We start from the raw sequence: 113647 nt of genomic DNA on the forward strand, positions 1-113647 counted from the left end.
GGTGATCCACCTGCCTTGGCCTCCCAAAGTGCTAGGATTACAGGCGTAAGCCACTGTGCCTGGCCTTGATAGTGTTTTTTGATGAACGATCTACTTTTATTTTGATGAAATCCAAGTTACCCATCTAGGTATACACTGAGCTGACCCTGAGACATGGCAAAATGTGTGAAGATGGTACTTGAGGGAGTGAAGTTTGGGCGATGTTGTTTTGAGTGAATTCTTTCTCCTCGGTGGTTTCCTCTGGCCTGTGGATATACTTTATTCAGCAAAAGATGCCAGGGCTGAGGGGATATGGCCTCTGGTCTGCCACCCAGAGGGTAAACTTGGCAAGACCCCAGTCAGGCTCCCCCTCCTCTGCTGTTCCTAAACATGCATTCATGGACAAGGGGTCTCTGGAGCAAAGGAGAGTGACTCCGTCCCTCTCCCGTAACCTTGCCCACTTACCTTGTAGCCAGCCACTCCCTCCTCTTTCTGTAACTGGGCATTGGTCCAGCTGCCAGGCCCAGGACCTCTCCCATTTGGCCAGATGTTGTTCCAAAAACAACTGCAGGAGTATTTGGATACGTTTTCCAGCCTGGACTAGTGGTGTTCCAGGCTTGTTCCCTCTGGGTGGGGCTACAGCTCCTTACCTCCTGGAAGGTTGTGGAAGTGTGGTTTTCTTTTTCTCCTTTCTCTTTTGGAACATAGGCATCTTTCCAAGTCCTTCTGGCCAGATGATGATGGTGTGAGCCTGTCAGTCTCCCATCAGTGCTGAGGGGCCTCAGATGCTGCCTCTTACCCATAACCCAGATGCTCCCAGGTGTGTTTATTTCCTAGAGCCGCTGTGACACACAGCCACAAACTGGGAGGCTCAGAACAACAGGCATTGTTCCTTGCACAGTTCTGGAGGCTGGAAGTCCAAAATCAAGGTGTTGGCAGGGCTGGTTCCTATGGGAGGCTCTGAATCTGTTCCAGGCTCTCCTGGCTCCTGGTGGTTGCTGGCAATCCTTGGAGCCCCTTGACTTGCAGATGCATCACTCCAGTCTCTGCCTTCATCTTCACATGGCATTTTCCCCATCTCTCTGTCTCTGTGTCTTCTTCTCCTCATCTTATTGTCATATTGGATTAAGGGCCTACCCTGCATCAGTATGGCCTCGTCTTAGCTAATTTCATCTGCAGTGACCCTATTTCCAAATAAGGTCACATTCTCAGGTTCTAAGAAGGACATGAATTTTGCACGGGATAATGTCCAGCCCAGTGCACCAGGCAATGCCAAGGGCATCACCCGGTAGGAGGCTGGAGATGACTCCATTTCTGTGAGGTCCTCCTTGGCTCCTGTGTCTTTGCTTCTAACAGCCTGTGCCTGCCACTCTCTCTCGAGGGCACCCCTTGAGCTGTTAGAGGGGCTTTGTGTGCACAAAATTCAGACACACACATGCACACACACACATGCACATGCATGCACACACACATGCACACATGCACACACACATGCACATGCATGCACACACACATGCACACATGCACACACACACATATACACACACACACAGAGCCAGAGTGCCTGGGCATTCGTGACCCCTGGAGCTGTCTTACCATGGTGATGACTGGCAGGTGGGCTGGGCGCGGTGGCTCACGCCTGTAATTCCAGCACTTTGGGAGGCCAAGGCAGGTGGACCACCTGAGGTTAGGAGTTCAAGACCAGCCTGACCAACATGGTGAAACCCTGTCTCTACTAAAAATAGAAAAAAATTAGCTGGGTGTGGTGGCACATGCCTGTAACCCAGCTTCTTGGGAGGCTGAGGCAGGAGAATCACTTCAACCTGGGAGGCGGAGGTTGCAATGAACCGAGATCGCGCCATTGCACTTGAGCTTGGGCAACAAGAGTGAAACTCCATCTCAAAAAAAAAAAAAAAAAAAAAAAAAGGAATGACTGACAGGTGCACACGCAGAAGCCCAGATCCCTGGCCTGCAGTTGAGCACAAACTCTGAGGTGTAACTTATACTCCAGAGCCCCCCACAGGTCAGTTTCAACTGACTTCACCCTCCATGTCTAGCTCCCCCTACTCTGACACTGGCTTGTCCTGGGAGCACTTTCTTAAGAAATCACTTTCATGTGAATTCTCTTCTCAAAGTCTGCTTCTGGGCAGCCCAAGCTGAAACAGATCCCCATACCTGGAGCCTGCTGCAGCCAGGACTGATATGCAGGAACCCAGCCCAGGGAGCCACAAAGGGATCCACCTCCCTGGATCCGGGGGTTCCATGATTCATGGGCGATGGTGCTCTGTAAATGGGAAGGCCCTCTGTGAACACTGGGGTGTTTGCCACGCATTCTGCTCAATTGTCCCCTCTATGGGCGGGCCTTCCCCAACCACACTGTCCAAGATACTCTAATCTTGTCCTTTCAGGCTGCTGATCAACTAGCTCAGGAGTCAGTGTGGACATGTCACACTTCGTCCTCCATGAGATGGAGATGACCAAATCTATTCATAGTTCTGTGTGCCAACCTGTGAACCAGACCTGAGCCCCTTACCCCTCTGACAGTCAGCTTCAGGAAATCGCCATGAGGCTACAGGTGTGTGTTGAGGGGTGGGTAGAGACACAGCAGAAGTGGGTGGCGTGGGGTCTGGCACACTTCTTCATGTAACCCACTTGTACCTGCTGGACCTGCCAGTCTCGATCCCAAATATCACTGTAGCATTTTTCTTTTTTATATTGTGATAAATACATTTATTTATTTATTTTTAAATTTTATTTTAATTTCCAGGGTACATGTGCAGAATGTGCAGGTTTATTACATAGGTAAATGTGTGCCATGGTGGTTTGCTGCACCTATCAAGCCATCATCTAAGTATTAAGCCCAGCATGCATTAGCTATTTATCCTGATGCTCTCCCTCCCCACACACCTCCTGAAAGGCCCCAGTGTGTGATGTTCCCCTCCCTGTGTCCATATGTTCTCATCGTTCAGCTCCCACTTATGAGTGAAAACATGCGGTGTTTGGTTTTCTGTTCCTGCATTAGTTCGCTGAGAATAATGGCTCCCAGTTCCATCCATGTCCCTGCAAAGGACATAATCTCGTTCCTTTTTATGGTTGTATAGTATTCCATAGTGTATATGTACCACATTTTCTTTATCCAGTCTATCATTGGTGGGTGTTTGGGTTGATTCCATGTCTTTGCTATTGTGAATAGCGCATTGTAGCATTTCCATCGTACAGTGGGTTGCTGCTGTGCCTGCCTCACATTAGGATTTGGTGGATCTGGTCATAGCCAGCTCACAGAGGGAAACTCAGCCAGCATAGTTGCTTGATGTCTCATGGTCAGGCTCTGAGTCTCTGTAGGGTTCAGTAGCCTGCCAGCAATTGTTTTTCAAAAGGAGAGTAGTTCTCCACTGCAGAAAATTTTAGAGGTCTGTACTGGGACTCTTCTAATGGGGTTTGTTAAAGGCTCCACCCAAGTTCTTTATCTAGCACCATAAATCTTCTCAGTCTTGTGGCTAGCAGAGCGGCTCACACTGCAGCTTGGACCTATGCAGCGTTCTCTTTTGCTTTGTCTTGGAACCGAAAGCTTTCTGAATCGCCTAATAAATAGGTCAGAGTAGTGTTCCCAAGTGTGATATATGCTGCTTTGAAATTCAAGGAGGACAAAGAAGGTGGGCGTGAAACAACAGAAAGACAGTTTCTCGCAGTTGGGGAGATCAGAAGTCTGAAACCAAGGTGCTGGCAGGGCTGACATGGGCAATACACGAGGCCCCTGTATTGCCTCTTCCTGCTTCTCTTGGCTCCAGACATTCCTTGGCTTGTGGCTGCATCACTCCAATCTGCGTCTGTGGTCACATGGCCTCCTCCTCTTCCCCATGTGCCTCTGTTCTGTATGTCTCTTATAAGGACATTTGCCATTACATTTAGGACCTGCCTGCATCATCCAAGATTACCTCCCCATCTTGAGATCCTTAACTGAATTACATCTGCAGAGATCCGTTTTCCAAATAAGGTAATATCCCTGTAGGTTCTGGAAATTAGAACATGGACATATCTTTGGGGGGGAAGGGGGGGGCGCTTTTTCATCCTACTGTATGGTAGAGGTGCAAATGCAGCAACTTGTCTTTTTTTCTGAGAGGGGATGGCTTGGTATGCCTCAGATCACGGGTTCCTTCAGATCTTCATCAATATGGGGGACCCTGAATTTTCGGAGGCTTTATCTTCCACTCTCTGGTGTGCATACATTTTTGTTTTGTTTTGTTTTGAGATGGAGTCTCACCCTGTCACCCAGGCTGGAATGCAGTGGCACGATCTTGGCTCACTGCAACCTCCAACTCCCGGGTTCAAACCATTCTCCTGCCTCAGCCTCCCAAGTAGCTGGGGTGACAGGCGCCTGCCACCATGCCTGGCTAATTTTTGTATTTTTAGTAGAGACAGGGTTTCACCATGTTGACCAGGCTGGCCTCGAACGCCTCACCTCAGGTGTTCCACCCACCTCAGCCTCCCAAAGTGCTGGGATTACAAGCGTAAGCCACTGTGCCCAGCCATATATTTTATTAAAGCATCTTGGGTTCTTGCCATTTTTCCTCCTTAGGTTTAGAGCAGCAAGAGCATGGGGGCAACTGTCCAGTGAAGGGGGTCTGCTGAGAGGCTTACCCACAGCATCCACTGCAGTGTCCTTGATCATCTTGACACCCCATGCTACCACCCAGGTCCATCATGTTAACATTGTGTGAACATTGGCTGCAAACTGCTCACATCTGCCCCCTTCTCTGGAAAATTGCTCTCTGCCAAACAGTAGACATCTCACCATGGAGGTTATGCCCCTTCGGGGGTGTGGCAAGTCTTGCCAACTGACTTACCTGAGGACACAAAAAGTCTGCTCTCTGGAGGGGACAAGTCAGTGCTGTAATTCATGCTCCAAAGGCCCTCATGAGACCAGAATCAGGCTGGACTCCAGCCCAGGGATGTCATAGATTAACTTTCTTTCCCTGCTCTGTCCTGCTTCCCTCTTTCCACTTCCCCTGAAAGCCCTCCCCCCAAAAATCCCCACCTCTGGATCTGCTTCTAGGGAAACCTGACCTAAGAGATTCCTTGGGTGTATTAGTCTATTCTCACGCTGCTAATAAAGACATACTCGAGACTGGGTAATTTATAAAGGAAAGAGGTTTAATTGACTCACAGTTCCACATGGCAGGGGAGGCCTCACAATCATGGTGGAAGAGCAAGGAATGTCTTACATTCCTTGTTCCAAATGTGAGAAATTGGCCAAAATAAAGGGACTACAGGCCCCCTGCAAGTCCAAAATCCAGTGGGGCAGTCAAATATTAAAGCTCCAAAATGATCTCCTTTGACTCCATGTCTCACATCCAGGTCACACTGATGCAAGAGGTGGGTTCCCATGGTCTTGGGCAGCTCTGCTCCTGTGGCTTTGTGGGGTACAGCCTCCCTCCCGGCTGATTTCACAGGCTGGCATTCAGTATCTGTGGCTTTTCCAGGTGCACAGTGCAACTGTTGGTGGGTCTACCATTCTGAGGCCTGGAGGATGATGACCCTTTCTCACAGCTCCACTAGGCAGAACTCCAGTGGGGACTCTGTGTGGGGGCTTCAACCCCACATTTCTTTTCTGCACTGCCCTAGCAGAGGTTCTCCATGGGGGCCTCACCCCTGCAGCAAACTTCTGCCTAGACATCCAGGTACATCCTCTTGAAATCTAAGCAGAGGTTCCCAAGCCTCAATTCTTGACTTCTGTGTACCCGCAGGCACAATACCACATGGAAGCTGCCAAGGCTTGGGGCTTCCACCCTCTGAAGCCACAGTCCGAGCTGTACCTTGGCCCCTTTTAGACATGACTAGAGCAGCTGGGATGCAGGGCACCAAGTCCCTAGGCTGCACAGAGCAGGGGGGCTCTGGACCCCAGCCCATGAAGCCATTTTATCCTCCTAAGCCTCTGGGCCTGTGATGGGAGGGGCTGCCACAAAGTCTGTGACATGCCCTGGAGATATTTTACCCATTGTCTTGGCGATTAACATTTGGCTCCATATTACTTATGCAAATTTCTGCAGTAGGCTTGAATTTCTCCTCAGAATATGGATTTTTCTTTTCTATTGTATCATCAGGCTGCAACTTTTCCAAACTTTTATGCTCTGCTTCCCCATTAAACATAAGTTCCAATTCCAAACCATATCTTTATGAATGAATAAAACTGAATGCTTTTAACAGTACCCAAGTCACCTCTTGAACACTTTGCTGCCTAGAAATTTCTCCCACCAGATGCCCTAAATCACCTCTCAAGTTCAAAATGCCACCAGTCTCTTTGGTAAAACAGCAACAGTCACCTTTGCTCTTCCTTTGTCTTCTGCCATGACTGTGAGGCCTCCCCAGCCATGTGGAACAGAGAGTCAATTAAATGATACCATGATGGAGGATGGAGTGAGGGAGTCCTGAGGCTGGACCATGAAGGTGCTCTGCTGTCCCTGCCATGTAAACTGCTCTAGTGCCTCTCTGCTGTTGGATATCAGGAAGAAAGGATTTACTAAATTGGTAGCTGCATACCAAATTCCAGAGACAGTGTTGATCTGCTGTAGTCAAGATGCCACATCTGGCACAGTGGGTGAAATTGGACTATGCCTGGCTATGTTTATGGTAGTCTGCAGTCAGCTCCTCTGAGAGACCTTCCCCAACCACCTTATCTAATGATGTCTTCCAACTCCCAGTCTTCCTCCATCACATTATCCTGTATTATTTTTTTATGTCACTGATTACTGTCTGCAGCCATGTGATCTATTTATTCGTTTATGTCCTTTCTCCCCAATTAGGGTGTAGGCTCCAAGGGAATAAGGACATTGTGTGACTTGTTTGCAGCTGCATCCCAAGCACCCACCACTGTAGTAGATGCCTAACCCATGTGTGTTGAATGAATAAAAGAGCAGGCCAATGTTCTTTTGCTCGAAGTAGATAGAGGGGAAGAAATAGGGTTTTCTGTGGAGATTCCAAGGCAGAGGCCATTTCTGGGGGTCACTGGGGTGGGAGAAGGCAGGTCAAGGTAGGTTGGCTTCCAGGCAGTGCAAAGCCCCTGGCCTCTGCCAGCCTCTCACTGGCCAGTCTGCTTGTTGGGTCTGGCACAGGCCTCAAGGAAACATAACATTTTTAATAAAACCTCAGAGTCAATAAAGGCGAACGGTCCCGGGTGCCTCTCCTGCCGGCCCCAGCTGTTGACTTTAGAAGTCAAGAGAGTGGGGCGTTGCCCAATTCTTGTGTAGTACAGGGAGATATAAGCTGGAAGGGCCTAGCCCATTTTATATGAAAACAAAACAAAACAAAACAAAACAAAACTCACCGGGCCTTGGAAAGAGTCCACCACCAGCCAGAATCAAAGGTCCATTCAGAGCGACAGAACTCCTCACATTCGCCGCTAATGAAAACCAAATTTCTCATCCCTCTGAGCATTTCCAGGGGCTACAACTGGAAGGGGCTGCAGAGTCTTTGGCCACCCCTCCCACCACCGAAGGGGTCCCACTGTGTTAAAATAGTTTTATGATAATATAGGCCTCGTATTTTTCTAATTTCAGGCGTCAGTGATTTAAGACGGAGTTGTTTTCATGGAAAAAGAAATAGAACCTGTTTGTGGTAGGGCAAGACTGCCGCCCAGGCAGATATTCCCACTGTGTGCGTATTTGGGTAGGGGGGTGAGCTTGCCACCGAGAGGCTTGGACCTAGCTCCGGGGAGGCCTCGTTCATGAAGTGCCCCACCTTGGGCTGGGAAGAATGGGCTGGGGGTTTCCAGACAGATGCTGAGACAGTCACAGTGACTTCTGTTTTTTGATTTCATGCTTTGTGAAATCTTAGAATCACAACTCAGAAAGGTAGAGGCATCCCTCTCAGACGCAGAGAAAGGGCCTCTGTTTTTTTAAAAAGACATTTTCTCATTTCTTTTTCTTTTTTTCCTCCCCCTTGATCAATCTTTATAAGCAAGTATGTGTAGAAATGTCACTTGTTTTTTTCTTAAAGTCAACTTGATTCTTACTTTGAGCCTCCAGTACTTTTAGTTGGTAGGAAACTTAATATTTTCAGTGACTGCTCTGCCTTCATCAGGACCAGGTGGAATTCTGTGCTTGTTTCTCAGTTTTGTTTTGTTTTCAGGTGGAATCTCACTCTGTTGTCCAGGCTGGAGTGCAGTGGCACAAACTCAGCTCACTGCAACCTCTGCCTCCTGGATTCAAGTGATTCTTCTGACTCAGCCTCTTGAGTAGCTGGGATTACAGGCGTGTGCCACCACGCCCGGCTAATTTTTGTATTTTTAGTAGAGATGGGGTTTCACTATGTTGGCCAGGCTGGTCTCGAACTCCTGACCTCAGGTGACCCTCCTGCCTCAGCCTCCCAAAGTGCTGGGATTACAGGCATGAGCTACCGCACCCAAACTGTTTCTCAGTTTTTTTCATCTGTAAGATGGGGAGAATGATAATACATACCTCAACGGGCTGGGTTAAAAAATGGCAAAATATTTAGAATAGTGCCTGGCATAGACTAAGCGTTAACTATTATTATTATTATTATTTTTATTATTCCAGAGATAAAGAGAAGGCATCAAACCTAGTATGAGGGTATCAGGGAAGGCTACCTGGAAGAGGTGGTGTTTCAGCTAATGACAGATGAGGTAGTCCTTGCATGATTTTGAACTCCTCTGCTTGGACATTTATCAGTCTAGAAGTTTGATATGCTATACCCCGAACAAGTGTGCTAATTTTAGAAAACTGTAAAGAAGAAAACAGAAAACAGCCATAATCCCATCTTTGCATTGATTTCATTCTAGATTAATTTTATCTCGATTTTTAACTATATTAATTGATAACCTGTATACGCAGTGTCTGGCTAGAAAAATGTTTATTTCTAAAAAGTATTTATATATTTATAGGAAATACAGATCTGAACGGGGGAGAAAAGCCTAAAAATATTAACAGTGGTTATCTTTGGAGGGGGGATTATAGATCATTTTTCTTGTGTGTTTGTTGGTAATCCGGACTGTCTACTTGCCCTCTCATGGTTATATATGAGTTTGTGTCATTTAAAAATGTCATTTAGTCTGGGCATGGTGGCTCATCCTATAATCCCAACACTTTGGGAGGCCAAGGGGGAAGGTTTGCTCGAGGCCAAGAGTTTGAGGCCAGCCTGGGCAATGTAACGAGGCGCTGCCTCTAAAAAAATATTAGCCAGGCGTGGTGGTGCACACCTGTAGTTCTAGCTCCTTGAGAGGCCAAGGCAGGAGGATCACTTGAGCCCAGGAGTTGGAGGCTGCAATGCACTCCAGTCTGGGTGACAGAGTGAGACCCTGTCTGAAAATAAAAACTAAAAATATTATTTAAAATGTAATATATAGAACTCAGGAACCGCAGATGGAGAATCTCGTAACCTTTATATTTTCAGACCATGAAGGAGAGTGGGGTAGCTCGGCCGGACTCTGAGCGTCCTGGACCCACAAGTCTGAGAGGCTGCATGTGGCCTCTGGTGTGGTCACACGGTTCTATAAGGAAACTGAGGCAGGACATAAGGCTTCACTTGTGAAGCGGTGGGGAGGGAGGGGGCAAGGGCCAACTGGGTGATAACAAAGACTATTGTTAAGACCTTGCCCCCAGTGGCACATGAAATGCCACTAACCCTGAGGGATTGAGAGACATTCAAACCTGAGGTTTGGGGCATGGTGCCCTTCCTGTGACTTTGGTGCTAATGATGTCTAAGATACCTCTTAGCTCCTCCCTCTGTCATTCTGCACAGACTTCTCCTTCACCCAGACTATTTTAGTAGCCTGTGAACAGGTCTCTGCACCCTCATCCCCAGTCCGCGCCACCATGGTGCTCCCCTCCAACACATACGTCTCCGCTTGGCTCCCCGGTGCCATCGACCCCTGACATGGATCCTTTCCCACCTCCCATCACCATTGCTCCACCTGCCCCACCATCCTCCCAGCTCAGCGACGCCTGGTTCTCCAGGCCTTTGCACGTGGGATTCCCTCCTGCCGCATCTCTGCTTGGTCCATTCCTGCTCATCTTTCCATTCGATCTTGGGGGACAGACATTTTCTCTGAGGAGCCTGGCTTGTTTACCCTGGTCCACACTGGGCTGGCACAACCTGCTTTCCTGTCTGTCTGCCCTGTGAGATCCCTGAGGCCATGACTGTGATTTGTTCGCCTTGTTCTTGGCGTCTGGCACCTGGGGGTTGGGTGGGGCTCTGTGTCTGGGGAATGAGTGAATGAATTCTGGCCAAGGCCTCGAAGACACCCAGCCCAATGAGCTGAGTGGGGTGGTGTGACCCAAATGGGATGTTTGGACACCAGAGAGCCCACATTGCTGCCAGCTGTCAGGGTGGGCACAAAGGAGGGTAGTCCAGGCCGGCTCCAGGGCTGCCACACTCCCCTTCCCGTGATAGGTCCCCCGGGCCAGGCCCAGGGGCAGGCCCTTTCTGTGGGTGAATATAAATATATAAAACAAACAGCGCACTCTTAGCTGCAAAACTAAAAATAGGAAGCGCGGGATCCGGCTCCCCCGGCTTCCCCAGCCGCTGGACCACACAGGTGTGGCTGCGGATGTCGGGGCGATGTGGCCCCTCACCCCTCCCAGCTCTGGAGCCCTCATGGGGAGGAATGAGGGGCATTTTGGATTTCTGCCAGGAACAGTTCATTCTTTCACTGTGGCCTCCCTCCTGCCCCCGTCCCGTTTGACAGCTCATTTCATTTACGACCCCAAAACAAACCGACCCTCTGAGGTGTATTCTCTACTCACGTGGCCAGGCTGGGGTGTTTGGTGCAGCTGAGAGCTGCCCTCTGGGCCATGCTGGGGCCGCATTTATGGGGGGTGCAGTCTGGGGCAGGGGAAGGGCCGGGGCTGAGGAGGGAGGCAGGGCCTGGGTCTGCATGCAGCCCTGCCCTCCCCGACACACGGCACTGGCCCCACCCCGCGCCACCTCCTCAAGCCCTCACCAGGCCCCAGTGTGGGAATGTGTCATCTCTGGCCTGTAGCCTCACTGCCAGGACATCCATTTCTCAGCATAAAAGCAAAAGCCATCTCCATGGCCACAGCCCAACAATGGCAGGGCTGCTCCCAGGGGCCGGCAAGGCGGGTCCATCTGGGCCACTTCACCCCACAGGAGGCCACTTCTGGGAGCCCCCAGGCCACAGCCGGCTCTCTGGGTCCATCACTGGGCCCATCTGGGCCAACCTCAAGCTGTGGGGGCTGAAGAAACTGGAGGGACTCAAAGTCCAGCCCAAATCAATGGGACTCCTAGAGCCTCCAAAGCGGAATTCTGGAGTCCAGGGGCTCCCAGGCTGTGAAACCAAATGGCTTCCTCAGCCTGGACTGGCTTCTACATGACCTAAGCTCCAGCTGGTAGCTCAGGGGACGCAGGTGGGGCTGGGCCTAGGGTCCAGGAGGCCAGGGTTGTAGGACTGTCAAAGTCAACCCTGCCTTCAAGCCAGGTACACCCTGTCCCAAAGCAGACGATCATGGGGCGTGGGGTCCTACTCCACACCCGGCACACGGCCGGTGCTCATTCAGCGTACGACCAAAAAGGGAGACTCAGAGAGGGACAGGGACCTCCCACCGCCACACAGCTCGGGAAGGGAAAACCTTCCCCGCGTCAAGACCTTTAGCAGGCCCTTTCAGGAATGAGCCACCTGGGGTTGGGAAGTTCTTCTTAATACCTAACCTGAATTCTTGCTGTAAGCTAGGCAGCCTCTCCTCACCCTTGTCCAAAGGGGCTGATGTCCGTGCTCTCCACCTGCTGCCCGGCGATGCCGCCCCTGTCGCCACCTGCAGGCCGCTGTGGCTACTGCAGCGCTTCCTCCCGCAGCCCTGGGACCTCAGGCAGGCTGCGACTTCTCTGGACCTTGAGTTTCCCCTTGGCAAGCTGCGTGTGCTGGTTCGTGACTGCTAGGGTGCAGGTGATGGAGATTTGAGTCAGGGACTCTGGAGGTCACAGCTCCTCTCCCATCTGCTGTGGCACCAAAGTGTGCCTGGTGAGTGGCTACCATCCCCTACAAAGTGACCCCAAATAAACATACATAGAAACGGTCTTGGCCGTGTAGATGCCGTTTCAGGACCAACCCTGGCAGAGACTGCCCAGAGCAGACCCACAGAGAAGTTCTGTAGCTACGGCTGAGGTCCTGTCCAGAGATAGACCTGCTGTCTTTTGGGTAAAAGGGGATTCCGGGCTAGGGAAATGGAAGCTTCTTGTTGGGAGTTGAATTTCAGGCAGACCAACCAAACCGAGCAGGGCAAAGCTTTGGGAGTGGTTTTTGAAGTCAGTGGGCATCACTCAAAAATAAGGTCTGTTTCATGAAAATTTCCCTTCACAAATCCCAACCGGCCAGGCTCTGGGCTGTGTGTTGGTACAAATCCCAAGTGGACCAGGCCTCCTTGCTGGGAAGGTGTGTGTGTGTGGGGGGGGCCTGTCAAGCCAGGTCCCCACACCGTCACACCCACACTACCATTGTTGGGCTGTGGTCCCAGTTCAGCCACGGACAACCCCAGGGAGACATGGACCTTGCTGACACTCCTTCTTTGCACCTCAGTTGTCTCATCTGCAAAATGGGGCACCGAAGTGGCTGCTTGCTCCCAACCCCCACTGTTGCTAGCTTGCCACAGATCTTGAAACACGAGCCTTAGAGGGGGGTTCTCACCAAGGCAGTTGGACTCTCCCTCTGCCTCTGCCCCCTTCCCAAATCTGAATCTGGGGCACGGGCAGGAATTCCTCCCAACACGGCTGGGAAGAATCACAGCCCGCTCATGATTGGTGGAAAGGTCGTGGCACTTTGAAGACCTATTTGATGCTCTCCTGGGGTCCCAGCCATACAGGAGCAGGCCTCACCGGCTGTCCTGTGGCCAGGGTGGTCTCTGCGGCCATTCCTGAAGAAGTTGGAAGCAAGGAGATGAAGGCGCTGGGTGTCTCTGTTCCTGTTCCTCTTGGGCAACAGCAGGAGGTCTCCATCCTCTCCCCCACCCCGCCCCACCTCCATGCATAGCCCTAGAAACCTGGCACTGGACTCCTTCCACACATCTCAGTTATATTATTGTAACAAATCAGTCAAAATTCCATTTTACAGTTAAATAGTACAGAAGACAGTTTACTGTACAAGCAAGTTGTGCATTAAAAACAAACACCAAGCAAATGATAGTGCAAAGCAGTTTCCACCCTGCTCCATCCTCTCGCCAGCTCTGGGATGGTTTTACTTCGGATATGAGTGCAGCAGGTGTCACACCTCAGCATGACGATATGTCACAAAAGATTGGTACCCACTACTGACAGGCTCACAGTAACACTGTATCAAAATATCTTCCTTTCCTCGTGCTTCCTGTATCAGTGTGTTTGCCTAGTACAACTTTAAAGCAGCCTTGTAAATAAGGACCTACTTTTACCAGCCCAGGCTGTCTGTACCCACTTTGGGCCTTACAGACTCAGTACGGCTGCCATCACTTTTTGTCAGGGGATGGGGGATGGGGTAGGAAGAGCAATTTATTTCCTAACCCTGCCTCTCCAGGATCAGGAAGGGGTAGTAATCTGGGATGAGACTACAAAGTGCTGGGCACTGGGAACCCAAAGGTGCCTCCCACGCTGACCTGGGACCAGCTACAACCAGAGAACAGGAGGGAATATACTACAAGGACAGTGGATTGATAGCTGCTTCCTGAGAAGGCATGGAGAGGCCCCTTGGGTGCAGGGAGTCAGCAGCTATTTTGAAGAGATGGAGACTGTTTTTCCAGTGAGGACAGGCGAAGAGAAACCGCAGCGGGAGGGAATGGAATAGAATCACCGGAAGGACTGCCTAACCTGCCGGTGTGTCTCTGGTGTATGGTTCTGGCCGTTGTGACAGATTGGGTGGGGACAGTGCTCTCACAGAGACAACCACTGAAGAGCATTTTGTAGGCAGATTTCTGCGTCCACAGAGGCCGAGGCAGAAAGTTAAAATACCACATGCTGCTAGCCTTTATGTGTTCCCTTACGCCTTTTCTAAGCCTTTCTGGGGCCAGAGAACTCTGATATGAGAATCCACACAGCCTGGCCCTTGGGCAAGCGCCCACTTTCCCATTGTGCAAAATTCAGGGGCAAGACTTCACCTCAGAACGCAGTGCAGCTGAGCTGTGGCTGGAGAGCCCTTTACAGTGCTTCTGTCCTGCCACGCACAGCCAGTGCTCCCCACCTGTCACATCCTGCCCACCTCCGCACAGCCTCCTGGACAGATGTCCTAGAGTCACAGAGGAGAGAGAGCCCAGCGTCTCATCAGCGTTTCCCTCGTCCTCCCAGGGGCGTCTGTGGTGCAGGCTGGTGGGATGCTGCCTAACAACCCCCACACCCTCAGGAGGCAGCTGGGGGTCCGCGGGGGGAGAGGGGTGGGGATGTTGCTTATAATCAAGGAGCTATACCTGTAAGAGACCTTGTGTTTGAAAATGTTAGGTTAAGCTTCTTTTTCTAAAATCAGTTTTAAAAACTTTTTTTTTTTGCTCAGGACTATTTGCTTTCAGAGCACAAAACAGGTTACAGACAGGTGTGCGCCAGGAGTTGCAAGATTTGGCTGGATCCTCCCGGGAGGCTTGGGGGATGGGGCACAGCTTGGCTGGACCCAGGGGGGACAGGGACATTGATGTCTGACCCAAAATGATCCCTCACCTCAATGCCTTCTGCTAGGACCTATCTGGCCCTCCTGTTCTCTCCATAAATGGAAATTATGAGACCACCTAGGGGAAAGGGGACCTCCTACTCCCCCACCCCCCACCCCACCGAGAACTGAGAGTGGATGCGTTGGGCTGGTAAAGTGCATGGAGGAGCCGGTCTGTAGGTGCTTTCCTGGGTTTAAGGACCTGATGCCATAGACTCATCTTCTCTGGGGCCTGGGACCCATACGGCTGGGGGAAAGCCAACAGTCAGGAACGGAGGGGAAGCTGGGCTGGGGGGACTGGCTTGTATGTGTTCTCAAACCATCTCTGCCAGCAGCCTGCTGGGTCCTGCCCCATCTGTACAATGAGGGGAACCCCGCTCAAGGGTGGCGGGGGCGGGGGACATTTTCCAGTTCTGACTCAAATCTGTGTAAATGCAGACGGGGCTGGACCCAGGGGGTGCAGGGGCTCCAACGAAGGTGCAGGGGTCGGGAGGTTTCCCAGGGCCTGAGGCTTATCCTGTGGGCCAATGCTGCCTCTCTCTGGAGGAGAGATGGCCTCTGTCCCAGGAGACATGGGCCCCATGCAGCACTGGGCATAGCTGGAGACAGTGACGTCCTTCTGTAGGGGTGGCAGGAGGCTGATTCCCCACAGAAGTATGGGATGAGATGGCCAGGATCTGGGCCGGGGGCAGTGTCCTGGGCCGGGGTGGGGGTGGTTCCCTACGCCTCTGTACAAGGATGTGGCTGCACAGATACAGCCAGAGCCACCCACAAGCTGGGACCACCCTGGGACCAAGACCACCCCGGAGCGCAGGTCCCATCCCTGCCCGGAGCCTCGGAGCCGGCCCATCACTGGTCTTGAAGGTTGTTAGGGTCCCCGCCTCCAGCGGGAGGAGTCCACCAGGGCAGTCAGTAGGGCCGCCACACGGCCTCATCCATGCGGCCTGGAGTGCTCAGGGCCGTGGGTGAGTTGCTGTGGCTGCCGTCGGCCTCCACGCCGTCACTCTGGCCGCCCAGGCTGGGGTTCATGAGGTTGCCGGCGGCGACAGAGGCAGCGCTGCTGGTGCAAGAGGCCAGCATGCGGGTGGGCGAGCGGTCGCCCCCACTGCTGCTGCCGGCCACCATGGAGAACTGGTAGGAGCCAGAGGATGTCCCGTAGTACAGGTGGTAGGGGGACGGGTTGGCCTGGAAGGGCCCGCTCTGGTTCTGCGGGGCCCCCGGGTAGGGTGGTGGGAGGTAGGTGTGGTGGAAGCGGCTGGTGGCCGGCATGCCCGCCACGCTAAGGCTGCTGATGCTCGTGCCCGAGGGCGTGGCGCTGTAGGGGAAGGCGGCTGACATGGCCCCGGGGTAATGCATCCTGGGGTCTGGGAAGCGGCTCTCCGTGAGGGTTGGCAGCGTGGGGAAGGAGCGGTCAAACTGGCGGGGGTCGGAGAATGGGTTCAGTTCCGAGGTGCCTGGAGGACAGCAAGGAAGAGGTCAGTTGCAGCTCGAGACAACCCCAGGAGGCCTTCCTGAAGAATGACCTTGGGCTGTGGTCCCCAAGGCCCATCTGAGGGACCCCTAGTTCTAGACCTGGCTCTCTTCTTCCTGCCCTAGGCTGCCCAGGGCCTCCCCTGCCAGCACTCCGGACACAGACCTGCCGGGAAGCTGGTGGGAGCGTGCCCCGGGCCAAGAGGGGCCACGGGAGGCCCCCCGCAGCAGCAGCAGAAGGCGGGGGGGTCTTTTCTTCTCTTTAAATCCTCCTTCCCAGCCTCGCAGAGGAAAGGCCTAGGATGTGGTGGTGGGGCTGAGGGCAGGGTCAGCTCAGGCCTCCCGGCAGCCCTGCCCAGGCAGGTTCCTGTCCCCACCGGCCCATGTTAACAGCTGGCAAGGCCGTCGATGTGTAAAGGCTCCAATGACCGTGTGAGACTGGGAGTTGGAACCCGCTTTTGAAGACAAGAAAATGGAGGCAGAGAGAGAGCAAGGCTGAGTGTCTGTGGTAGAGAAAGGACTGGTTCTCATCACAAGGCTTCTGCTGGGGACACACGTGCCTCTCCTGCCCGGGTGCAGCACGCGGAGGTTCTGTGAGCTCACACCTGGGTTGTGGACACTGAGTTCACAGGAGCTCTGGCCTCTGCCTCACCCTGGGCCTGTGTCACTGGAGCTGACTCGTGGCCACACAGTGACTGGATGCCACCCTAACCTGCCTCGGCAGCAAAGTGAGACAGCAGTCAGACAAACGTGGGGACCCAGACCCCGACCTGGTCACAGTGTCCAGCTCAGACCCCGCCCCTGCTCCCCCAGGAATGTGGCTTCTCAATGGGCTCCAAGGCAAGGGTGTTCCATCCTCTGTCCCCAACTTTTGTCATCACAGACCCCCAAAACCTCAGCATTCAAAGGGGCTCGGGGATTGAGTCTAACACCTTTGATGGGGAAACTGAGGCCCAGACAGGGTGAGGCACTTGCCTCAGGGTCACACAGCACATGGGACCTGGCACACAATCCTAGGGTCTCTGGTCCTGAGCCCCAACACGTACTTGAGAGGGAGCTGTCCCGTCTTTGAGGCAGCACAGGATCAAGGCTTACTGTGTGGCTTCTGGAGCCAGACAGTTATCCTGGTTTGGACACTTACTAGCTTTGTGTCCTTGGGCAAGTCACTTAACCTCTCTGCGCATCAGTTTCCCCATATAAAACATGAGACGATGACAGTTCATCAGGATTCAGTTAATACAAATGGAGTACTTAGAATGGCACTGGGCACAGAGCAGGGGTCCATGAGGCTTTGCAAGGCCACTGTGGCTGTGGTGCCTCTTACTCTGGGTACCCAGGAGAACTGGCTCATTCAGGTCCCTGCCAAGCTGAGGCCCTGGTGCGGGGCCTCCCTTCTGTTCTGGCAGCGGGGGGAGGTGGATGAGCCCCCAGCAGTGGTCCAGAGGTGCCGTCTGTCCAGCCCAGCAACCCCTCTGTGTCACCCACCAAAGGACAGGGGCTGGTGCTAGCTGGGGTGGGCTCTGCCTGCCATGCCAAGGCTTGGCTAAGGATGGACAGCTATGACCCTGAGGTGCTGTGTGACTTCGGCTGGGACTTGGAACTTCTCGGGGCTTTGGGGTCTTCCCAAGTCAGCTGGGGTATGTTTCCCTCAGCAGCGGACTCTGGCCCTGGGCGTGGATCCGAACAGAGTGATGCCCCTGGCTGAAGGTAAGACGACGTGGGGACAGCAGTCTGGTGGGGGGGGGGGGCCTTCTGGGACATCTGGGATGCTCCCTAGTAGGTCACTTGGCTGTCCCTGCCCCTTGAGGCCGAGAGCCTCCGAGGCACCTGGCTGCCAGTTTTCATCTGGGGAGCCCCTCGGGGGGAGAGGTCCTGTTGCAGGTGCTGGGCACGTCAGCACAGCTGAGACGGACGGGGTGGAAGTGGGTGCTGGCTGCCTGATGGGAACCCCATTCTCAAGATGAAGGAAACAAATGGGGACCGCAGGATGCAACAGCAGGACTGGGCCCCTCAGAGCTCACACGGGCTGTAGGCGCTGGGCTGGGCCTCCCTGCACCTGCCACCGTCCCCTCCAGCCTCTCTCCTCAGGGCCACCACCCCTCCTCTGGGGTGACGGGGGAAGTACCTGCCCTCAGCACTCCCTCAGACCCCCCAGCAGCTCCCTCCGAGCTCCTGTACCCCCACCCCGCAGCCTCGCAGCCCCAGGAAACCCGAGCTGCCCGGGGCACTGTCGAGCGGCCAATCCCAACAGTGGAAGGAAATGTTTATTTTCTTCTCCAGATTGCCCCGGCTGCTGCATGGTGGCTGAATGAGCCCTTTCAGCTGTGAGAAGCCCCCGTTGTGGGCGGTGGCGGCTGGGGGCTGGGGCTGGGGTATGGGAGGTGCTGGGGTCTCTGCACTGCTTGCCAGTGACCAAGGTTGGGGGGTCAAAGCAGTTAACAGGCACCGAGGGAAGTGGTGGTGAGGTGTCCCGAGGGGGACCCCGGGAGGAAGTCTGAGGGCAGAGGGAGGGGGGCCTGCGAGAGTGACTTCCCAAGCCTGGGTCTGCCAGCAAGCCCTCTTTGTCAGGGACCTCCTTCTCCCCACTTCACAGATGAGAAAACTGAGGCTGAGTTCAAGTGACTTGTCTAAGATCCCACAGCCAGTGCCTGGCAGAGCCTGAATTCCCAGCCTGGTCCAGCTGACTGCACAGTTCATGCTCCTGCCCTGTCCTGGTCATCCGAGGCCCTTTCTCTCACCCGAAGGGGATGGGCCTGAGGATGGAGAGGCCTGGCTGCCTGTGGCCCAGTGCTGTCGGGGGCTAGCAAGGGACTGGGCCAGGCCTCAGGAGGAAGCAGGCAGAGAAGCAGAAGTCAGCCACTGCCCCACACAGGCTGGGCTCCCTTCCTCCCAGCCCAGGGTGGAAGCAGCAGCTGTGCCTGCTGTGGGGCCAGGCACTGATTCCCAAGCTGTGCCCACCCAGCAGTGGATGGGCAGATGTGGGCTCTCCTTCCATGGGGGCTGGTGGACAGGAAGCCACTGTTCACCCCACCTCCTGGATTCTGGCTCCCCCGCTGGGCCCCGAACTCCTGGCCTGGCTCTGTCCACGGCAGGGAAAGGCTGCCTCTCAGGACCAAGGGCCAAAAGTCCTGAGCCCAGGCCAGAAGGGGAGAGGTCCTCTCTTCACACTGACGGCCTGCATCAAGCCCCTGGCCGCTGCACTATGCCTGGAACAATGTCTGTAGAGAGACCCAGTCGGCCCCCACCTCAGCGTGGCACCGCAGAAGGGGGTGGGGCAGGCAGACCGGTTGGCAGCCCTGTTCCAGGCCCCTTTATCTGTCCCCCCAGAAGTACAGAAAGTTCTTGGGAGCAGGTACTGTGGAGATTGTGGACCTGGTCCCAGATGGGCTGTGTGACCCGAGGGTGGCTCTGAACCTCTTAGGCCTCTCAATTCATTCATCTGCCAAGGGGGTTCTAACCAGGCTCCAGGGCACTGAGAAAGAATGGGCACAGTCCGTGACGGCAGCCAGCCGCCTGCATCTGTCCACCCGGCCACCAAGCACCCTTGGCACCCCACTTAGCCCGAGGGCTGGCTGTGCACACAGCCTCCCATGTCCCCAGCTCACTGACTGAGAGAACAGAGGAGAGATGCAGCCGGCAGCTGTTTAGCGAGCGCCTACTATGCGCCAGGCACCTCGATACTCCAGAAGACCTGCCTGAGGCCTGGCTGCCACTGTGCTTGCTGTATCCGTCTAGGAAGTGGAGATGGAGACCCCAGCTCCGTCTTCCCGTCCACCTCAGCTCCTCCTGTTTGGGAGGACTCTCTGGGCAGGGTGGGAGACCTTTCCCAGGAATGCTACATGCCTCTCTAGGGTTGGAATGTCACTTAACAGTGTGCAAAGTTTGTGTGAGTACAGTAATGTCATTTGAATGTCACCCCAGCCCTGGGTAGTGGCATCCGCCACCAATCCACTTTCGGATGAAAAATCGCAGGCTGTGGGGCAGGGGTGGGGAAACTGTACATGGCAGGTCATGCCCCAATTTTAATAGGGGCACTATGGGGTCAACCCCATTTCCCCAGGCACAGTGAACTCCTGGTATGCAGATCCCTGGGGCCAGGCACCGGGCATGTGTCAGTAATGTCAGTAAGTGTTTGCTGAGTGAATGAATGATGGCTAGCACACAGCAAGCCCACAGGAACCGTCTGCAGGTGCCAATGAGCACCAGCAGCTCCTCTACAAAACAAGGGGGTGCAGTGACTGATCTTCGGACAGGCTTTTGGTCTGGGGCAGATTGGACCATATCCAGGCCCTCCACCCCCACCTCACCCCGCTGCAGCCCCTCCCTCCGTGCCGTACCTTGGATTGGGGTCTGGGGCTGGCTGCTGAAGTGGCTTGTGGTGCTGAGTGAGCCTCGGGGGCTGGGTGTGCTCGGTGTCACCCGCATGCGCAGCCGTTCCAGGTCCCCAAAGCGGTCAGAGAACGGCTTGGTCTGGTCCTCCAGCTTCTGCCGGTGCCCTGCAGAGCACAGGGAGCCCATCAGCCGTTGCTTCCCCAGAGTCTCAGTGGAGACAGAAATGCCTCACTCTGCTGGGAAGATCTTCCTGAGGTCTGACCTTAGGCCTCTGCTGGGAGAACCCTGAGGTCACCACTGGCCTCTTTACAGAGGTTTTCAAAATACTTTATGAACAGAGAATGGTGGTTATGTGCCACCCCACATATCTAAACCTCCACAACACACGGCGATCTGAGCCTCTACAACACGCTACAACACACGGCGATCTGAGCCTCTACAACACGCTGTGATCTAAACCTCCACAACACACGGCGATCTAAACCTCCACAACACACGGTGATCTGAGCCTCTACAACACGCTGTGATCTAAACCTCCACAACACACGGTGATCTGAGCCTCTACAACACGCTGTGATCTAAACCTCTACAACACACGGCGATCTAAACCCCACAACACACGGTGATCTAAACCTCCGCAACACACTGTGATCTAACCCTCTGCAACACACTGTGATCTAAACCTCCACAACACACTGTTTGGCAGAAGAGGAAACTGAGGGCCAGGTGCAGTGGCTCACGCCTATAATCCCAGCACTTTGGGAGACTGAGATGGAGGATCAGTTGAACCCAGAAGTTCGAGATCAGCCTGGGCAACTATCAAGACCCCTGTCTGTACAAAAATTAAAAAAAAAAAAAAAAACTTAGCCAGGTGGAGTGGCACAAGCCTGTAGTCCCAGCTACTGGGAAGACTGAGGCAGGAGGATCACTTGAGCCCAAGAGGTGGAGGCTGCAGTGAGCTGATTGTACCACTGCATTCCAGTCTGGGCAACAGAACGAGGACCCTAGAGCTAAAAAAGGAAACTGAGATAACAGACATGAGAAAGTCGCTCATGCCCCCAAGGGAGGCAGGGAGATAACCCAGGAGCACTGCCACCCTCTGCCTCCCAGCATCCCAGCCTGCCTTGCACACTGTCTCCCATGTCTACGAGAACAATGGGAAGGGGCCCTAGGATGGGACTGAAGGCTTTTCCAGCCCTAAAGTCACTCTGGGATCCCCAGAACATGCCTTCTTCTCTCTGGGCCTCAGGCAGAAAAATAACTCCACCAGGATGCTGGGCAGAGGTGTAGGGGGCTTGCGTGAGAGACTAGACAGCCATCTCTGCCTGGAAGCTGGGGTCAGGGGAATGAGACGTCGCACCTGGAGAAAACTGCCAGCATTTTCCACTCCCCATCTGCCAGAGCCCACACAGGAAGCATCCCAGCCTCACATCCGAGGGCTCAGAGGTGCTGGGAGGGTCAAGGTGGCCAGGCCCCCGCCCTCCTGCGGCCTGCTGAGGCCGAGGGACACTTCTGGAGTGACGTCAAGCTTGCAGGGACCTCCCCTGCCACACACACTTTTTAAATTACTAATTTTACATTTCACAAGCAACATGTGAATATTTACAAAAATAAAAGCATTACAGATAAGGCTCTTTCCACCGCTCTAAGCTCCTCTCCAGAGTCCTCGCTGTGACCAGTTCCTTTCCAGACATTTTTCGTCTTCCACGAATGGAAAATGCAAAGTAAGTTTCTCATGGAACTCTCTTGAACAGTCTCAGCCTGGGTGTGTCATTCTGTAACTTGCTTTTTTTTTTTTTTTTGAGACGGAGTCTCGCTCTGTCGCCCAGGCTGGAGTGCAGTGGCGCAATCTCGGCTCACTGCAAGCTCCACCTCCCGGGTTCACGCCATTCTCCTGCCTCAACCTCTCCGAGTAGCTGGGACTACAGGCGCCCGCCACCACGCCCAGCTAATTTTTTTTGTATTTTTAGTAGAGACGAGGTTTCACCGTGGTCTCGATCCCCTGACCTCGTGATCCACCCGCCTCGGCCTCCCAAAGTGCTGGGATTACAAGCGTGAGCCACTGCGCCCGGCCTGTAACTTGCTTTTTCAGTAGCACACCTTGGAGCTCAAACTCAGTTTCCTTATCTGCAAAATGGGGAGAGTAATCCAGCCCCACAGAAATGACGGAGTTCCCACAAAACCCTGGGAATCCTCCCTACTACGGAAGGGATTCAACAAGCATGGCGAGAATGACACTGCTATCCCTCCTTCCTGCTGGCCACTGGAGGCACAGTTCACTCCACAGTCCCCTCCTTCCCAAGCTTCCCCTTTAGTTCCCTTACATGCAACACTCCCCGGAACGTCCCTGTTCACACCCCCTAGTGGCTGCGGCTTCTCCAGGGCTGACCGGAGGAAAGGACGGCTCCCTTGGAGGACTGTGCACTCCAGGGTTCGGCTGATCAACCCTGACATGGTCACGGCCATTCTACCTCACATGACTTGGTGGGAGGCTGCCAGGCAGGCAGGGTGGCCAGGCCCTCTTTTACAAGTAAGAGAACTGCAACTGCGGAGAGACGAGGAAGCTTGTCGGAGGTCACACGCCAAACAGGGGGTGGGATTTTCTGGACCTGAGACCCTTTAGAAAAGAAGATGGGGGCTAGGCGTGGTGGCTACACCTGTAATCCCAGCACTTTGGGAAGCCGAGGCAGGCAGATCACCTGAGTGAGGTCAGGAGTTTGAAACCAGCCTGGCCAATATGGTGAAACCCCGTCTCTACTAAAAGTACAAAAATTAACTGGGCATGGTGGCAGGCGCCTGTGATCCCAGCTACTCGGGAGGCTGAGGCAGGAGAATCGCTCGAATCCGGGAGGCGGAGGTTGCGATGAGCCAAGATCGCACCACTGCACTCCAGCCTAGGTGACAGAGCAAGACTCCTTCTCAAAAAAAAAAAAGATGTGGAAGGGGCTAAGGGGGAGGAGAAGGTTTGCCTAAGGCCTTGGGTCTAGAATGACATGTGCATTTTCTAGATTGGCAGAGGGAGAAGAGGCAAGATGTAGGTGGGAGGTAAAACAGAACTCACTGGGCTTCCTGAGGCCTGGACAAGTGACTTCTGGGGACTCGAAAAGTGGGAAAAGACTGTCAACTACTGTAGGGCATGAGGGGACAGAGCCCGAGGCCTCGCGTGGGCCTGATTTCTGATTTTCAGAATGGGAACACAATGGATTCTGGTACTTGTAGGCCCCCAAGCTCCCTACGCATCCCTGTTGGAAGCTCAAACAGGCATCTGGGAGCGTCAGAAAGAAAGCATGGGGCCTGGGAGCCACAGGGGCTCAGCCAGTCACCAAGAACCAGGGAGCCCCACCTTCTCCTCCAGTGAGGCCCCAGACCAGGAATCCATGGGACACTTGGTGGCAGGAATAAGACCATTTGGTCTCTGCCCAGGCCCCCACTGCTGCCTCCCAGGGCCCTTGGCAACAAAGGGGAAAACATGGGCTGGGGGCGAGTTTAGCTGGAGCTGGGGCTGCAAACTCAGATGCCCATAGGGATGGGGCAAGTCACGTGAACAAGGCAAGTGGGATGGGTGGGGCCTGGGGCAGATGGGGAGGAGGTGCCTTGTAGAAGGCACCTGACTGCTACCCTGAGGAGGGCAGGCCCAGTACGGCCAGAGCTTCCAATTCCAGGCCAAGTCCTCAGCCCTAATAGGCCTTGGAGGAAATGTTGTCCTTGCTCCTGAGGCCACTGGAAATGGCAGGGAGACGTGGATGAGCCGGGGGACAAGTGAGCAGAAGAATCTTAACAGGCATGAAGCCTGCCGGGTGGACGTGGGGACCACAGACTGATCCGACAACAGCCCGAGTGCAAAGGACCTGGGTGTCTTAGTCAGCCACAAGCTTGAAGGGAGCCCATAGGGCTGGTGCAAAACCTCAGGACTTGTTACTTTCGTCACAGGAGAATAAAGTCCCCTGTTTCTGAGTCACACCATGTACAAAGAGTGTTTACAGTTACTCCCGCGGCCTGGCGGAAGAGGGCGGGGTTCACAGCCAGCCTGGGTTCGAGGACGGGTCCTGCCACTTGCAGTCTGGTGGCCTCACTCAAGTCACACTCCTTTCCCCCACCCCAAGCTGCGGTGTCCCTATCACACTGTGTTTGTGGGTTGAGGTGCTGGCCTAAGGTATGGACACTTTCCAGCCACGTGGGTCACCACCATCATGACCGTCGCTTTTATCTCTGCTCATGCCCAAAGGAAGCAGAACTATCACCCCATGCTGGAGACCGGGGTGTGGGGGCCCGGATGCTAAAGTCAGGTGAGGAACACAGAGCCTGAGCAGCAAGGCAGGATTCACACCCGGATCCCCCGACTCCAAGCCCAGGGCTCTTTTCCTGACACTTTCCCTTTTGTTCCCATTGTTTAGACGGGGCCACTGAGGCTTCACCATGAGACCGACGCTGAGCGCCTGTTCCGGGACCCAGGCTGTGGGTTGGGTAATCTGACCCCAGAACCCATGCTCCCACCATATGCTCCCTTTGCCCTCCGCAGGGCAGACTTCCCAGAGGAGGGGAGTCCAACAGCACTTCGGAAATTGCTTCCTTGTTACTGTGGAACGCTGGAGCCACTGCCAGGGAGGGGCAGAGGGGAGCCAAGGCGGCCCCACGTGGCCAGGGCGCCAGAGAGTCTCAGAGCCACGGGGCCAGGGCTCTCACACTGGGAACAGAAGTTCCTGTGCCTGAGGAAAGAAGATGGTCTTCAGAAAAAGCCTCTTTCATTCGGTTACCCAGAACGAGAGCCGGGTGGGGAGCTCTGGCTCTAACCCACTCCGTCACCTCGGGCCCAGTCCTGCTATGCCTCAGTTTCCCCTCTGCACAGTCTGCTCATTGAGGCCCCTTCCTTTTGAAAGTCCCTGATTTAAGGTAGCGAAGATCAGCCGCTGGTCAGAGGGGCCCCAGAAAGAAAAGAAGGCAGGGCTGCTGGCCCCAGGGCCCACCCACTACCACTTCTTCCTGCTGCTGCTGTTCCCAGTATTTCTCGAATATTCTCTGCCCCCCAGTCTTCAGAGCCTCAGCTCAAGACAGCCTCTGCCAGCAATGCTTTCTGTCCTGTGAAGCCCACTCCAGGGGCCCCTCCTCCAGGAAGCCCCCCTTCTCCCACAATAGAGCCCCATCACACCTCTGCAGGCTAGGACTGCCCTTTAAAGCAGCCGCCAGCAGGAGTGGAAATCATCAAAACGGCAGCAGATGCTTACTGGGCGCTTCCTCCACGGCAGCATCTAAGCAGCTGACAAGCACCGTCTTGTTTCGCCCTGCAGCACCCCCTTGAGTAATGTCTGCCACCATCCTATCATATAGGTGAAAAACTGAGGCTCTGGACAGCCAGTGAGCTCAAGGTCATGCAGAGGACACATGGCCACCTGCTCTCCCTAGAGCCTGTGTTTTCACAATCGGGACTCCACAATAGATGTTAGGGCCCCGTCCAGCCCTGGGGCCCAGAGCTGCTATCTGCAGGCCCAGGAGGATAGGACTTGAGAGAGGAAGATGAGGTCTCAGTGGACTCCACCAGGGGCCCTTCCCTGATCTGAAGTTCAGGGTTGAGAGTGCAATTTCCAATCATACCCTGCTCTAGCCCACCAAGTCACTCTCTGCCTCTGGGCCACAGTGTCCACATCTGTAAAGTGGTTATCATACTGTCTAACCCCTGAGGGTGCCGATGAGCTGGAGGACAGGCCGCATGTTTTTAAAAGTAGAGGACTGAGGTGGCTGGGGAAAGCCCTGTGTTGGCCCTCAGGGCCTGTCCTGGCTGCTGTCAGCCTCCAGCTGCTGGGCTCAGATCAGACAGCTCCTCCAGCATGGCCTGGATTAGTGCCTATGACCCTCACTTATGGGAGGGCAGATCCCAGCCTGCCCCTCCCAAGGGCCCAGTGGCCCCAAGCTCATACCAGGCAGCTCTCACCCACCAGTGGTCATGGTCTTGGGCAAGCCACTCTTGCCCTCTGGGCCTCAGCTGTCTTATCTGCAAAATGGGGATCACACCTCTAAGCCCCGAGCGTCAGGAAAGGTTTCAAGAATTACACAGCCCAGCAGGCCTTGGCCTTTGAGGAAGGTGTTCTGGGTTCCCATTCTGACTTGGCCATCTGCTCCTAGGCAAACAGCTCCTCTCTGATGCATCTGTGCAGTGGGGGTGACCAGCCTCACAGGCATATGATAAAGGCCAAAGTGGGAGCAAGAATGCTTGGCCCCAGTCAGTCTGGGGACTCACCAGGGTCACATAGTGTGGGAGCTAGAGGACCAGGGCTGGATTCTGGGTTGGCGGCTCCTTTACCACTGTCCCCAGGGAATCCTTCCCCACCACCAGCCTGGCCAGCCTGGGGTCCTACCCCTGCCAGGTACCTGGTGCTTCTGGGGGAACCAAGAGACCATCAGGGTTACCCCCCTGCCTCCATGCAGGCCCAACACAAGCCCCTGTGATAGGAGTGGCAACCATTTTAGCAGGCATCCATGATGTGCCAGAAACTGTGCAAGGTGGGCCATGCATGTTGTCTCCGAGGGTCATATCCCTCTGACAGGCTGTGACTATCACCCCCGTTTTACAGACGGAAAAGTGGAGACACACGGTCAAGGTGACACGGTGTGTGGCACCCTTGACAGTCAAACCTGGAAAGGTCACACACTCTACGGAGCTCAGCTGCTAAGGTCATCGCTTTCAAGACCTCCATGAGAGAAGAGCTGGGTCACCTGGCCGTAAGGTCCAGCTGGCGAGAGGCCAGCTCGGTGTTCAGCCTCTCGGGAAAAACAGAGTCAGGCAGGGCCACAGGAAGAGCATCGTCTGCTGGGGACAGTGTGGGCTCCAATGACCAGGCCCTTCACCCATCTGAAGCCACTCGGCAGCCTTCTTGGCTGCCTGGTGCGGCTGTGACCCAGACACAGCAGCCACTGTCTGCCCAGCAGCAGGGTGGGGCGCCGGGCCCGAGGCCGGCTCTGCGGCCTGTCAGGAGATTTACACCCGACTCTTAACAGCCTCGCGGAATCGCAGGCGGGTGCCGGGCCTGGGGTGGTCTGCTGTGAATCGGCCCCCTGTGAGCAGATGAAAGCCGGGTCGGTGGCTGGGCAGGGAAACGGGCTGGCCGGGGGCCAGCGGGCAGGGAGGCGAGCGGTTCCCTCCCAGGGCTGCAAGTGGGGCTTCCAGCGGCCTGGGGTTGATTAGGAGAACCCGGGAGGTCTGTGGTTAACCCCTTCCCTCCTGCTGGGCAGACTCCACTAGCCCTGCCCCTAGCACAGGGGACACTCCTGGGGGTTGTGGGGATCTTGGGAGCCAGGGACCTGGAGCGGTTGCCTCTCCTCAGCCCAGGAAGAAACTGCAGAAACTCTAGGGCCTTCAAAGGCCCAACTACGGGCTTAGGGTCACTTCTCCTGCCCACGCCAAACCCTCGGCAGCCACACTCTGCTGGCTGCTCACTTCAGGCTCCTGCTCAAAGGTCACGTCTTCAGGAGGCCTCCCCGCCCCATCCCTTGTCCCATCCCTCGCATGCTCCACTCCTTCTCCCAGCTTTGTTTTTCTTCATAGGACTTCCCACTACCCGAAATGACATTAATGAATCATTTGCTTATTCATCAACGATTCATGGAGCAGCTCTGAAGGGCTCCTGCCTGCATGCCCGGGGTCTAGCTATACCAGGGCCTGGCAAACCAGGGAGAAGAACTCTGCCCTTGTAGAGCATAAACAATAGGGGGCCGGGCGGGGTGGCTCACGCCTGTAATCCCAGCACTTTGGGAGGCTGAGGTGGGCGGATCACTTGAGGTTGGGAGTTCGAGACCAGCCTGGCCAACATGGTGAAACCTTGTCTCTATTAAAAATACAAAAAATTAGCTGGGTGTAGTGGCGTGTGCCTGTAATCCCAGCTACTCAGGAGGCTGAGGCAAGACAATCTCCTGAACCTGGGAGGCACAGGTTGCTGTGAGCCGAGATCTTGCCACTACACTCCAGCCTGGGCCACAGAGCAAGGCTCCATCTCAAAAAACAAAACAAAATGGGAGAAATGAATAACAAATGAAACAAACTATCGAACTAGATAGCACCTTAGAAGGTGGTAGTGGTAAGTGCTCGGGGTAACCTTAAAGCCAGGAAGGAAAAGGGGGAGAGGTGAAGAAGGCTGTGTGTGTGCCACTTGAAACAGGGAGACTGCTGAGAAGTGCAGAGGCTTTAGGGTATAAAGGAGTTGGCCATGCATCTGGGGGTGACAGGTAGGAGTGTTCCAGGTAGAAAAAAGAGCAGTGCAAAGGCCCCCAAGGCAGGAGTGTCCCTGGCAAGTTCAAAGACCAGTCAGGAGGCCAGGGTAGCCAGAGTAGGGTGTGGGAGGGAGGGCAGGGGGTAACGGGCACAGGCTAGGTGGGCGTGAGGGCCATTCCCCCACAGTGGTCCATGCCAGACTTGCCAGGTGTCACAGGCCCTCCTGCTGGGATCCTGGACCCGGCTCAGCAACCTGCTTCTTAACCAGCCCCCAGTGACTCTGAGGGACACCAGCACTGAGAACCTCAGAAACCGAGGCCACACAGGCAGGAAGCCACCAAGCCAGCCTTCAAACCCAGCTGGCCACCTGGCTGCAGGCCGGGCACGCTCTGCAGGGCACCAGAGGGGAACGACCCGGCCACAGAACCCACAGCCGGCCCCAGGGATCTACAGATTCCCAGTCCTTGGCTCCCAGGACCAGCCCCTACTCCCACTTCACCCCACAGCAGGCTCAGATTTCAGAGGGTCAGAGGTGGCAAAACAGGAAAAAAGCTGGGAAAGGAAGTCCAGGAGCACAAAAGGCCTGTAACAACCCGTGAAGGTTCAGGGGGAACTTCCTGGGGCCAGGCCACGGTAAACTCAGTCAACCTTCACAGCGACTCCCCTAGGCAGACACCAATACCATCCATTTGACAGCTGAGCACACTGAGGCGAAAAGGCCCTTCCAAGTGGCCCTCACTTCCCGCAGCCCCCGGGTCGGAGCCCCCAGGGTGTGCTGACAGTCACCTTGGGCAAGAGGTTTTGCGTCCTGGCCTCTATCCTCTCCTGGGGCTGCCCAAGAGATCAGTTACTGGGGACTTTGCACAGGGCCTGACACAAGGGAGGGGGTTGCTCAGTGACCAGGAGCCGCCCAGCTGGTCCCTTCACTCTTATAGATGGGGACACTGAGGACCCGAAAGGCCAAGGATTTGTCCAAGGCCAAAGACAAAGGAGTGGGGCTGCAACCCAGGGTATGGGGGGGACCTGATCTCAGAGCCAGGACATGCCAGGGACAGGAGCAGGCAGGTCCTAAGGATGGGGGACCTAGTAGACTGCCCCCCGACTCCATCTCTGCTCTGTTCTGTAAATAACACCACTGATCCAGCCCCTGCCGGGGCCCAGAGAGGGAGGTCACCTGTCTCAGGTGGTGCAGCAAGCCTGGCTTCTGACGCCGTGGGTCTCCAGGCCCAGCCTCTGTCCCTCCCTCTTGTTGCCTCGTCCTGAGCCACCCCTTTACCTTCCAGCTCACCCCAGAAGGGGCCATCTCAGGTCTGGGAGACCCAGGCAGGGAAGAGCAGGCAGGGGATTCTGCTGGAATCACCCACAGGCAGGGCTGAGTCTCCACACTCATCCAGGGGCCCCAGCAGGGCAGAGTGGGCGGCTCTGGGGTGGGCTGGGCTGAGCATGGAGGGCTCTCAGGGGTACCAACCTCGCCCGGCCCCTTGGGATCTTCCCACCAAGCGTCAAGACCCCTGTCCCGTGCCTCCCTCTTTCTGGAGTGGCTCCTGAGTGCCGAATCCCCAACCAGAGCCCACCTGAGGCTCCTGTCCATGCTGACCCTGCCCCTGGAGACGCAGGGCAGGGGCTGCTACCTCCTTCAATGGAGACTTGATGCCTGTACCTCTATTACCAAAGCAGCCACCCAGCTGCTGCCCATGAGAGAGCTCACTGTTGACTAATGGTGGTGGTGGGAGTGCAGGAAGGGGGCTGCGTACTGAGAACGACAGAACGCTGAGGACCCAGTGACTCATGGGACCCCTCTGTTCTACGGCCATGTGCTGTCCACATGTCGCCCCTGATCTCCAGGCCCGCAGGGTGGGTGGCATCATCACACTTCATGGAGGAGGGAGCTGAGGCCCAGAGAGGTCAGTGACTTGCCCTAGGTCACACTGCAGATGACAGCCCTGGCTAAAGTGACGGATCACCTGCCAACCCCCACTGCTAAGTGCTTTCTACAGATTAAGCCACTGTTTCCTCGCAGTAGCATCATGAGGTAGCTGCTTGTGTGAACCTCATTTTTCAGTTCAGGAAACTGAGGCACGGAGATGACTAGCCCAAGGACCCACAGCCAAGAAGGCTGGCTCGGAACCTGCTTTCCGCACCATGGTGTTCTACAGCTCACGAGGGCTTCCCAGCCATCACCACCTTGAGACTCCTGGAGTCACTGATCCAGTTCTCAGATGACAAAACTGAGGCCACAAAGAAGACATGACTTGCCTAAGGTCACGAAGCCCAAGGCCAAGGGCATGGGCTGGTCTATGTCTGATCTCAGCAGGAGGGAACCGGCAGGAGTGTGGTCAGAGCAAGTGCTGGCTGGGAGCTGACTGTGCAGGCCTAAGGATGCATGCAGGGGCTCAGGGCTGGCAGAGGTGACCCCGACAGCCCTGCAGGGAGACTCTTCCAGGGCTGCTGGACTCAGCTCCAAGCCTTTCCCAAGTGGCCAGATGCTGTGATGGGCCCAGGAATTAGATGATGGGGTGTCAGGCCCAGCTGACTCCCAAGAAGGGAGGGGCCAGCCCAGGGCTAGGCCTCCTGCCCCAGGCCTCCTGCCCAGCCTAGAATCTTGCCTCTGGGAAGACTGAAGCCTGGGGCGCCTTCTTGCACCTTGCACAGCATTAGGTCCTATTGAGGTACCCAACTCCCTCAGGCCTGGATTTTCTCCTCACTGGAACTTGGGTGACCCCTCTGGCTCTGCTGTCACCAAGATCCCATTCAATAGTGACTGCAAAAAGGTCTTCTAAACTGCAAAGGGCCACATTTCTGAGAAAGAGAGGGGTGGGCCAACCCCCAGTGCACCAAGCTGAAAATGCCTCGGGGAGGTGGGATGGAGCTCAGGAAGCTGGCTGGCTCTATTTCTTTCTTTCTTTCATTCATTCATTCATTCATTCATTCATTCTGTGGACACAGCCTCGGCCTACCCTCCCACTTCCCCAGCCTTAATCTGACCTTCAGCAAGCAGAGAGAATTAAACAAAAACTCGCTTTGATGGACCAGAACTCCCTGCTCATAGGGTCCAGGTGCCTGGACTCTGGGTGACCTGAGCAAGTCACATGCTAAGATTCAAAGACTCAGTTTCCAAGGAAGAGGCCTGGCCTCACAGCCAGACCAGCCCCTGACTTTCGATCACTCCTGCCCTCCACGATCCCTCAGCCACCGGCAGAGAAGCTGGGGGCAGAGTAAAGCAAGCCTGACCCAACCTCCACCCAGAAACACACAAGCACCCCACAAATGCCACATCTGAAAGCTTTCTCCATCCTTTTCCTTTCCTTGACCCCCTCAGCAGTCCCCATGGACAGTCATCTCCACTCCCAGCCTCCTCGCTGGCCTCCCACAGTCTCAGGCTAAGCCCAGAGGGTTCAGGGGTTTGCCAGCAGGCACGCAGTGTGTGGGGGCACAGAGCCAAGGACTGCAACCCCCCAGGAGGGCTCCATCTGTCTGACCTAGCTGCTGTCCTTCCCGCACTGGACCCTCCTCCCCCGCGGAGAGGTTCAGGGGGCTCCGTGGCACTTACGTCTGGGCTCCCGGGGTCCGTCCACGGTCACCTTGATGGCTCGGTGGTAGGTGGCCACTTGGGTGGGGTTGGTGAACACAGTGATGGTCAGGGTGAAACTCTTCCCTGGGGAGAGTGGGGGACAGAGGCAGGCGGTTGGCACCTGGAGCTTCCACAATACCCTGCTCTCCCACCTGTACCTACCCCTGGAAGCCCCTAACTGTCAAGAAGGGGCACTCTGTCCTCTTTGAACCTGGGCAGAAGATAGGGCTCGGTGAAGTTCAAGCCACTGGGCTTGGCATTCAAGGCCCCTGGGGGTCTCACGCCAACTTTGTCACCGCCCTCCCCCGCCCCATGCCGTGGCCACCCTGGCTTATGTTCCCCTCTTCTTGGCCTTTCTGCTGTCTCTTCTATTCAGAAACCCACACGATTTTGTGGTGGGGAGCAGGATGGGTATATTCTATTTTCTGAAAGTAATTGGTGATCTTTGTAGAAAAATTCAAGAACGTAGAAAATATAAACAAAGAAGAGAAGACCCTCCCACGGTTCCACTAGCTGGAGATAGACACCGTTACCATTCCATGTTTTCCCTTTCAGCTCTTTTTGTATGGGTTTGTATATTTACACAGTTGCAGTGGTACTAAAATACAGATTTTCATACTGTTTTTTTTTTTTTTCATTTAACATCACATCAGAAGCACTTTCCCACGTCATTAAAACTCCATAAACTTTGTTTTTAATGGCTGCAAAACATTTCAACTAAAGGGAGCCTCCTCATCTTTTATCTATCTACCTCCTTACTCTTGGATATTTACATCGTTGCTAATTTCTCATTGATGTGTGCAGCTGGAGCTGCAAAAGGACTGATTTGGGAGCTGCAGACATTTCTTCTGTAGACACAACTGTTATTTCCAGAATGTTGTTCTATTTTTAGATAGACATTTGGCTCCAAAGTCTCCATTCAAAATTCCTGAGAGGGGAAAAAACTTTTAAAATACTATTTTTTTTTTTTTTTTTTTTTTACCATTTAAAATAAAATGAAAGTGACGTTCTGTTTATAAAAATCTTTGTCTGCATCTCTGCTTATTTCCTTAGAATAGATTCCAAGAAGCGGTGAGTGATTTCACGGGCGCTGATCCCTCTTGGAGTGAGATGAGTCTCCGGAGAGATTTAGTCGTCACCCCCGCGCGTGAGGCTGCGTCACACCCCAGGGATGTGTCTATCAAGATGGAAGATCTTTTACACGCTCTTGATTTGTTCGCCTTTTTTTCTATTACTAGTGAGAATGAAACTTTTTATATGATTATTATCCATCATAATCCAACACAAATTATTGCTTCATGTTCTTTTACTTTCCTGTGAAGGTTTTAGTGCCTTTTAAAAATCGCTATGTATTAAGCTTGTTAATACTTTCCATGCTGTATTTGTGGCCATCAGTTTCCCGGGGCACAGGCCTGCACATTTTGCCTTCACACGGTGGGTGGTTTTTCATTTTCACTTCTATTTCTCGTTCTTCTATCGTTTTATGTTTAGACGGGTTTCTCCGTGTAGAAAGCAGTTTATGAAGATTTACTTTCGACAGTCTTCTCTCTACTTTCTACAGTGAATTCTCTGATGTGTCTGGGATTTTGGGAGTCTAGGTAAGAGTCCTCCTCTCATCCTATTCTCTATTATGATCCACAGCCTCATGCTCTATGAGATTGGTGGCAGGGAGCGGGGGAGAAGTGCGGATCCCCCAAGCCAGACTTTATCCCCCTATCCCTGCCTCTTGATCCCACGTACAGGCCTGGGAACTCCCTGTGGGTAGGGGCCAATGGTCTTGCACTGTCACCTGTACCCCAGGACTGGCACAGGATGGTCACAGAGGGAGGCTGCCCAAGCGCATCCCTCTGGTGTCCCCCTGACAAACCTCCAAGGTGAGCACGTAAGTTTCAACAGCCCCATGTTGCAGGTGGGAGATGAAGCTCAGGGTGGAGACCAGTATCTCACAGTTCTCTCTGCATGGCCGGGTACTTGTTGGTCAACTGATCAAGTGAAAATTCTAGCCCCAGAGGCAGGAGAATCCAGAACAAAATTAAACCAGCCAGGCTGCCAGGAGCCATGCCACAGGACCCAAGGCCCTCTGAGACACCAGGGGGAATTTAAAGCTCAAGACCCACTGAGGTGTGACTCCAGCTGGGAAATGAGGGGCTTCCTAGAAGCCTTTTCCTAAGCCAGCCGGCTGAGGCAGGGATAGAAATTCTGACTGCACTTGCCCCCGGAGCCCCAGGTCAGAACAGACCTGGTCTCCCACTCTCAGATCACAGGGGCCGCTTTGCATGATTTCTGGAAGCAGAAAGTGCAGATGGTCTAGGGAAGTGCCAGGCAGATGCCTCGGGCTCCCTGCCCGACCCCTCCTACTGCCTTTCATCACTCTGAGGTCATTTCTCTCCTGGAACTCTTCCTCCTCCAACCAGCCCAGCACTCTCCTGGGGTGCCTGAGCCTCTGACCCTGCCAGCATTGTCCAGCACCTTCTTGGTTATGACGGGGAGTTTAGGCAGACAGCCCAGAGCCCTAGGGGCCAGACTGCAGACACGGAGGACTAATGGGCTCCAGTGCCCTGCCACAGGGCCCCAGGCCCACAGCAGCATTTGAAAGGTTACTAAAACACTCCTTCAGGTCACCCACCTTCTCAGTCAGGCCTTCCCTGGTCACTTTATCTGAAGTAGGCATTTTTAATTTTAATTAATTTTTTTGAGACAAGGTCTTGATCTGTCACCCAGGTTGGAGTGCAGTGGCATGATCACAGCTCACTGCAGCCTAGACCTCCCGGGCTCAAGTGATCCTCCTGTCTCAGCCTCCTGAGTAGCTGGGACAACAGGTAAGTGCCACCATGCCCGGCTATTTTATTTTTTTATTTTTATTTTCCTTCCTTCCTTCCTTCTTCCTTTCCTTTCATTTTTCCTTTCCTTTCTTTCCTTCCTTCCCTCCCTTCCTCCCTCCCCCTTTCTCTCTCTGTCTCTCTCTCTCTCTCTCTGTTTCTTTTTTCAAGCTTTTACTATGTGCCCAGGCTGGTCTTGAACTCCTGGGCTCAAGTGATCCTCCCGCCTTGGCCTCCCAAAGTGTTGGGATTACAGGCGTAAGCCACTATGCGTGGAAGGCATTTTTAACTTGGCTCCGTAGAATTGAACGAGCCTGGGAACTAGGATAGGAAAAAATTACAACTGTATTGTCCCTAACCTCTAACTGAAATTGAGCATCACTCTCAAGTACGAGTGTAGGCAACAAACCACAGAGGTATTATCAGCCGTACCTGTGACCTTGTCACCAACAGACGTCACAGATACTTACATATCACATTACAGTTGCTGCAGATTGCTCTAAATATCTTTTATGCTCGTCACAACTTCAAAACCATGGTCGTCATTAGACCCAATGCTAGATCTTATTTAATACATTGAATAAAGCAGCACATTTACCAGAATTTTTAAAGTATTTTGCTATGTTTTGATAGAATTGGTTTCCATTGTAATACTTTGTATTTGATTTTATACCTTAAAAATATCATTATTCTGAGAAAGATGTGCTGGCTTCACCAGATATCAGAGGGGCCCACAGGGCAAAAAAAAAAAAAAAAAAAAAAAAAAAAAACACTAAGCAGCTCAACCTGAAGTATCACAGGCCCTCCCACTCCCCTTCTCTATTCCCTGCACCTGCTGGAATTTTCTCACAATGCGTATGCTTTTAATAATCCATCTACACATTTTGTCTCCTTCTACTAGATTATAACCTCCCCAGGGGCCCGGGTTTTTGCCTTGTTCACGTGGTGTCTCCAGCCCCTAGGGTGGCATCCGGCACATAGGAGGTGCTCAACATCTGTTCAATAAATTAAGGGCAGAGATAATGGCTCCCATTTTGCACACAGGTACTAACGTCCCGCTCCTGAGAGGTGAGAAGCCCCCACCCATACCAGGTAGCAAACCACACGCCACCCCCGAGGTCACCAGCACTCCTCCGCCGCTTCCACCAGCTTCCGAGCCTGTCACCACCCCTCCCAGGTACAAAGGAGAGGAGTGTGGGGCCTGAGAGGAGGAGTGAGAGGGAGGGGCAGGCGTACGGGACCTCGGGAGACAGGGAGCCTGGGGAGCAGGGGTGGGAGAAAGCTGTCTCCCTCAGTGCCCCTCAGCTCCCCCGGCCCTGCCCAGCTCTCTCTCTGCCTGGCAGCGGCAAACCCATCCATCCCTCTCTCTCAGCCTCTAGCTATAACTCCGTGCAGGAGCCCCAGGCAAACGTGCAATCCATCAGGAGCCCAGGAACTGGCTCTCGGAGGGCTGGCCCTGGTTGCAGGGGAGAAGTCTCAGTCTGGGAAATGCGTTTCCTTCAGGGCTCCAGAAACTCCTCCAGGACCCATCATCAACCAGCCGGGGTGGCAGCGGGGCCTCAGGCAAGTCCTTGAGCCTCTCTGCCTGGGTTCCTATGTGTATAAGGTCCCTGCCCCACCCACAGGAGCTGCATGGGCGGGGGAGGGGACGTGTCTCAGTCTCAGGGGATCTCGGGGTTTTCTCAACTTCAGCCAAGAAGCCATCCATCTCTCCCCCAACCAGCGGTTCCCCTCAGCACCGGCACACTGCACCCTGAATCTCTGTCGACACACGGTTGCTTTTTAACCAGTCTATCACAGCTCAGGAGCTCATGCGCTTTTCAGTTTCACTTAGGCCAGTGGCCACCTGCTAGAGGGGCATTTTTGGGATGTGTGGTGGCGTGTGGTCAACACAGTGCTGGGGTGGCACTGCCAGCATTAGGGGTGGGGTGTGTGTATGTGGTGGGGGACGCCAGCACCCAACACTGCCCAGGGTGGTGAAGATTCATTCTTCCTGGGAGGGAAAAACTTGCTTATAAAAGTTCTCTGGCTGGTAACGGTGGCTCATGCCTGTGATCCCAACGCTTTGAGAGGCTGAGGTGGGAGGATCACTTGAGTCCAGGAGTTCAGGACCAGCCCAAGCAACACAGTGAACACCACCCCCATCTCTACAAAAAATAATTTTAAAAAATCAGCTGAGCATGGTGGCGCATGCCTATAGTCCCAGCTATTGAGGTGGGAGGACTGCTTGAGACCAGGAGGTTGAGGCTGCAGTGATCGCACCACTGCACCCTAGCCTGGGCGACAGAGCGAGACCTTGTCCCGAAAAAAAAATTTTCTGAGTCATGAACCTAACTCAGTTTTACATAAAACAAGGGATTTTTTTCGTACTTTTAATATCTACTGAATTTTCCAGAAGGAAAGACAGTTCTTTTTTTTTTTTTTTTTTTTAATTTTGTTCAGCGCTTTGCCAAGAGTTGTTGACAACTTCAGAAAGTCATGGTATTGGCAGCAAGGCCAGGTTCAGATTGAGCCCTGCCGCCCTGCCTGTTCCCTCTGCTGTGGACTTCTGCGTAGAAGGCATTTGTCCACCTCATGGAGTCCTGTGGCCCCAACGTTTACATATTCAAATCAGTGTTTTATTATAAATTACTTTCCCTTTTTTTCTCCATCACAGCTATGGAATAACATAGTTTGCAACTGCATGTCAATAGGTAGGTTACGTTATTTACACATTTCAATGTAGAATAGTAAGGCTTGATACAAAATAGATATTGTAAGAAAGGCTCCTGGTGTCTGGCAGGGCAGGGACCTCAGCCCTAATCACTGCAGGAGACAGCAATGACCTGGTTTTCTTCCCTTCCCTTTCTTGGTTCACACCTTCAGCCCTATTGTAAGAGCTCTGCGGTGTTACTGGGTGCATGTCTTTCATGGAAAGCCATCTTCCTGGAACTCAGACAGAATGTAGAACTAAAAATTGAGGAAACAAGCAGAGGTTTCCATCAGACTTCTTAGTTCTGGCAGAAGTCAGAGGTCCAGGCAAGGGTTCTGGGTCCCAACCCCCGACCTTAACTCCCAAAGTGTCCCATCTCCTAAAGTGGCCCAGATTGTCACTGTCAACCACTGACTGTTCTCTCAGGTGGGAATTTCCCAGTCGGCAGGATGGGCACCGCAGATGTGTGTCTGCATGCCAGCGGACCCGGCACCCTCCTTCCTCCCTGCCAACCGCCTCCACCTCTCCCACTCAGCAGTTCACACCTTCTGGGTTTCCCCCACCCCCGCCCAAACCACACAGTAATCAGAGAATCAGTGGCTGTCACCGCTCAAAGGGACCTCAAAGTCCTCCTCCAGTCCCAAGCATTTGAAGTAACAAAATCTCTAACATGTATCCAGCTCTCAATATGCGCCAGCTGATACACTTGTATCAATTGCCCTAACCTTCCCCAAATCTCATGAGATAGGTACCATTATCATCCCCATCTCACAGATGAGTAAACTGAGGCACAGAGTGGTTAAGTCATTTGCCCAATGTCTTCCAGCAAGTCATTAGCAGAGCTGGGACTCAAACGCAGGGTGGCTGATACTAGAATGCAGGTTCTCAAAGACCTCCAACCTCTGAAGGCTGAACGCCTTAGCCACAGTTCCTCAGACATCGGAACTCCTCCTCAGATCACTTCCTGCCTCCCAGGACCACTGAGACTGGTTATGGATCACTGAGAGGAGACGGATGACAGAACGGTTTATAAACTCAGCCCCTCGCATCTCCCAGAGCCATCATCCCAGCCTCGGCCATTCCTGCTACGAGGGCAAGCTCCCAACCAACGCTTTGGAAACCCATTTCCCTCCCTGCAGGCCTGGGGACGGGGGCTCAAGGTCTGTGGGCATGAAAACCCCTAAAAAAAAATCATCCTCAGTGTGCAGAACGGCCAGACAAGGTCTCGGTAACTCAGAAAATCGTCGTCTCTTCTCTTTCTCTCACCTCCCAGGAGAGGGAGTGGAAAGGGAGAATCAAGTTCCTGATGCCTTGCTGGCCTCCCAGATCAACAGCACCTTCTGCCCGCCTCGCAACAGGCAGCAGCTACAGTGCCCCGGACACACACCTGGGCTAGCAGACCTGGCCACTGCCCCACAGTCAGCAGAGCCATCAGCCTTTGTCTGCCACCGACCAGGGACCAGTGACTCTCCTCTCAGGGCGGGGATTAAGTTGCAAAGGGTTTGAGAGATTGGGGATGACAAAAGGGACCTGGAGAGTAATTAGGGGCAGCAATGAAAGCTTAATTCATAAAAGCAAACATTTTCCATCCATCAACCTGCAGCCAGTTAAGGGCACCGTTTGAAAGAAATCTGTGCGTGGGGAAGGGAGCCAACAGGAACAGGAAATGTTTGAAAGAATGTAAACTATTTCAGTTTCATAAAAAGTAACAAGTAAACAGTTATTACATGCAAATAATGTCCTGGTTTTAATTAATGCTGAAAAGTCAAAATATGGTTGACATTTGTATGTATACATTGAATGGCTGGAAAGGAAAAAATGGTGCCCAGATGCCCGTTTCAGAGCGGGGCTGGCGGCTCAGAGGGAACTAGAACCTTGAGAAGGTCCTGTTTATTGGTGATGAAAAGCATGGTTCTGCTTCAGCCGCTTCAGCCTGCTGTGGAGTTGGGGAGCAGAGGGAACCCAGCATACTTCTTAACAAAGCTGGAGGCGGGCCTGGTGCTTGGGAAGGGCGACTCCCACTTCAGCCACTTCTCATAGGCAGGCTGGTCTTAAAGGGCCAGTGGACTCTCAGGCCTCCATTCCACGGGGGCAAGGTTTCTAGGACTTTCCCATCCAGGAGTTAAGTGATGATGGGTTTCAGGTCCCAGAAGCCTCCCATTCAACAGCCCCTCACCCGTCCTGCCTTCCTTCTACTGCCCAAGGTCGGTCAGACAGGCAGGGTGGCACACCAGCCTTGACTCTGGGGCAGGAGATGGCAGCCTTCGAGCTGTGCTTTCCAACATTCAGCTGCGTTAGCTTCCGTTCCAGACCACCTAGGGCTCAAAGGGGCTTGGAAACTGGGTCTGGGAGACCACAGCTGGAGAGAGAGCCTCAGAGTGTGGGGGAGATTCTGCCCCCTTTGGAGAGAGTGGCTGGGGTGCTTGGGCCCCACAGACCAGGGACTTGTCCTGCAACCACCTTGCTGAAAGACCTATAAGCTCCCTTTTTGAGCTTGTTAATCCACCATCTCCTGCCAGCATTTTTTGTGAGACCAGGTGTGCTTAACCGGGAAAGAGGGGGTGGCACGAACGGTTTCAGGAGTTGGTAAACCCTAGAAACTGGGAGAAAATTGTGTCTTTTTCTGGCAAAAGACCGTAACTTTCCTCACCTCCTCAAAGCGATCTGTAATATCCTACAGGATTACAAATTGCTGTTTTTAGACAGAGCTGCATCTGGAGACCTGTTTTTCGGGATTCTAAGGCCCCTCTTTCAACCTCCTTCCCTGCTGCCCCTGCCATTGCCAATACTGAACTGGCGAGGCCTCCCTTCCACTTACCTCGCCCACTGCGGCCCACGAAGCGAAGGTCGTTGAACCTGGCCACCTGGTTCTTCATGACGGCCGAGGCGTTGCGCAGCTCAGCGGAGTAGTTCTCGTCATTGCCTGCCATCACGGTCACCACCGTACCATCCGGCACGTCCCCCAGTGCCACCACCTGAAGACACGGGGCGGGGGAATGCAGGTGGACAGCTTAGAAAGGAAGAGGGAGGCCAGGGAAAGGAGGGGAGGGGCTGGGCTGGGCAGCTCCCCTAGGTCCCAGGCGCACTGCGTATTTCTCCAGTGCAGAGTGAAAGAGGCTTAAAAACAATAAAGACCTTCCCCCAAATATCACGAAAACAAGAAGATGGAATCTTCAGCTTCCACACCAAAATCCTAGATCAACTGCTTACATAAACTGTGTCCCAAGAAATCATCCTTTCAATGAAATCTAAGCCAGAGCTGTGAGTCAGCTCAGTCACTATGATGTGGGGTGCAGTTCCCCTGTTGTCTTCGGCTGCAGCGAAAGAGGAATCAACATGCTCCTAGCAACGAAGTCTCCAAATGAAAAAGAGTATCAGCAATAATAACAACAGGGCTGCTACCCCCACTCCATTTATGCAAGAGCTGTTTAGGGCATGAAATTTGGCCCTGACATATGGACCAGGCCCAGTTTATTGGCCCCTGCAGAGCCTAAATTCGTTATGTAGAGAAAATGCAGAATGCAAAACTCACTGGTGTTTTGAAAAAGGTCACCCAGAAAACCCCTTTAAAGTGAGAGTGGGGCTTTTGATAATGGAAGGATGCACCTGCCAGGAATTGCAGGATGGGGGTGGCGATGTCCCCCTAAACACCATCTCCCCCAAATCCCCCACTCCCAGGAGCACGGAGAGGCAGATGCCTTTTGAAAAAGAATCAGACTTTAAACAGAGTCACAACCATTTAAACGTGGCCGCCGCGTGCAGGGACTGGGGGTCCATATGGTAAAAATTTCAAGGAGAAAATGTTTGGGATCTGATTAAAAAGACCAGATTTCCTGTCAACATCCTGTCTTCTTTTAATTTCAAAGACTCCTTTTAAGCTCCAAGTGACAGTAAAACCTCCGATCTGACGATTAAAGTCACACGGGCCTCCCCCCCCTCCCGGCGAGATTTCCCCCACTGGTATTTTAAGATGTCACCCGGGAGACCTCAAAGAGCCACTCTTCCTTTTTTTCCCATTTGGAGTCGTCTTAATGGGAGCAGGGACCGCCTCAGCGGCCAGCGGCCGCCGCTTCCAGCCACCTCGGGCAGCACCACCCCCAGCTGCCGGCCCTTCCTGCCCTGCCCTTTTCTCACGGCAGCTGTGAGAGGTTTAGGGGAAAACCGAGGCGTTTTCGTTTCATCTCGCTGCCCCCTTAAAAAAATGAAAATGAAACAGTCGCCTACTCCCTGGTATAAAGAAAAAGGTCCTCTAAATGGCTGGGGGCTGCCAGCGTTAGGGGTCCCCCAGTCTCAACCCGCCATTCGGGACGCATAATATCCCCGAGCAAACGTCTGGAGAGCAGTGCCCCGATCCCGGCCTAGCGCCGTCCGGTAAAATTTCGGAAGCCCGAGGGTGTGAGCAGGAAGCTTTAGCGAAGCGCCGCGGGAGGAGGGGTGCTGGCGGCGGAGGGTAGGCCCTTTCACCGTTCGCACCCCACCCGCGGTGTCCTTGCCCCGGTCCCGGGATCCTCTTCTCCGTTACCCGCAGGGCTGTATCTGAGCGATACGGGTTAGGGGGGCGCAAAACTCCATCCGCCCATTTCCGCACCAACGTCTCTACGCAGGGCGCCCCAAAACCCAGATGGAGCGGGGCAACCCCCTTAAAAGTCATTCCTGCAGGGCGCATCCAAAACGGAACGCCGAGGTCCCGGAGCCGAGCGCGCAGCGAGACTGAACCGGGTGCCCGGGTGTCTCCGCGGCGTCTCGGGCACCTCCCCTCCCCACTGCTCCCGAGGCTCTGGCTCCCGCAGCTCAGACGCCCGGAGCCCCAGGGCCGGCGCCCTCCCGCCCCGGGTCCCGCACTCACCTTGAAGGCGACGGGCAGCGTCTTGTTGCAGCGCCAGTGCGAGGGCAGCACGGAGCAGAGGAAGTTGGGGCTGTCGGTGCGCACGAGCTCGCCCGCGTGGTCCGCCAGCACGTCCACCATCGAGCGCACCTCGGGCCGGGCGCGCCCTCCGGGCCCCACGGCCGCCTGCGCGCTCAGCGCGCCGCTGTTCTCGCCCATCTTGCCGCCGCCGCCGCAGGGGAAGGCCGTGGAGGGAGGTGTGAAGCGGCGGCTGGTGCTTGGGTCTACGGGAATACGCATAACAGCGGCCGTCAGGGCGCCGGGCGGGCGGCGACGGCGCGGCTTCCCCCGGGGGCGGCCGGCGCGGGCGCCTCCTCGGCCGCCGCTGCCGCGAGAAGCGGGAAAGCAGAAGCGGCGGGGCCGGGGCCTCAGGGCGCAGGGGGCGGCGCCCAGCCACTACTCGCCAGGGCCCGCCCGCTGCGAGGCCTCGCTGGCCCGACGGCCGCCCGCAGCCTGCCCGGCTAGTCCCGCATCCTCGGCGCGCGGCCCCGCGTGCGGCCGCCCCTCGCGGCTGTCCCGGCTGTCTGGGCCGCGGCGGGGCCCGCGCGGGGCTGTGCCACCGCCGCCTCCTGCCCCGAAGCTCGCCTGCGGCCGCCCCGACTCCGCGGCCGCAGCCCCAGAACAAATCCTCCAGAATCAAGTGGCGGGGCCGCGGCCGCCAGCGCGGGGTTAGTACCCCCGGGGCCCGCGGGGCGGGGCCGGCGGAGCGACGCGCCGCACAGCCAATCGGCGGAGCCCCCATCGCGTGCACCTCGGTGGCGTTCGCGGGGAGGAACGGGGCCTGCCGGGGGCCGCCCAACGGGGAGGGGCGGAAGGCGCCACCCCGCGGAGGAGGCCCGGGTGCCACAGCCCAGGGCCCCCGAGAGCTCTGGGAGCCCGGGGCAGACGCTAGAAATTTGCTTAGAACGTCCGGGTCCCACAGAAGGCGCCCTTGCCGCCCTCTCCCGGGTCGTAGCTCCCTGACGCTGGGGCGCAACCCCCTTCGCTCCTCCTCCCCGCTGGCCGCGGCCGGGCTTCCCCAGCTCTTGCTGCTTCGGGCCTGTGACTTCTGCCACCCCGAGCTGGGGGCCGCGGGGTCTCAGGGCCGGTGACGCCGCACTGGGAGCCGCCCCAAAGAGGTTACTCACCTCCGTCGTCCCGCACATTATTCTGACCCAAGAGCCTCCACCCACACGGGATTTTGCGCGCCGTCCACGCCCGGCCGGCGGCCTTTGCTGCTCCCAGCCCTGCGCGGCTTTGGTCCCAGCCTCGGTGGTCCCTGTGCCAAACCGGGGACAGGCGGAAGGGAGTCTCCTAGGGACCCTAAGTAGCCTGGGGCCAACAACCCCTTTCCTCTCTGCTCTCCCCTCAAAACAAGTTTCAGGATCTTGCAGGCCTCGCGGCGTCGTTCTTCGTTGTGGCGGCCTGTGGCTCTTTGAAAAACACGACGAAGCCTGCAAAATGCGTTTTCCTGATTTTTTTTCCCCTTTACGCATGTAACCACGGTCCTGCATCGTGAAACGGTACGCGCGTCGGTGGCGAAAGAAAAACAGCAGTGGCTGCAAAGCTAAGGGCCCTCGCTTTCAGAGGAGAGAATTTTCTTTCTCCATGCGGGTGGAAAGTGGCCTCCGCGGGTCCAACCCCACTTCTTCTTGGGCCCGTGCGCTCCGGCTGCGCCGCAGGGACCACGGACAGCTTCGCCAAGGCACTGCCTGCCCGTCCGGCTTCGGGTCCCCGCTCCCACTCCCAGCCGCGTGGCCCAACCTCTCCTGGGCTTCACTGCAAACAACCCCTTCCTCTCCCGCCTCCTAAGTCAGTCGAGCAGGCCTAGGGGCCGGCTACAGCTGGGAGGGCAACGGGAAAGATCAAGCCACAGTCATTCCGAATTATCGCCCCAGACACCTCCCTAGACTCTGGGGAACGAACGCGTGCTGAGCCTCCCCGCCGCTTTGGAGACGGGGCTAGATTTTCGTTGCCCCCGGCTCTCGACAGGTGCAAAACGATGAATTCCAAGCCTCGGAAGCAAAGAAGCTTAGGATCCGACGGTGGCCGCAAGGTCTCATCATGGATCTGACCCCGGCTCAGCGCGCGCCATTTCGTCGTCGCCAAACGAAATCAAGCCCCGCGTGCGCTCCAGGGGCGAAGGACTCTGGCCTCACCCCGACCACCGGGAGAGCTGGCCCCTACCCACCTCGGGGCCTCATATCACGCCCTCAGGCCGTGTCGAAGGCAAGGACGGCAAAGGTCCCTTACTGAACCTTTTAAGGGAGCCTGCGCCTGGCAGTTGTCGATTGCGGACCCAGGCCCACGCGCCCTCGGACGCGCTAGCAGGAGCAGCAGAACTAGAGGAAAGCGAGCGATCCAGCCTGGGCGCTGCCACCTCCGGGAACGTCTCCGGGAAGGCCCAGCGCGTCGTGGCCAGGTACGGCCCTGGCCCGGGGCGGGCAACACGTGCTGCCCTAGCGGTTGCGGGACCATGACCCGCTGTTTCAAGTGGTGGTAAATTCCATTTGTCGAATGGTTTCGGTTTGCACCGTGCCCTTTGCTTGTTCCTCCGCCTGATTTCTCCCTCTCCCCTTATGACGGGTTCACAGACAGGTTTCCAGAGAATAAGGGACTCTTGTGGGCCCTGGCACCTGGCGCAGGGCCTGGCACGGCTCCGGCTCTCCGTAGGGCGCTGGCTTCCCGTGGGCACCAGATCCAAGGGACCAGGGCGGCGGGGGGGTGTGGGGGGGTGGGCGGGTGCAGGCCCTTGGGTCCCCAGACTAAGGTCGCCGGGCCGCCTGGCAGGCACAGTGGCAGGAGTCGCCGCTAGTTGGCGCCCGCGCCCCACCAGCCTCGGAGGTGCGGGCGGGGCTGGGCTACAGATGCTCGCCAGCTGCGGCCCCGGGTGCAGGCGCGGCGACCGCCCCCGAGGAGCTGCCCTTTCCTTGCCATCCATGCGGCCAGGTCTCGGACAAACCGATGGCTTTGTGTCAAACCAAGGCCGCCTTCCTCACGTCTGATAAGATGGACGCCTTCTGCCTTCGCGTTTTCAGGCACCCGGGGAAGACCCACAGAACAGGCTAGCTTGTTCTCAATTTCCACCTGCTTCCTCCCCAACCCGGACCAACAAACATTGTCGTCTGTTTGATGGGAGGGAGAGCTCCCACTCCCCCACCTGGGGCATGCAGACACCCTCGCCCTTCCCCAGTTGGCATGGACCTCGTCTTTTCTCCCTCTTCCATCAGGTCGATGGACAAACAACCCAGTTTCTCCCCAGTGGCCCCCACCTAAGAGCACCCTAAGTTGTCCACAGCGGGGCTAGGAAGCAGAATGTCAGGACACTCCCCTACCCTACTTTGACTTAGAGCTAGGTAAACCCATCCCCGGGCAAATAGAGCCAGCTCCTTTACCCCAGGAAGGGGATTCGTCTCCCTCTGGCATTTAGGAGTGCGCTCTAAGTGCGTTCTTGGCAGTGAGGGTGCCGGCTTCCCAGGGCAGGTGTGATTCATGGGGACTGTGTGGCGCCTGGGCAGGGATCCCCAGGTGTACCAGACAAGGGGCAGGTGTGCCCTGGGAAACGGCCTAAGAGGTCCATGGGCTATGGAAGGAGCTGGGGTCCACAGTCCCTCTGCCTGAGCATGTCTTCCCTCACCCACAGCGCTCTAGGGAAAGTTGCCTAAACCTCTGAGCCTTCTTTCTTTCATCTGTAAAGTGGGGGCACTCATAGTGGCCCCTCAGAGAATTGCGTGTAAAGTGCTTAGCACAGGCCTGGCACATGGAGGGTGCTCCAGCCTCGGGGAGCCATCACTGTCATTACGAAAAAATAAGGCCTCTCAATCCTTGCTGGGGGGCTTTGACCCACCCCTCCCCTCTCTGGGCCTCCCACTTCCGTCTGTGAAATGTCCAGTTCTCATATTCAAAGCTTGCCAGGACTCCAAGCCAGTCCATGCTGTCCTGATCCCTCGATTCACCAGGGGCTGCCTGGGGGAGGTAAGGGCTGGCTGTGACCTACCTCCACGTGGAGTCAGCTCACAATGGGGTTTCCAGCAACCATCACAGGGCGGCCGGGGCTGGGTCTTGATGATTGCCCGTCTGACCATTCCTCTCAGAACCTCACTTTCGCCCCCAGCCGGCCACCCTCCCGTAGGCAGACCCTTTCCTGAGTAGCAACTGGGCCTCAGCGGACACTGCCAGGGACCCTGTTTCCTTCCCAGGAGGCCTCTGTTCCCCATATCCTGAATCACACAGGAGCCTAGTCCAGCGAAGAAGGCAGAGGACTCTCTTCTAGAACTGAAAATTTCTCCCAGCCTGGCCCTAAAGCCCCTGTCCAGAGGGACCGGTGGTGAAATCTATCTCCTGCCCAGTGCCCTAGAACTCAAAGGGGACATTCATGCCCCTCACTGAGCCTCAGTTTCCTCTTCTGTCAATGGAGGTCATTCTCACCCCTCCACTTCACGGGAGGGGGATTAAGGATTCCCCCTAGGAGGGGAGGGGCATCATTGTGATTGATGATGGATTATTTGAAGAAACAGAAAGAAAATGCTGCTGAGTAAACTAGGACTCATCTGCGTCCTGATTTCAGATAATGATCTCTGAACATATAAGCAAGAAATGTTAATGAAAAATGGCAATATATCTGGGTTGAGGGGTTGTCTCCTGCAGGCCGAGGGTCCAGCTCCAGAGAGTCCAGCTCTGGGGTCATCTCTCCCGGGCAGCCTCTCTGGAAGGATTCAGAATGTGTGAGAGCACAAATGTGCTTCTCAAATTACAGAGATCTTTCTTTCTTTTTGGAAAGTGCCAGACTTGGAGGGGAGGGAGAAGGAGCAGGGGAGAGCAGGGTGGTGAGGGTGTTAGGACCCAGATGCTGCCTGTGCGGTCTGAGACTTTTGCCTGGTGTCCATGCTCCCCTGAGCCTTGGCCCCCGAGGGTAAAATGGGAAGAACAGTAACAGCTGGGGGTGCTGAGGCTTTACCTTGTGCCAGGCACCGCACGTGGGCATTACTCATGGTATTCAATCCTCACGGCGTCGTATGTGGTAGGTGTTATGCCCACGTAAGCAAAGAGGAACGTTGTCCCTGGTCGGCCAGGCTAGAGAGGGCCGGACCCGGGTTAAAAGCCTGCTCTGGCTCAAAATATGGGGCATGAAGGCATCACCTGGCCAAGCATGTCATCACTCTCCTCCTAGTGGCTGAGTAATGGGAAGAGCTAGCATCTAGATACAGAGGAAAGAGCTATCGTGATGGGGGAGAGGGAGGTGGGGTGGTAAATCCTGCTAAGCAGCCCTGGGCTTGGAAATCAGCAAACTCTTCAAATCTGCAGGGAGTCAGGAAGGACTTGCCAGGGTCATTCGGGAGGGTCCTGTGATAGCCAAGGTTCACCCACCACCTGCCATCCTTTGGCCTCAGAACCAGTCTGCGAGGAGGCAGGATTGGCAGTAATCCCCAGTTTACAGATGGGAACACTGAAGCCCAGAAAGGGGAGAGGCGTGATCAGGATCTGGAAGGAGCTCCAGCAAGGCCAGGAGCAAGCACCTCGAGGCAAAATGCAGTTGGACAGGACCTCTGCCTTGCAGGAGACTGCAGCCCAGTCCTGGGCCTCACACACTAGCGCCCTGATGCCACTCTCAGTGCCTCTCGCCCAGGGGAAGTGCTAGTCAGACGTGTTTCCCTCTGGGCCTCAGTGTTTGCATCTGAATGTGGGGGTGCACTTTCAAGGCCCCTCTACATGCCAAGCGGGTTCCGCAGGACCCCAGGGTTTCGTTGTGACCCGAGGCCCCTCCTCCCCACCCACCTCCTCTCCACCTCCCGCGGGGCGCCAGCTCCCTTGCGTCCACATGACCTCGGATCCTTCCACGCCCACCCCACCCTGTTCTGCAGGTGGGTGGTCAGAGGGTGCTCTGCTTTGAGGATGGGAGAGAGAAAGGGAGGCAAGGACCGAGAAAAGAGACTTCTCTTGCGGGAGCGCAGAGCAGAAAAACCGGCTCCATCGGTTACCAGGGAAGGGGTTTCTGGTTTCAGATCCCATCACTTGGTGGGGCCTTCCTACCACCCTCCCTGCTACTCACTCTTGTCATCTGTAAATCAGGGAAATGCTTCTAGAAGACAGTTATTTGGTCTGTGACTTTGATCATTGGTCTATGACTAATAAGTGCCCTAATTTTTTGGACACCTGCCGCATGCTGGGAGTTTTCCGCCAATTGTCGCCCACCCTCAGGTGCCTCTGCAGGGCAGAGATTTTATTCTCTCCATTTTACAGATGGGGAAACCCAGGCTCCGAAAGTAAAGAGCTTTTCCTCTGTGGGCCTCAGAATCTGAGAAGTTCAAACAAGTTCTCAGGAGCCCTTCCAGCACCCCTACTCCTCGATCAGGGAGGGGCGGTCTGCACTCTGACTGCTGCTCTCAGCGCAGAGCTCTCCGTCCAAAGCAGCAGGTGCATGCAGAGCTACCTGACAGCAGAACCATCAAACATGGGAGGCACGGAGTGGTGAGAGGGACCTGGGCAGCTTGGAGCCAAGGGGGGCTTCTGGGAAACATGTACCCTTCCCCCAGGGTGGGGTTCAGCCCTGGCAGGCAGGGAGGGAAAGAGCTTTTCTGAGTGGCTGTTGCTTTACACACATTTTTGCTTCACAGTATTCTTAGGGAGTAGCGACAGTTATCACTCCCATTTTACAGGAAAGAAAACTGAGGCTTAGAGAGCTCAAGTAACGTGCCCAAGTTGGCACTGCTGGGAAGCCACAGAGGTAGGATTCCAACCAGGCAGCCTGGCCCCAGAGCCCACGTTGCCTACCACTACACTCTATTCTTGTGGACTAAAACCAGATGCTCGAAGTTACAGTCATGGAATAGAATTAGAATCCTGGCAGAAGAACTGTGGGCAGGATTCGGAATTCTACAATGTCAGACTCGAAAGGGCTCTGAGATATCAAATCCAAATCCCCATTTCTCAAATGACAGAACTGAGGCCTAGGGAGGAAGAGTCTCACTCAAGGTCACAGCCTGTGCCAGGGACGGAGTCTGCACCCCCTCCCTCTCCAGCTACCTCCCGCTGACTCCGCACCTTCCTCTCCTGCAGGCCGTCCTCTCCCCACTGCCCACCCAGCAGCTTCTGGGCCCAGCCAGGCCCATTAGGGATTTTCCACCTCCCCGAAAAGGTCCTAATGACTGTCAGTCCTTGTGAAGCCTTAATTAATCTCAGAGGCCGATGGCTCGGAGGAGACTGGGGGCTTTGGCCTTACGCAGATGAAGATTGCGGCTCTATTTCATGTGGTGGTGAAGGAACGCCTCAGACATTCCTGCCAGCAATAAAAGCCACATGGCTTTCCAGCATCGCCCTTGGAAAAGAAAAAAAAGTGCAGCCCTTTGCGGAAAGAAATCAACTATGTGCTGTACGCATGGCATGAGATACAAATGGGCATACGGAGGTGGGGAACAGTGGATCTTTTATGCCGCCTCTGATGTTCACTGACAGTGACAGGGCCAGCATTCACGGTCCCAGCTGCAATCCTGGGGAGAAGGAGTGACCCCCAGTGTGGTGGGGGAAGCCTCAGCTCCTCCACCTGAACTGGATTTGAGCCACCCCAGATATACCAGAGGCAGGGCTGGCTTCCTGGCCTGTGACCCATGCAGTCGCACAGGGCCCTGGTCTCAGAAGGGTCTTGAGCTTGTTCTAATGCCCTGCCACCACTGCCTTGAACTTCTGAATACTTGCTCAACAAAGGTCCTGCGTTTTCATTTTGTACTGGGCCCCCCAAATTATATAGCCAGTCCTGACCACAAATCCCTCCCCCATCACCAATTGTCACGTCTCTCCTGGCCCCTGCCATGTACCCAATCCCGGGGAGTAGGGTTTCTTGAGTGCCTACTAGCCACTTTGCTTATATCACCTGAGATGAACTTCAAAATGACTTTGTGAATTGGGCAGATGTGGAAAATTGAGGCTCAGAGAGGCTTCCATACGGCGAGGAAGCCTAGACTTGAACTCAGGTCTCCCTGACTCCAAAGTGAGTGCTCTTAGCAGCTCTACGTTCTGCATTATTTCATCTTCACCATGCCCAGGGGGATGGGGATACACACAGTTAGACTGCTCTATTCCCAGATAACAGAAGGCATAACTGAGGCCGGAGAAGTGAAGGTTCTTCAGTCAGTGTCAAACCGAGGGCCTGGGCAACAGTGGACCTGGGCCTGGATCCATAGGGCTGGGGATGGAGTCTCAGTTTTATAGTTGTTTGTGCCACTTGTAAATTTATTGGCTCTTTCCATGCAGGTCACTGCCTTGAGTCTGGTCTGGGATGTGGCTGGAGCCCTGCCCTGTCCCCTCCCCGACAGCTCTTCATTCTAAACATCTGGAAGTCCTTCCTTGTGTCTTCTTCCGCTCTCTCATGCTGCAGTTTTCCTCTGCCACCCTCACTGGTTGGGAAGCAGTTGGATATGGCACCTTGATAAACTCAAAAGAGTCCAAATTCTTGATGAAAGTCAGGGTTGAACAGAGCCCATAGATTGCCATGTCCTATAACCAGGCCTGGGCCTGAGGCTCATAGAGCCAACTGCTAGATCCAGGGGAGCCATTTCCTTGTTCCTTGCTGGGTAACCTTGAGCAAGTTCCTTCCCTCTCTGGCCCTCAGACTCCCCTTCAGGGAGATAAATGCATTGGACCACACCTGAGCCCCAGGAGGCCTCTCTATCTTCAACATTCTAGAATTCCATATTAATCTACAACAGGTCTGCTCATTTCCCCATCTCATAGCTGGGGAAACCGAGGCCCAGGAAGGATCAGAGATTTGCCCAATGTCACAGAAGGTGCTTATTGACAACTGGACTTGACTCCGAGGCTCCTGTCAGCCGGCCCGGCTGCCTCTGCACAAACCTTCGGAGGATCTGGCCTCAGCATCAGCTCAGCTTGCCCGTGTCCCGCCCCCTCTAGCCCAGGCGGCCTGTCAGGCACCCTGAGTGTCCAGGCCTGGAAATCACAGCTAAGGGTCCCTGGCAGGCAATAAAGTTCCTCTTCTATGGCTTGAATGTCTCCCAAAAGTCATACATTAAAACTTCATCCCCATCGTGGTGGTATTAAGAGGCAGTGGGGGGCCTTTCGGGAAGTGATTAAGTGGTGAAGGCTCTGCCCTCATGAATGGATTAGGCCCTCTTTGCCCTTCTGACTTCAGGACACAACGTTCTGTGTCCTCCGGAGGACACAGCCAGAAGACACTGCCTTGGAAACAGGGAGTCCAGGACCTCACCAGATGCGGAACCTGCCAGAGTCGCCCAGGCTGGAGTGCAGTGGCGTGATCTCTGCTCACTGCAGGCTCTGTCCCCCGGGGTTCACGCCATTCTCCTGCCTCAGCCTCCGCGTAGCTGGGACTGCAGGCGCCCGCCACCTCGCCCGGCTAATTTTTTATATTTTTAGTAGAGACGGGGTTTCACCGTGTTGGCCAGGATGGTCTCTATCTCCTGACCTCGTGATCCGCCCGCCTTGGCCTCCCAAAGTGCTGGGATTACAGGCGTGAGCCACTGCGCCCGGCCGTCAGGTATTTTGTTATAGCGACACAGAGTGAACTAAGACACTCTCTTTAGACAAAAGTGGGCCAGGGGATGGCAGCAACCCTTTTCTCCCCAATCGCATTTAGGCTGTGTCAGTGTTTCCGTAATAAAGGCCCCTTTTCCAGGGGTTATAATTTGGCTGGAAAATGAGGAGGAAAGACCAGACTCCAGGACTGGAGGGGCACATGAAGTAGAAGGCTAGGATGGGAAAGTCTCCACTGGACCCTGGGCACTCAGTGCACACACACACACACACACACACACACACATCTATACCCTACATGTGTGCACTCACACACAGCACCCATGCTCATGGGCACAGTCTCACACACACTCACTGGCAGCTCACACCCACATGGACAAGCCCTCATGGAGGACAGCATTGTTACAGTGCAGCCACAGGTGTAAACAGTTAAGTGCAGGTGTGTGCAAAGATACTCCTAGGAGATGCATCTGTCTGCATCATCTTGCATGGATCTGTTGGTATAGATGCACGGATAGGCCCCATTATATGAGCGGTGTGGACACATACACGGGCAGAAATCCACATCACAGTTGTATAAACAACAGACCATTGTGTGGACAAATCTTTACACACAGGGGCAGGCATGGAATCAGGGCTCAGAGCTTTGGATTTGTTCTACAGATCAGCTCTGGGAGGAGTCGAACCCTGGCTGTGGAAGTTTCTGCTTCTCCTCAATTCAGAGGCATAGACTTTCTGGGTGGTTTGCCCCCCTGGGGCTTCCAAACCATTCCCCAGCATCTGAGTTTAACCCGTTCCCTCATTGTTCAATGGGGACAAGGAGAGCCTGTCTTCCCGGTCCAGAGAAAGGCAGTGGAAGGGGAGAAGTGGGAGGGTTGCAGCTAGGGTGCCCCACGGCGGCATGGGTGGAAGGGCAAGGCACTAGCCTAAGGGCCCAGAGACCTCAGTTTGGGTTTAGGTTGAGATGCCCTAGGCCAACACATGGTGTCTCTGGGCTTCATCCTGAGCCCCCTCTGTTAGGGCCATGTGACACCCCCAGGGACCTCAGCATGGGGAAGAGCACTGAAACCATGTCACATGATGAACGATTAAAGCAACTGGAGACTTTGTCCTGGAGGAGAGCAGGCTTGGGGGGTAAGAGCTCCTCTGGCAGATCTGTGAAGAGCTCCCAGGTGGCAGGGACCACAGGGATGCTGGGGGCTCCGTACCAGGAATAGAAGCATTGAGAGCTGGCTTGGAATAGGGACACATCCCCTCAGAGGTAGAGAGCAAGTTGAGACCAGGATATTGTGCAGGGAGTTCAAGTGTTGGTTGGGGCAGGGGCTGGACCAGATACTAGTGTCTCAAATGCTCAGCTCATAGCAAACACGTATTGAACAAATGAGAGAGCGACTGCAGAGCTCCATTTCTGAGCCAATCATCCGTGATTCAGAGCATACCAGCTCTGGGCTCCCACCTGGCCATCTGCATGACCTTGGCCCTCTCCAAACCTCAGTTTCCTCATCTATGAAATGGGGAGAACAAATTATTTCCAAGAGCTCCAGCAAGTCACATCCCCTATTGTTGGTCTTTCAGGTTGTCCCAGAATTTCTGCTCTTATAAATAGAAAATGACATTGAAGGCAAAAAGCAGACAGACAAGCAAGAGAATGGTTAATACAAAAATCATAGCTAGGCGTGGTAACTTGTGTCTGTAATCTCAGCTACTTGGAAGGGTGAGGTGGGAGGATCACTTGAGGCCTGGAGTTCAAGACCAGCCTGGGCAACAAAGTGAGACTCTGTATCTACCAAAAAAAAAAAAAAAAATCGGAAGAGTGGTCCCCACCACTTGCCACCTGTGATGAGTAGGGAGAGGGATGCAGTCAGGGAGGGGACACTGGTGGGAGCCCTAAGGTCCCATTAGTGCTTTGTTTTTTTTAAAGCCAGATGGTAGGTAGATAGACGTCTGCTTTATTATTCTTCTTTAAACAATACTTATATTTTATACATTCGTCTGTACGTATATTTTACATGTTTAAAAATATTTTTAAAGGAAAGCAAAAGATAAAAAATAGAAAAAGTTCCCCTGCCCCAAACCTCTGAAAAAATTGACAATATGCTCAAATGTGCATAATATTGTACAATTATTCATGATGCAGCAAAGCTGCACTGTTTCAACCGGATGGTCCTGTGTACCATCACACTCTCAGCTGAATCTCTGCAGGCCCTTGCAGCTGTCCTCATCACGGCAACCCCCACCTAGGTAAGCACTTCTAGGTAACAGCCCCTTCTGAGCACGCTCCCCAAGCACTCCTCATGGCCCGCCAGTAGCCCTCCAGGTATGTGTCAGTGGGCCCACTTTACAGGCGAGGAAGTCCCTTGCACCTACATAGGAAGGGGCAGAGCTGGGATTTGAACCAGCTCTGTCAATGCGAAAGTTGTGCAGCAACCTCACCCCAGGAGCCAGGCCCCTCGATTATAGTAACTAGTGTTATGTACACTCACACACGCCGTTGAATCCCCGGAGCCACTTTTGTATTAGGTACATTTATCATCACCCCCATTGTAACAGTAGGAAAACTGAGGCATAGCAAGGTCAGAAACGTGTTCAAGTTCACACCCTAGGTGAGTATCAGAGCTGAGCCTTGAACCTCAGCAGCCTGATCCCAGATTGTGTTTCCTGGCCTGGCTGTGTGGGGAGCTCAGACTTCATGGAAACAAAAGGCAGAACGGTGGCTCCAGGGTCCACAGCTGATCCCAAGGGACCAAAGGCCAGCAGGGTGGTTGGCTGGGGTTGGAGGATGCTGCCTGGGAGATCTGCTCCCAGAGTGATGTCAGCCCTGTGTGATGAGCTGAGTCCCTGCCTCCTTACAGGGTCCTGGCTGCTGGGGAGGTGCTGAGGCTGTGGGTACAGCCAAACAGAGCTAGAGCAGGCTTTGGACTCCCTGCCTGGCAAGTCCAGGTGACAGGCTCAGACACTGGGCACTCTGTCATTTGCTGTTGGCATAAGTTTCCACTGGCAGGAATGTGACATTTATCACCTGAGTGGGCTTCCAGAAGCCCATTGAATGTCCTTAGACCTGGGGTGGGGGACCCTCTCACTGCCTCACCTCTGAGCCTTAATCAAATCCAGGGTGGCTGGATGATCTGAAGGCCCTTTTAGCTCGCGGAGGCCTGGACTTGCCCCTGCCCCCATCCGTGTCCTCAGGGGAAAAGGTTCCCAGTCCTGCCCTTAGCAGCTCTGAGCTTAGATGAGGGGGGATATGAGATGGAAAGGAAAAGGAGAAGTAAGAAACAGACAGAGGAAAAGGAGTTGGCACTAGATCCAAGCAGTCGACACACACTTATTAGGCACCTAGGGCTGTTTTAGGTGCTGGGGACACAAGCAATGGACAAGAAAGCCATGGAGCTCCTTGGGGGCTTTGATTCCAGCAGGGCAGACAGAAGACAGACAAGGAGGCAAAGAAATAAGCACGCCGATATTTGACAGTGTCTTGGGACATTGAAGAAAACAGATGGGGGTAAAGTCAGAGAGAGTGACTGGGTGGATGGGGAGAGAGCGGCTCTTGCCAATACTTTAGACAGGGTGGTCAGGGAAGGTCTGTCAGAGCAGGTGACACGCGAGCTGAGACCAGGGAGTTGAGAAGGACCCAGCAAGGGAGAAAGGGGCTGGTAAGAGGGCCCACTGCACAGTGGAACTGGCTTTACCCACCTGCCTTCTCCCCACTCCTCTGCACTGCCAGTATCCCCAGTTCCTAAAACACTTACTGCCCTTTCTCTCTGTTGCTTCTCCCACAACAGCCCTGAGAGCCAGATGGGGTGAGTCGAAGTAGCCTGACATGCAGTGCAGGAAACTGAGGCTAGAGTGGTGGGGGCGGGGGGTCAGCATCAGCGGTGCCCTAATGCCAGGACCTGACCCGGGCCCCCGCCTCCCAGCCTGGTGCTCTTCGGAGCCTGCCCATTGCCCTGCATGTTATTCAACCACCCAAGTCCAGGCAGGCTGCAGCCACTGTGGAGCCAGCCTGTGGGCACCGCTCCTGAGAGGTCACAGGCTGGAAATGTGGGCAGCTGGGTAGGGTCTAGGAGGGGGCAGCGGCTCAGGACTGGGCGGGGGTCCGGAGCGGAAGGCGCCCAGCCCTGATTGGAACAAGGTGGCAGCACCGGGACCCGAGCCGGGCGTCATTGATCTTGCCTGGTGTTCCGGCCACCAGGCGGGGCCAGCGCCGGGCAGACTGCCGGTTTTCCCAGGTGTGGGGACACCCTGGGGGAATGACTTTTCATGTGGTTGTGGGGCAGGCATGCCACCCAGCACGTGGGGGAGGCCAGGGCTTTGGGAGCACGCTGGCAGTGGGGTGGAGGGGGGTGTCTGGAGACTCAGAATCCCACAGCCAGCAAATGTGAGGCTCCTGGAGACAGGGTCGTGGACTTGAGGCTCCGAGCCCCTGAGGATGTTAGAATCTTCATCGCAATAGCTCCCACTGATGGGGTGCTCATGGCGCCAGGCACGGTTCTGAGAACTCACACAGCTTAACTCTTTTCATCCTTGCTCCATCCTAAGAGGGGGTTCTATGATCATCCCCACTTACAAATGGGGAAACTGAGGCTCGGCAAGGTTAAGTAGCCTGCCAAACACACAGCTACCAGGTTTTTGTCTTAGGAAATAAGAGCCCTGGAACAGCTGGCCAGTGCTGGGAGGACCCCCGAAGATCTCTGAGGCTATTCCCCTTGTGTTGGAAAAACAGGTCTGGAGAGGGGATGTGATGTGCTGGGGCCCAGGGGAGTCCAACGTCAGGACTCATTCTTCCCCCCGGTCATCGTGGGACCTCCACTGGTCCCTGAATGTCAGGCCCCCTGAGGGCAGGGTCCTCAGCCAGGACCTAGGCTCCCAGATGTTACCAACCTTAACTGACAGTTTTCTGCTAGCACACAGGAAGTTCTTTTAAACATCTAACCTGAATCCCTCATTTGCAAGGAAAGCCTCTTCCTTGTCATCTTGCAATACTTCTAAGAAGAGTTTGGCCTTTGATGTTAGGGAAGATCACCAGTTCCCTGGTGTTGTGGGAGGTGAGACTGTACCCCTCTCTGCCATAAAATATCTCTTTACTGTCCATCGCTGGGCCTAAACATTAGCGACTTAGCCCTTGCAGCCTTACAGAGTTTCTTATTAAAACGTGAGTACTCTTGGAATGGGTGTCAGCTTAGCAGGACAGGGTGGTACTTGAGGGGCAGGGCTTGGGGGCAGTTGAGGGGCAGGAGAGAGCTGATTCTCCCCTTCCAGCCAGCCTTGATGGGGTTCTACATGACCTGCCGCCCTCCACCTCTCTGATCTCGTCTCCTTCCACTCTGCCCTTCCCTCACCCTGCTGCAGCCACCCTGCCCTCAAATATGCCCATCATACTCCCACCGCAGGGCCTTTGCCTGTGCCGCCCTTTACCTGGAAAGCCCTTCCCATTCTGTCTGCCTGGCTCAGCTCCCCACTTCTTTCAGGTCCCTGCTGCCTCCTCCAAGAGGCCTTCTCTGGTCTCCTGTGGTAGGCAGAATAATGGCCACAGAGATGTCCACATCCTAATCCCCAAACTTGTGGCTATGTTACCTTATGTGGCAAAAGGGGCTTTGCAGATGTGATGAAGGATAAAGACTTTAAGATGGGAGATTATCCTGGATTCCCCAGGTGGACCCCATATGATCACAAGGATCCTCACACATGGAATAGGGAGGCAGAAAAGGACAGCCAGAGGGAGATGGGGCGTGGAAACTGATTAGGGAACCTGATTGAGGGCAGCGCGGGAAAAACGTGGCTCAAAGCTGTGGGCTTTGAAGGCGGAGGAAGGGGCTATGAGCCATGGAAAGCAGACAGCCTTTAGGAGCTGGACAAGACAAGGAAACGAACTCTCCACCAGAGCCTCCAGCAAGGAACACAGCCCTGCCCTGACCTTGATCTTGGCCAAGGGAGACTCAGAGAGAATTTCTGATCCCTGGAACTGTAAGATGATAAATGCATGTTTTTTTTAAGACACTAAAAGTGGGTTAATTTATGACGGCAGGCATAGGAAACGAATATATCTCCCTTCCTTGATTGACAGTTCCTCAGCACATTTATTAGCACTTGATACCCAATAGCTTGACTTATGAATTGTCTCTTTTCTCTCGCAGAAGGTCAGCTGCAGGAGGGCAGGGATTTTTTGCTTGCTTGGTGTTACATTCGCAGATAGAGTTGTCACATTTAACAAAGGAAATACAAAACACCCAGTTAAATTGAATTTCAGATAAATAATGAACACCTTTCTAGTATAAAGTTGCCCCAGATATTGCAATTATTTATTGTTTATCTGAAATTAAAATAATTTAGGAGTCTTGTATTTTATCTGGCAAATTCATCCCCAGCACATAAAACCATTCCTGGGTACTTATTAGGATCTCAATAAATGTCTATTGAATGAGTGAAGTAGATAAGCAAATGAATTCACATTAACTGCTAGCTTAAAAACCCTCTTTGGCTCCCAGAATGCCTACAGGGTAAAGCGTAAATCATAGCAAATGATAAAAGCAGACAGTTTCATAGCCGCTTCAATATGCCAGACCTGGGCTGAGTGCTTTACACTTATTAACTCACTTGGTTCTTGCAATAACCCAATGAGGTGGTTAGCCCATTTTCCAGATGAGGAAACCGAGGCCCAGGAGGCTTAGTAACTTGTTCAAAGTCATATAACCATTGAGCAGCAGAGCCAGGCAATTCCAGGCCTTTGACAAACTTGGCTCATGGAATGTTCTAATGTTATCTCCCCACCCATTCCCCTGAACACTGTGGATCCTCTCTCTCTTAACAGCCCCCGGCTCCTTTTCAGGGTATGTGCTTCCCCATTCTCTGACTGCTGAACTCCTCCTCATACATCAAAGACCTGTCTTACTTTTCCCTCTTTGTGAGACCATCTCTAAAACTCCCAGGAGGACTTGGCCCTCTCTCTTTCCCCTCCCCACCATGGCCCTTTGTCTGAATGCGTTGTAAGGACTTGCTGTTGTGTTCTTTACATTCCCTGACTGTGACCTCCCTGAGAACGGAGATGGGCCCCTTTCAGCTCTTTGGCATGGGGCTTCAAACTGAGAAGAATGAATGAATGAATGAGTGAATGAATGGCTGAGTGAATGAACGAATGCTGTTTGTTTCTACTCTGGGCCTCAGTTTCAGAGTCTATAAAAGGGGAAGAACAACCCCGAAACCACCCCCCTATTCCTTAAAACAAAACACATTTTTTTCTGATTATAAAAATAATACACATTCATTAAAGAAAAATTGGAAAATAATAAAATTATGAAGAAGAAAATTAAAACCATCCATAATCCTGCCACCCAGAACAATGGTTCCCACTGGGTGTTCAGCCTTCTGCTCTTCTTACTGTGTGTATAGATTTAGCTGCTGCTTCTCTTCTCCGCCCTCCCTCCCTTCGCTCCTTCCTTTCTTTTAGAGTGTTGGGAACATACAGTATGGGGTCCTTTAAACTTGTTTTTGGAATCCCCCAACATGTGTGTATGTGTGTTCTCCTGTTTTCTTAAAGCCTCCCTGATGGCAGGTGACAAGTGGCTGCTGGAGAAGCCTGGTAGGGGCCGGGGTGTGGAAAGCCCATTCCGCCCCCGACTCATGGACCACCATAGTTCCCTTGTGATGGGCTGTTTAGGGGGTTTCCAGATTTCTGTCAGGGAACACCCTGCGTGGATGTCTTAGCTGCATCCCTGGTTCCTTCCTTAGGACAGATTCTGGGACTGGGGTTGCTGAGACCAGTATAGACACTGAGAGGCTCTGGACACCGCCCCACATCCTCCCCACAGCTGCTCTCCAGCCCCACTCCCACCGGCAGCCTGGACTTCTCGGCTTGGCAGAAAGCCGGGGGGCAGTATTCCACCTCCTCCAGAGAAAAGCCCTATCTACACCAAGGCCTCACTGATTCCATCCAATGCTGAAAATACCCATTTACTCAGCTATTTCCCCACGTTATGGTCTAAGGCCCAGGTGCTTAGTTCCAACCAAAACAGCCACAAAGGTCACTGTGGTCTGAGGGTGCTCTGGACCTCAGGCCTGTGTAGACATCATACTTGTTAATAATGAACCCACGGAGCTCACCACGTGCTAGACCCTTTGCGTCTCTGTGTGTCCTCACAGTAACCCTGAAGCTAGGGATGGCTGTCTCCCATCTTACAGGTAAGAAGACTGAGGGCGCTCCAGAGAGCTGTGGGCCCTCGGCCTTGTCATCTGGGGGTGCAAAGGCGCTGCCCCAGTACACCCACTGCCTGCTACCCGATGGGGCAATGTCCCAGCACTACCCAGAAACAAGGACAAGCTTTGGCCTAGAAGCTGGGCAGCCAGGTCCTGTCCCTGTTTTGGCTCCATGTGTGCCCTGGGCAGCTCACCCTCTCCGTCTGTGAAATGGGAGAGCAGGGATTCAGAGACGGCCTCCTAGGCCTGTGGCAGCTCTGAGCACAGTGGGTGCAGATACTCAGTGCTGAGTCAAAGGGAGAGAGAACCCTGCCAGATGGGCCAGCTCACCACAAGCAGCCAAGCCTGGTCTTTGAGGGCTTGGAGTGGGCAGGTCTTTGCCCAAGGCTGAGCTAGGAGGGACCTGACAGCCCCAGATGGAGGCTGGCTCACCCCGCCCCAGCAGATGGGAGGCTATTTTTTAACCCCACAGGAAGAAGAGGACAGAAATGATTGCAGGGGTTAACCTAGGCCCCTGGGGACGCTCCCTGTTTGCATCCTCCTTTCCTCTCAACCCAGAGAGCTATGTGGGCTTCACTTGGAGCTCCCTGAATCCTTCTGGAGCTCCCTGCAGATCACAGCCAGAGCTGGCAGGGCCTGAGTGGCCCCTGTCTGATGGGCGAGGGACCCAGAGCCCAGAGGAGTTTGACCAGGACTGGCTTCCTCTGCCCTCTCTGCTGTGTGCTTCCACTGGGTGAGGCTGCCTCCTCCGCTTCTACCTTTCTTCCTGGGGTGACCTGGGGAGGCCCAACCTTCTCCCGGGCCAGTTTCCCCATCTGTCAGACAATGGGACCCTCCAGACATCACTGAGGCTTCTCCCAGCTGGGAAACCTCCTTCTGAGCTGGGGCGCTGACTCTGTCACATCAGTCCTGGATTCCTGGAGGCCTCAGCCCTCCGGAAGCATCAACCCAGTGGACAGGAGCTCGTGGCAGGTGTCTGGGGACCCCCAGGAAAAGGAAGGATTTCCTGGCCAGAGATGAGAAGAGCAGCGTGGGTAGGGGTTAAGCATCCTCCCCCTGCAGCCTCCCTCAGACCACGCCACCAGGTGGCCCTTGGTCCCCCCAAAAGGAGTTCCTGAAAAGTCTGTGTCTGTTGCAGCAGGTGGGGCCTGTGAAGTGTGTGTATGCTTGTGTGAGGGTGGTGTGTGTTCACATGCACATGGTGGGGGTGGGCACACAAGGCGAGAGGCCTAACATGGTGGCAGGGACAGACTTTGGTTGCTGAGCTGGGACAGCCTGTGACAAAGGCCCCAGCACACCCGCAGGTCTTACCAGAAACCCTCAGCTGGTGCCGGTCTGATCTGAAGGTGGGCACATGCGGGGGAGGGGTACATGCAGGACAGGGGTGCATGTGGGGGAGGGGTACATGCAGGATGGGTGCATGTGGGGGAGGGGTACATGCAGGAAGGGGGGGATGGGGGGGAGGGGTACATGCAGGACAGGGGTGCATGTGGGGGGTGCATGCAAGACAGAGGTGCATGGGAGAGAAGGGTTCGTACATGGCAGTGGTGCATTGGGGGTGCATGCAGGGCAGGTGTGCATGTAGGGGAGGGGCATATCCAGGACAAGGGTACATGTGGGGAGGCCACAGGGCCCAAATGCTGTCAGGGCCTCTGGGAAGCTGGGACCCCAGTGAATGCTTGAGGGGAACCAACTCTGCCTGACCTCCTTTTATGATTGTCTATTTAAACAATACTCTCAATTAATCACATTAATTGAACCCACCTCCCTGCCTCCTGCTGCTTGCCCCTGTGATACAAATAATATGAGCACAATGAAAAATCTTGGAAAATACAGAAAACACATAAAAAAATGTTAAAGCCTGAAGTCTTATAACCACAGTGAACACTGCGAGTGTCTTTGAGGGGAGGGGGGTCTGCAGGTCTTCTCGATACAATCACATTCATTCCCACGTACTGCAGCATTTCCCACAGGCAGCTGCGGAGCTGAGCACTTCAGGTTTGTCTTAGTGAATTCTCTAACAGCCTGAGAGGGAGGTACTGTTATTCTCCCCATTGTATGGCTGAAGAAACAGCAAAAAGGAGGTTAAATATCCCCCTCAGGGTGTAAGAAGCAGAGCCAAGATTTGAATCCAAGTCTGGCTAAATGGAAAATGCAAATCGTCCAGTGTCCAGGGCTGCACTCCAGCCATGCCCCGCCCCCTGGGAGCGGACCACTCATTTATTCATTCCTCTAGGAGCATTTACTGAGCACCTCCTGTGACTCAGACCCAGCACCCACACCAAGGACTTGGCGGATGTGAACGAGACAGAGAGAGGCCCCAACCTGACTCCCCAAGCGGCCACAAACTGAGTCCCAACCTTGACCACAGCTTGATTTCTAGTCCAAGTTGTCACTGACCCCCAGCGGCCTTCATCACTGACTGAACTGTGACCTGGCCTCCTGCACTCCGCAGTGGCCTCTGTGAGCTTTTCATTCCCCGTGATGTGTGTGAAAGCCAAGGCCAGGAGCCCACCTCACCCAGCCTATCATCCACGCGGCCGGGGCCAGGGAGGCCGTCAGGAGCCCACCCACCACCTCTGGCCTGCTGCTCTGGGCCAGGCCTCTCTGGAGCGGGGGTTTGGCCTTGGCCCTTAGCACCCTGCTTGGCAGAAGGGCGGGCCTCGGCTCAGAGCATGGGGCCACCCCAGGAGGGGTCAGCGTTGGAGCTCAGGGTACCTGTGGTGGGACTTCCATGTCCCAGGGTCCTCACACTGCAGCCTCCTCTGATTTTGCCTGGGCCCTGGAACCCCAGGAGACCCCAGGAGCCGTTGCTCCCTCCTCTCACTTGCAGAAACTCAACAGGGCAGGCCTCATCTGAGCTCCCCCCATGCCTGCACTGTATTTCTGGGGGTTCTGCATGTCTCCCCAATCCTCAGGCAGGGCCAGTTACCTACTTTATAGGACCCAGTGCAAAAAGAAAATACAGGAGCCCTTTTCAAAATGCAGGAACAAAAGTTTTTCCCTTCTTCTGTGGACTCTCAACCCACGATGGTGTTTTTTATTTGCTATTCAATGTCACACGTACTTGGACCTAGGGAGACTTGTGCAGAAAGTGCAGACCCTCACAGATGCTCAGGGGCCACCCCAAAACTTGGTGTGCAGATTCCATCCCCCTCTCCTCCCCATGCCTGCCTCAGTGGAGGGCGGCAGTGCAGGTAGTGGGCTGCTGAGAACCCATCCCTGGAGGCAGCAGGAGGCAGACTGGACCCGGGCTCCAAGTCCCCAGGCATGCTGCACTAGCCCATCAGACTTCACTTACAGCACACTAATTCAGAGCGAAAATGATCCAGCGTTTCAATATGGCAACTGCTGAGCATTAAATTCAAGTGCAGGAGGTGAGGGGGCCAGGTAGCCCTGGAACATAGCAGTCTCACAGGTGGCTGGGTGTGGGGTGGATCTCCGTTCTTGGAGTAGAGGGATGTAGAGTACCTCCCTCTGCTTGGAGTATCTGGGGTACCTGGACAAGCACAGGGGGCCATGAACAGGGCCATGCCTGTGTGCCTGCCCCTCGCTCAGAAGAGGGGACCTGACAGGGGAATGCCAGGGCACATCTGCACCATGCCCGGGCAGTAGGCCTGGGCATGACCCTGGATCAGGCAGACCTGCAGTAGGTGGAAGGGCCCCAGGAGAGCTGAGGAGCCTAGGGGAGAGGAACCCAGAGGTCCCTGCCAAAGTGCTTGATGTGCTGCCGTAAGAAGGGCAGCATAGGCCGGGCGCGGTGGCTCACACCGGTAATCCTAGCACTTTGAGAGGCTGAGGTGGGTGGATCACGAGGTCAGGAGATCGAGACCCTCCTGGATAACATGGTGAAACCCTGTCTCTACTAAAAATACAAAAATTAGCTGGTCATGGTGGTGCGTGCCTGTAATCCCAGCTACCCGGGAGGCTGAGGCAGGAGAATCGCTTGAACCAGGGAGTTGGAGGTTGCACTGAGCCAAGATCATGCCACTGCACTCCAGTCTGGCAACAGAGCGAGATTCCGTCTCAAAAAAAAAAAAAAAAAAAAAAAAAAAGGGCAGCATGGGCGCCTGTTGAGAGGGAAAGAAGCTCTTTCCCTGCATATGTTGCCATGGGATTCTGGCCCGGCTCCCTGGGGTGCTCTCTGAGCTCAGCTTTGGCCCTGTCCCTCTCTCTCTATGCCTCAGTTTCTCTAACTATGCACTGAGCAAGGAGAAGACCACCACACCTCAAGTACCTTCTGCATGGGCCATGCACTGAGTTTTATGAATCTCCCCTCTCTTGTTCCACAAATGATTACTGGCCCATTTCTCAGATGAGGAAACTGAAGCCCAGAGGAGGCAATGACTCACCCAGTAAGAAAGTGGTGGAACCGGTTCTACCTGGCTTCCCTTCACCCCTTGAGTCGTTCCAGCCTCTCTAGGTGTGGGTGGAGGACGTGGGAACCAAGCTCGTGGGGGCACCACCAGCTCTTGCCAGAAAGGGGGCCAAGAGAAGACCAAGGATGCCCCTTGACCTGAGGAAATGTCCATTAATTCATAGCTACTGTGCTTTGGCGAGCCACACAGGCTCTGGATGCAGCCTGCCTGGGTGGGTGACCTGAGCAGATGCCTTAATCTCTCTGGGGTTCAGTTTTCTCATCTGTAAAATAGGCCTCATAATAGCTTTTGTCTTATAGGGTTGTGAGGATTAAATGAGCTAAGGTATATCACTTGAGCCTGGGAGGCAGAGACTTTAGTGAGCCAAGATTATGCCAGTGCACTCCAGCCTGGAAGACAGAGCCAGACCCTGTCTCAAATACATATATAAACAAAATGAGCAAAGATATGGAAAACACTTAGACAGTGGCTGACATAGAGTTAAGAGCTACGTAAATGTTTACTGCTGATGGAACTATTTAAGAGTTGAGTCATAATTTATATTTTCTAGACTATCAATTACAAATTTATTCATTTCAATGTTGTACTTTTCCCTTTTGTATTTAGCATCCAGCAAATTTTCCTTTGAAATCTCAATACAATTTCCTAGGTCCTTGAAAAGATAATTTCCCCGCCCCCACAGTGCTTGTAGCCCATGGTGGATCCAATAGCTCTCTCTAGAGCAGCTTTTCCCAAAGTGGACTTTGCACACACCAGCCCCTTCCAGATGCACCATCTCACTCCAAGAGATAACTCAGTAAACAGTTGAGCATACACTATTTTAGATCTCCATGGCCCAACAAGGTAGCCATGAGCATATCAAAGGCTCTGACAAGTCCTGCAGCAAAACACCATTGAACATTGTTTGAAACAATAAATCCCAATCTTGTTTGGCCACAGAGCTCCGTTATTTCTGCTCAACACCTGATAACATCTGAACACACGTTGGGAGATGCCACCCTCGTTTCCTGGTTTCTAGGAAATGGCGAGGGGAGTCAGAGCTGTGGGGAATACCCTCTCGCAGGGATGAGTGGTTCCACCCCTACAGAAATCATCTCCAGTCCTGCGCACCATCACTGGGCCATTCCTCCTGTTCTCACCTTCCTCGTCTGATTCAGTCCCCACAGCAGCCTGGAGAGGTCACTAGCATCAATGTCCCCATCATACAGATGAGGAAATTGAGGTTCACAAAGGTTAAGTGGCCACACAGCCAGTAAGTGGCAGATCCGGTAGACAAACCCACAACTTCTGATTCTAAACCCCACATTCGTTCTTCTGTACGTTGATTGGAAAAGTAAAAATAGATCCTATTCTAACAGGATCCATCTTCCCCCATCATAGGCTTTTAAAAATCTCAAGTACTTTTTTTTTCCGGTAGCATTGAATGCTTTAAAAACTTAAAATTTTTAGTATCTTTCTTTTGATTACTAAAGCAATACGTGCTTGTTATGTATAAAACTTTTCAAACATTTTGAGTTGAAAAATGAAAAAAAGGCAGGGTGCGGTGGCTCAAGCCTGTAATCCCAGCACTTCAGGAGGCCGAGGCGGGTGGATCACAAGGTCAGGAGATCGAGACCATCCTGGCTAACACGGTGAAACCCCGTCTCTACTAAAAATACAAAAATTAGCCAGGCGCAGTGGCGGGCGCCTGTAGTCCCAGCTACTCGGGAGGCTGAAGCAGGAGAATGGCGTGAACCCGGGAGGCGGAGCTTGCAGTGAGCAGAGATTGTGCCACTGCACACCAGCCTGGGTGACAGAGCCAGACTCTGTCTCAAAAAAAAAAAAAAAAAAAAAGAAAAGAAACATGAAAAAAAAAACAAACAGATCTGTATAGCCCTACAAAGTAGCCATTAGCTTTTAAATGAAAATATTTAAATGCTATTTAAATGGAAAAATTAAAATGAAATAAGATAAAAAATTCATTTCCTCAGTTACAGTAGCCACGTTTCAAGCCCTCAGTATTCACATGCACCTGGTGGCTACCGTGTTGGGCAGCACAGACATGGGACATTACTATCATCACAGAAAATCCTACAGGACGGTGCTGTTCTAGATTCTTCCTAGACATATCCTAACACCTATACAGGTTGATTATCCCTAATTCAAAAATCTAAAATCTGAAATGCTCCAAAACCCAAAACTTTTTTAGAGCCAACATGGCACTCAAAGGAAATGCTCATTGGAGAATTTTGGATTTTGGACTGAAGTATAATGCAACTATTCCAAAATCTGACAAAATCAGAAGTCCTAAATTTGAATGCTTCTGGTCTCAGCCATCTTGGGTAATGACTGTTAATGTTGTTAACGTGTTTTTTTTTTTTTTTTTTTTTGGAGACCAGGTCTTGCTCTGTCCCCCAGGCTAGAGTGCAGTGGCATGATCATAGTTCACTGCAGCCTTCACCTCTTGAGCTCAAGTGATCCTCCTGCCTCAGCCTCCCAAAGTGTTGGGATTACAGGCGGGAGCCGCCATGCCTAGCCTATTGATATTCTTGTTGAGGCTCTCAGACATGTCTGCATGGCCTCACACATGGAGGAAAGAGACCCACAGAGGCAAAAACAAGACATGGGGTAAAAATAGACTGGAAGGAAACACACCGAATGATAGTGGTTTTTTCTGGGTGTTGAGATTACCGAGTTTATTTTTAAATTTCTTAGATCCTTCAGGTGTTCTACAACATAAAATGCAGACAGGGTGGGGACGTTGGTTGGATTCATGTTTTCCCTAATGTTCTTACTGGTTCTAAAATCTTCAAGCTATGCTCTCACCCAAGGCTTCACTTATTATTATTTTAACACTGTGGATTCATAAAGAATGGAAGCTCACACAAGTCCAAGGAAGGAAGGAAAGGCAGACAGAGGCTTCTTTTCAGGCCTGGGTGGTTGCACAGGGTCCCTTGCTTAGAAGGGCCTCATGCTCGGTTTCGTGTTCTGTGGTCGCCGTCCTGAAATTCTTACTGATTTTTGAACAAGGGATCCTGTATTTTCATTTTGCACCGTGCCCTGAAAATCATGCCACCGTCACTAGCCCTGGGATTCTCCCCAGGACAGGTTTCCCTTCAGCTGCTCTAAGCCTTCGCCCTTGTCCTTGTCCAACCATGGACGTGGCCGTCCACGGAGCCCTCTACGTGCCTCAGAGCAAGTGCACTTCGGCTGCTCAGATGTGTGTCTAGAGACTGACAAAAATAGGATTCGTGAGCGGGTGCGGGAGGCCCCTGTGGTCTCTGTTCACACACGTACCTACCCTCAAGGCCATGTCTACGCTGGCCTATTTCAGAGAACTGCCCTGTGCATCATGGGATGCTTTGCCCCACATCACGGCCCAGCTTGGTTCAGTCCTGGAGCCCCATGTCCTGAAACCATGACCAACCCCAGGCCTGGCCCACCTTCTTCCTCAGTCTCCTCTCCCTCAAGCCCTCCACAGGACCCATAAACCTTCCATCTCCATGTAATCCTTTTGTGTGATCCTTCTTCCATACCTTTGCCCATGCTGTTCACTCTGCTTGTACCAGCAAGGTTCCTTCCTTCCCAGATCTGCCTTTCTAGACCCATCTCAGATTCCACCCTTTCTAGGAAGCCTTCAGGAAGTATTTGAGAAGGGTCTGAAGATGCTGTGGTTGCAGAGAGGAGGATATGAATCACCTCGCTTAGAGGTATCGGGGAGGGCTCCATGGAGGTGGTGCCCTCAGGCCAAGGAAGAGAAGACACCTTCCAGGCAGAAGGGAGAGTATCATGGGCTGGTTTGATGTCAGACAGACCACAAGATGACTCAAGGTCCTCTTTCCTCTTCTTAAACATTAGTTGCAGCAAGTCCCACCATCTGCCTAAGTCTGTTTTCATCTCCACAATGGAGGTGGTGATGCCCAGCACACAGTGCTGTGATGAGGGTTTAATGGGGAATCCAGAGCATTTATAGAAGTCCCAGGAGGCCAAGATTCTGCATAAGTAGGAAGGACCTAAGCCAGAGGGGTGTGGGTGGCCAGAGGAGAGAGCCTACCTTAGTAGGGCTGGGTGGGCTAAGGTCTGGGCTGAATCTTGAGGCTCTGGAGCTTAGAACAGCATCTGCAACTCCCTGGCTGTGGGGGTTCAGGCAAGGACTGCCTCCTCTCTGAGTGTCAGTTTCCCCATCTATAAATGGAAAGCTGGGACACTGAAAAACACTGGGGGGGAGGGTGGTTCCTCAGGCAGTCTCCACACATCACGGGAATGTCGGCACCCAGGGAGAAGGCATCTTTGTCCCCTGTGTTCACTTCTGCATCCCCAGTGCCCAGAACAGTGCTTGCATGCAGTAGATGCTCAATAAATGTTCACTGAATGAATCAGCAGCAACCAAATTCGGTCACCTCACATCCTAAGTCCACTGGGGACGTAGGCCCACCTCTCCAGGGAAACTGTCTGCAGATTGGGACCACACCTCAGGTCACAAGCATTTCCTGAGCACCTACTGTATGCATGGCTCTACGCAGCCCAAGGCAGACCCTTGCTCCACAGCCCGACAGGGCAGAGCCAAGGAGGCAGGTGACAGACACAGTGATTTGGGAAGAAGAACAGAGAGCAGGGTGGCCAGCAGGGTCTTGCCTGGGTGGCAGCAGGCCGTTCCCAGGCTGGAGCTCAGGCTGACAGGAGCCCCAGCTTGCCTGTTCCTGGGAGAGTGGGACTGCCTCTTCCTCTTTCTTTCTTTGAAAACAAAAATTGTTTTCTGTTAAATTTATGAGTATTAAAAGTTTGGAAAATACACAATCATCAAAAGAATGTAAAATAAAGGTTACCTGCCATCATGGTGGACCACACAGCATTAACTACTATGGACTTTTCAGTGTTTCCCTCTAGTCTTTTTTCTGAGGTGGCTTTGCTCTCAGAGGTGGCTTCCTCTCCCCCTGGGAAGGGATACAGTTGCTCTGTAGGAGATGTGGGGGCACCAGGCTCTCTCCGTGGGCTCTTTATCACTTCTGACTTGGAGGTCCTTTCTCCACCCCTCCTGGACCTAACACCTCTTCCTGAGACACAGGGGTGCAAAGAGCTGGGGGAGGCACGCAGCAGGCCTCCCCTCCTGCCCCTGCTTACCCCACGGGGTGGGGGTGGGACAGAGCTCAGGCTTGAGGAAGGAGCACTGGAGGCCAAGCCACAGGTGCTGGTCCTCAGCCCTGGTGCCCAGGCAAGTTGGGTTTGGGAACAGGGGCATGACCAAAATGGGCCCCTTCTTTCCTCCCCACCCCTTTCCACTCTGTCTGCCTTTCCCTCTGCGCTCTCCAAGTGTTCCGTCCCCCAGATGCCCTCTGTTTCCTCTGCTCCAGCCGTTTAACTCCTCTCAACAAAGGCCAAGGAATCAGGCAGACTGTGGACACTCAGGTGTGCGTGATGGGAAGGGACCTGCATTTACAAAAGCCCCACTCCCACAGGGGCTGCGTGTGCTGGTGGAATCTCAGTCACCGTGTCCCACGTTGAAGGATGTTTGGAGGGGGGTGACTTTGGTCACCCTTCAAATCATAAGTTATACACGTCTGCCCTTTCCGCCCACATGTAAGTCTGAACCTTTTGCCAAAAACACTTTTCCCAGACTCGAAAGAAAACCCCAAAGAGGAACCTAAACCTTCACGCTGCCTGCACTGATTGGACCGGAGTGCTCAGGCTCGCACCAACAAGTGTTTCAAAGAAGAAGCCAGACAGTGAAGGGGGAAGTGAGGGAGAAGCTGGAAACCTCTCAGGCTGACCAATTGTCAGCCCATTCATTCATTCATTCATCCATCCATTCATCCATCCATTCATCCATCCATCCATCCATCCATCCATTCTTTCTTTCTTTCCTCTATCCATTCAGTGAGAAGGGCTGAATATCGCCTGTGAGCCTGCCCCTGCTCCCAAGAACACCCGTGGGGTGAGGAGTGAGGGGCAGCAGTGGCAGATCACCCCCAACGCCTGGAGGGGAGAAAGGGAAGGGCTGGGAAGGCTCCCCAAGGGGGCGGCCATGAAGCTGGGCCTTGAGAAGACAGGCCAGGGTCTCTCACCTTCCACGTCCTGCTTAGAGTCAGACAGAAGGTTTTTGCAGAGGAAGAGGAACATTAAATAGTAGCAATTTCTGGCATTCCATGAGGGCTTGTCTGTGCCGGGCCCTGTGCTGTGCACGTGATACACACTACCTCATTAAACCTACCCAACATGTCTTGAGGTGGGTGCTGTTCATTTTCTCCATTTTACAGGTGGAAAAACGAAACACAGAGAGGTGAGGCACCTCTCCCAACGCCACACAGCGAGGAAGTGGCAGAGCCTGGCTGCAGCTGAGGCTTATAGCTGCATTTTACATTGCTTCCTCTCCAAAGAGTGCCTTCCTTTATCCCTGGGAGCCATTGACAAGGGGTCTGACAGTCCCTCTAGTCTTGTGCCTGCTCAGCCCTCTCTAGCCCTGAAAAAACCAGGGCTTGGCGCTGGAGAAAGAGCAGGAGGGCGAGATGTGGAAACATCTGTTGAATGGCAGGGGATCACGCTGGCGCGGAGGGGCCCAAGCCGATCAGGAGGCTGGCCTGTGCCAGGCCAGTGCTCCCTGTGTACCAGGTGCCACATGCGGGGCTCAGGGCAGGGCCACAGTCACTCCTCCTAGCCACCCTTTGAGGTCAGTGTTACTAGCCCATTTTACAGAGGAGGAAACTGAGACCTTAAGAGGTGAGTTCACATGTCGGGTCACCCAGCTACCATGCAGTTTAAGCCTAGATTGTTCTGACTCCTAAACTCTGTGCAAAGCAGATGATTGGACCCCAGGGAGGCAAAGAAAGTCAGTTTTCCTGCTGTTGAATTCGACGTTTTACAAGACCACATGCCTCTTTGGACCTCAGTTTTGTCATCTATGAAATGAGGAAGGGAACTCTGCCTCCCGGTGCCGACATGCTCCTGGACTGAGTCACTGTTCCTTGTTCTTGTGACTTCTCAAAGCAAGACCAGAGTCCCACTCCCAGCCTTAGGCCCAAGATTCCCATCCCCACTGTGTCCAGGGGCTTCAGGAGGTGCTATTTTAAGGCAGATGGCAAAGGCCTGGGCTGTAGATCCACTGAGGGCTAAAGGCAATCTTTCCTGCCTCCATCCCTCCCTTCCTTCCTTCCTTCTCTGTACTTCCACCAAGCAAGGTAGGGAACTACTCGCTGAGTCTCAGGGCTGGCCCAGGGACTGAAGCTCAGAGGAAGACAGGGCTCCCCAGTGGCTGCAGGTGTCCCAGCAATGACTCCTAGCAGAGGGGGTGTTTGGGTTCAGTCTGGAAGACTGGGTGAGATTCCCCAACTACGGGGCATGGGGGCACACTCTGGGTGGCAGATTTGAGGAAGGGTCTGCAGATAAGGCATCCCCAGGAGACGGCAATAAGAGCTGGTGTTGGGGCTGCCCCACTGAACCCAGAGCCCAGGCCTGTTTCCCCACCTATGGAGGAGTCCGGACTGGCTCAGTGGCAAGGCTGGGGTCAGAGGCCGCCACTCTCCTCCTGCCTCTCACAGCCCGCTGGAAGGTCCGGTTTTCAGGCTCTGCTTATCCGTCCCCCGGCCTCCTCCCTCCAGGTACCCGAGGGAGCCTCCGCTTTGATGCGGCCACCTCCAGGCCCAGGCGTCAATGAGCCCTCTATATGACCAGTGGGGCTGCTGGGGGCCTCTGGCCGGCCAGAGTGGGTGCGGTAAGGCCTGGACACACAGTCCCGCTGTGTGGGGTCGGCTCATGCCTGCCTAGACCCTGTGGGCAGTGGGGGGCTCCCAGGAATGCTTTTCCAGCCTGGGGGGCACTTTGGACAGGCAGGGTGGTCTGGGGAGACGGGGGTGTGCAGGGCAGCCTCAGAAGCCGCCGTCAAAGGGACCTAGCAGACGTGGCGCCAGGCAAGCGCCATAGTGGGCACGGGAGGGCTGGCGGTCAGTCCGTTCCTCTCCCAGGGATGGCGGGGAGGGGGAGGCCCCATGAACACACGTGCTCAGGGTGACCAGCCGTCAGGGTTTGCCTGGGATGAAGGGGTTTCCTGGGACGTGGGGCTTTCAGTGCTAAAACAGAGAGTCCCCTGTTACTGGAACTTCCTGGACCTTCGGAAAGGATACGGTGACTGACCTCTCTGGTCTGGGCAGCCTCCTCCCTGTCCGGTGACCTCTGAGTCAGACCCTCTCGGCCAGACCTGCCCAGGGCCATTTTGTCCACCCCCTGCCTCCACACAGGCCCGCCTCATACCCAGAGTCCACTTTCCATTTCTCCCAGGCATCTTCAGGGGAGGAGCTGCCGGCCAACTCCAACCACTGCTAGGGGGACCTTGGCCAGACCCACACCATGCTCCCAGCCCTCCTCGTGGCTCCCAAGCCAGCTCGTACTTTCCTGCTTCCACACCTTTGCCCAGGACGTTCCTTCTGCCTGGAACATGCTTTCCCTGTCTTTGTTACCTCTTCACCCTTAGGGACCCAGTTTCCAAGTCACTCCTCCAGAGGACTTGTTCTCTCTTTCTCAAGGCTGGGCTAGTACCCCTCTTTGAACTCACAGCCCTGGTTCTTCTCCCAAAAACCTTTATCACGCCCCAGGGCAATTTTCTGTTGACCCATCTTTTTCTCCACCAGACGGTGAGCTCCTAGGATGGAGATCCTGACCCAGTTTCCCCCGGGCTCCCAGTACAAGGCCATGCTCAAGGTGTTCAACAAATGGAAAATGCTTATTGAGCAGCTACTCTGTGCCAGGCCTCATGCTCCTTTAATTCTCTCCATAGCTCTGCAAGGTTGGTGTAACCCCTACAGATGAGGAAACCAGAGACAGAGAAGTGAAGTCACTCATGCAGGTGACGGCAGAGGGCAGAGTCAGGACTTGAACCTGGAGAGCCTGGCTCTAAAGCCCAAGCTGGAATCTCGATACTCTACACCTCGATAAGTTTTTGGGAAATGACTGACTAAACGGATGAATGCATTTGTCCCCCCAGAGCCCCCTTAAAGCCTACATGTGGCAGTTTGGGCCCATTTCCTCGGCTTCCCTCCCTGGAGGGGCACCCACCGCCAGTGTCCCTGGTGAGTGTTTGCCTGTGGGGGTGCAAGTGAGGGTTCAGCAAAGGTGACCTGGTGTGAGGGGGTGCCCCAGGGGGTGCAGAGGAGGGCCTCATGAGGCAGATTCAGAATGAAGGTGCTGGCCCCCAATGGAGCCGTGCATGGGCAAGGGGGTCCTCAGGGCCATTGGCCCATAATTGTCAGATGGGGAAACTGAGGCCCAGAGAGAGGAAGGGACTTGTCCCTAGTTACACAGTGTCTGGATTGCAGCTCTTAGGTCTCAGCTTCCCCATTTGCCACACAGGGAGAATAAATCTCCCTCGTGCTGCCTGGGGGTAGACCCCAGGGGGCCCCGTGCCCTCTCACACCTTCCATTCCAGCTTCTAGAATTCCACCATCTGTGTGCCAGCCCTGAGGGTAAGCATTGCCTTCTTCTCACCTCCTACTCACGCCTCTACTGCAGGATGGGAACCAAATGCCTCTCCACACTTTTCCCATACCCCTTCTCTCCACAGTGAACTGAGGGGAGTTTCTGATCCCTTAGCTCAAAGTCAGAGAAACCGAGAGAAGAGGGCTCGGCGGGAGCCGTGGGAATGTCATGCACAAGCAGTTGGACTCTCCAGGGGTCTGGAACTCTCCCTTGCTGCCTCGAAGGCCTCTGTGCAGGCTGTGGCACTGGCTGAGTACAGGTGCCTGAAGGCAGAGGCATGGATGGGATGCTTCATTCTCCGCCTGTTTTTGCCAGTGAAGACAAAAGGGAAGTCATCTTCCATTGGTCTATGGGGACACTGAGGTAGTAGGAGCTCAGTGATAATTCTAGGGACCACCCTGGGTTGTCAGGTGGGGGAGACAGAGAAGCCCACATAGGAGGCACCAAATGCAACTCACTTGTGCCCTTTTACTCATGAGAGAACACGGATCCAGAGATGTCAAGTGACTCAGACACAGTCCCACAGCACACAGGCAGCAGAGCCAGGTGGGGGACTGGGCTCCCCTGGCAGCAGTCCCCAAGCCTGCCCGAGAGGCACATCAGAATCGCTTTGGGGGATTTTCAAAACCACACCTGCCCAGGCCCAAACCCTAGAGATTCTGATTCCGGAGTCTGAGGTCGGAATGGGGAATCCGGTGTTTAAAACACTCTAGGGGCGTGATTTCAGAAAACCCGCTGGCTCCATCACACTTTGCTCAGGGACTGAGGCGGGGTGGCATTTGGAAGACACAGGTAGGAGGAAGAGGAGGCAGTGGGGGACACAGGGAGACCCTTCCCCTTCGGGTAAAAGCCTATGGATGAGAGAACAGCCCGAGTAACATTCTGAGAACACGAGACCCAGATGGACCTGGAGTTTTTGTCTTGCATATAATTTAGGGGTCTGTGACGCTGGGCTGGAGAGGACGGTGTCTTTCCTTTCCCCGGCCTCTAGCTGAAATTTAGCATCATATTCCAGGCGATTTTCCACCAGTGGAAATCACAGGTGTTCTCTGGTCTCACAGCAGTGTCAGGGATGACCTGAAATATTGTTCATGCTCATCACAACTGCATGGCCCACCACGGGGTCTTGTCACTCAGTGAGTTCTTGAAGAGGCACAGACAAATGGAGTTCAACAAATGGAAAACGTGAGCCAATGTCACCAACTTGCTTTCTGAGTTTGACAACGGTGTTTCCGTCGATTTCTTTTCCTTTGTAATCCTTTGGATTTTGTCTTACGCGTTTAAAAACGCAACTCCGAGGAGGAACCTGAAGGTTCCCTGAGACTGCCAAGGGTCGGTGGGTTAGGGACCCTGTAGGGGGCAGCGTGGGGTTGGCACCCTGCAAATGGGACCCTGGGGCTGGGTCTCTTTGAGGAAGGAATTGGCACCTGGAGCCCTGTGAGCCTCCAGGGATGGGATTTGGGAGACGGGCCCTCACGGCGAGCACGTCGTGAGCAGAAATGAACAGGAGAGAGAAGGCTGAAGAGGGGAGACAGGTCTCTACAAAAGTGGAGGGAAGGCCCTCGGGCCGCAGGCCCCAGATCCAAACATCCCCACAGACCCTAGCCTATGAGGCGCCTTCTGTGCCGCTGCTGGCCAGGATCAGCCCGTTCTGCCCAGCGGCCTCCTGTCTCTGGGCGCATATATGACACGTTGGGCCAAAGCCACCTCTCCCTTTGTGCCCTTCGTGCTACTGCCAGCCACCTCCCAGGCTCCGAGGAACAGCACCCAGCCCAGGCCGACCAGGGCTATAGCCCTGTCTCCCAAGGTTCCTTTGTTTTAAACCCTACATTTCTCCATCTTGCGCACGGAAGGAGAAATACAGATTACAAAGACCCGGAAAATGGATTTTATAAACTCTTATTTTCTTGCCACAGAACTGCCTTTAATTAGTTCCGAGGACTACAAAGGGAACCACGTTATAACAGCAGCAACTCCAAGGAAGCAGCCGCAGCTCTTGGCTCTCAGACCTGGGGCTGCCGCTCATCATCGGCCACAGCTAGGTTTGATGGGAGTGCCCCCACTTCAGGGGACAACAGGCCCCTGTCACTCCCCGACTCAGTCCCCATCTGCAGCAGCACAGCCTTCCTTGGCTCACCAGGGAAGAAGAACAGGCCCCGCTCTCAGACAAGCCTTCCCAGAAGCCTGAGGACTCAAACACCCAAATGTGTCTGGGTCCCTGCCCTGAGCCGGCCGCCCAGGCCCCAGCCCTGAATCACTCGGTCAGCCAGCGGCAGGGCAGGCCAATGGGCTGGAGGGTAGGCCGGCAGGCAGACCCACCTCTGCGTCTCTGCTGACCGCCTGGGCTGAGGAAAGGCAGCACCAGCCCCCAACCCTGAAGTTCTAGATCTCATGCAGCCCCTCTGTTCTGGAACCATCCAGAGGCACTGCCCTTACACATGGTCCACCCCCAGGCTCAGACAATGAGAATTCCACAAGCAGAGGAGACTCTATCTGGGGCACGGTAGTAACTCCCCTCCTAAGGTCTCTCAGCAAGGAAGCCACTGAGCCGTGGGGCTTGAGCTCAGGGACTCTTGATCCCCGGTCTCAGGTGTCACAGCCCCGTCTGGGCTCCTGCTGGGGAGGAGGAAGGCAGCAGGGGGTGTCTGAGGCCAGGGTGCATCAGCCCTAAATGCCAGACAGAGGCAGGAGAAGTCTCCCCGTGAGTCCCAGCCCCATTAGAGGCTCCAGGTCGGGGATCTCAGACCCCCTATCCTTGCTGGGAGACACAACCCAGAACTCCGCATCCCTGCAGCCACCAGAAAAGGCAAAAGCTGCCCAGAAACACTTTCTCCTCTCCCGTGGCCAAATCCACGAACTTTCTCGAGGTCTGTCCCCCAGCCCCGTGCGGGTCCAGCTTCAGTGCAGCCCAGCTCTGCGCAGTTTTCTACAAAAGCCTGTGGCTTCCTTCTCCTCCTTCTGCTTCTGATACCCCAGGAGTTACACACAAAATGTGGGCGGTGGTCTCCAGGAAGACCCCTGGATCCCACAGCTCTCCCCAGAAGCTGCCGGCAGTGACCTCCTGAGCCCAGGTGGGGAGTCCCAGGCAGGACAGGGGCTGGGGCTGCAGGCCCAGGGGCCTCGTTAGTGAAGCAGGAAGCCGAGGGTCCCTGAGAGTTCCCCTTGGCCCCTCTGAGGGCTGCCCTTTGAGGTCTTGAGGTCCTGGAGTATCCATCGCCCCCACCGCTTACTGTCCCCACCAGTGGAGGATAAAAGTGCCACAGCGATGTTCCACGCCAAGAGACCACAGAGACCACCAACCCATCTTCCCACCTCAGGCTTTCAGAGGCCAGCGGATTTAGGCAGACAGGCTGTGCGCTTGAGGGCAGCTGGGGCGGTCAGTGGAGGGACGTGGTCCGGGGCCTGGCCACAGCTCCCCACCCAGGGCCCTGGGCAATCGTTACTCACCGCGGATGAAGGTCGGGGAGTAGGTGGGGAAGGAGTCGAAGATGCTGTTCGATGCCATGCCCCGCTCTGAAGAAGGCGAGAATTTTCAGCCCTTCAGGGGGTTGGGTTGGGATTCACTTGGTTAGCTGTTGTTTTATTTTTTTTTCCCCTAGCTACTTTTGAAAATAAAAAGGGGGGTGTTGCTTTTTGTTGTTTTTTTTTGTTTTGTTTTGTTTCTGTCTCTTTTTTCCCCCCTGCTGCTACGAAAAAGAAAAAAGGAAAGAACGCGAGAGTGTGTGTGAGTGAGAGAGAGAAAAAAAAAATCCCCAAGGAAAGTAAGTTTCTGTTTGTACCCAAGAATTTGGATTCCCGGTCCCACAGGAATGTCTAGCCACAAATTCTCAACAGAAGCGTATGCAGAGTGTATCATTAGATGGCGGGAAGGGGCTTTCGGCAGCCAGGGTGGAGGAGCTCCGAGGCTGACAGAGCAGAGTGGGCCCCCTCCAGTGCCACAGGGAATGAATGAATGAGGCTTACCCTTGACAGAGCCCAGGCTCCGGTGGGTATGAGGGCGGCCGGGGGTGGGGAGCACCAGGAGCCAACCAGCTCCCGCGCAGGGCCCTGGAGGCGGCGAGGGCCTGGCCTTGTGGTTCTGTGGTTGAGGGACCAGGCCTTCCCAGTGTCAACCCAACCTCAGCTCACAGGATGCAAGAAGCCTGCTCGCGGCCTTGGCTCATTGGCTGGGCCGCGGTCACCTGGGCCGTGACGTCACTGCCTTTTAGCAGATCTTGTGGCTGCCTCTCTTTTTGGAAAAGAAAAAAACAAAAAAGAAAGAAAGAAAGAGAGAGAGAGAAAGAGAAAAGTGATGGCTTTTATTTGTGGGGCTGGCCTCAGCACGCGGCTCAAGAAACAGAACTGAAAGCGGTTGCAGTGGGCGTGGCCAGGAGGGTGGTTTGGCTCCTGGGTGGGAGACTCCTTCTTAATTAAGGCCAGCATTGGCCTGGGCGGGCTAGGAGCCCCGCGGGACCCTCACCGAGTGCCCGGAGCCCGGATCCACCAGCGGCCGGAGAGCTCCCTGCCATGCCACCTCGCCCCCGGGCTGCGGCTGACTCCCTGCCATTGTCCACCACCATTGTTGCCAGGGAGAGGTGTCCACATGTGTGGCTGGGTGGCACCTCTGGGGCTTTTATGGGAGTTGGGACTAAGTACAATGGGAAACACATGAAGTGGGATTGCCAGCACTCACGCCTGGCCTCGGCCTGCCCACCGAGAAGGGCCTTCCTGGTGAAACCTGGTGGCCTGGCCGCACTGGGGGGCCCTCTGCAGGGCTGGGGGCTGAGGCCCCAGCATGTCATGCAGGGCCCTTTGCTCTTCTTGTTGCCACCTGCGCATCCCCTTGGGGGTCTCTGCCCCAGCCTGATGCTCGGGAGCTTTCCTGCCTCCGGGACTTCGCTCATGCTGTTCCCCTCACCTGAAGCGCCCTTTGTATCCTCATGTCCTTGAGGAGTCAAGGTGCAGAGAGGCTCAAAAGTAGAAAAGTCATGAAGGCGATTGAACCCTATACTTGCACGCTCCCCGAAGTCACGTCAGGATGGGAGAGAGGGTGGAGAGTGGGGGAAAGGTGGCGGCTTTTACCATTTCCCATGCAAGCTCTACTCTCCCATTTCACAGGCCAGGCTGCGAGGCCCAGGGTGGTGACGCCAGCTTGTCTAAGGTCATGTGGTATTCTGGAATGGGATTGGAACTTCAGCCTCTGACTCACCAGCCCCGACCTTGGGCATGACACCAGAGTGCCCTTCCATGCCCTTTAAATGAAGACTTCGGAAAGTCCCTCTGCAGCCTGGCCACCACCCCCTGGCCTCTCCCAGGGACCCCAGGCTTGGGGCTAGACCCTAGCACCAGCCTCGGACTCACAGTGGCCTCTGTAGGCCAACAGGGGTGGAGGTGGGGATATCCCTGGAGGAGGATGGGCTGGTCCAAGGTCCCAAAAAGACGTGTTTCCGCCCAAGGCACAGGTGCACAAGATGGCCTTGGAAACGCTCACTCTGAGCCTCACCTCGGGCCTCGTGAAGATTCAGTCTTCTGTCCCCGAATGGTGGGTCGATTGGTGCTGAGGGTGGGGGTGGTGGGGACAAGAGTTCTAATTTGGCCAGAGAGGAAGCAGGTTTGTGGTGACAGCCACAGAGCTCTAGAGTCAGATTTGGTTTCCAGCCCCAACTCTGCTGAATCTGAGCGGCCAGACCCTGGGGCAAGTCACTTCCTTTCTCTGGGCCTCAGTTTTCTTCCTTGTAAAATGGGGATAACACCTTCTTCAAAGGGCCAGGCACGGGGTGAGGGCATCATAAATATTGGTTTCTTTGGCTGAGGCTCCATGACGCGATTTGGGCTCCGTTATGAGTCAGCTCGGGTAAGGAGCGATGACAGTCATGCGGGGGGAGAGGCTGCCCCGCCCCCACCCTGTGTTGTAAACTCCTCAGCTGGCCAGCCTGCATGGGACTCTCGGGGGTCAATGGCACAGGGGGGGACCTGCCAAGGGGCCTTGACCTCCTGGTTGAATTTGAAGCATTTTGGAGTCAGCCATCTGTGAAATAGATTGGAGAATGTCACAGCTGGGAAGACCCCCCTTATACAGAAGCCGAAACTGCGGCCCCCAGAGGAGCAGAGACTCATCCAAGTTCACGCAATGAGTCAGTGGAACCCAAGACCCTGCTTCCCAGCCCAGGAGCTCTTTCCATTCCAAAAACACCGCCTCCAGTTTTGAACATACCACCCTACGTGCTTTGCTGTTTTTTCCACACCTAGGAGTGGGCCCCCCACTAAGCCCCTATAACTTGATCACCCTGAGGGGCTTCCCCCTCCCTGGGAACCTGAGTCCAGGCCCAGGAATGGGAGGGAATTCAAGAGGCTGTACACGGCCCAGTGATCCATCTGTGCACCGAGTAGTTCAATGCATTCTCGGGGCAATGTGGCAAATGAGAGCCAAGCTTGGTCCTTGCCGCTAAGGGGCTTATCATCTCTACGTGCCCCCTCATAAGCATGTGCTAAGCTTTAAACAGCCCTGGGGAAGCTGCCTGGGGAAGCAGAAAGGACAAGGAGGCTGAAACCAGCCACACCTGAAGCCTGCTTTGTTTCTTATGAACTGTGAGATCCTGGGCAAGAGGCTTTACTCTTCTGAGCCTTGGTTTCCTCACCTGTGAAATGGGGCCAACTGTAGTGCCCACCTCCCAAAATCATAAGGAGGATTCAATGAGAAAATAATTGTGAGTGTGCCTGGCACATAGTAGGTGCTCAATTTCCAGGGACTCCCTTCCCTTGAAATTCTGACTGTGCATTCTCCTGTCATGTAGTGGGCAGTCAGGCTTCCTCTTGTTCTCCACTGAAAAAAACTTAAATCAGGTTAATAAAAAAAGTGGTTGAAGAAGGGAATCATAAGAAATATTATATAAAAATAAAAGGGAATCATAAAAATAGTATCTTAAACCTTTCTTTTAGCTTTAAACTTATAAATGTGCATTAAATGGCCTTCCTCTCATTCTTCTAGCTTAACAATTTCCAGTTTGGCAGTTTGGGTTTCTTTTTTCTTTTCTTTTCTTTTTTTTCTTTTCTTTTCTTTTCTTTTTTTAGAGACAGGGTCTTGCTCTGTTGCCCAAGCTAGAGTACAGTGGTGCAATCATAGCTCACTGTAACCTTGAGCTCCTGGGCTCAAGCAATCCTCTTGCTTCAGCCTCCCAAGTAACTAGGATTACAGGTGTGCACTACCACGCCCAGCTAATTTAAATTTTTTTTTCTGTAGAGACAGAGTCTCACTATATTGCCCAGGCTGGTCTCGAACTCCTGGCTTCGGATGATCCTCTTGCCTCGGCCTCTCAAAGTGCTGGGATTACAAGTGTGAGCCCCCATGCCTGGCATAGTTTTGATTTCTTTAAAGTGGAACATGAATGTAAAGATGCTAAGGAAGGAATGAGCATGTGGCATCATCTAGATTTTACTATTTCTTTCCATCCTTTACAATGTCCCACCCATATCAAATTCAGTTTATTTTTTAGCAATTTGCCTTCATTAAGTCTTCCCAATTTTCATAGAAGCAGAGGCTCCTATCACACGACTGACCTCATGGCATTATCATCAGTCAGAGTCCAACCAGGAAAACAGGAGCCATATTGAGTCCTGGAAGTCAATTCAGGGAGCGTTAGCAACACAGGTGAGGGACAACCTGAGGAGCCAAACAGAGACAGTGAGGAGTCCCAGTGTGAGCATCAGTTCAGCCACTGCCACCCTTTGGGTAAGAGGGACACAGAGAGAGGTGGGGTTACCAGGGCCCCCAGCAGAAGCAGGAACTTAGTGGGCCAGTCCAGCATTTGCTAGAGTCACAGAGGAGACTTAGCCACATGGAGACATCACCTGAGACAAAGAATAGAGGGGAGAAACACCCTGGCTTCTCCTTTGCTTTCGTTTTTCATCTTCTCTTGGTGCCTCCCATTGGTTGAATGTAGCGGGGACCAGCTGGCCAAGGAGCTCGGGGAATGCAGCCCGTGCCATCAAACCCTTGTGTGACAGAGCCAAATAGGGGAGTGAGCAGAGCTGATCTGTGAGCAAACTGGCCCAGGACTGGCATAATCTCCAGTGACGTTCTGTAGCCATGCAAACCCAGCTGGCACCAACCAGTTGGGACACATTCCAACTCATGTCTGGTAAGCTGACGGTTCAGTGGCTGGTGGGAGGAGATGTGGCATTCCAGAGAAGGGCCTGCCAGCTGAGGGCATCCACTGGCATTTTATACGAGAAGTACAGGTGAATCCTGAGAGATACTCGGGGGTCAATTAAGAAGGTGTCTCCTGTGAATGGTGATGAAATTTATTTCCCTAACCTGTGTGCAGGGCTGAGGTTATGTCACCACGATGAGCACTGGATGCAGACCCTGCCTCTGAACATTATGGTTACGATGACAGCACACCCCAAACTACCAGATCCTCCCAACAACCTGCAGGACAGGGCGGCCCTCCTCACTTTTCAGAGGAGGAAAAAACTAATACAGGGATTAAGCCCAAGATTTAGCCTCCAGGAGTCAGCACGGCCAGCTTGGACTAGGCAGGTAGCAGATTCAAGGTGGACACTGGCCTTGGAGTTCAAATTCTGGCCTTTCATCAGCAGATCCTGGTGTGAGCCCAGGGAAGCTGCTGGAGCAATATCTGCCACAGGCTGGGGGTGGGGGTGGGGGTGGGGGTGGGGTTGGGGTACTTCACTTTCGAGGGATAGCACAGAGACACTAAGATGCCGCCACTCAGCCAGATCAGCCCCTCCCCGGGGGTGGAGAATGGGGTCTGCAGGGCCGTGCAACCCACCCAGGACCAGAACACCCAGGCCAAGCCAAGGGATCATCAGCTGAGGACCTACCACGTGTGGCGCACATGCTGAGAGCTTTAGGCATGGTCCCTCCAGGGGTGGGCTCTGAATACAGGGCACCACGCGCCTAAGCGGTCTGATAGTCTCTGGGGGAGAGCCAGAGAGGTGGAGAGACCTGCCCAAGGTTCCCCAGCTTGCCGGTAAAGGAAGCAGGATTCAAACCCAGCCCGCCCTCCGCTTCTCTCTTTCCTGTTGTTTTGAAAAACTGCTCTCGGCACCCCCTTCAGAACAAGAACCACCTGTCCTCACCTCCTGCCTCGGGCCCTGCTCTTGGCCGAGCCTCGAGCTGCCACCCCATACAGCTGCTTCAGTGTCTCTTGTACCACAGGGGTGGTGGCACCGAGGACAACCTAAGGACTGTCTCCACCCGCAGCGTCTGCCTCGCCAGGGACCCCAAGAGCTCTACCTGCTGCCTTGCCTCCTGCCTGAAGTTCCCTTAGTGCGTGTTGGGGTTTGAATACGTTTCAGTGAGAAGTCCCGTGTTTAAGAGGCAGATGAAATCGGGAGGAGTAGCAGTGTCGCCCTGGGGAGATTAGCTGACTGAGGGGGGACAGCGCAGGCTGGGATGCGTCCTGCTTCCCCAGGAATGGGCTCACTGCCTCCTTCTGCCCAGTGTCATCTTTGCTTAAATAATCAGCAGTGATGCTCCTCTCACCCCACAGCCACCTACGCACAAATGCCTCCTATGGGAGTTTCCAGAGCAAGCTGTTTGGGAGGCAGACGGGGTGGAGATGGCTCTCCCCAGCATCCAGCCCAGGAACTGAGGCTCACCGGGTGAAGGCTTCACATACAGTCATACAGTGAGTCAGAAGGATTCACCCACAGGTCTGCTGCAGCCACATCCGGTCGTGTCCCCAAGATACCCCTCCACTCCCCATTTCTCCCCCAAGTCCCTTCCAGGGGGGTGAAGGTGCTGGGGCTGTAGAGTTGGATGGATGAGCCAGGTTCAGATCCCAGCTCTGGCACCGCCTAAGGGTGTGCTAGTGTTCGGGGCTATCAGAACCTCACTGTTTTCACCTGCAAAGTGGGAGAAGTACGCACCTGTCATCTCCCCAGGGGCGAAGGTGAACAGGGACCTCCTGGGAAGAGCATGTGGTGGGCACTCGGCCAGGGTGAGGTCGTGTCTGTGTGTGTGTGTAGGGGTGTGTCTGAGCTTGTGTGTGTGTGTGTGTGGGTGTGTGTGTAAGGATGTGTATGAGCTTGTGTGTGTGAATGTGTGGGGGTGTGTATGCGTGTGTGTGAGTTCGTGTCTGTGTGTACTCACGTATGTGTAAGCATGCATGAGTGTGAGTGCATGTGTGTGCATGTGTATGTGTGTGTGAACTCGTGTATGTGTGCATGTGTGTGGGTGTGTATGTGTGAGAATGTGAGCTCGTGTCTGTGTGCGTGTGTGTGTGTGTGTGAGAGACTGTGTGTGTACACATGCATGTAGGGAGGACAGGGCAGAGGTGTGTGGTGGAAGGGGGCGTGTGTCTGACTCACCACTTTGCCAGGGCCTTAGTGCCCCCCAGCAGATTCCTGCCCTCCCACTCACTTCCTCCAAGGCCTGCTGTGAGGGGCACTGAGCTCCCGCGGTTTCTGGAGGCTGACCCCAGCCAAGGGCTGCCTGAACCTGGGTACCAGACTACAGGATGGGGTGCTGGAGAAGTCATTCGGTGCGCCCTCCCTGAGATGCTGTTCCACTCAGGGGCCTCTCTTGTGTTCCTCTGAGACCTGGAGTCTTGCCCATAAGATGCTTCCCTCCCTCAGAGTTCCAGGCCCCTCAGAGGAAGAAGAAAAATCCCAAACTACAGCCCTTTTGGCTCATAAAATGATCTTTCTCTGGGTCTTTAGGTGGAATAATCTATTTTTAACATCAAAGGGTTCTGCCACGGGCTTAGACCTGGTAAGGGAAGGGCTTTGTGTGACCACAGTGTGGCTCAGAGGCGAGCACTCCTCAGCTGGGATGGGGCAGGAGGGCGCAAGGAAGGGAGCCCCACCCTCAGGGCAGGCAGAGCGGGGAGAGAGCCACCGAGAGCCCCACTCTCTGGATGCCTGGCCCAGGGCTCCTTCCCATTCCATTCAGTGACCGTCTGTCTGGGGCCAGGCCTTGCACCCTCACCATTTCCTCTTAGTGCATTCTCGCTACAAACCGAGTAATAATAACTAACAATAATCACAAGCTAGCACTTCTTTAGAACCTGCCACATGCGGGGGACTCTTCTAAGAACCTTGCACAAATCAACTTAATTCATTTAACAGATAAGAAGACTGAGATTCAGAGAGGTCAAATCACTTGCCCAAGTCCAGCTCAGAAGGGACAGAGCCGAGATTTGAACCCAGACAGTCTGTATTATTATTATTAGTCCCATTGACAGCAGAGGAAGCAGAGGCTTGGAGAAGCTGAAGGATTTGCTCAAAATAACCTAAAACAAATGTCGAATCAGGATCCGTGACAGGGCTGTCTGACCCAGAGCCCTCTGAGCTCTCTCCAGTCTGCAAGCTTCCATGGTGTGGTGCCTATGACCTCCACTGATTCTCCTAACAAGTGATGCGTGTGTATGTGGGGGGGGGACGTCCTCCTATCTTGCCCTTCCTCATATTACTGAGAAGGAAACTGAGGCTCAGAGAGGAAAAGGGCCTTGCCTGGCAGGTAGGAAGTGGTAGATTCGGTGTCTGAATTCTGCTGGAATTCCCAAAGCCTTTGCTAGAAGCTGACATATGAACCCCCAGCTCCCATGCCACTCCCAGTCCCTGCTGCTTTCCTTGAGGGAAAGGGTCCCAGGAAATGTCAGGATCGGGCTGTAATTTAAAAAAATAACTTGATCTTCAGGGTTTTTCCCTCCTTCTATCTCACTCTTTTTCTTTCTCTTTCAACAATAATGACCTTGTTTGCAGGGGTGTGCCGGCCAGCAAATTCGCTGACCCAGGCAAAAGGAGGGGGGATGTCATTATGTGGTTGGGAAATGGTGGGGCATTTTGTATGCCACCGACTTAGCATCCCAGGAATTTCAGCAGCCCTCAAGGAAATGACAGAATGAGTTCCCATCCAGGATTGTGGCTTCCCGTCTCTCTCTGTGTGCATTTTCCTGACATTAAACTAGGATGCTTTGAGTATCTGCACATAAGAGCGTGTGGGAAGAGGGGCTGCCTGGCGTGAGGAGAGAGCCCTGGCCAATGAGGTTACAGGCCGAGGCTGACAGAGGACTCAGGCTCAGAAAGGGGCAGGAACTTGTCCTGGGCCACACAGCTAAGGCCAAGATCTGCACCACCTGACTCTCGGTCCAGTGCTCTTTCTACAATGTCAGCTTCTGGGAGTAACCTGCTTTGTGCACACAGAAAAGTTCTTTTCTCTCTCTGCATCATTTTCCTCATCTGGGAAAGGAGGATTGAGATCAGTATCTTAGTCTGGGTTCCCCCATAGGCAGACCCTGAGTCTAAACAGTTTATCTGTGGGGTTATCCCAGGAAGCAGGGGTGAGGGAGAGGGGCAAGTGATGAGTGACACAGGGAAGGGAAGGCAGCCCATATAGGGTGCAGGGTGGGGTGGCTTACCGTCCTGGATATCTGGAGCTCAACCCCACCAGGGACGCTCAGAGGGACCGTGTGGAGTGCAGTACAGAGCTGCTCCCCTGGGGAGTGGGAGCTGGGGTATGTATCCACCGGCTCCCAGGTCTCATTGGTCGAGAGTTGCTCTGGCAGTAATGACTCTTGGCAATTCTTGCTGCACCACTGAGCAAAGCTCACTCAAAGCCAGAAAACATCCTCAGGCCACCTGTCCTTATGGGGAGCTGTCAGTTTAGGGCATATGAGTTGTCTTTTATTTTTTGAAATAAAAATAAAAAGAATTAAATAAAAATTTAAAATAAATTTTTTTTTAATTTTTATAATTAAAAAAAGGAAAACTGTGGTTGCCCAGGCTGGAGTGCAGTGGTGCAATCTCACCTCACTGCAGCTTTGGCCCCCCCCTGGGCTCAGGTGATTCTCCCACCTCATCTTCCAGAATAGCTAGGACTGCAGGCAGGAGCCACCACACCTGGCTATTTATTTATTTATTTTTTTTTTGTATTTTTAGTAGAGACAGGGTTTCAACATGTTGTCCATGAACTCCTGGACTCAACTAATCTACCCTCCTCAGCCTCCCAAAGTGCTGGGATTACAGGCATGAGCCACCGTTCCCGGCCAGGGCATATGATTCCTAGGGTGTCGCCCAGCTCTGACAGGTGAGGACTCATCATTTCACGTGCATCTTCATTAACGTCCTAACTCAACCCTTCTAAGCTGCCCTGCCATCAAGAAAGTAATGTGTTGGCACAGTAGATAGGGGACAAAATCACTCCCTCACCCCTGTGCCAGGGCCTGAAATTCCCCCACCCAAGCTTCAGCATGTGAGGCCTTGGTTTTTAAATAGTGTGCCCTGGAACCCTGGGAGGCAATGCCTCAGGGTGCCCCAAGGATTAGGCTGGATGGGGGAAAGGCGACTCTGTCTGCTTCACCACTTTGACCAGAGAAACCTGCTTTGCCTATGTTTTCATTTTTGTTTTAGCTTTCATTTTCTACCTCAAAGTTATACATGCTCATGGTTTAAAGAGTCAAATATTTCTAGAAGGCTGTCCTTCCCAGCCCCAGAGAAAAATCACTTTCAATTCTTTGAACTGTTTCTTCTAATATTTCCTTGATTTCTCTAAACAGCATGTTTCCCAAGCCCACTGTGATTTTTCCATTTTCGGCATTATCTAATGACTTTCCACCATGAAGGAGGACTGGGCTGCTTCTCACCTGGCTCCCTCCTTACCAAGTGCCTTTCCGTCCTCACTGGATAGTTATAATTTTGTTTAGATTCACTGTTAGTATTTCCCTTTTTACAGCTGGGTAAATGCTTCCCACAGCTGAGCCATGTAGTATGCTCTGATTTCATTTCCTTCCTTGCACAGCTTTGTTTTCCCTAGAGTTGTTATTTGTTTAGTTTTTCATTTGCATAATTTTCTGTGTACTTGTCACTAATACATCCCTACACTCTCTGCTAGCTGTCCAAATCTCCTATTAAGAAATTCGTGGCCGAGTACAGTGGCTCATGCCTGTAATCCTAGCACTTTGGGAGGCTGAGGTGGGAGGATCACTTGAGTCCAGGAGTTCAAGACCAGCCTGGGCAAGATGATGAAACCCTGTCTCTCAAAAAATAAATAAATAAAAATTAGCTGGGGGTGGTGGCACACACCTGTAGTTCCAACTACCCAGGAGGCTGAGGTGGGAAAATTGCTTGAGCCCAGGAGATTGAGGCTGCAGTGAGTGTAATAGCACCGCTGCCCTCCAGCCTTGGTGATAGAAGCAGACAGATGAAGGAAGGAAGGAAGGAAGGAAGGAAGGAAGGAAGGAAGGAAGGAAAAGGGAAAGGGAAAGGGAAAGGGAAAGGGAAAGGGAAAGGGAAAGAAGAAATTCAATAACTTCAGGTATTCTCTCAGTTTCATCTTTTTTGAGCCCTCTCTCCTGGAATCCCCTAACTTGATCCAGTCTGTACCGATTGCTCTTAAGGAATGCTGCTATCTGTCAACTCAGGAACTCCCTTCACTGTCATCCTGGGGTTCTCTTTGCCTTCTCTTACACTGAGCCCTCTGTTTTCTGGATCCTTTTTCTTGGTTTACTCCCTTTGTTGACGAGCATATCTTCCATTAGCTTCCTGAGAAAGCACACGTGACAGGTAGATTTATTTGGGAGCTTGTTGCATTTGATGTCTTTGGTCATACATCATAGATAGTTTGGCTGGTATAGAAATTACGATTGAAATGATCTTTCTGCAGATTTTAAAGGTGTTTCTCTATTGCTTTCTTGCTTCTTGTGCTACTGTTTATAAGTCTAAAGACACTAATTCTTAATATCTGAAAAGAGCCTACTTTTTCTTTCTTGAAGTTTTGAAGATATTCTCTTTGTCTCAAGTGTTCTGAAATCCCATAGTGAGATGCCTTCATGCAATCCTGTCTTCTCCATTGTTCTGGACATTCAGTTAATCTTTTTGATCTGGACATTTCTAGTGATCAGTCCTGGGTCATTTTCGTAATTATTTCTTTGATCATTTTCTCCCTTGCCTTTTCATTGTTCTCTCTTTTTTAGATTCTAAAGAATTATAAAATTCTCATTTTTTCTTATTTTCTATCTCTTTGTATTTTTATAGTCTTTAGGTGGGGAGGGGGATGACATCTTAATTTTTTTTTCTTTGAATGCCTCTATCGAGTTTTTAATTTCTATTATAATAATTTGAATTTGTATTTTGTTTTCTAATTATTACATTTCATAATACTTTTTCTTACTGCATAGATGGAGTCCCTCCTCTTACTTTCTGAGGATAGCGTTGATATAATTTTTAAAAATATTTCATCTCCCTGCATAGTCTGTTGTTTTCAAGTTACTTTAAAAAAATTCTCCATTTTGTCTTGTCTTTCTGGGTAGGGGTTTTCTTCCTATGGCTGACGATTCTTTGCTGTTTGACCCTATTTAATAACAAGGTACTAAACTCTGATCGGAAGCTCTGTGTAATTGTGTAGGACTGCCAGACTCTGGACTTTATAGAGGGGGTCTGGCTAGGTCATTTCCTTGGTCAGTATCTTTACATCTTTCATCTTATTCTGCTTGGATTCCGTAGGGTAGACTCTTCTGATCTGTTTGGAAGGTACTGGACTGCCTATCAATGTTCTGGAGTGAAAAGATTGTAAAGGTATGTATGCCACATTAACTGGATCCTGCATTTCAGCAGTGTAGCCTTTGTCTTTTACGTGGCTTGTCCCCTCCTATCCAGAGTCCCTCTGTTTTTCTCTTTTTAGAAAATAAACCTCGAATATTCCACTGGGGTGGGGAGAAGACCTGGGGGTCTAACTGCTTTCTAAGCAGACTTTTCCTGTTGTCAGCCCCATTTTTACCTCCATTTCCGGATATATCTCTTGTGCTGCCAATCCCTGCGTCCTCAGAGGTTTTGCAGGGTAAGAGGTTGAGTGGCTTTCTGGCTTTCCCCACTGCTGTCTGTAGGGATTTAGGTCTCTCAGATCTGCCAAGTCCGTGGCTTCTCATGCCGTTGCTTTCCAGGTTCCTACGCTTTGTTGTTGTTATCTTTTCCCCTGTTCTCTTTGACTTTGTAGGTTTATGCCTAAAACAACACAAGACACCACCAACAACGACAGTACTTTACAGAGAGGAAGCAGAGGTGAATGCATGCGTCCAAACCACACCTTTCTGTTTTCTACATTGTGGGGAAGATTTTGTTTGAGGTAAGAATTCCTGATGTATCTTATGTTTGGGAAGACTTAATTTTCAAAAGATGCTCATTCTTCTCCAATTAATTTACAAATTATATTAGCAAGTCCAGTGAAAGCCCCAACAAGATCTTTTATAGGAGTTGACAAATTGTTTTTAAAGTTCATAGAGGAGGCCAGGTGTGGTGGCTCACACCTGTAATACCAGCACTTTGGGAGGCTGAGGACAGATCACTTAAGGCCAGGAGTTCAAGACCAGCCTAGCCAACATGGTGAAACCCCGTCTCTACTAAAAATACATAAATTAGCTGGCCGTGGTGGCAAACACCTGTACTTCCAGCTACTTGAGAGGCTGAGGCGAGAATAACTTGAACCCGAGAGGCAGAGCCTGCAATGAGCTGAGATCGTGCCACTGCCCTCCAGCCTGGGTGACACAGCGAGACTCTTTCTCAAAAAATAAAATAAAGTAAAGTTCATAAGGAGAATAAATGGCCAAGGAAAGCCAAGACAGTTCTGTAAAAGAGGAGCAAGGAGGCCGGGCACAGTGGCTCATGCCTGTAATCCCAGCACTTTGGGAGGCTGAGGTGGGAGGATTGCTCGAGCTTAGGACTTTGAGACCAGCCTGGGCAACATGGCGAAACCCCATCTCTACAAAAGATACAAAAATGAGCCAGGCATGGTGGTGCGCACCTGTAGTCCCAGCTACTTGGGAGGCTGAGGTGGGAGGATCACCTGAGCCCAAGAGGTCGAGATTGCCGTGAGCCAAAATTGTGCCACTGCACTCCAGCACAAGCAACAGAGTGAAACCCTGTCTCAAAAAATAAAATAATAATAATAATAATAATAATAATAATAATAATAAATACAGCACCTCCGTATGCTGAACTGAAGAAGCAGCCTCGAGCTCTCTCTACCTTCCCTGCCCTTCCTGGCTGTCAAAGCCCAGGATAAAGCCATTCTCTGAAGTTCCCTTATCTCTCCAGAAACTGGACCCCCCGAGAGAAACACAATTGCCTTCCATCCCTTCTCTGAAATTTTATTAACCAGAGAAGATTAAAACTGCAACCATAGAGAAAGCCACTGAAAATTAAACGCCACATATAGAGCCCAAACTGAACTTCAAATTTTGTCCCAAACCATTGCTTGCTTTCCTCTTCCATTCAGTTTCCAGAGATTCATTCACAAGATGATGTCTGCCTCCTGGGTCCATTCATTTCATTCCCCCTAAAAAACATTTACTTCTATGCCCCCTATTCCCTCTTCTCTCATGAAGAAGGGCATATAAGCATCTGGACCTCACTGGGCTATTGGGTAATGGTTCTCCTGCGATTGTCTCACGCTACGCATGTTAAATAAGTATGTATGCCTTCTTCCTCTGGTAATGTGCCTTTTGTCGGTTCATTTTCAGAGACCCTTCAGAGGGTGAAGGGGAAGCCTTACTGAATGCCACTCACTCCATCACCAAGCTACATCCTCCCTCACTGTCCACTCCCCATGTACCACCTCTTGTCTGGCGGTGTGAGCAACTCATTTCCCACCTCTCATCCAGAGAGGTGAACAATCGGTTAGCACCCTGCTGAAGCTTTCACAACTTCCACTTTCTGCAGGAAAACCCTGGTTTTTCCTCCACCCACCCCTCGCAGCCCCAGCCCTCCAGACCATGCGTGGGGCCTCCAGAGCTCCAGACTTCACATCTGCTGACTCGAACCTTGTGGAGACCAGACTCCTCCCTGCACCTGCTTCCCAACCATGGAGGAGCTACTGTCTCTAAACCTCATTCAGGCTCCTCACCCTCTCCAGGCTTGTGGTTTGTAGCAGCTTTTCTTCCCATGTCTGGCCCCCTCCACCAGTCTGTGAGTGTCCTGAGAACAGGAAGTGTGTCCCCAGCTCCAAGCACAGGGTTTCATACCAAGCAGACATCCACAAATGTTTTTTGAATGAATATTTGATTGATTGACCCAATGGGGGATCAAATGAATGGCCAGCTTTTCTGAAACATTGAAGAAGAGAGAGCTCAGATAGTTGGGCTTGGCATTCGTTTCATTTCTTTGATAGCTATGTACTGTACACTTACTAGGTGTCAGGCCCTGTGCTTGGTGCTAAGGATAGGGCAATTAATACCGTGGAGAGGATCTCTCCCCTTGTGGGACTTAGAGTCTAATGGGGGAAACAGACTCATATGGTTTGGCTATGTCCCCACCCAAATCTCACCTTGAGTTGTAATAATCCCCACATGTCCAGGGTGGGGTCGGGAGGAGATAATTGGATCGTGGGGGCAGTTTCTCTCATACTGTTCTGGTGGTAGTGAATAAGTCTCACGAGATCCGATGGTTTTATAAAGGGCAGTTCTTCTGCACATGCGCTCTTGCCTGCTACCATGTAAGACGTGCCTTTGCTCCTCCTTCGCCTTTTGCCATGACTGTGAGGCCTCCCCAGCCAGGTGGAACTGTGAGTCCCTTAAACCTCTTTCCTTATAAATTATCCAGTCTCAGGTATGTCTTTGTTAGCAGCATGAAAACAAACTAATACACAGACATTCAACAAGTAGCTTCATAAATAATTATTTAATTTTAATCATGAAGGCTTCATGGATGACATGACATTTACATAGTCAGGAGTGGAAAGGACCCAAGTATGGGGAGGCATGTGAGGTCTGGGAAGAGTGTGCTTGGTGGAGGGAACAGCATGGGCAAAGGCTCAGAGGAGGGCAAGAGTCCAGCCTGGTTTAGAAACCAAACAAAGGGGTCAGGGGCAGTGAAGAGAGGACAGAAAGGCAGGCTGGGCCAGCATGGTCAGGTGGTCAAGGTGGCCACAGGTAAGCAGAGCATAGATAAGCTCCTGATGGGTTTAATTTGATCTTGGGGTAGGGACATGACATGATCGGTTACATTCTTAAAGTTCTCTCTGGATAACTAGTTGTAGGGGGCCTGGGAGGTGGGGTTGGGGGTGTCCACACATACACAGGGACAGCCTGCAGCCCCCTGTCACCAAGGGCAGAAGGCAGGTGACTCCTATCTCCACCCCTCCCCTGAGCCCCCCTAGTGTCTTCTAAGGACTTACTTTTGTTGTCTTTTTTTTTTCCTTGTTGTGGAGAATGGGGTCTCACTATATGGCTCAGGCAGATCTCGAATTCCTGAGCTCAAGCTACCCTCCTGCTTCTGCCTCCCTAAATGCTGGGATTATAGGCGTGAGCCACCATGCCCCATGTAAGGGCTTCCTTTTAAGGTAGCCCTGGGCTCCTGTCCCTACCACCTCTGAGGTAAACCTATCTCTTCTGAACCCCCTGCCCCCACATACCCTTCATGAGCTTCTCCAGGTGCCCCACATCATGGAGAAAGGGGTGGCCTTTCCCACCTTGAATGCTGACCCCAAAAATGATGCGTTCACATGCTAAGCACTGGGACCTGTGAATATTACCTTATATGGTGGCAGATGTGATTAATTTAGGGATTTTGAGGTGAGATGACGTGGAATTATCTGGATGGGCTGTAAACACCATCACAAGGATCTTTATATAAAGAGGCAAAGGAGAGTAACAGACAAGAGGAGGAGGTGATGGGGCTGTGGAGGCAGACATCAGAGAGGTGCAGCCTCGAGTCAAAGGATTCTCCTCTCGAGCCTCCAGAGGGAGCGAGGCCCTGCCTACACCCTGATTTCAGACTTGAGGCCTCCAGAGCCGGGAAAGAATAAACTGCTGCTGTCCCAAGCCACCCAGCTTGTGGTGTGGTGCCGCGGCAGCCCCAGAGAGGGAAGGTGCAGGCAGAGACCCCACTCGCTGACTGGGGTTTTTGTTAAATGGGTCTGATGTCCTGGACCTCACTGGCTGGGCCAGTGTCCGGAGTGCCCAGCCCAGGGCTTGCTGCACCTCCATTGCTCAATGTGCATTTGTTGAATCAAATTGAGGGGAGTTTGCAAGTGGACAAGGCTGGGCTTGTCAACCAAGCAACCTGTATTCACGTCCTGACTCTGCCAGTTACTTAAGCGATGTGACCCACAGCAAGTGACACAATCCCCACATCTGTAAAATGCGTGTGATGCCAGCATCCGTCTCCTAGACAAGGCAGGGAATGGGAAGGGCCCAGGCCCTGAGGAGGGGACATCTGCCGCAAGGGTTAGACCACCTTTGGTATCAGACGGCACGGGGTTTGAACGTAGGTCTGCCGCATGCTGGCTGTGTATCTGAGGCCAATGTCTTACCCTCTCTGAAGCTGTATGGCCCTCTGAGGGTCTGGAAGGCATCAGGGAATTGGATTGGGGGCAGCTCTCAGCCGGTTGTTTCAACAGTGTCCTCTGGACCTCAGGGACCTCAGGGATCAGCCCAGGCTTGGACGTGCCCATCAGCTCACCCCAGGCGTCTCCTCCCTTGACCTCAGCCCCTCACAGGGCCTAGAAGCCAGGGACCCCCCGGAAAGTGGTCCTGTCACTCGGGGGAAGCTGCCCTCCAGGCTTCTTGTGGGGGGTGCTGAGGAGAAGTGGCCCCTCCTCCTCCCTGTTCCTAACTCCCCTCCCCCACCCTGCCCCGCCCCCTGCTCACAGAAGTTTGATTTCCCCCTTTCGAGGAAACAGATCAAAGAACCTGAAGTTGCCTCCCACAAAAAGGTAAAAAACTTGCCAGCTATCTCCCCACCCCAGGCCTCAGAGAGGCAACCGTGTGCCTACATTTCCCCTTACGTCTCACCCTCACCCTCGTCCTCACACTCACCCTCACGTGATGACCGGGGCGTCACTATCAGTCCCCATTTACCAGGTGGGAAAACTAAGGCTTAGGCCAAGCACATCAGTGACCCCGGGGGCTGGGCTCCGACCTTCGTGGCCTCCCCCAGGCCTGCCCCGCTGCACCCTTCACTGGCTTTTGTCCCCTCCCGATGGAGCTGTCGGCCTCTCCTCCCTGGTAACAAAAGTGACGCGTGGTTCATGCTGAACAGTTGAAAAGACTAAAAAAAAATCTCAAAAATCACTCCTGTCCTGTTATCCAGAATGAAACACTGTCAACGTTTTGGGGTGTTTCTTCCTCTTGAGCTCAAGCTGTCTTTTCATCTTTCCTTCTTTCTTTCTCCAAATATCCCCCCCCCATATTTCCAAATGTTCCCCCATACCTAGATTTTCCTGACTCCTCCCCCACAGAGACAGACTCTCTTTTCACACAACTGGCATTCTTACCCAGAGCACACAAGCTTCAGGGACCCCTGAAATCCCGACACAAAAGTATGTAAAACGTGCAGTCTCCAGCGAGAGGGTCTCTGGCTTTCATAAAGTTCCCAAAGGGTTCTGGAACCCGAATAAAGGTTAAGAAACCCTCCTCTGCCTGGGTTTTTTTGGGATGAGCCCCTGCTGGCCCAGGCCACAGACAGGGGCTGTGACTGTGGAAGGGACCCGCCAACTGGGCCTGCTCGCTCTAGGGACATGATCGCCACACAAACATGGTCATGGATGTGCCAGGGGGTTCTCTGCAGTATGACCCCGCGGACAGGAGTGTGTTTTGGGGGATGGTCCGTGGCCCCCCTGCACTTGGCATTTGTGAAAATACAGCTTCCCGGAATGGCAGACTGGCTTCTGCCCACTCAAGTGCGACCCGCACCCCTCCAGCCACGCCACTTTCCTGCACTTAGAAAAGTCAGAAACGTGCCCTCTGGTTTCTGAGCTTTGCAGAGCCAAGGAGGTGCACTGGCCCCCTCCGGAGTGGCTCCCCGGGGCAGTGTGCCGAAACAGAGGGACAGATGACTTTCTTCTGCTTGCACGTATCTATTTTGCACCTGTTATGTTCTAGGCACAAATCAGGTCTAAGATTCACAGTGAACCAGATGAAGTGTCTGTCCCTCTGGAGCTGGGTCCTAGGCAGAGATGATAAAGAACGGAGGAGTGAGTGTGTGCCATGGCAGATGGCATCCACAATCTAGGGAAAATAAAGCAGGAAAAGGGATGGAGTGAGGGAGGGCCTATTTTAGGTGGGTGGTCAGGGACACTTCTCTCAGCAGGGGACATGTGAGCAGAGACCCAGAGGAAAGAAGGGGTGAGCCCCATACACGGGGTAGGGGGAGGCCTTCCAGGCCGAGGGAACGGCAGACACAGCGTGTGTGGAGGGACAGGAAGAAGCCCCTGTGTCGCTGTTATCTCAGCTCCAGTACGCTGGGGGCTCATCTCACCAGCCCTCAGCTGAGGCCATGGTGGTGGTTTGGGGGCACAGCTCAAGAGGACTTTGAACCTAGGGTTGGCTGATCTGGTGCATAAAAATGTGGGACATCAAATATTACCTGGGCCATACCAAATAGTTGTTGCCTTTCTGAAATTCTAATTTAACTGGACATTCTGTATTTTGTCTGGTGGTGCTATCTGGACCTAGACCATGGACAGAGGTTGATTTAGAAGGGAAAGCTGCTGTTCCCTGACACAGCATTTGTACTTAGCCCTGGGCAGTCAGCAGGGAGCCACGGGAGGGTATTGAGCAGGGGAGAGGCAGGCTCCAATTTGCATTTCCGAAAAGTCACCTGAGTGACTGCAGGGCGGCATTGGAGGGGGAGTGGTGGGGAGAGAGGATTGGTGGCAGGAGATGTCCAGGCTTCTGTGATGTCCAGAACTGGGGCTGAGGCCTGAGACGGGACAGTGGCTTTGTGGAAAGGGGAGAGATGGATTTAAGAAGTGTTTAGGAAGCTGAGTCGAATGAGTCAAGGCTGGCCCAGGTTTGTGGCCTGGAGACTGGACGGTGGTGAGGAGCACGGCGGGGCCTGTTAAGGTGTGGTGGGATGAGGGTGGAGCCTTTGGGAACATGGAGCCTGTTAGGTCAGAGTGTGAGGGGTTCACACTGGCCCTGCCATGTCTGAGGAGGTCTCTCTTACAGCTCTGGAGCCCACGAGAGAAGACAGGAGTTTGGGCGTCCATCAGTTGTCCAGATGTGGCCATGGAAACGTTGTTGCCCAGGGAGATGGGTCAGAGGGCAGGAGGCTGGGATGTGTCAGGCTTTGAGGGTGGGGCGGGTGAGCATAGAAGGTGACTGGGTGGGTTCAGGGATGAGGGGAGTCCTGGGAGGCCTGTAAGGAAGGGGTCATCAATAGGGTGCGGTGACCAGGATCAGCTGGCGAGTTATCAGGGGCAATTTCAGGTGGTGAGTGGGTCTTGCAGGAGAGGCCGGCAGAAGGCAGACAACATGCGCTTATTCACTCATCCATTCACAGATTCGTTCTTTCTTTCAGCCTAGGGGCAAAGAGGAACATGGCCCCCCAGGAGCCCAGGGCTGGAAGGGCTAAGGGGGTGTGGTCAGGGGCCTGGGGAGTAGGGATAGGAAGGGGGTGGCCCTGAGGAACACAGGGCTCAGTGGGAGATGAGAGGGAGAACTGTCTGGGGCAGCCTCTGGAAGCCCTTGACAGTGGGGAGTGGATGGAGAGCAACCTGTCCTGGAGGGCTTCAGGGAGGTGGTGTCTTTCGAGACAGCCAGGTTCAGGCAGGCGGGATGTGAAAAGAAACTCCCAGAAGACCTTGAATCTTCAGCACGCTGGTGACCATGGCATGGGGACCCAAGGTGCTCTGTGGCAAGGTTTGGTGTGATGAGGAGAGAGGATGTCAAGGTACAGGAAGCTCCAGTGATGAGCAGGGGAACTCTGGGCCAAAGGGGACAGAGTTTGGCTTCAGAAGCCCCAGGGCCCCCAATCTGTCCCTTTCCCTGCCTGACGCCTCCTGTTCCCACCCCCCAGAATCCCTATGCTTCTCTATCCATTCCCAGAAAACAATGGAAATGCCTTCCCTGTGAGTCCTCCTGGACAGCAGAGCCCCCTGCCCAGGCCCACACTTGCATCCTGCTGAGGACCAAAGCAGGCCCTGGGCCAGGGGAGGCAGCTGTGCTGGTGGATTCCAGGCAGTGGGAAGCAGAGCACAGGGAGAGACCCTCCCAGCGGTGCAGAGTCTGCTCCTGCAATTGCATTAGGAGCCTGATCCCCCCATGTTATTCTGGGGTCCCACCACACCATGGGACCCAATAATGACAGCAGAGTACTTGCCCCCAACCCTCACCAAAGCTACAGTAGCATTTCCAAGGCAAAGCAGCCAGAGCAAGAGAGAAATCAAGATGCTTCCCTCACGGCTCTGCAGACTCTGCACGTTAAGGCACATCAGATAAGCTTCTTTTCTTGTATGTGGTCAAAGTGTCAGACGAGCCGGCTGCCGTCTGCCTCCCTCCGTGACTCTCACTGCTTGTCTGGGCCTCCAGGAAGCCTGGGGAGGACGTAGGCAGAGACCACTCACCATGGAGCCTGGGCTGGGGTGGAATCCTCAGCCCCATCGAAGCCCCAGCAAATGCAAAAGACCCGGTTCTCTCCTGGCCTACAATCTCCCATGGCTCCCTAGGACCACAGCGTCACCACTATACTCCTCAGCCTGGCGTTGGGGTCCTTCTAGGTAACCCTCTTCCTGCTTCTCCCCATGCACCTCACACTGGCCAGGATGGAATATGCTCTGTGCCTTTCAACCTCCAGGTCATTGCCCACAGGGCTCGCTCCTCTCAGAATTCCCTCCCCTCTTCTGCCATTGTCTAAATCCTGCTCATCCTTCATTACCCAGCTTGCGTATGCCTCCTCCAGGAAGTCCCCAGCTACCAGGCTCATCGTCTATTCTTTGTAGCCAAGACGTCAGCTTCTAGGAAGCTGTTTGCCCTTTAGTGCCCAGCACTGTGTGATATGCGGCATGGGCACCCATAAATGCTTTTGTTGGATTTTTTACCCTGTTCAGCTTAAATTCACATATATTAGGAACCCACTCCAGGCAGGCCTCCCTAAAAACTTCACATACTGGGTTGGGCCTCCTTAAATTTCCATAATGATGTGGTGATGTCAGTATCACTGCCTCCATTCATATGTCAGGAAACAGGCCCAGAGATGCCAGGGGACATCCCCTAGTCACATTGCCGAGAGTGTCAGAGTTGGGCCTATGCCGAGGCCTTTCTGGGTTCAGGGTCTGGCTGTTTCTACTCCCTGCTTTGTCTGTCCAGCTGGAGCACCTTGTAGCTCTTCTGCGTAACTGGGTCTTGGAAGAAAGAGAAGGGTGACCTGCTGTTGCCATGCTTACTTTGATTTCAACCACTCTTTATGATTTCTTTCCTTATAACAAAAGAAATGTATGCTCTGGTCTGACCTTTGAATCCAGTGATCTTTCCGAGATACCCCACCGCCTCTGTTTCAGGTGGACTCCCTGAGTCAGAGAAGGCGGGAAGGTGACCTGGTCCACATCCCCTGCCTCCAGGCAACCGACTGTATCAGTTAGGACTGATATGGTTATTGCTAGTTACAAAACCCAACTCTGATGGTAATTTTATGTGTCAACTTGCCCAGGCCAGAGTGCCCCAGTATATCATCAAACACTAGTCTAAACACTGCTAGGAAGGTACTCTTTAGATAAGATTAACATTTAAATCAGTCAATTTTGAGTAACGCAGGTGACCCTCCACAATGTGGGTGGGCCTCATCCAATCAGGTGACGACCAGAGAAAAAGGACTGACTTCCCCAAGGAAGAGGGAATTCTGCCCGCAATCTGCCTTCAGACTCAAGCTGCAACATCTGCTCTTTCCTGGGTCTCCAGCCTGCCAGCCTACCCTGCAGATTTTGGACTTGTCAGCCTCCACAATTGCATGAGCCAATTCCTTAAAATAAATCCCTCCCCGGCCCTGGCTCCCCTCCACCCCTTTTGTTCTGCTTTCCTCTGTGCTGGCTTCGTTCTTAAGAAGGCTCTTCTTACAAACTGCAAAGAAGGCAGCCAGCAGCTCTAACTTACTGCTGAAGCTTAGCAAACCAGATAAAGGGAGGGCCTGTTTTTCAACAATTCCAGCAAAAGTTCTGGGGCCGACGCTCATTGGCTTGGCTCAGTTCACATGACCATTGATTCCTGAGCCAACTGCTGTGGCTCTGGCAGGCCAGGGGGCCAAGTAGCCCTCCATTCTGTGGTCTGACAATGATTCCTACATGTTTGCCTTGAAGCAGATCCCTGGACTTGCACCAGCCTGACAGGGGAACTGCAAATCTGAAGGAAAAAAGCACGCAAATATAGTGGAGCCCTGGGGTTGGTGGAATGGGGTTGGGGGGAATCAAGCTTTAAATATCCCCCCAGGGAGTTCGCTAAAACTGAAACATCCAGGGAACTCGCTCATGACTCCCCCTCCCCACCAACCCCCAGGCTCCATGGACCTCAGGGCTCCTTTAGTTCCTGCCGTTGCTTAATGCTTGAACTTTCTCTACAGCATTCCGAAGTGGCCACATACTTCTGGTGATGGGGAGCTCATTACCTGTCATGGTAGCCCATGCCGTTTTGGGCTAGCTTGGACTGGGAGAAAGTTCTCCTTTACGTCCAGCTGAAGTCAGTCTACTCGTCAATCCCAATTCTGCCCTCTACTCATCCCCGCTCCCTCGCCGCTTCCTGCCCGCCTCAGCCCCAGTACTAGGCTAATCCCTCATCCACACTCTCCAAGCCTCTAAGTCAGCTCTCCCATCAGCTGCTCTCCAGACGCCGAACTGAGCACATCGCTCATGTTATCTCATGTCCTCCTGCCTGAGGCAGGCACTGTTACTGTGCCTATTTTACAGAGGAGGAGACGGAGCATCCGCAACACGAAGCGACTTGCTTAAGATCATCCGACCAATACAAGGCTGAGAAGGAGGCCAGCTCTGACTCCAAAGCCCATGTTCTTTGCCATCAGATACCCTGCCCTCAACTGTTCCTCAAACGACATGATTTTGAGAACATCCTGCTACCCTGAAACCCTTCTTCCGCTAATGGTCCAGTAGATCAAAGCTTCCCAAAGCGGGGTACCCACAACTGAATTATAATGGTCGGGATTCTCGTAGTGCTGTATTATGGAAATTCCATGCAAACTGGCTTAATCATTGGCTCATACAACTGAAAATTCCAGGGGCAGATGGCTTCAGGCATGGCTGGATCCAGAAGCTCAAACAACACGATTAGGACTCAGATCCTCTTATTCTCCCTCGCAGCTCTCCACAGTGCTCTACTCTGTCTTAGCCTCACTTTCAGGCAGGCCTCTCCCCTTAGTGGCCCTCAGCAACTAAAGCTTCATATTTTATCAGTTTAACAATTCCAGGGGAAAGAGCTTCCTCTCTCCTTCCTTCTAGGCAAAGTCTCAGGACTGATTATCATTGGCTGGGCTTGGGTCATGTGCTCTCCCTTAAACCAATGATTAGATACAGGATCCAGTGCTGATTGGCCAGGCCTGGATCGTGTACTCATCTCTTGAGCTGCAGAGTGACGTCATTCCACCCGAATCACATGGATTGAAAGTATGTGTGTGTTTGCTGGGGGACTTCCCCAAAGGAGAATAAAGTTGCTGTTCATAGAAGAAGTGAAAATGCACGGCAGACACACACACAGAAGTCTACTCCTGAGCCAAAATTTCTCTATTTCCCTATTGCTGGGCACTGGGTGCGGGTGTGTGAGCTAAAGGTAACGCTTACCTCCTTTCTCTGGGTGCCCTTCTTCTAGTAATGCAGTCGAGAATCCCAAAGTCAATTTTAGCAGCCGTGTCACCCAGTCGATGCCCCTCTAAGTGCTGACTCCTGCCCCACACACCACAGCTCAGCCCAGCCTCTTCCTGCTGTGCTTTGGACGCAAGTCCAGCACTTGTCCGTGTGTCCCTCTGACATCCTATCTTGTTACACTCAAATGAAAGCCTCACGGCGGCCAGGGTCTCTGTCTGCCTTGTTCACTGTTGTGTCCTCTGCAACCTAGAACAACACTCAGTCCATATGCTCAGTGACTGTTTGTGGAATGAATGAATGAGACCAGCCTGTGGCACCTTAGCCAGCCCTGCTATGTAGCCACTTAGGGGACCTGTAGCCTTGGTGCCAAAAAGACCCTGCCTTCACAGAGCAACACTGGTGGGGGAGTCAGAGAAAGATAATAAACCACAGGGCGCAAACAAAAATGGAATATGTCAGACGGCAGAGAGCATTAAAAAGGAAACAATATCCAGGATAAGAGGATTGAAAGGCACACAGGTGTCAGGAAAGGTCTCTTGGATAAAGGGACCCTTGAGCGGAGGCCTGAATTAAATGAGTGCATGGACTGTGCTGTCATCTGGAGGAAGGACATTCCAGGCAGAGGAAGAGCATGTGCAAAGGCCCTGAGGTGGGAACAGGCTTGGCAAGTTCCAGGAATAGCAAGGAGGCAGAGGGGGAGGGTGGGAGGAGAGGAGTCAGAGAGAAACAGAGGCCAGGGTGTGCAGGGCCTGAATGAAGCCCACTGTGAGGAGTTTTTCTTGTTTTTTCCTTTTCTTTTCAAACAGGGTCTCACTCGCATTGCCCAGGCCGGAGTGCAGTGGCAGGATCTCGGCTCGCTGCAGCCTCGACTTCCAAGGCTCAGGGCATTCTCCTGCCTCAGCCTCCGAGTAACTGGGACTACAGGCATGAGCCACCATGCCTGGCTAATTTTTTTTTTTTTTTTAGTAAAGATGGGGTTTCACTGTGTTGCCCGGGCTGGTCTCGAACTTTTGGGCTCAAGTGATCCGCCTGCCTCAGCCTCCCAAAGTCCTGGGATGATAGGCGTGAGCCACTGTGCCCGGCCTTGTTTTTTTCTTTTTTTTTTCCCATGGTAGTGGGAGCCATTGGAGGGTTTTTAGCAGAGGGGTGACCTCATCAGACTCCTGATCAGGTGATCCAGGGGGACCACCTGGCTACTGTTGAGACTAGACTGCAGGGAACATGTGTGGAAGCAGGGAGATCCTGGGAGGCTCCCCCAGTAACGTGAGCTGGAGGTGATGGGGGCTGGCCAGGGAGGAAGCACTGGAGGCGGGGAGAAATGGGAGCTGTACCTCGAAGGTGGAAGCAGCAGGACTTCCTGACTGCGGGGACCGGGGCAGAGTCTGGTGGGTGGCAAGGCTGTAGGGAGGTTTCAGTTTGAGCAACGGGAAGGATGAAGTGCCCACTACCTCAGGAGGGAAGACTGTGGGAGGCAGGCTCAGGGAAGAACAGTCAAGAATTTTCTTTTGGGCATTAGGTGTTTGAGGTGCAAGTGGAGACACAGGGCACGGTTGGAGATGAGCCTGGAGGTCAAAGGAGGGGAGGTGAGCTAGAGACACAGAGGAAGGAGGGATCAATGATCGAAACCACTTAAACACAGGCTCCATTTCAAGTCCCAGCTCTGTGGAGTTGCCCAACTAACCCCCTCACCAGCACGGTCACATCCACTACTTGGTGATCCTACGGGGTTGGGGGGGATGGTCACACCCACTTTACAGCTGAGAAACAGAGCCTCACAGAGGTTAAGCGGCTTTTTCAGGTCCACGCAGTGAGCCCAGGACCGAGTCTGAAAGAGATGCCAGACATTAGCAAGGACTAGGGGAGCTGCTGTGTCAGGATAAGTGGCAAGTGACAGAAGAAGAGACTGTCAAGCTGGCTTTCACAAAACAAAGCAAAATAAACAGGCAATAGGAATATTATACTGGTTCACAGAACTGAAAAGTCCAGGAGTAGTGCCTGCTTCAGGCACAGATGGATCCAGGAGCTCAAATGATACCATCAGAAACTCCCTCTGCCCCTCATTCCAGTCTGATTTTCTCTGCTTTAGCTGCTTCTCAGGTAGGCTTTTCTGACCCTATGTCATAAAGGGTCACTATCAACTTGGCTTTCATCCTGTCAGCTCCCACCCTCTGTGAAAGAGAACACCTCTTGGCTGACAATGCAGTCATGGCCCCAGGACAGACTGTCACTGGGTAGCCTGGGTCATGAGCCCTCCCCTGGAACTTGAGGCAGGGTCAGCTCCCTCCCACATCACAAGGAGGGAACACAGGGAGGGGCGGTTCCTCACAAGAAAATCCAGATGTTGTTTTTAAAGGAGGGAAGAGAGGGAGCTGGGGGTGTCCAAACCACAGACAGCCATTGCGGAGGATGGCAGCTGCCCAGCTCTGCAGAAGAGGGTGGGCATATAGACAAGCAGCTGCCCGAAGACAACTGTGGTGTCAGGGAGCACGGGCTTCGGGATCCTCCTCCTCTACGTCCTCTCTCTCTTCTGCCAGTCCCTGGAAGTCACCCTGCTGGGTGAGGTAACAAAGTCCTGCCCCAGGCATTCAGGGATCTGACTTCCCTTTTCCAGCTTGGGCTCTGGATCCCACCCTCCCCTCCAGCCACTCAGCCTCCTCACTCCTTCTGAATATGCTCTGCCCAGTCCAACCCCTGGGCCCTTGCTCGTGCCATCTCCTCTCCCTGGAATGCCCTCTTTAGCATCTCCATGCATTGCAATCCTGCCAGCCTGCAACGCGGGCAGCCCTGCACTGGAATTGGCTGCTCGCGGGCCTGTGTCTCCTCTTACCGTGAGCTCCTGGAGGGCAGGGGAAACACAAGTTCTGTGTCCTCATTTCTTAGTTTGGGCAGGTGAGCAGGAAATATTGGCTGAATGAATGAATGATGAATGAATACATTATAATTGAATGATGAAAGAGAGAGGTGAGAGGTGGAGGGAGGGGAGAGAAAGGCAGCGAGGACAATCCAGTTCGAATGTTACCTTCCTTGGGAGCATCCCCTGAATCCCATTTTCAAAGTCCGCTGTGATTTATTTCTCAGCACCAGTCATTTCTGGATGCGCCACCTCATCTCCCTGTCCTGTGATTGCAGGAAACATGTCTTAATCGTCTCTTTTCCTCCTGCCTCCTCCTCCCCTCCTATGCCCTCCCTGGCATGCTGTGCCTACAAGGGCTTAATGGCTGCTGACTTAAGAAGACTAAAGGCCTTGTAAACATACCAGTGTCCTCCGCTCTCAGGATGATCAGCACTTTCCTACTGAAATAGGGCAAGGCTCAGCTCCATTATTCTCGAGGAGGAGAACCTCAGGCATAAAATGGAAGTGAGGAGGGTGAAAGAGGACAGTCTTGTGAGTTCTCCAGAGAAGAAGGAGACATTGGTTGAGTGCCTGCTGTGTGTGGATGCTCCGTACACACTCTGAGTTTATTTCCACTACAGCCCTGTGAGATGAGTATTGGTCTTCTAATTGTACAGATGAAGAAACTGAGGCTCAGAGAGCTGGAATGACAAGATCAAGGTCACACAGCTGTTCAGAGACATGGCTGGAATGGTACCTCAGGCCCTAGGCAATGAATGGTATGCTAGTGGTAAACTGGCTCTCAAAAACAAAACAAAACAAAAAAGCCCCAATCTGTAGTGTTTGCCAATTCCTGTGGTGTAAATACTCCCCATCAAGGCCATTTTCAAGCTACCAATATGGGCTTGTAAAATTCCCAAATATTTCACAATTGCCTCATGCAAGCTGGTAGCAGCCCAGGCCAGCCATGTCCAGCACTCCACTGATAGTCTGTCTGACCCCATAGCGAGGCTTCTTCCCACCGTCCTGGAAGAGTTGGGGGGTGGAAGGACTGGCTGACGTTGCTGCGAAGTTGAAGTTGCTGCCGCTGGACAGAGGGAGGTGCCGGGATTGGAGGTGGGGTGGGGACCTCCACCAGCCTCAAGCGTTCCTGTGCTGCTCTGTAGCTTGCTGGCTCCCCGTCCCTCTGCCTCTGCAGCAATTTCTCGGCTACTTCCGAAGCTTCCCTGCACCAGGTCTCCATCTTAGATGCCCTCTCTGCTAGGTCTCTCCTTCTTCTGGTTCTTCGTCCTCGTGGTATGTTTTCCCTCCTGTTTCTATCTGCAGGTTTCTCTATCGTTCCTTTTTGTGAACTCTTCCTCCCTCTCAGGAAACATTTCAAAGTCTGTTTAAAAAACAACACAGCGACTGAATTTACAGGTTTTTTTCCCCTCTTCTTGAGAACAGGACGTGAGAAGGCCAGGTTGAATTTCCTGTGTGAAATGGTGTGTGGGCTTTCTGAGCAAAACAAGGGTCAGGCTGTGGTCCTAAAGGAGCCGATGCCAAGGTCACCTGGAATCCAGTCTCTGGCAGTGCAGCCCTCCGGGATGCCCAGGCCACTCCTGCCCTCCCTGGGGATGAGTTTTCCAGACGTGTGCTGGGGAGAGAGCTGGGACGGGCACAGAATGTTCTACCGCACACCACGGTCGCGCCCCATTTATCCAGGTCCTCACCGCAGGGCAAGAGGCCCCCCACCCCACTCCCAGCCCCTAAGTCCAGGCCCTGCTCCACCTCCTCCTGCTGTGGGTATGACCTGGGGCAAGCCACTGTGTCTCTGTGAGCCTCAGTTTCCTCATCTGTGAAATGGGGATGATGAAGCCGACTTGGGGGTCTCGCCAGGGGGACTACATGTAGATAACACACTTAGCAGAAAGCCTGGTAAGTAGGCAGTATTGAGACAACCTTAGACCAGCGGGGAGCGGGTGGAGAGGCAGAAGAAAGGGAGGTGTTCCCTATAAATGCCAACTGAAGCTTTCCCCCATTATATGGCAAAACCATGATGAATTGAATTTCTCTTGATGGAAACTTCCAATCATTAGCTGTGGGGTCTTGGGCGAGTTAACCTATTTGTGCCTTAGTTTCCTAATCTGTAAAACAGAGTTTATAATAGGACCTACCACATAGGAGTACTGCATGGATTAAATGAGTTAACAGACGAAACGTGCTTAGGACAATGCCTAGCATATAGTAAGTGCTTAATCAATGGCAGCTGTTATTATGATCAGTTATTCAAATGATTCTAACAGCCATTCAGCAGGAGAACATGTAATAATTCTCAGTTAAATTCAAGGAGGCCTCTGATGGGGACACTTGCCATACATTTTGCTCTAAGACTTCATGATTAAGGGGTTTTAACCTCCTATGCTGCCCTGGTGTTCTCACCGGTGACATGGGCTGAAAGAGTCCCCGCTTGATAATGAGCATCCCTGGGCAGCGCTTAGAAACCATGGCAGGGATTATGTACTCTCTTGTCCCAGGCTCGAGTTCCACGGGCGGGGGATGCACAGGGCTTCCTCCCTCTGTGGGCATCAGGGCCTGGAGGTCAAGTCCCTGGGGCTCAGGGACCTGCCGCAGCCCCATCTTTGGGTGGCACCTAACCCAGATGGGACACTGCGGCTTCCCACCCCTTGGTCAATGCGATTGGTTGATTGGTTTGTGGAGGGACATATGACCCAAGCTGGACCGAGGGGAGCCTGGCCTTCCTTGAGCGTGGGTCGCGTGCTGAGTGCTGTTGCCGACAAGCTTGTGCACGACTGTGGACCCTTCGCAGCATTGCTTTCCCCGTGGTATAGATGAGGAAACAGGAGTCAAGAAGCCTGATTCCAGCTCCTAGTTCTGCCGCTGACTCACCGTGAACTTGGGGAAGCCCTTCCACTTACTCAACAGACGGCTGTTAAGTGCGGGTGCTGGGGAGTCATCATGGCTCCGGTATGGAATCCTCACTGCGTCTCTCTGATCACATCTGAGATAAATGCTTATTCTCATCTCACAGGCAGGAAAACGGAGGCACCAAAAGTTCACAGGGCCAATAGGTGCTGCAATTGGAACCCAGCCGTCTGCTTCACTGTCTACGCTCTTGAACTGCTGACCATCCCACCCCTCCTAGCAGGGATGGGGTGTCCTCACTGAGCAAGGGTGGTAAGGATGCTGGCCTTGGCCCTACTCTCCAGATTCCTGGTGGGCTCTGGTCTTAAGGAGGCACAATGGGAATCCCAGCTCTGAACTCACTCCCATGAGACCCTGGGCAGGTCATTGGTCCTCTCTGAGCCTCGGTTTTCCTAGTTATGGAGAGATGGGTTCTGGTGCTCCAAGCTCTTTGCACCTTCTGGGAGTGCCTGGGCTCTTAGCACCCCTCCACCCCCCACCCCTCACCCCAAGGTGTCCATTCCTCCCTGCTCCAAACTGTGACCCCTCCTGTGGCGACTTGCACTTAGAACCAGCGGGCTGCGTATCTCCTGGCCTCGCTCCTCTAATGGGGAAAGCAGGCAGTCTGGGTGGGCAGGATCTAGAGGTCCTGGGTTGGTAGAGATCCGCTGCCCACCAGCCATACAAGGTTGTCTGACAAGGGGCAGAGCTGTTTCTATTGATCTGCACTGTCAGCATGGGGAAAGCAGTTGTTTTCTTCTCAATCTGAAATCAATGGGAACGGCCTAGCAGATGGGGGCACAGGGTTTGGAGCCAGGAAATAGTTCCCCTTGAGTTTTGGAAACACAGGCCAGGGCAGACCAGACTGGGCTTCCTTCGAGGGTCAGCTGGCAAGGCGGGGCTGCAGAGCATGCTGGGAAGAGGCCTGGGCCAGGGGCCCCTTCTGGGCTCAGGGCCCACAGAGATGCTCCATGCTTCAGCTCATGGCTGTCCCGCTCCAGCCCTGGACTCTGAACCTGATGCATGGCCTGGTGGTACAGGCCTGACATCCCTGGGCTGGGTCATCAATCTGGTTCTAGCCCCTCCTCAGACATTGACCTGCTGGGTAGACTAGGGACAGTCTCTGTCCCCAGGTGTCAAAGGATGAGGTCAGACCAATGGTCAGTAAGGACAGTCCAGCTCTGCCCTGAAGGGTGATGGTGACAATATTTCCTCCTATCTGGGCATGTTGCGCCCCCACCCCCCAAGTGATGGCTCATAGGGTAGGCATGGCTCTTGGGGGGCCCATTTCACACCCTAGCCCCTGCCATCCCAGTGTCAATTACTGCCCCTTCCCACACACATCTACCCTCTCCTGGCAAAGCTCTTTTCCAAAGACCTCATGATATGCCCACCCCATCCCACACACATCCCCAGGGCCTGCCTGTCTCCGAAGGAGGCTGCAGCTCCCCACGGCGTCAGGAAAGGGGCCCTGCATCTTTGGCCTTCTCTATGGGGGCAGGGCTGTCCCCCAGGAGGGGACCTCAGTTGCTGGGCCCACAGGCAGGGGCCGTACAATGGCCCCTGGAGCTGGGCTCCAATATTTGCTTCAGCAAGGAACACTGGGCTGGAGTTCTGCTCTGGGTCCTAAGCTCTGGGCATACCCTGATCTTTGGCCCTCAGTGTCCCCATCTGCAAAGGGGCACACTGAGCTGGGAAGGGTAGCAGGGCCCTTCCAGGCTGATATTCTCACATTCCCTCCTCTCTCTCTCTGCTCGCCCTATCTTTCCCCCTCCATGCTGCTCCTCCCCTCTTGGCCCCTCCTCTTGTGTCTCACCTGCTGCCTGGCCTCCTGGCCAAGGCTGGCCCTTCTCTCCCCTGTTCCACTCTCTCCTTTAAGATGAGCCATCAAAAGCGCATGTCTGATCAGCCCCTGCCCTGCTCAGCAACCTCCCTGGCTCCCTGGTGCCCAAGACACAGATATCCAGTCCTTCAGGTAACATTCGAGGCCCCCCAGCCTCCTCCTAGTCATCCTCCCTGGGCCTCCAGCTTCCAGCCCCAGCACACCGTTCCTGTTGTCAGGTGAGCCCAGGGCTTCCCCTCCTGCAGGCTCAGTACCTGCCCTTCCATCTGCCTACAGTGCTTTCCCATCCTTTTCCCTTGGTCAAAACAACGCTTCAAGACCCACACAGGTGTCATGTCAGCCATGGGACCAGGTGCGCCCCCTTTAGAGCTCCCACAGCACTGGCTACAGCCACTCCCCCTGCAGGCCTGGGTCAGATTCCAGGTGACCCCCCACAAGAGGGGGTTTGCTCCATGGAGGCTGGTGTCCTCTCCCAAACTCTGAGAGACCGTAGGGTCCCTGAGGGCAGGGGCAGGGTTGCCCCCATCTTTCACCAGGGGCTCCTTTAATAAAGAAAGGTAGCAGCACAACAATAGTATAGGTGTTGGAACCTGCTGGGGTACCCTTTGTAGGGAGAGCAGGGGTCGTTTGTTTGGGACTGGGTTGGGTTAAAACGAGTGAGCTGGAATAGGAGGATTTATCCTAAATGTGGTGGATTTAAATTGAGTTAGGCCCAACCATTCAGGATGGTTAGGCAGAGTTATCTGGGTTCAGCTGGATTAAACTGAGCTAGTTAGATTGGACTTGTTAGTAGAGTGGGGCTGGATTAGTTGGGTTGTCCTGGTTAGGTGAAATGACCTGTGTGGTTGAATTGGGTTGGGTTATTTGGACTGAGAGAGCCAGGTTGGTTTGAGCTGGGTAAATTGAGTTGGTTTGGCCTAGTTGAACTGGGTTTTGGGGTTGGCTTTGCTTGGGTTAGTTCAGTTGGGTTGGTTTGGGCTGGTTTAATTGGAGTTGTCTGGTTAGTTGCATTCAGCAAGTTAGTTGTGTCAGCCTGCTGAGTTGAGTTGGATTGGCCAACTGGGCTGGTTGAGTTGAGTTGGGCTAATCAGTTGATTAGGCTGGATAGGTAGTGGGACAGGGCTCCTCGGGTTGGGGTGGGTGGTTAGGTTTGGTTAGATGGGTTGAGCCCATTCCTTGGGTTGGGTTAGTTGCTTGGGTGACGATTTGGCTTGGCTTGGGCAGGGTTAGTTGGGTAGAGCTAGTGGGATGAGATAGGTCACTTGGGTTTCTAGAACTGGACTGGCTTAGACAGGTTGGGTTGGTTGGCTTGCCTGTTGGGGTAGGCTGGCTTGGTGGGCTGGGTTATGGCCTGGCTGGGTTCCGGGTTGGTGGGGGGATGGCCACAGCCCTCTGAACTCTGCTCAGTCTCCAGCTCTAAGTCAGAGCGGGGGGTAGGGGGTGGGCGCGGTGGCCGCAAATAGCTGTGGGGAACACAAACAGTTTGGTCTTCAAAGACCTCAGTGGTGGCGGCTGTAACTTTCCACACGGCCCCAGCAAGCACGTCTCTAGGCCTTGTGTTCGGGCCCAGCTGCTGCTTCCTCTGTGAGCAAACCACAGTGTGGGGGGCGGGAGAGGAGGGAGCTTGGGGGCTCCGAGTCTCCCCACAGGAGCCAGGCAGGCCTTGCCAGGCATCCCCCAGCTTAGGTGCCAGCTGCTGTCTGCCAAGGGGAGAGATACTGACCCTGCATTAGGGGGAATATCCCCTCCCCTACGGCAGCCCTGGCACAGCCGATGTGCCAGGCCCAGCAGGGGCTTGAGAGGAGGAAGGGCTGTGGGGAGTCAGGAGCAGAGGTGGGGGTGATGGTTCAACTACAGGCCTGGGAGGGTCAAGAGTGTCTGAGAGCTTGGTTTCTCCACAGCTGTGGCGGGATCTGGGTGGACATTCATTCATTCGTTCATTTATTTAAAGAACTATTTCTTGAGCATTCATTAAGTGCAAAGACCTGCAGACAAGGGTCAAAGGAAGGAGAGATGGAGATGGCCACAGAGACAGGCTGAGGCTTCCTGGAGGGCGGTGTTGCCACGCCATCCCCTGTATTCTTACTCCCTCTGCTCAGCCCCTTTCTGTTGCTCCCTTGAAGGACCCACTGTGGGCAGCTCGCAGCCTGCCTGTGCTCAGACAAGGTGTGCCCTGTGGGCAGACGCGATGGTGGCCAAGCCCAGACAGCAGGGCCGACCACTTGCAGCCCAGCACCCTCCCTTCCCCCTGCCCAGCCCTCTAACTTCCCTGCCTCTGGTCTGTGCCACACCCTACCTCCCCACCCATACCAGCTGGGCTCACCCTGCCCTAGTCCCTGGGAAGGCAGAACAGTGAAACCCAAGGGGCCTCAGAGGTTGTCAAATCTAAGCTCACGCTGTAGAGATGAAGAAATTGAGTCGGATGAAGAAATCGGGCCTAGAGTCGAAGCATGGCTTGCCTAGGATACGTGATGCATTGGAGGCAGAGCGAGGGTTGCTGTCTAGATGCCCTGACTGCCCACGCTGGGAGCAGTCACCTGGCTCGGTGGGAAGTCCAGCAGTCCCAGCCTTGTTTTTTACATCTGTGTGGCCTTAGGCAAGTGTCTTCATCCCTCAGCCTCAGCTCCCTTCAGGGCAATGGTTCTCAACCCTAGGTGATTTTGTGCCTTGGGGGAACATTTGTCAATGTCTGGAGACATTTTTGGTTGTCACAACTCGGGGCGTGCCATGGCACCTGGTGGGTAGTAGCAAGAAATGCTGCTAACATCCAACAGTGCCCAGGGCAACCTCCTACAACAAAAAATTGTCTGGTCCTAAATGTCAGTAGTGGTGAAGCTCAGAAACTGTTCTACACTGACCAGTTGTCCCAGTTAGCCTGGGACTGAAGGGTTTCCTGGGACATGGGACTTTCAGTACTAAAACTGGGACAGCCCAGGGCAACAAGGATCGCTGGTCACGCTAGCTTCTTCCTCTGTAAAATGAGACCATCGTTACCTTCCCCACACAACTGTCACAGGCTACATGAGAGTCTGTGTGCTGACGGCTCAGCACCATGCCAGGCCCAGGTCAGCCCTGAGCAAACCCAGTGGCGATTATTCCCACGACACGGATGCTCACCAGGCTTCCTCCTCCTACAGGCCTTTCTCCTGGCGGCCACTCCTTTCCCCTCTTCTAAGCCTGGCCAGCCTTCCTAAGGCTCACAGACCAAGCACCTCCAGGGAACTGTCTCCGAGCAGCCCATCCACAGAGACCTCTCCCTTCTCCGACTTCCCACCACAACCCTGTCTGTCCCACTCAGCCAAGCCCTGGCCCATCACGGGTTCCTACTTAGCTACCAGGTGTTTTGAGGGTTAAGAGTCTTCTTCCCAGGTTGTTTAATTTATTCTCCAGGAATTCTCTGATTCCCTGCTCATGCCCCAACTAGACTGAGAGCTCCCTGAGGGCAGGGGTTGTGGCAGGTGCATGTCTGTGCCCCAGTGCCCAGCCCAGGGCCTGGTGTGGAGAATAGAAAAGCAAATGTCCACTGAAGAAAGTGAACATGTGAGCCCTTGCCAGGGGCCAGGCTGCACCCTCTGAGAGTCCTGGACACACTGTCTTCCCTGTCTGTCACCCCCGCTGCGTGAGACCTGCCTCGGTGTTGGTGCACAGCAGGGAGGCCTGGTCTTGCGTCCTTGAGAAACATCAGGATCAAAGTCTATAATGTGGTAAGAGGTTTGCTGTACACTGAGGGCCAAAGCTGATTACAACACAGTATGCAGCCGTGAGCATATGGGAAATTATATTCACATGAAGGACATGTTGAGTTTTTTTGTTTTTTTTTTTGAGATGGAGTCTCACTCTGTCACCCAGGCTGGAGGCTAGAGTGCAGTGACATGATCTCAGCTCACTGCAACCTCCGCCTCCCGGGTTCAAGTGATTCACCTGCCTCAGCCTCCCGAGTAGCTGGGACTACAGGTGCGTGCCACCACGCCCAGCTAATTTTTGTATTTTTAGTAGAGTTGGGGTTTCGCCATGTTGGCCAGCTGGTCTTGAACTCTTGACCTCAAGTGATCCACCCACCTCGGCCTGCCAGAGTGCTGGGATTACAGGCGTGAGCCACCGTGCCGGGCCGGACAAGTTTTCTTGACGAGAAATGCACTCTGGCTCTCGAGGGCAGAGGGGACAGCCTGCCGCACTCTGGCTCTCGAGGGCAGAGGGGACAGCCTGTCATTGACCTCTACCACTTCCTCGCTGTGTAACGTTGAGCAAGTTTCTTAATTTCGCTGGGCCTCAGTTTCCATGTAAACTGGGCATTATAACCATACCTCCTTCCCAGGGCTTTCGGGGAGGACCTGGTGAAAAGATGCTGCAGGGAGACTACATGGTCAGTGGTCAGTGGGTGTCAGCCACTCCAGTCATGAACGCTCCAGGAGACACTCAGACCACATGAATTCCTCTCCCTTTCCTTTTTCATCCTGCCTCTTGTTCCTCCCTCCAGCTCCCTCATCCC

General features: G+C 53.6%; 1 protein-coding gene and 1 long non-coding RNA gene across 5 annotated transcripts; one reads left to right on the forward strand and one right to left on the reverse strand.

The window, feature by feature from the left end:
* Window positions 1-13007: 13007 nt before the first annotated feature.
* RUNX3 (RUNX family transcription factor 3) lies at window positions 13008-78179 on the reverse strand. 4 transcript variants are annotated; one of them, XM_032759357.2, is made up of 7 exons: window positions 78025-78179; window positions 77509-77599; window positions 42536-42798; window positions 40508-40664; window positions 32158-32262; window positions 20413-20571; window positions 13008-16059 (listed from the first exon to the last, which is right to left on the reverse strand). In XM_032759357.2, exons 2-7 carry the CDS (start codon window positions 77564-77566, stop codon window positions 15515-15517), a joined length of 1287 nt encoding a protein of 428 aa, XP_032615248.1. In that variant the 5' UTR covers window positions 77567-77599; window positions 78025-78179; the 3' UTR covers window positions 13008-15514. The 4 variants fall into 4 exon arrangements, with proteins under 4 accessions (XP_032615248.1, XP_032615250.1, XP_058300103.1 ...); XM_032759359.2 differs by having other exon boundaries at window positions 77509-77574; window positions 78025-78169; XM_058444120.1 differs by lacking the exons at window positions 32158-32262; window positions 77509-77599; window positions 78025-78179 and having other exon boundaries at window positions 42536-42837.
* On the forward strand, window positions 43400-77702 carry LOC131384221 (uncharacterized). Its single transcript, XR_009214868.1, has 4 exons — window positions 43400-44975; window positions 73364-73655; window positions 75053-75246; window positions 75978-77702. It is a non-coding gene; the product is annotated as an uncharacterized LOC131384221 (long non-coding RNA).
* Window positions 78180-113647: the final 35468 nt, after the last annotated feature.

This window comes from Hylobates moloch, unplaced genomic scaffold (assembly GCF_009828535.3).
Source record: "Hylobates moloch isolate HMO894 unplaced genomic scaffold, HMol_V3 SCAFFOLD_9, whole genome shotgun sequence".
NCBI classification, from domain to species: domain Eukaryota; kingdom Metazoa; phylum Chordata; class Mammalia; order Primates; family Hylobatidae; genus Hylobates; species Hylobates moloch.

What these genes read in the sequence shown, in the direction of transcription:
- RUNX3 (XM_032759357.2), bottom strand. Translation starts at nt 77,566, where the DNA reads ATGGCATCGAACAGCATCTTCGACTCCTTCCCCACCTACTCCCCGACC. An exon ending in CTCCCCGACCTTCATCCGCG is followed by an intron (nt 42,799 to 77,508) that starts GTGAGTAACGAT and finishes GTATTCCCGTAG; the next exon opens with ACCCAAGCACCAGCCGCCGC. An exon ending in CGTGGGCCGCAGTGGGCGAG is followed by an intron (nt 32,263 to 40,507) that starts GTAAGTGGAAGG and finishes CACTCTCCCCAG; the next exon opens with GGAAGAGTTTCACCCTGACC.